General features: G+C 47.2%; 2 protein-coding genes across 4 annotated transcripts; both read right to left on the bottom strand.

Annotated features, from left to right (window-relative positions):
• Positions 1–36,373: 36,373 nt before the first annotated feature.
• Positions 36,374–93,534, bottom strand: Sf3a2 (splicing factor 3a subunit 2). 3 transcript variants are annotated; one of them, XM_067121942.1, is made up of 2 exons: positions 93,417–93,534; positions 36,374–38,401 (listed from the first exon to the last, which is right to left on the bottom strand). In XM_067121942.1, the coding sequence occupies exon 2, from the start codon at positions 38,370–38,372 to the stop codon at positions 37,287–37,289; it is 1,086 nt and encodes a 361-aa protein (XP_066978043.1). In that variant the 5' UTR covers positions 38,373–38,401; positions 93,417–93,534; the 3' UTR covers positions 36,374–37,286. The 3 variants fall into 3 exon arrangements, with proteins under 3 accessions (XP_066978043.1, XP_066978053.1, XP_066978060.1); XM_067121952.1 differs by lacking the exon at positions 93,417–93,534 and adding an exon at positions 93,148–93,282; XM_067121959.1 differs by lacking the exon at positions 93,417–93,534 and adding an exon at positions 65,557–65,737.
• A 49,275-nt stretch (positions 93,535–142,809) lies between these two features.
• LOC136843494 (uncharacterized) lies at positions 142,810–143,529 on the bottom strand. Its single transcript, XM_067112033.1, has one exon. It carries the CDS (start codon positions 143,527–143,529, stop codon positions 142,810–142,812), a length of 720 nt encoding a protein of 239 aa, XP_066968134.1.
• Between the last annotated feature and the right edge of the window lie 650 nt (positions 143,530–144,179).

Below are 144,179 nucleotides of genomic sequence, written 5' to 3'. Positions count from 1 at the left end.
AGTCACATCCCACGCAGTGGGCCTGAATTCCCTGGGAGGGGAAGACCTTTCGACGCTCTTCATCAGCAATGATATCTCCAGTGAGGAGGAGATATCTACGCCTCTCAGGCATAGGACTAGGCCCAGGACGGCCCTGTAGACCTTAACAGCTGAGACAGAGAGGAGCTTCTCTCAGCAAAGGAAGACAAGGAAATCTGCTACCTGCTGAATAGTAGCTCCAACCAGAGAGACCCTCTCCACAACACCAACCACAGAAGATGGCCCACTTCCCCTGGTAGACTGCTGCAGAGGACTATTGCAGGTATCCAGACATCTCTGTTGCTGTGCGGCATGAAAAGCCTTTCGTTCGCAAGAGATGCTGGCTAGTCTCCAACCGAGAAGTGCAAGCAACTCCACGGTCTGGCAGAACCGTTCCACATGTGGCTGACACAGCAGGTTGTGCTGGGAGGAATCTCTCTCAGTGCCACAACGAGAAGAGTTAGCAGGTCCGGATACCATGCGGCATGTGGCCATTTGGGAGCCACCAGGATCATTCTGAGGTTCCTGGTGATGATCACCCTCTTGATCACTTGATGGAGCAGACATAACAGTGGAAAGGCTTAAGCATCTAGGTTGTCCCATGGGTGTTGAAAGGCATCCTCTGCTGCAGCCCATCATGGGTTGGGGACAATGGGGCAAAACACCTGGAGCTTCCTGTTGTGCTGGGTGGCAAACAGGTCGATCAATGGGCGATCACTGGGAGCCCCCAAAGATCAAATAGCCTTTCCACAATGTCCATGTGAAGGGACCACTCTGTCCCCATCACTTGACCCTGGTGACTGAGTTTGTCTGCCACTACATTCCTCTTGCCTGGAATGTATCTGACTGACAGCTGGTAGCCCACTCATGCACCTGCATTGTCAACTGATGCAGCGAGAAAGACACGATTAATATTGATTCATCCAATAATTGCTCCTCTAATTATTGTCTTGTGGGGGGGGACTATTTGTAAGGGCAACAAATCGTGCCTCTCTTTCCTCGTGTTTCCCTTTTCAGATGTACATTAATCACGTCATGTATTTTATCTGTCTTTATTTCAGATTCTTTGTGTGCCTCATCTTATGCATCTGTGTACAGCCTTTCTGACGATATGTATATCTACCTTTTATATGCCATGTGACAAATGTTGTAAGTATTTTTATGCTTGTCAGAAAACACAAATCATGTATGGACGCAGCAGGAGGCCTCGGGTCGCCCACTGCCTTTCCGTCCGCTTCTTGTCTTATAAACACCCGTCGAGAATAACAAAGAATCAGTCTTTCACTCCTGATTTTTCTTGAAGTCTCACAATGGCACTAATCCCCTACAGGAATAATTGAGAATGGAAACAAAAATAACAGCTTTTTGAAGTAATTAGTATTATTCCTAACTATACAAAACTGAGGTCCTTTACATTAGGAATTACTTTCAGCAAAGCTGAAATGGCCGTATAGCTTTGAACAAGATGGTTATGCAGTTAACCCTTAAGGGACAGGCTAAATATATATTAAGCACACCCCCAGACCGGGCAAACTTTAAGGTTGGCCAATTTAAGAAAAAAAAAACACTTCAGTGGAAAGAGGAAGATATGCAAATGCACATGGTGGAAAAAAAATCCTAAAAAATTTTCTTTACCTTCCACGGGAAGTTGAAAGTGAATATTTACGACTGCCATTTATTTCGTTTGGTCTTATGGAGAGGGGATTCTGTACTAGAAAAACGACATCACAAACAAAAAATTATGAAAACTCTCTGTGCCTGGCCTCTTTTCCGAGACACTAGTAAAAATATGCTAATTTTACAGGTATACAGTACATGTTTTTCTAATAATTTATTTTATTTTATTTTGTAAAATTACAATTACAGCTCACACAATATTGTAACAGATAAGAACTAAAATCAGTAACAAATTCTGGGTATATTTATTGTAAAATATTTACAAGATTTACTGAGATGGGGAGATGCAGTACTTTTTTGTGAGGCATACATGTTTTTCCTAATATTTCTTTGCACTTTTCTTTGTAAAATTACAGTTATAGCTGACATATCATAAATGATGAGAACTAAAACCAACAGCAATCCATGCGTATATTTATGAGCAAATAAAAAAAAAAGGCGTCATGGGATAGAGAGGGCAATACATTCCCCCCTCTGTCCTGTGCTGAGCTACTACAGTTGCCGTAAGTCATTTATGGACCATTGAAGTGATATGAACATCTTTCCCGCTAAATTCACCAAAATTGTATGGCGTGTAATATTAATACTCATATCATATGAGTTGGCCCGTCCATCGCTCAAAACCTCTTATAGATCCTCATATGATCATACCCATCCATTAACGGTTAACTACAGTTCGGTTGGTGGGAGTCCCGCCCACCCGGATGTAAACATTCCAATTTGCCTTTCTGCCCAGGTAACAGATTGAGGGGTGGCATGAGGTGAGCATAAAACTGTAAAGGACTTCAGGTTTGTATAGATAGGAGAAATACAAATTACATAAAAATTTGTCATTTGTTGCTACACAATATGCAAACCGTCCATCCTTTACATTAGGAAGACTTGTAAAGTCACCACCCGGCGCCAGGATAGTGTTCTGGCGGCGCCATTAATTAAGTCTCCGCTGAGCTTGTTTTCTTTGGTGACTTCCCGTTTTCTTCAAGCTAAATTAGTCACGCCTAAAACGTGCCAGGTCACGCATTTTTATCATTTTTACTTTATGGTATTTATACGAATGTCACACATTGTGTATCACATGTTTCTTCATTCACAGGCATCAAGACTGTATCTATATTGTGTCTCTGTATGTTTCGTATTGTAATTCGTACTTGTTCACTGTATATTATTATTTATTGTTTCGACCTCAGGTCACAGTCAATTCCATTGTCTCTCACGGCCCGGCGTCAGTCGGCCGCAATATAAGCCGCCTGGATCTGTAATAAACCAGCAGTAACCTTTACCTGCTCGTTTCTTTGACACCTTACAGTGGTGACCCCGGAGTATCCCGAGCCATTAGGACTCACACCAGACTCAGTCTTGGCTCCAGGGTTTCTCCAAAAACGCCTTAGCGGCCTAAACACGGCGCTGTAACCAGCGTTTGAGCGTGCTGACTCTCGTCGGCGCGCCCCATCAGCGCCACTAGCGGACCCACACGGCGCACGACCAACAAGATTACTGACGCGAAGTATCCTACTCCAGTAAGGGGGTCAAAGGAGCCGGCATGGACGCGATATCCCCTCCTTCATGCAGTTAAACGCGGACCCCGCGACTCCGAGGTTTACCTACCTCCCATCGCAGCCGCGCCGCCCCGCATCGGGCCCTCCCCGCAACTCCACACCAGCGCCCAACACACGACGGCCGGGCAACACAATCGCGGGCCGCCTCACCCTAAAGCTGCCGCTTTTACGCAGGGCAACCCATCGAGATGGCTGCGCAGGGTGGAGAGCCACTTCAGAATCGCGGACCTCACGGACGAAATCCTACAGGCCGACACAGTGCTCAACGCCTTCCGGAGGATGTGTACAACAAATTCATCTCGCTGGTACCAAACACTCACCCTCACATACAGCATTACAAAGAAGTTCCTCCTCGAAGCTTGCTCCTGCCCATCGCCGAGCCGGGCCGCCCGTGCTATCGACCTTGCCAATAACCCACGCCACGACCTAATTCGATCCAAGAGACGCTTGGGGCATGGTCGTAGATCTCCTGTCAACACCAGTCCCGGGTGACACGAACAAGCCGCAGGAGATAAGCTTCAGGGAAATTTTCCTTCGCCAACTCCTCCCGGAAGTACGCAACCAGATCGCTCACCCCTACACCATGCCTGTCGAGGACCTCGGGAGGCGGCACAACACCTCACAGACTCCGTCAAGGTTCAAACGGCTAAAACCGCCACTCAGCCGGGTCAGCTCCAGTCCAGCCTGAAGAGGACGAGAGCAGCCCGTCCAACGCCATCGCCAACAAACGCCCACCGAACCACAGTAGACGGTGGTCCCCGGCTTCTGTCGCTATCACAAGTGGTTCGAAAGGACGCCCATCAACTGCCTGCCGCCCTGCTTATCGCTCAACCGCTCAAAAACGGGGGTGGCGGCGCCAGCAGGACAGGCCGCCATGGCAGCCGAAGAACCCAGGGCCTCAAAAAACAGTAGGTTTCTACGTCCGCGACACCGTCTCCGGCAGGATGATGCTGGTCGACACAGGAGCCTTCAAGTCGGTCTTCCCAGCATCCAGAGAGACCGCAACCAGACACCAGACCCGGCCGCCTTCCCTGACGGCCGCCAACGGAACCCCCATCCTCTCCCACGGCACCAGGCTCCTGTCGATCTCCATCCTGGCCAGAATTACTCCTGGGACTTCATCGTCGCGGACGGGAACCCCACTCCTGGGGCCGATTTTCTGGCGCACTTCGCCCTACTAGTCGACGTGGCGCAAGCGCCTCGATCCCGACTCCTCCCGATCTCTCCTGTTAACGGCGGGACCCAGACCCACCATCAGCGCCGCCGCCCCACCAGTCACGCACACCTTCTGTCGGAGTTCCCGAGGTGTTTAAGCCCGAAGCCGCCAAGTCCCCGGGGCCCCAGCCAAGCACGGCATATACCACCATATAGTGACTAAAGGGGCCCCGACATGCGGGAGTTCCGCAGGCTTCCCCTCAGCGCCTGCAGGAGGCGAAAAAGCATTCGCGGAGATGGAACGGATGGGCATCTGCAGAAAAGCCTCCAGTCCATGGGCCTCCCCTCCACATGGTGCAGAAACCGGACGGCTCCTGGAGACCCTGGCGGCGACTACAGACGGCTCAACATTGCAACGGAGCCCGACCACTACCCTCTGCCCAATATGCAAGACCTCACGGCCTCCTTTCACGGGGCCAAAATATTCACTAAATTGGACCTTCTTAAATCTTATTTTCAGGTACCTGTTGCGCCAGAGGACATACCAAAGACAGCCATCATCACGCCCTTCGGGTCCTATGTGTTCGCCTTCTCCACCTTCGGGCTGAGGAACGCCGGGCCACCTTCCAGCGGCTCATGGACAGCATCCTGGGGACCTAAAATTCTGCGCCTGCTGATCGACGACATTCTCATATTTTCCAGGTCTCACAGCTTAACACCAGAGGCACATCAAAGCAGTCCTCCAGCGCCTCCAAGAAAACGGCCTCGCCCGTCCGTTTTGACAAGTGTACATTCGGCGTCCAGAAAGCAGAGTTCCTGGGTCACGAGGTATCTCCGACAGGCGTCCGCCCTCTTACATCGAAGGTGGCAGCCGAGCAAAGTTCCCGACACCCACCTCCATCAAGGCCCCAGGAGTTCCTTGGGATGGTCAACTGGTACAGGCGCTTCATCCCGGGATCGCAACACCACGGCCTCCCTGACGGAAGTCCTAAGAGGTCAACCAAGTCCCTGTCTTGGGGACCCAGCCAGCAGCAGGCCTTTTCCCGGGCGAAGGCCGCCTCACTAAAGGCAACCGCCTGGGCACACCAGGATCCCAAGGCTCCTCCAGCTGACGACGGACGCCAGTAACGCCCTGGCGGTGCTGTTCTGGGAGCAAATTATCAACGGCGCCCCAGCCCATCGCCTTCTTCAGCAAGAAGTTCAATCCCGCAGAGTCCCGATACAGCACCTTCGACAGGGGAACCCTGGCGCGATGTACCGCGCAGTTCGGCACTTCAAGTTCCTCCTGAGGGGACGCCCTTCACAATCTTCACAGACCACCAGCCACTAGTTCACGCTTTCACGGCAAGGGGACGCATGGTCTTCCAGGCAGCAGCGCCACCTCTCAGCCATAGCCGAATTTACCTGTTCCGCAGGTACCGGGCAAGAAAATCCTGTAGCAGACGCCTCTCCAGAGTCGAGTGGAACGCAGTGCAGCTTGGGATGTAGACTACCAGACTCTTGCCAGAGAACAGGCCGCCGACCCAGAAACCCCAGCATACCGCACCGCCATCACATCCTCAAGTGGCGGGACGTGACCTCGCCCCGGAGGTCCCAGCCTGCTCTGTGACATCAGCACAGGCCAGCCCTCGCCTTTGGTTCCAGCCTCACGCCGCCGCCAGGTATTTGACATCATCCACGGCCTCTCACACTTCCTCCGGCAGGACCACGCCAAACTGCTTTCAAAAAGTTCGTCTGGCACGGGTGCAAAGGACGCCACAGCCTGGGCAAAACAGTGCCTGCAGTGCCAGACCAGTAAAGTGGGTCGTCACACGCAGTCGGGGGTAGGCGAAGTTCCCACAACCAGGGCGCCGCTTAGCCACATCCACATCGACGCTGCCGGGCCCCTTCCCATCAGGGCGGGTCCAGATACCTCCTCACGGTGGTAGACTGTTCAACGCGGTGGCCCGGCCACGCCATGAAAGAAGCTACCGCCAGCGCAGCGGCGCCGAGGCCCTGCTCTCCAGCTGGGCCAGCCGCCGGCGCCCCGGGACCATCACAACCGACAGGGGCCCCGCCTTCCTCTCTGAGCTGTGGTCTGCCCTGGCTCAACTGCTGGGAACCACGCACCACACCACCACAGCATACAACCCAGCGGCCAACGGCCTGGTCGAACGCTTCCACAGGTCCTTAAAATCATCCTCATGGCCCGCTGCACCGCCGAGGATTGGAAACATCAGCTGCCGGGGTCCTCGGGGCTGAGGACCGCCCAGAGCCGACGGCACCCCATCCGCAGCTGAACAAACCTATGGGGAACCCCTCGTGGTGCCGGGAGAGCCAGGTTGACGGATGATCGCCATTCCCATCTCTGCAGAGGCCCCGCGACGTGGCCGGCAAGTTCGCCTTGCAGGCGCCATACATAGACAGAGCAACCACCTTCGTGCCGCCACAGCTGTCATCCGCCACCCACGTCTTCGTCAGAGCCGACGCCGTCCGTCCACCACTAACTAAGCTCCTACAGGGGGACCCTTCCACACAGTGCTGGAACGGAACAGCAAGGCGCCCGCTGGCACTTCCAGGCAGGGACGATCTGGTTTCAGACCGCCAAGCCCGCCTTCCTGTCGGAGAGTCCCGAAAGCTGCCGCAGCACCCTTCCGCCTGGGCAACGCACTCCAGCACGCCTCACCACCGCAGGCGCGCCGCCCCAGGAAGGGGACCGCCCAAACAGCAGCCTCACAGGCAGGAGGCCCTCAGTTATCTCAAGGAGCCGCTGCACCCTTCAGCGTCCCACCAGGTACAGGGATTAATCAGACGCGGTAAGATTCTCGCCTTGGGGGAGTATTTGTAAAGTCACCACCCGGCGCCAGGATAGTGTTTCGGCGGCGCCATTAATTAAGTCTCCGCTGAGCTTGTTTTCTTTGGTGACTTCCCATTTTCTTCAAGCTAAATTAGTCACGCTCTAAAACGTGCCAGGTCACGCATTTTTATCATTTTTACTTTATGGTATTTATACGAATGTCACACATTGTGTATCACATGTTTCTTCATTCACAGGCATCAAGACTGTATCTATATTGTGTCTCTGTATGTTTCAATGTATTGTAATTTACTTGTTCACTGTATATTATTATTTATTGTTTCGACTTCTCAGGTCACAGTCAATTCCATTGTCTCTCACGGCCCGGCGTCAGTCGGCCGCAATATAAGCCGCCTGGATCTGTAATAAACCAGCAGTAACCTTTACCTGCTCGTTTCTTTGACACCTTACAGACTTACTTCTTGGAGGGAGGAATCTGACTGAGTCTCTGAACTGACTGGATTTCGCCACACCTGGATTCTCTTCCTGGTTGAATTGAGAGAGGAAGAGTTCCATGCCCCTGACATGTTGAGCGGAGTGTAAGAACTGCATGTTCAATTGTTAGATTTCTGGGCCTTTTCAAATGAGTGGGAAAAATGCAACATCATTTGAAAAAGGGCTAGGAAGAATCCTCGAGTCAGAGATATCAAACAAATATAAATATTGGGTCTGTTTTATTGCCAGGGTTCCCTTTATCCCTTGCTAGAGAAAGGGGAGGGATGCTTCTATGAGTCTAAACAGAGAGAATAGAACGGGTGATTGATGTGACACTTACCTGCATCGGTCACCAGTTCCAGCACATGATGGCTTGTTATCCTTCTCTCTGCCCGTAGAGGGATAGAGAGTGAAAGATGATGAAGAAGGGAGAGAAGGAGAGGCCAGCCACTCACACATACACTTTCCTTCCACAACCGAACACCTTAGGCAAGGTGCAACCTGTCCTCTTAGAGGAGCTGGGTAAGCTACACAACTTGTTGAGCAGCCACCACAGGACCCAAGGAAAAGGTGTCCAAGGACTTGTGGGCAATGTCCCAAAGGTAAAATGATGTGAAGGTGGTTTGGTGCGACCAAACCCCTGCCTTCAGTACCTGAGGAACCAATAGATTCTTCCGGAATGCGAGGGATGAACCAATGCCCCTGACTTCATGAGCTCTTGGACGGAATGCACTGGTGTCGTCTTCACTAGCAACAGAGTACACCCTCTTGATCGTCTCATGAAGCCAGAAAGAGACTGTGTTCTTGGACACCTCTTTCTTGGACTAGGCAATACTAACAAAGAGTTGTCAAAAGTCAGGCTGGAGATGTCGAGTCCACTTAAGATAGCACCGCAGCACTCTAACAGGACATAGTAGCATCTTGTCTGGATCATTAGCAACAAAGTTCTCTAGGGAAGGGATCATGAAGGATTCGAATTTGGTGTCAGAGACCGATGGATTCTGAGTCTTTGCTATGAATTCCAAGACAAAATCGAGCATAACTGATCCCCATCCCCTCAAGTGTTTAACACTGAAGGAAAGTCCATGAAGTTTGCTTACTCTCTTTGCCAATGCCAGGGCTAGCAGGAAAATGGTCTTGAGGGTCAGATCCCTGTCTGATGACTATCATATAAGTTCGTACGGTGCATGGAGTCACGCTCCTCAAAATGAGAGTCACATCCTACTCAGGGGGCCTGAGGTCCCTGGGTGGGCAAGACCTTTCGAAGCTTCTCATCAGCAGAGAAATCTCCAGCAAGGAGGAGATAACTACTCCTCTCAGGCATAGAACTAGGCCCAAAGCAGCCCTATATCCTTTCACAGCTGACACAGAGAGAAGCTTCTCTCAGTGAAGGAAGATGAGGAAGTCCGCTACCTGCTGAATAGTGGCTCCAACAGGAGAGAGACCCCTTCTATGACACCAACCACAGAAGACAGCCTAATTTTCCTGGTATGCCTCTGCCCAAGACTGTCTGAGATACCCAGCCATCTCCGTTGCTATGCGGTGAGAAAAGCCTCTTGCTCACAGGAGATGCTGGATAGTCTCCAGCCATGAAGACACAGGGACTGCACTGCCTGATGGAACCGTTCCACGTGGAGTTGACACAGAAGGTCATGTCTGGGAGGGCTCTCTCTCAGTGCCTCGGAAAGTAGAGCCAGTAGGTCCACATACCAAACAGACAAAACAGAGGGAAGGCATAGGCATCGAGGTTGTCTGGATGTTGAAAGGCATCCTCTGGAGCAGCCCATGGGTCTGGTATGATGGAACAGAATACCTGGAGCTTTCTGTTGTGCCAGCTGGCAAACAGATCGATGGAAAAGTGCCTCCATACCTCAAACAGCCTTTCCATAATGTCTGTGTGAAGGGACCACTCTGTCCCTATCACTTGTCCTGGTGGCTGAGCTTGTCTGCCACTACATTCCTCTTGCTTGGAGTGTATCTGGCTGACAGCTTCACCGAGTGAGGTACTGCCCACTCGTGCACCTGCATTGTCAACTGATGCAGCGGGAGGGATACTAGACCCCCTTGCTTGTTGACATATGCCACTATTGTGGTGGTGTCGCTCATCAACACCACCAAGCGTCCCATCACTCGATACCAAAACTCCTGAAGAGCCAGGAAGGCCACCTTGAGTTCCAGGATGTTAATGTGAAGGTGCTTATCAATTCAGTCCCCCACACCTGAAACCAGCAACTCTTCCAGGTGTGAGCTCCATCCCTCACTCAATGTGTCTAAGAACAGAAGTATGTTGGGAGGGGGAGCATACAGAGATACTCCTATTACAAGGTTCCTGTCGTCCATCCACCAGTCTAGGTTCTGTCTTACTTCCCTCGAGAGGGGAATAGGAAAGGACTGGGGATCTTGAGCCTGAGACCAGATTTCTTTCATTCTCCACTGGAAAGAATGAAGGTGAAGGACCAGCTTCTCCAACGAAGACAGGTGACTGAGAACGACTTGCCACTGACGAGCCGGTTGCTCCCATCAAGACATGAACGACTGTGCTGTTCTGAGAGGAAGACGCTTGCTGCTGCTGTATCTATCAGCATGCCAAGGTACTTTATCCTCTGCTTGGCAATGAGATTGGACTTCTCGGGGTTCACCACGACCCCTAGACTGTGGCAAAACTCAAAGGAGCTGATCTCTGACCTGTAGTAACTGCAAGCAGGAGCTTGCCAGAACTAGCCAATTGTTGAGATACCTCAACAGACATATCCCGTGCGAATGAACCCAAACTGAGACAAGGGTGATCACTTGTGTGAACACCTGGGGAGCGGTTGAGAGCCGAAGCAGAGTATCCTGAACTCGAGAACTATCTTCTTGAGAATAAAGCGTAGGTACTTGAGAGAGGATGAATGGATGGGTATTTGAAAATATTTATCCTTCATGTCCACAGTAAACATGAAGTCGTTCTCCCTGATGGATGCGAGCACAGTATGTGCCAATTCCATCGTGAACCAAGTCTGGCAAATGAATCGGTTCAAGGGAGAGAGATCTATGACCAGTCTCCAACCCATGGGAACCAATCTGTCACAGCTTCCATAGTGCTTTTCTTCAGCATCATGTGCACCTTCTCCTGGAGGGGGAGATCCTTCAGTGAGCTGGGTATGTAAGTTAGGAGATGGACCGGGTCATTGGTGAGGGGTGGTCAAGACTCGAAGGGGAGTAGATAGCCCTCCCAAAGGTCATCCACCATCCAGGTCTCGGCCCCGTACCGCTGCCATGTTACCCAATGGCTTGACAGGCACCCCCCACCCAATGGCAGCAGCTGGAGGGGAACACCACCCCTGGCATCCTCCCTCCTTCTTTCCTTTGCCCCTTTTTCAGGCTGGAAAGAGAGTTGATAGGAGCACAGCTTTGCCCTCTTCTTGGCAGAGGAAGAAGGCTGGGTGTTTCCCCAGGCACCCTTCGAAGTCTGGGACTTCTTAGGGGCCAAGGAAATGCTAGCTTGACCTGAGGGTTGAGCCACAGTGGTGTGAAAAGACCCGGAGGCCTTAGCCACTGCCTGGTGGACAAGGTGGTCATCATCCTTGACACGTCTCTTGTCCATCACAGCTTCTACCTGATCTCTAGGGAAGAGAGAGGCAGAACTTAGCAACGGTCCATTCCTAGGGGTCAGAGCCAACTTGGGTCCTACAAACCTGGAGATGTGATTCAGGACAGTGTCCCTCTTCAACACCAGGTTAGCCCACAGGTTTGCCATCTGGTGGGCCAGGTAGGAAATAGGCCTACCTCCAGACTGAAACAGTCTCCCAAGGACGGAGTTCTAACCAGGGGTGATCGAACCAGAGGAGGCGGCCACCGTGGAAACTGTGAAGAACCACAGATCCAACCAGGAGACTGTCTGGAGTGCTGCTAAGGCAGTAGCCTCCAGGTTCACTGCCTCTTGCTGCAAGAGAGAGATCCCCTCCACAGTAAGCTGCTACAATGGCAGACCCGGGTCTAGCTGAACTAGGTCCAGTTCAACCTGCTTAGTCAGCAAAGGCCTCTCTGGCAAGGCAGAGGAGGAAGAAGTAACTTCTCTGAACGATTCGAGCGAAGTGAATTCTCCTGCCCAGAGACCAGAGAATTCACCTGCTCCAGTACTCCTTCAGAAAGTTCGTACCACGGCCACCCCAATGAAGTTTTGGGTTTCCTCTTAGGACACTAGAAAGACTTGAGGCGCGATGGACGATCCACAGAACTGGCAGTGGTCCCTTCGCCGAGATTGCTGTGCTGACGAATCAGTGCAATGATCTCTGCAAAGATCCTCCCGATCTACTCTCCCTGCAGGAGGGAGAACCTTGGCAGACCCCTTTATCCACCCTCAACCACTTGAGCATACGTCCGGGTCAGTCCGAGAACCAAACCCAGAGTGTAGGCCTTCCTGGTAGGACTTCACTGGGAAGAAGCGTTTCCATCGGAGCCCCTCCTGTCCAACTCAGGCCTCCCAGTGTAACCCCAGGAGGTTGAGGGGGTAGGTGAGGGAGATCAAGCACTCCTTCCTGTCCTGTCGGAGGTACCAGCTGGCGAGAAAGGCCATGAGAGATCACCAACCTGCAGTGGCAATGGCTGCACCGGTCTAGGAGAGAGCCTACTCTTGTGAGGTGAAGCCCTGTCCCAAGGAGAGCGTAGAGGTTCACACAAACATACACAAAGGCTCTCATCAGGCAAGCAGAGTTGATCACACGAATGTGGACGAGGGCCGACCAAAGGAGAGCGATATTGTATTCCCAGGCATGAACATGCACCATCCTCACAAGGTGCTCCAATCTTCTTCGAGGCCAAGGTCTCCTGATGGGAAGAAGACTGAGGAGGGGACTTCCTTGTTGCATCTCCAAGTGGTTGGACCTTCAAGTCTGAAGCACTAGGTCAGGAATCTGGCCAAGCACTCAGTGAAGTACCAGCAGGTGGTGAAGAAGCACCTGCATGCTTCAACACCTTCTCATGTCCTGTGCCTAAACCTGACTGGGGCGCAGGCTCTCCAGTACTGGTTTGGGGTACTTGAGGTTTCAGTTAAACCCCAGTACTCAGAGTGACTCGATCCTGTCGAGCACCCAAAGCTCCCAAATCTCATCCAGGACAATCAACGGGAGCCCCTCCTACCCAAGTGTCCGAAGAAACTTGGGAGGAGGAAGGCACAGCACCAGTCTTGGAAACAGACTTCCCAGAACTGGTTCCAAGAGTGCGAGCCTTAGAGACTCGTGCACTCAGGGCTCCCGAATCGCAAGACTTTGGTGAGGTACGCAAAATGGCCCCCAAGTCCACAGACTAGGGAGAGCCAACAAGAGATCCCACTGCCACCCCTGTGGAGGGAGGCAGCCCCTTAGAAGCCCTGAGACGAGACTTCTTGGTGGGGGGGAGAACCAACCTTCTTTTTCTTCAGCTGGTGAGCATCAGAAGAAGGGGAGGAGGCAGCAGAAGATGAAGATAAAGACAACGGTGACAACGACAACACCTTACGAGACCTCTTCTTTGACCTCTTCTTCCTGGACATCTTCAGGATCGCGATCAGCAGTCGGTCCCTAATACAGGCAGTAGTGGCAGGAGCATCAGGGCCAACAGGAACAGCGGGTACAGCAGGAACAGCATGCACAGCAGGCACAGCAGGAGTGGCTTGCATAGCAGGGACAGCAGGTGGGAGGGTTACAGCATAACCCAGAGTAGTAGCATCGTGGCGCAGTCTGGTCCACTACATCCAGGGTCATCAGGGTTGGATGTGTGGAAATGGAGGTGGTTGTCTTCATGAACGCCATCATCATCACAGTAGTGGTCGCAGCGGTGACAGAGGCGTGTGTTACTACCGGAAGCTCGGGTGCGCGAGAAGTCAGATGCATGACTAGAACTTGCACTGAAGGAAGCCCGAGAGAACCATGGAAATCCAAGTCTCTCGGAGTTCATCCACCTGACCTGTGGAAGACAAAGCCAGGTTAGGGGAGGGAACCTCCTCTTGCCCCGAGGAAGAAGCTCTCCCCTCAGACCAAGCAGAGGTCACCAAACCAAGGTGATCCTGATCACCCTCCCCTTCAAAAGTCCTCACTTGACGAAGCAAATGAAGATGACAAGGGAGAGATTGCTCCTGAAGAAGAGACAGACCTGCGGGAAGTTTGGCAGGGGCAGAAACGAAGAAGAAGGGACAGCAACCAAAGGCGTAGTCGGCGGCGTGTAATCACCGGATGATGCTTTGGATGAATTCTTCTTGTACTGCCTCCTGTTGGTAAACTTCACCCACTGCACTGTAGACCAGGAACAACACTCACTGCAAGTAGAATCAGGCTTACAGTCATGCCCCCTGCAACTGGTGCAGAGGACATGAGGGTCAACATCAACAGTTGAGCGGAAGTGCGTGCACGAGCTTAGATGGTTCATGGATTTGCATAATGGAATATTAACAAACACACAATCAATCAAGCACAAGAATAAAACAATAAAGAAAGATCCCACATGGAAAGCAGCTCAATGGCAAGCTGGGCATAGAGAGGAGACACACCTCCTCATTAAAGTTAAACAGCCATTCCAGCTTCGCTGAAAGTAATTCCTAATGCTTAAAGGACTGACGGTTTGTATATGGTGTAGGAACAATTACATTCCAAGTAAATAGCTTAATTATAGTACATCATTATCATCCTTATCTCTCGTAGGGTTGACCCAAAGGGCTTGTTCTTGTGTGTTCAAATTTATAGTCTGTCAAATATCACAATTTTTAAAAGTAAATTGTATTTTTCCTAACTATACAAACATGAGGTCCTTTACATTAGAAATTACTTTCAGCAGAGCTAGAAATGGCCGTTGAGCTTTCAAACATGGTGGTTAGGCAATTAACTACCGTCTGGGAGGCAAGAGTCCTGTCTGTCTGGATGTAAACATTCCAATTTGCCTTTTGGCCCAGGTGTCAGACTGAGGGTTGGCATGAGGTGGGCATAAAAATATAATGTAAAGGACCTCAGGTTTGTATAGTTAGGAAAAATACAATTTACTTTAAAAAATTGTGATTTGTTCTGACATGATATACAAACTGTCAGTCTTTCACATTAGGAAGACTCACTGGTTGGAGGGAGGAATCTGAGTAAGTCTCTATGAACTGACTGGAGTTCACCACCTTGTCTTCCCTTCCTGGTCAATGGAGTGAGGAAGGGAAAACTGCCTCTGACAAAATGAACAGGTTGTAAGAAACGCGAGACCAATTGTCAGACTTCTGGCTCCCCATGCATGAATGAGGAAAACATCAGTTCAAGCAAAGTAGGCTAGGATGAACCTTGAAAGTCAGTGACAGTAAGGCAAATACGAGTACAAGCATTGGGATTGTCTTATTGTTGTGGTCTCCTTCCTCCTCTTGCTAGAGGAAGGAGTGGGTTCACTTCTATGCTCCTGAAAGGAAATAGAATGGAAGCTTGAGTTGTATGTTTACCTGCATCGACTGCCAGATCCAGCATGTAACAGCACACCCACTCCCTGCCCGAGGGAAGAGAGCGAAGATGAAGAGAAGGAAGAGAGACCAGTCATCCACAATCATTCTCCCATCAACAACTGTACATCTTAGGCGAGATGCAACCAGTCCTATTAGAGGAACCAGGTAAGCTACATAACTTGCTGAGCAGCCACCACAGGACCCAGGGGAAAAGTGTCCAAGGACTTGTGGGCAATATCCCGAAGGTAAAAGGAAGTGAAGGTGGTCTGTTGGGACCACACCCCCGCCTTCAATACCTATGGAACTGACAGGTTCTTCCAGAATGCGAGGGACGGACCAGTGCTGCAGACTTCATGAGCTCTTGGGAGGAGCCTACCAGTGTCGTCTTCTGCAGCAGCAGAGTACGCTCTCCTTATTGTCTCACAAAGCCAGAAAGAAATCATGTTCTTGGACACCTCTTTCTTGGTCGGGCCAGCAGTAACGAAGTGTCATCAACACTCAGGCCGGAGATAGCGAATTCTCTTCAGGTAGTGCCGCAACACTCTTAACAGTAGCATCTCATCTGGGTCATTACTTACGAAGTCCTCTAGGGAGGAGATTGTGAAGGACTCGAACTGAGCATCAAGGACAAATGGGTTCTGAGTCTTCACTACGAAGTCTGGGACGAAACTGAGTGTAACCGATTCCCACCCCCTTGAGTGTTTAACATCAAAGGAAAGTCAGTGAAGTTTACCAACTCTCTTCATCGATGCCAGGGCAAGCAGGTAGATGGTCTTGAGGGTCAGATCCCTATCTATATCTGACAACTCTCATAAAGGCTCGTACAGTGCACAAGTCAGGCTCCTTAGAACGAGAGTCACATCCCACTTAGGCGGCCTGAGGTCCCTGGGTGGGCAAGATCTCTTGAAGCTTCTCATCAGTAGAGATATCGTGAAGGATGAGGAGATATCCACTCCTTTCAGCTGCAAGACTAGGCAGAGTGCTGCCCGATAGCCTTTTACGGCTGAAACGGAGAGAAGCTTCTCTCAGCGAAGAAAGACGAGGAAGTCCGCGACCTGCTGAACAGTAGCTCCGACTGGAGAGATACCCTGTCCACGACACCAACCACAGAAGACGGACCACTTTCCCTGGTATACTGGTGCAGAGGACAGTCTGAGGTATCCAGCCATCTCTGTTGCTGCACGACGCAAAAAGCCTCTTGCTTGCAGGAGATGGTGGATAACCTCCAGCCGTGAAGACACAGGGACTGCACTGCCAGGCGATACCGCTAAATGTGGGATTGACACAGCAGGTTGGGCCAGGGAGGATCTCTCGGTGCCTTGGAAAGAAGAGCTAGCAGGTTGGGATACCAAAGGATCTGAGGCCATTTGGGAGCCACCAGAATCATCCTGAGATTCGGGGTGATCATCACTTGGCTGATTACCCTGTGAATCAGACAGAACAGAGGAAAGGTATAGACGTCGGGGTTGTCCCACGGATGTTGGAATGCATCCTCCGCAGCGGCCCATGGGTCCAGCACGACTGAGCAGAAGACCTTTAGTTTTCTTTTGTGCCAGGTGGTGAACACATCGATGACTGGATGCCCCCACATGTCAAACAACCTTTTCGCGATGTCAGGGTGAAGGGACCACTCCATCCCTATCACCTGATTCTGGTGGCTGAGCTTGTCTGCCACTACATTCCTCTTGCCTGGAATGTACCTGGCTGACAGCTCTACCGAGTGAGCCAGCACCCACTCATGAACCTGCATTGTCAACTGGTGAGGCGGAAGAGACACTAGACCCCCCTGCTTGTCGACGTATGCCACTACTGTGGTGTTGTTGCTCCTCAACACCTCAGAGTGTCCCATCACTCAATCCTGGAACTCTTGGAGAGCCAGGAAGGCTGCCTTGAGCTCCAGGATGTTGATGGGAAGGTACTTGTCATCTCGGTGCCACACTCCCGAAGTCAGTAACTCCTCCAGGTGTGCACCCCATCACTCAGTCAATGCGTCTGAGAACAGAAGCATGTCCAGAGGGGAAGTATGTAGGCATACTCCTATTAAGAGGTTCCTGTCATCCATCCACCAGTCTAGATCCTCTCACCTCCTCGGAAAGAGGGATAGGAAAGGACTGGGGGTCTCGGGACTGGGACCAGAACTCCTTCAGTCTCCAATGTAGAGACCAAAGGTGAAGATGCCCATAAGGGACCAGCTTCTCCAATGACGACAGGTGACCGATGATGACTTGCCACTGCCAAGCTGGCTGTTCCTGTCAAGACAGAAGCAGCTGTACTGCCTTCCTGAACCTGCTGATACAAGAGTCCAAGGGGAAGACTTTCACTACTACTCTATGTATCAGCATCAGCATGTCCAGGTATTCATCCTCTGCTTGAGGGTGAGATCCAACTTCTCGAGATTTATTATAATCCCGAGATCGCGGCAAAACTCAAGAAGCCAATCCCTGCCCTGTAGCAACTGTGAGTGGGAGCTCGCCAGGACTAGCCAGTCTTCAAGACACCTCAGCAGACGTATCCCATGCGAATGGGCTCAAGCTGACACCAGGGTGAACACTCTCGTGAACACCTGGGGAGGGGTTGAGAGCCCGAAACAGAGTTCCCTGAATTGGAAGACCGTCTCCCCTAGGATAAAGCGAAGGCACTTGCGAGAGGATGGATGAATGGGTATTTGAAAATACACGTCCTTCAAGTCCAGCGTAAGCATGAAGTCATTCTCTCTGATGGAGGCGAGCATGGAGCGCACAGTCTCCATCGTGAACTGAGTCTGGCGAACGAAATGGTTCAGGGGAGAGAGGTCTATAACTGGTCTCCAACCCCGCCTGGTGAAGCGAGATAGAACAGAGTCTCTTCGCTTGAGAACCAGGTTGGCCCACAGGTTTGCTGTCTGGTGAGCGAGGTAGGGAATGGCTCTACCTCCAGACTGGCACAGTCTCCTGAAAGCTGAGTCGTCCCGGGTTATGATAGAACCCGAGGAGGCAGCCACTTTGGATACTGTGAACAACCACAGATCCAACCAGGAGACTGCCTGGAGAGTTGTCATGGCAGTGGCTTCCAGGGTTGCTGCGAAAGGGAGAGACCTTCTGCAGTAAGCTGCTGCAACGAGAGACCTGGGCCTAGATGCACCAGGTCTGGGTCAACCTGTTTAAGCAGCAATGCCCCTTCTGAGGGCATGCAGAATCACTTCTGTCAAGGCAGAGGAGGGAAAGCAATTTGTCCGAACGGTTTGAATGAAGCAAATTGCCTTGCCCAGACAAAAGACTATTCACTTGATCGAGAACCCCCTCGGCAAGTGTGGACCACGGCAACCCCACCGAAACCTTGGGTTCCTTCTTTGGACCCCAGAAGGATTCAAGGCATGAAGGACGATTCACAGACGAGGCCACGGTCCCTTCCCTGAGGTCGTTGTACTGATGAACCAGCATAATGACCTCTGCAAAAGTCCTCTGTATCTCGGGGGTGCCGGCATCCTGGGGAAGAGGACCCTCGAGTCCTTTTAGGGTGCAGTCCTCCCGATCTACTCTCCCGGCAGGAGGGACAACCTTGGCAGACCTCTGGGATCCTTCCTGCACTACATGGGTGTACGATCTGGTCGATCCGAGGACTGAGCCATGAGCGTAGGCCTTTGTAGTCGAACTCCAAGGAGATGGCTCACCAGTGTTCCCCTGTCCGACTCGCTCCTCCTAGGGGAAGCCCACAAGGTTGAGGGAACAGGCGAGAAGGATCGGGCACCACCGCTGGTCCTTCTGGCAGAACCACCAGGAGCAGCGGGCCAGGAGCGGTTACCAACCTGCGGTGATTCAGGCAACTCAGGTCGAGGAGAACGCTTTCGCCTCAGCAAAGTGTTGTCCCAAAGAGAGCAGTTCACGCGAGCTGAGCCAGGCGCTTAACTCCACCAAGCCAGGCTGGCCATGCGAACGTGACCAGGGACTGGGCAGAGTTGAACGCCGGCTGGCTGGCAAGAACTTGCGCTGTCCTCTTGACTGGCCCCAGTCTTCTTCGAGGCAGGGACCTCACAAGAAGAGTGAGCAGGGGACCTCTTCTCTGTCTCGCCAGGTGTTCGGACTCGAGAGGCCGAAGCACCTACCCGGGAACCTTGCTTGGCACTCAAAGAAGTGCTAGCAGGAAGATCCGAGACACCTGCATGTCCGAGCTCTTTCTCTCGTCTTGTGCCCGAGTCGGTATGGAGAGACCTCTCTCCGGTACTGGTCTGGGGTGCCCAGTCTCCTTAGAGACCCTGGTACTCAGAGTGGCTCGCGAACGAGCTTCTGACACAGTGCCAGCCTTAGAAGCAGACTTCTTAGGTGCAGCAATGGGTGTGCAAACTGAGGTCTGCACGCCCTTGGCTCCCGAAACAATTGACCTGGGGGTCAACGAACAGGGACCGTGAGATAGGGTTAAGTCACCATACTGGAGGGGCCTGGCTGGGATAGCGGGGCCAGGAAGCCAGGCGGCAGTGGCACAACATGGTGGGAAACAGGTGCTGCCGAGGTGACAGTCAACAGCATCTTGGCAAAGGCAGTCATGGTGACAGAGCACATAGTAGCTGTAGCCGCAACGTGGTCACCACTGGCACACCAGACAGGTGAGACAGCAGACCTTCCAGAGACGGGACGCCAGGCAGACCTAGGTGGAGCCAGGTAGAAGCAAGGTCTGGAGCCTGCCCACCAAGAGAAGTCTCTACCACCATGCCTGAAGACAAAGTTGGGTCAATGAAGGGAGACTCCACTCGCTTGGGGGAGAAAAGTTTCTCCCCCGGAGCAAGGAATGGCCCCAGAGAGGACGTCTTAATCATCCGCTCCCCTGCGGCCTTCAACACCCAACAAAGCAAGTAAAGAAGATGAAGGAGTGTCCTCACCCAAAGGAGAGGCAGCAAGAAGGGGAAGCTTGCCAGGAGAGAGAAACAATCCCAACGGGTCAGCCACCAAGGGAGTCACTGAGGACATGTAACCCTCTGATAACACCTTGGCAGGATTCCTTCGGTACTGTCTCCTCCCCTCAAACTTCACCCACTGCTCAGCACACCAGGAACAACACTCAGAACAAGGTGAAGTACGTGAACACACACGCCCCCCTGCAAGAAGAGCAAAGGGCATGTGGGTCCATGTCAATACCACAATGAAAGCTATTATGGTAAACCCCCCCGTATTTGCATTCTCACGATTCGCAGACTTGCCTATTCACAGATTTCTCTGTGGAACATATATACACATTACTTGCAGAAAATTTGCCCATCCGCGGTATTTTTCACTGAGAAATATTCACTAATTATTGTATTTTCATATCATTTTCATGACTAAATGCACTTTTTGTTATAAAACTATTAAAATACTCAGGTATAAGCATTTTTAGAGATTTTTTTGTGTCTGAACTATCAAAATAGACAGTTCTAAGTGTTTTTAGAGGGGTTTTAAGTATTTGCAGATTTTAGCTATTCGCAGGGGGGATGTGGTAGCATCCCCCGCGAATACGGGGGTTTACTGTACAGGCAGTCCCCAGTTATCAGCAGGCTCGGTTATCAGTGATTTGGTTTTATGTGCTTGTCTAGCGACGAAAATCGGCAATTTTGGGCGCCGAAAATCGCCGATTTCCGCTTATTGGTGCAGATAATTGGGTATTGGCGCCGATACATACCTAACAGAGGCGCCGATAACCGAAACTCGGCGATTTTCGGGCCGATAAGCGCCGAAAATCGCCAATTTTCAGCTACCATCGATTTTCGGTCATCATCACGCCATTAGAACAGAACCCCCACTAATAACCAGACACACACGCTGAGGGAAGGCGGGCTTATGGGGTTTATCAAAGGCTTTCATCTTAAAAGTACAAAGCAACAAGAAAAACATCCCACCGGGAAAAGGCAGCTCAATGTCGGGCAGAGAGCAAAGAAAACACATCTACACCCAGTGATGACCAAAAGCAAATTGGAATGTTTACATAAGGGTAGGCAGGAGCCCCGCTTCCCGAACAGTAGTTAACTGCCTAACCACCTTGTTCGAAAGTTCAATGGCCATTTCCACCTCCACTGAAAGTAATTCCTAATATAAAGGACAGACAGTTTGTATATAGTGTCCGAACAAACTAAGATTCTTAGGGTGTGGCCAGGTAGAAAAGTCACCCAGCCAGCTCTATTTAGCCATTTAAATCTTTCCCTTAGCATTAATTCCTTGTTTATGGGCTTGCCCGAGACCTGTCATTTACTGCAGTGTCCGCGTTGGCTTTCCATACTGTCCTATCACAATGGCAATTTGAGCCTGATATTTCTGTAAGACTACCGTTTCTGATGAAGCCAGTCAAGCAACCGCAGAAACTGAGTTTTGGCAATGCAGGTTAAAAATTATGTCACTTCTTTTTCATGGAAACAATTAGGTTTCCAATTAAAGTATCTTCAGTCAAATGTTTTAATGTCAGCTCTACACTTGTGGCTATGTTTTTGAAAACCTTCACCTGAGTAGTAGTATTAAAGTAGTTTAACCAGACCACTGAGCTGACTTTCAGCTCTCATAGGGCTGGTCCGAAGGATTAGAATAAAATACCACATAGGCACACATTCTCATACTGTAGCACCTACACACAATAAACACATTTACTCATGCTTCCACACTAAAAAGGCATATTAAAATTAATAATAAATTAAGTAATATTAAAAAAACTTAAATTTAAATTCGACAAATGCTATAAGGGGTTTTGTGCTTTTATTATTTACTTATTTTTATATTTTATTAATTAAACCACAGTTCCTCATAAACAACAGAATTGGAATGACTGAAAATGTAAAAGATTCTGACAAAATTTCATTCACTAATTTATTTCCAAAAGTTGACAGTCGCTGTTGGTCATACTTTGGACACTCACACAATACATGTCTGACCATTATTATCACCTGGCACTCTGAGCACTCAGGAGCCGGGCCACGTGGGCTGCTCATTAAGTGCCCATGTGTCAGACGAGTATAGCCTATTCTGAGACGTGTTAGAATTACTTGTGCATGTCTCTCTTTCTTATATGATGAAGTCCATTTTTTAACATTAGGTTTTTATTTGTTTTAATTTATTATTTTCAGGTTCTTCATTCCATATATAATGCCATTTATTTATGATACCCACCTTTATGTGTGTTACATAATCAGTAACAGGGATATTCACATTTGATCTCGTCATGTGGGTTGCTTCTTTAGCTGCTTTATCTGCCTCTTCATTCCCTTTGATCCCTACATGGGCAGGGATCCAACATATTTCTACATTTTTCCATTATTATATAAGTTATGGAGAAATAATTTAATTTGTTGTACAATATTATTTTTTTTTATTTGTAACTCTGAATAGCTTCTATAGCGCTTCTCGAGTCACTAAAGATCACAAAATTATTGAATGATGTTTCTTTAATTATTTTTATAGCTGACGCAATTGCACACAATTCTGCTGTGAATATTGAAGCATTATTAGGTAGAGGGAATTGATAAGTTTTGTCTTGGGACACTGCAGCATATCTCACTCCATGTTCTGATTTAGATCCATCTGTATATATTGCGTAATGTGGACCTTTTTGGTTTGTATGCTCTATTGTATGTTGTCTATGGTGTTCTGGTGTACATGAGTAACTTTTTGATAAATATTTCAGGTGTGTGCAAATTCTCATTTTATTCATTGTCCAGGGAGGAGGTGATTTTATTACTATTAAAGGCACTTATATATTTATATTCAGCGACTCAAACAATCTTCTAGCTCTAATTGCGAAAGGTGGAGGATGGTTATTTATAAAAATGCATCTTTTAATTCAAATAATTTTTTTGTTGGGGAATCACTTGTCTGAATTCTTAGAGCACTTTTCATTGTTACTAGCTTTCTATGGAGAGAGAGAGAGAGAGAGAGAGAGAGAGAGAGAGAGAGAGAGAGAGAGAGAGAGAGAGAGAGAGGTAGTTCACCACATTCAACTTGTAAAGATGATTGTGATGATCTAAAAAAGGCTCCTGAGCATATTCTAAGGCGTTCATTGTGAACAGGGTCTAACATTTTCAGTGCTGCGTCAGATGCTGAGCCATTTACTTCGCTTCCATAATCAATGATAGACAGAACTGTTGCTTTATACAGTACAGTAAGGGCATGGATATCAGCTTCCCAAGTAGTGTTCGATAGTTTTTTAATTAGATTTAATGCTCTTTTACATTTTGATTTTACGTATGTTATGTGGGCTTTCCAGTTCAAGTGAGTATTGAATACTAATCTCAAAAATTTTGCTGTTTGACCAATTGGTATACTATGGTTTCTGATTTTTAAATCTATTTCTTCACTTTTTTTCCACTTTTTATTTTTATAAAACATGATTACTTGAGTTTTATCTACGGAAAATTTAGAGCCTATAGATGAGGCCCATTTATCTATTTTTACTGTGCTTTTATTAATGATTCGTTCTGCATATTTTATTCGAGATGCTGGAGATGGCAAAATAATCCATGTACAGGTTACTTTTAATGCCAATAGCTAGATTATTACTGACATCATTAATTGCTAAAGTAAACAGTGTGCCACTAAGGACGCTTCCCTGTGGAACACCATTTTTAAGTGGAAATGTTCTAGACAGAACATCATCAATTCTCACCTGAAAACTGCGATTTGTCAAAAGTTTTGTATAAACCTAGGTAAATGTCCACGATGTTGTTGTTTTGTAATGTTTTTAATATAGCATACCTCCATATAGTATCGTATGCTTTTTCAATGTAAAAAAAAAAAACAGCTATATGGTCTTCTAAGTTAGAGAGAGAATCTAATGTAGATCTGTTACACTGTGACTTGAACTGAGTGGGAGTCAAAATTTTATTTTCTCGAATGTGCCATGTAGTTGAGCATTTTCCATTTTCTCGAACAATTTCCATAAGCAGCTTGTTAAAGAAATTGGTCTGTAATTATTTACATTGCTGGGATCCTTTCCAGGTTTGGGGATAGGAGTTATTATAGCTTTACGCCATTCGTCTGGAAATAAATTTAGAAGCCATAAATGATTATAAAACTCTAATAAGTATGACTTTGCCAAAGGTGCTAAGTGGCAGATCTTCTCAAAACAAAAATTGTCACCTCAAGGAGCAAATTTATTGCTGTTCGAGACAGCATATTCCAACTCTGACATATTAAATCTTCTATTGTTTCAAAATTTATTGTTATTAATTCTATTTTATTTTTTTTTTTGTGCGGAAGTGTTCATCTAAATTTTTATCACTACTTACATTTGCTAAATTTTCTCCTGTTATATTACTTATTTCTTTTTGATCAAGTGTTCTTTTCCCATCTTTTAATGTGGCATGTCTAGGTCGTTTAACGTGGGTACCATTTATTTTCCTGAATTTTTTCCCATATTTTTTGTATGAGAGTATTATTAGAGAGATCTAATAATACTCCTCCATTGACTGATTGATTGATTGATTATGAAATTTAGGTCTTGAAGACCAAGCGCCAGAACCCATCAGGATTATTCAGCGCTGTAATGAAGGTGAAATATATAAATTAATGACATGATTGATAATGAATAGATGAATGATGACATACTAGTAAAATTCAGTGTTAAAATATGAACGTTAAAAATGAAGAATGATATTAGATAGAACCAACAAAAAATAAGTATATATTAAACTTTTATATTCAAAATATATACTTAGTATAAGAATAAATATGACTAAAATCTTTATTAAATATACTGAAATCATATCTCATTAAAATAACTAAATTCTTTCAGCTAACCCATAAGGTTATCTGCCTCAACTTCATCATTTTAAATTTCTAAAATAGTCTTCTCAGTTAGTAAGTACTTTGCCCTAAGGCGATTAAATTTAGGACAGTGCACCAGCATGTGCTCAACGGATATATGACCACCACAGAGAGCACAAATTGGAGCATTGGCTCCCACTAAAATATAGCTATGAGTGAAGTGGGTATGGCCAATCCTAAGCCGTGTTAGGATGACTTCAAATTTTCTATTACGATTAAAACCCGAACTCCAAAAATCGATATTGTTTCTAATGTTTCTGTACTTCCTATTTGTGGATAAAATGGGGGAAGTCCATCTCTGCTGCAATTTTGTACTAATGTATCGTCTGATAACTGGACGCATATCCAAATGTGGCACCTTATTAGTTAAGAATTCACATCTTGCAGCATCCTTTGCTTTACTATCAGCCAGTCCGTTCCCTACTAGACCAGTGTGCCCAGGAATCCAACAAAACTTTACTGATTTGGGCGAACAGAAAGATGAAAAAGTCATTCCTGAGCCTTTTGAATTAAGGGATGGTTAGGGTTAAACTTCTTTAGGCTTCTAAAACACTCCTTGAATCACTATATATTACTGTGGATTTAAATTTCTTATTAGATGTAAGATTTAAAGCATCAACTATGGCTGTTGCTTCAGCGGTGAATACGGATGAGGAGTCTGGTAACTATTATGATGTCCCCTAACACACCACTGCACACCCTACTCCAACTTCCGATTTTGATCCGTCAGTATAGATTTTCCTGTCATTTATATGCCTCTCATCATGCTCCAAAAACTTGTTTCTGACTTCTTCCGGATGATCTTTCTTCTTTGTCTCTTTAATGCAGACATCTATTGCTGGAATAAACCATGGAGGGATAGCAGGATGTTGAACTTGTAGGATCTTCTGCGTTTATGCTTTCATCCTCCAGGTCACCCAGTTGTCTGATTTGAAATGGTATTGAAGATCTAGATCCAAAAAGCCTTGAGTCACACTGTTTTAAGATCTCAAAAGAAGGATTCTCCTTTGAGCTTTTCAGCCGCATGGTGTGTCTCAGACCTAGCTCATGCCTCCTCAAGTCCAGTGGGAGCTGTTGGGAGTCTACATAAATACTTTCAATGGGTGAAATTCTAAAAGCTCCAGTACAGATCCTTAGCCCCATATTATACACAGCGTCCAATTCCTTAAGTTTAGTCTTTGAAGCAGATGAGTATACTTGGCAGCCATAGTCTAACTTAGATAAACATACTGCATTATAAAGCCTTAACAACGATTTCTTATCAGGCCCCTAATTAAAATTAGATACTACTTTTAAAATATTTAGTGATCTTTTCACTTTCACTTTTAACTAGTCAATATGATTATTCCAAGTGAGCTTTTCATCAAAAACCATTCCTAAAAAATTTACTTCGGTAGAGTAAGGTAAAATATTTCCATTTAAGGTAAGAGTTGGAATGGTTTCCTTAGTTCGGCGTCTGCAGAACCGAACAGCGACAGTTTTAGATTCGAAAATTCGAAACCCTTGCTCATTAGCCAACTTGCTTACTTTATTGATGGTTCTTTGCATGAACCTGCTAGTAGATGCTGCATCATATCCTGTGCAGTACAGAGCTAAATCATCTACAAACAACGAGCCTTTTACTGGTGATGATATCTTTTCCAGTACTCTTTTAATGGCAATAGCAAAGAGGGTGACACTATGGACACTGCCCTGAGGAACTCCCTCTTCTTGTACGAAAGGTCGTGATACATGATTCCCAACTCTTACCTTTATATATCTTTCTGATAAAAACAAATTTATAAATCTGATCATTTTTCCTTTAATGCCCATCTTATACAACCTTTTTGTAATACCAAAACGCCATGTGGTGTCATATTCCTTTTCCAAATCAAAGAAAACTATTGTTTGGCTCTGTTTAGCAAAACCTTGTTGTATTTGGTTTGAGAGCCTGAGCAAGGGATCTAAAGTAGATCTAGTTTTCCTAAAGCCAAACTGGAATGGGGAAAGCAATTTATTTGTTTCTAAGTGCCATGCAAGTCTGGTGTTAATCATCTTTTCTATCAGCTTACAAACACAACTGGTGAGAGCTATTGGTCTGTAGCTGCTAGGTAAGGAAGGATCCTTGTTTGGTTTCTTCATAAGGAGGATTAGTGATAATTTCCAGCTCTTAGGAATAATACCAGTTTCCCAGATTTCATTTATTATATCTAAAAGAAATTTCTTTGACTTTTCTGGGAGATGCTTCAGCATTTCATAGAGTATTTTATCTTCACCAGGGCTGATGGATTGGTATTCTGCAAGGCATCTTTGAGTTCCTGCAGTGTAAATTTTGCATTATATGGTTCAAAATTATTTTCACTTAAATCAAGAGAAATCTGGGCACTTCTAATGTCTTGAAATTCTACAGAATAGTTCTCACTACTTGATATCCCCGAGAAATGTTCTCATTTTTCTGCGACCCTCTCTGGTTGGGTGATTAGGTCACCATTCATCTTAAGAATAGGCAGAGGTTCAAGGACAAACTTGCCATTTAGTGTTTTAATTTTCTTCCAAATCATTTGGATAGTGTTTTGGAGCTAATGCCACGAATGTAGTACACCCATGGCTCTCTTTTTGCTTTTTTAAAATATTTATTTTGCTTGGCAACAGCACATTGGTAAATAACTTTGGCTTGGGCAGTTCCACTCCTCTTATACTTTTTGTAGCATTTTCTAGTGATCTTTCTCATACTACTGCAGGTTTTGTTCCACCAAGGAACTGCTGCTCTAAAGGGCTTCCCTTTTTTTGTTGGAATAGAAGCAATTGCACTGTTGATGGTGGTGTCATTGAAGTAATTATATGCCTTTGAGATGGATGGAAATACTTTTACATTCTTGTCCATGAGAACAGACTCACTAAATTTCTTCCAGTCTGCTACATCTACCTTCCATTTGGGAGGTGACTCAGAGGGCTGATTCTTAACTGTTTTTATATGAATTGGGAAGTGGTCACTCCCATTTGGATATTCATTTACTGACCATTCATAATCAATGTGAACAGTAGATGAGCAAAAGCTCAGATCAATAGCCGAATAAGTATTGGAGTAGATGTTATGGTAAGTCATGGCTCCATTATTGAGTATAGTGATATTATGATCATCCATAATACCCTCCAACATCCTACCCTTCGCATCTGCCGTGTTCCCACCCCATATGGTGGAAGGCCCTTTGAATGGAGCCTTCTCATTTACTCTCTTTTGTTTATGAGTATTATCAAGAGATGATTTGGAAAGGACTGGTCTTGACAGGTTTGGTTTATTATCTGTTGATTTACTGGTGTCATTTTGTTTCCCTTTCTTGTCAGTTTGTTTAAATTCAGGCCGGGGTTCTTGCATCGAGCATAGTACTTCGTATCTATTATTAAGTGATGCATGTTTAATTGGAGGAGAGGATGAGGGGGAACGTCTCCTCTTTTGGTGCTTTTGCTCCTCAGCTTCCATTAAATCAGGCAGAAACTCTGCCTGAGACAATTCCAAGATGGTTGGGTTAAGTACCATCTTATCCTCCTTGGAGGCTTGTGCTCTAGCCTCAACAGGCCGAGCACCTGACCCAAATGGCTGGGCCACTACCACAAGGATTGATGCACCTGCTACATTAGAGGGTGCTGCCACTGCACCCCTAGTGGTAGAGCTTAAGAACTTGAGCATAGCTCCTAGGTGGTTGTCCTAATTGTCTTTTTGCAAAACCAATACTTATATGTTCTGCATTTGCTTTATTTAGTGCAGACAGTTCAAATTTGTAAATTTCACAATTTTTGTTATTGGATTTATGTTCCAGTTGACAATGAACACATTTTGCTTTTCTATTACATTCATCATCATGATGGACACCAAAGCAGTTTATACAAATTTAAGTATTTTTGCAGTTTTTTGATGGGTGGCCAAACTTAAAGCAATGGTAGCGCTGCATTGGTCTTTGCTGGAAAGGATGTACTCATACCCTTTTATTTTCATATATGACATGAGAAGGTACTTCAGTGTCTATAAAGGTTAAAATGATCATGTTGGCAACAGCTGCCTTTTTCACTCTCCAAACTGAAGTGGGGCTCATTTCTAGAATTTCTTTTTCTGTCATGTCATAAAGGTCTTTATCAAACAGTACTCCTCTCCCATAACTAAACCTTAAGTGGGGCTTGATCTTCGTAATCATTTCATCATTTATTATGTCCAACAAGGTCAGCATATATGCTTGGGTTGTGGATTGGCATGAATAAGAACGGTGTTCTTCCCAAAACAAGAAATATCACTGCTCTTTATTCCTCCCACCTTTTTCTGGTGAAACCTGCAAAATTTATAGTAGTTATAATTTTCCTCCTTGGCTGAAGCTACCACCCACATAGGAGGTTTAGGAGTCATTACTTCTGCATTCTGCTTTTTCTCTAGTTTATCCTGAGCCCAAATAGATGGCACATAAACGTCCATGTCTTTGGGAACTTTGTCTGTTAAGGCTCCTTGTACTGTAGCTTGACCTATTTGTATGGTACTTATCATACTACTAGCCTTTAGAGCCTGATCATGGCTACTAAAGGTAATCCACACTTCCCATTTAGATTCAATATCAATAAAGTTCATCCTGATTTCTACAACAGTTCCAAATGATTTCAGAGCTGTCGAGATCATTTCATAATCACAACCGACTGGTAAGTCTTTGATATGGTGCATTCTCAAATTTTTCACACAACCTGGCTGTGTTGAGGATTTAATTTTGGATGAAGATTTCTGAGAGAAGTCCGTGTCCTTGCTTGAAGTCGTCATCAATGAAGCATGGCTAGAGGGTCCAGGGGAGGGGAAGTCAGGAGGGGGATCAGGATATTTGTTATTACTGCTTTTTGTCAATTTATTTTTGGAGAAGTCATCAACATTTGGAGAAATTTCAATCTCTAAGGTGGGTGCAGAGGTCATCATCTGTGCCAGAACAGCACCATCAGAGGGTCCAGGGGTATTCAAATCCTTATAAATGCTAGACACAAAGATTTGAGAGGGGTAAAAAAAATAACAATAAACCTGAAAACCTTAAAAATATATCAACAGCCTTTCATGGGGTTTATTCTCCCACCAATGGCACAAGTGAGAACTGACTCCCAAATGTCCGAGTCCCTACCCTACCCCATGGGGGATGGCACAACATGATTATAGTGGCTCAAGTGTAAGCCAAACCAGCTTGCTAGGACCGAAGGTATTACAAGAATACTACCATCCCCACTCTAATTGTGTTATGGGCAAACAGGATAGAATGCCAAGAGCCCTGTCCCCAGAACCGGACCCCACTGGAATCCGTGGTCCAGTCCTAGAGAATAGTTCCGCCTGATATCTCTCAGGTCCAAACATTATTGGGCAGTTCATGGTCCTACCACAGTTCCCACTATTTAGCTTCGGACATAAACCCAATCCCAGTTATGATATCTTTTCCTATTTACCAGGTCCAATAAATTTTAGCAAAAGTGGAAAACTCCACAAAAATTAATAAAAAATATATATATAATGGTATATGGGACTCCTGGACTCAAACCCGGGAACAGATTCCTGGGGCTCAAGAGGCCCCTCACCACGTCAAGGTGGTCCCAAGTTGAGGGGAACTTTCACCTGAGTAGGCTTTGCTAAGCCCATACTTTTATCAAAATAATGAGACACTTGTCAACATGAGAATTCCTTATTTGTCCCATCCTATCAATCTTAGTATGTCTGACAGACTATAATATAATACAACTTCTTAATAATTCAAAAACTGACAGAGTGAAAATAAGGGCGCTGATCAAATTTCTTTCAAGAATTCGCTTCTGATACTTTACAGATGATGTTGGTTGCAAGTTGAACAGTCACAAAAGCTGTTTGACTACAAGAGTTGTTCTGCACTCTTTGCACTCAGGATTTGGGTGTGGGTTATCAATCAAATGCCCTTAGGTCAAACAAGTGCAATGGGATATTATTTCAATGTGGCATGGCTTTTATATTGAAGAACACAATCCAAAATTTGCACCTTAAACATGAGCGACACTTCACAGAGGGCCATGTCCAACTGGTCTCACATAAAGCTTCAAAAACAGACTTGAAGAAAGATGTTGACAACATTTAAACAATATAACCAATCTTTCAGAGAAATTGAGCAGTTTCAACGTGTGAAAATGCAGAGAGAAATCAGAAACAACCTGGACACCCAAATTACTGACAAAAATGAGAGGGTTAATAAAAATAAGTGAAAGAAGGAAGGAAGGAATATAGAATTTAGGCCAAAGGCCAAGCACTGAGACCTATGAGGTCATTCAGTGCTAAAACAGAAATTGACAGTAAGAAGGTTTGAAAGGTGTAACAGGAGGAAAACCTCGCATTTGCACTGAAACAATTGTTAGGAGAGGGTGGAAAGTCAGATGGAAGAAAGCGAATATGAACGGAGGTACAGTAAAAGGAATGAAAGGGGTTGCAACTATGGGCCAAAGGCACGCTGTAAAAAACCTGAAGTAATTCCTACAGTGCACCACATGAGATTCACTGACGGCACTAACCCCCCTATGGAGAATTAAAATAAGTAAAGAATTAGATGGAAGAAACTTTGTCTTTAATCTATTGAATTTGAAGAAGTTATGGAAACTCGTTCCAGAAAACATCAAAAGGTCAGCATTAACAAATATGGGTAAGGTAATTCTGCAATGAAGAGGCCTGGGAGGTGAACAAATAAGTACGGTTGGTTGAATTATCAGCAAGAGCATCTTTACAAGTAGACAGGTCATCAATGAAGAGGAAGAAAAGAGTAGGTGGAATAACAGAGCAGTGAGGAACACCGCTATACTGTACATGTGAAAGGGAGCACATGTTGAGTTGTCAAAAATAATTCACAGCTGGGTTTCAAAAGGAAAAGCAAGTACCAAGTTATAAAATTTACTGAAATCAGCAAAGTTATGCGTTTAACTTCACACTGTACCATAACAGTCATTGGGAATATCATCTGATATTACTTACATCTATGAAAGAACATTAAACATACAGTAACATAAAAAGTTTACAAGTTATTTACACATGGCATAACACATTCCTACACCATGAAGAATATTGAGCAAGAACAATCAACCCAAAGCACCAGACCCCACAGTTTCTTAGTTGTATGTTCTGTTACTTACAAAATTTCAAGGGAACTACTGTTTTATCCATAATCAATTGGACCCAGCATAAAACCAACATGAAAAATTTAAAAGATAGTGCTCAAACTTACTCTAAATTATTCACAAAATTAAAACAAATTTTCAAAGTTTACCTGCCATTTAGTGGTGCAATTCCAGTGAAATTTAGTGGCATCATATAATCGAATCAAGTTATGTCCTTCAGCGTTTTTATTATTAATAATTCCTTGAATACCAAATTTAGTCAACTGTAAGGGCACAATGCCACATTATTCATCTTATGATGTAAATCAATAATTTCAAACTTACAAATTGAATACTTATAAAATTACATAATAATAAGAGAGTTATCAGGCCCGTACTATTATAAGGTGGAAACTTGGGCACTTAATAGGAAAGAGGAGGGACTGTTGGAAAGAACCATGAGGATGGTGAGATGGATTGCTGAATATCACAACTGGAAAGGAGGGAGAGTCAAGATATAAGAAGAATGCGTGGTATATGTAATGTAAAGGAGAAGGCTAGGGAAGCTCGTCTGAGATACTATGGCCATGTGATAAGAAGAGAGGAGATGGAACCAATCAAGAGAGCTAAGAACATTCCAGTGATGGGGAGAAGTGTGGGGTGTCAGCAGATCAGATGGATGGATGTGGTGAGGAGGGATAAGGGTGAGGTGGGACTGGGGGATGATGCAGGGAATAGAAATAGATGGAGAAAGTCAACTCGAGCAGCCGACACTGCTATACATTGGGACTAATGTATGTATGTATGTATATGCATATATATTATATATATATACATAAATATATATATGTATATATATATATATATATATATATATATATATATATATATATATATAAATATCTATCTCTCTCTCTCTCTCTCTCTATATATATATATATATATATATATATATATATATATATATATATATATATATATATATATATATATATATATATATATATATATATATATATATATATATATATATATATATATATATATATATAAGTATATATATAATGTATGTGTATATATATTCATACTTATGTATATACATGTATATATATGTATATACATATATATATATAATATATATATATATATATGTATATATGTATATATGTATATACATATTATATATATACATGTATATATATCTATATATGTATATATAGAGTATGTATATACATATATAAACATATATGCATATATGTATATGAGCATATAGTACATATATAATATATATATAATGTATATGTATATATAATGTAATACATATATATATATATATATATATATATATATATATATATATATATATATATATATATATATATATATATATATATATATATATATATATATATATATATATATATATATATATATGTATATATATATACATATACACATATACATACTGTTTACATATGGATATACATATATACATGTAAATATACATATATATACATATGTATATATACATATCTATATACATACTGTTTATACATATACAGGATATACATATATACATATAAATATACATATATATATGTATATGTATATATATATATCTATATATATATATATATATATATATGTATATATATATGTATTGATATATATATATATATATATATATGTATACATATATGTATATGTATGATGTATATATATACATATATATAATATATATATATATATATATATATATGTATATATACATATATGTATATATATTATATATATAATATTTATATATATAAATATATGTATATATATATTGTGTATATAAATTTTATATGTATATAAATATATGTACATATGCATAAATATATTTATGTATATACATATATATATTACATATACATATATACATACATATATATACCGTATATATATACAGGCAGTCCCCGGTTTATGACAGGGGCTCCGTTCCTACGTCGCGTTGTAAGCCAAAAATCACTGTAAGCCAAAAATCGTCGAAAATCCATCAAAAATCCTGAGAAAACCTAACTTTTAGTGCTCTGGTTGTATTGAAAACTATGTAAACTGTCTTTTTATTGAGTTTTTCATAAAAAAAAACTTCAAATTTTTATTATTCTGCCATTTTGTAGCAATATTTCTTCCATTGGATCGCCGGCGTAAGTGTCATAACTACGGAACATGCATCATAAACTGGGAAATAATTTCTGATAAATATATTTGAAAAGCGTCGTAACCTCGGAATGTTGTAAGCCAGACCCCTCGTAACCGGGGGACTGCCTGTATATACCCAATATAAGGAGCCCATAAAAACACCAAAATGTGGAAAATAAAGGCTATATTTCAGAGACCAAACTGTCTCTTTCCTCAGGCAAATAGTGAATAAGAAAAAGTTACCAAAAAGCAGTACTGTATTTATATCAGAAGGTCCATAGGTCAGCCGTTATGTCACTCCAGTTGACAATTTCTCTTTAATCTTCTTAATGGCTGGTTGGAGGAAGATTTGATTTATAATATCTGAATCCCACGCACCACTTGAAATATTCACGGTGTTTCTTTTCTTAATCAAATCTGATTCCACCATCTGGCTTTTGAACCGGTTTAAAAGCTGTAGTTCATCTGGGAATTATCTCACATGCTCTGATCAGAATATGAATAAATTATGTCATAGGCTTATTCAATTCACTGTTAGACCTTTCAATGTTATTTGTAGCCCATTATAAGTCAAAATCATACAATAATAATCTAAAACAATTTTTCCATGTGATAGAAACAATTTGGTATAGGCCTAGGCCAATGATGTCTCTTAATGATATGTGTTATTATAATGAAAGTAAACTTCACTGTCCAATTCATAAAAACTGAACCAACCCCTCAGTTCTAATTTAAATTCATTCACTAATATTGTAGGCGAATAGACGTCTTTTTTTAATAAGAAATATTTAGTCTATACTCTGTTACACCTTTTTACTTCTTTCCTATTATTAAATGAAAAATTGCTGCAAGAGTTAGCCTTCCACCCCCTCATCATATTAAGAAAAAAAGTAGCAAAACACTTCTATGCGGCTAACTTTAACTCTCATAACATATTTTTCATATTGGTTTTATTTATGTTTTTAACATATAATAAACTACAACTCATTATCTTTACAATGACATCAAATTCCTTAATGTAGAATTGTGTATAAAGTTACACGTATGGCATCTATAAAATTGGTCAGTTCGTAAAATAACATAATCATGAATCAAACAAAATCTTTCCCTTTTCGGACAAACGTTAGGTTTATTGTTTTGAATAAATACGTACTGATAAAAGACAGAAATGCATATACTGTATATCATTCTAATATACTGTATAACCATAAACAATAACTTTATTTTCCTCAATGATGGGAATACTATTCCTTACTGTGTATGATTACATCAGCAAAGGGTATGAATTGACTGTTGTGCAAGCTGTGAGCACTTCAAGCTTCTTGAAGTGCAGTAGTTGCCATTTCTTAATTTAATACCTATTTGCATCTAATACATATACATACCTTCCAAGTGCCTTTCTGGAAAGATTTCCAAATGTAATGATCTACATTCCTGTAAAGTTTTAGCCTAGAATTTCCAGGTAATAAGTACCAAGGTAATAAGAGACTTATATTCCATATGCAGTGGAGTTTTTTGCCAATTCGCAAGATAATTAATTCCAACTGTCATGCATGGACTCGGCTTCGCTTACTACGAAAAGAAATTATCGATTTAGGTTTTCAAGTGTAGATTTTATTGAGGTAATAACCAATTAATAAACAATTATAACTATTATCATAAATTGTTATCAAAATTCACGTAAATTCTGATAAAAAATTGATGCTTTAGGTGATTTATTGTTGTAGGTTAATCATACTTCTGGCAGTGCCAGAAAAAAAAGATGAAGTGTCAGGTGAAAATTGAGGTTAAACCCAGAAAACTGAAGTATAAGGTGACGTAAAAACGAAAATTTCATTTGTTTTGTCTGTGTTTCTATGTCTGTCATAGGGTAGGGGTTTGATTTGAGTTAAAAAGGTTTTTAACTCAAATCAAACATAGGGGCCATGTGCAAAATTTTGTCCGGGTCTGTCAAGCAGTTTGGATTTCTATAGAAGCCAAACTAATATATACATATACAGTATATACGAGTATATATATACCTCATCAAAAGGCTTCAAGTTATTAAGCCCCGTAGTTTATGTAAATTAAACAAATAACTGAAATGTAATGAAAATATTTGTAAATGTCAATGACTATGAAGAAGTAACCATAACACCTTATTGAAGAACAACTTTCAGAAATTTTCCTTGATATATGAAGATAAGGTACTTCTTCAGCAAATCAACAAGATAGGAAAGGGATGAGAAATAAAATCACCACGTACAAAGGAGAATAGTGTTTTTCTGATCACAGAATTGCAGCTCCATGTAGCCATCCTCATATGGCAAATATAACCCTACTCAAACATACACTGCACCTATGTAAGAACATGATGCTTGCATGTATTACAGTACAACTAATCTGATCTTCTTTTATAGTGCCATGAGTAGTCAGTGCAACGTGTAATAAAGTAAAAAATTTAATTTTGACTTGTCATTTATTTTGAGGACTGAGAAAATTACAGAAAAAACTTTGTAAACAAGAATAAATTAATAACAAAAATACAGACGTTCCTCTACTTATGAACACGTTACGTTCCGAGCATCTGTTCGTATCTTGTTTTGTTCAAAAGTTCAACTTGATATACACTGAGTCAATACGTACAGTATTATTTATGTTTTTCATACTAAAACACAATGCTATTACTGTACTATGTTTTATAGAGTATGTATTTTATTAATACGAATGATATATACAATCTAAATATACATTAAGCAAATTATGATAATTAATAATACAAGACCATACTAAGCAAATTATGATAATAATACAGTGAAGTACAGTTTTTCTTACTTTTGAACAAACTTTAATTTACGATCACAGTTACTCGTATCTCTAAAAATTCATAACTTGAAAGTTTGTAAGTAGAGGAGGTTCTGTAATACTTATTTTCATCATATTTAATACTGTATGCATGATTTCAAATTAAAAATGATTGAATAAGCACCACTAAATAGTTCACTTTTCCAAATTTTGTATACAGTATATTCATTATGCCTATACCAAATGCTTGTTTAACTCTCAACTACCCATTTCATCTTTCCCCTGATAAGGTACATTACTTAAAAAAAATAAAATAAAATAAAATAAAAAATAACATTAAAAAATTGATCTAAGAGTAAGCCTTTGAAAGTTTAATTTTTGGGTGGTGGTGGAGGAGGCACACCACTTGATGGGGGTGGAGGAGGAACTGGATTGAATGGTGGTGGGGGAGGAGGAAGACTTCCTGGGGGGGGAGGAGGTCCTCTCATTCCTGGAGGGGTAGGTCCCATGCCTGGTGGAGCAGGTGGTGGTCTCAGCTGACCATGAGGCCCATGATGCCCAGGAGGGCCAGGTGGTGGTGGTGGCATCATGGGTCGCATTGGTGGCCTCATTGGGGGTGGTGGCATACCAGGGGGTCCTGGAGGAGGTGGCATACCTGGTGGGGGACCAGGTGGCATCATAGGAGGGCGAGGTGGTAATCCAGGTGGTGGAGGCATACCTGGAGGTCCAGGAGGGCCCGCCTGACCAGGTGGACCAGGAGGTCCTGGAGGGCCTGGAGGACCTGGAATAGGTGGTGGTGCTGGGGGTACCATTTTGGCTTTTGGGTCAATCTTAAAGGCAAATTGTAAGAAAAACTGCTTTGTTTCTTTGTTCCATGTTGTCCATGACTTGTCAACTTCACGACTTGGAACTTTAAATGCAATTGTCTCATATGGTTCAGCAGCAAATAAAAGGTATTGCCATTTTCTATCTGGAGGCTCAACTTTTTGCTCATAAGCTGACATGAAGCGATGACGAGGTGCAACATTGTCAGCGATTTCTGGGTAATCAATTTGGAATAATAAGCTTTGTTGTCCACTTTCCGGGTCTCTCTGCTTAGTGACACGATAACCAGGACGGCCAATCTTTACAAACTTCTTCATTTCTACACGTGGTTTCTCTGGTGCAGGTTGCGCAGGAGCTTCTTTGGCTTCTTTTGCAGCTCGTCTTGCAAGATTAGTTTGATGTTTTTTGCCCTGAGTATGAGCCAAGTAACTGCCCTCATTATTATGCAATGTTAAACACAGTTTACATTCGTAAGAACCTAAATGATTCTTCATAAAATAAGGATCTTTATTCAGATCTATTGTCTCTAAAGCCAACTGCCGAAGACGTTCTCGGCGATCTCTGTTGCTTTCAGACCATGATGCCTGTCCTCCTCCTCCAGTTTTCCCCCCAGCTCGATGCTGAAAGTCCATCTTCAATGAACTTGAGAATTACCAGTTACCTGTAAAAGTCAGAAAAACAAAATCAATGAAAAATTCATACCACACCATGAATACATCAAACTCTACAATACCCACTGCAATAGCCAGTAGGACTTTTATTTCATTAAAAATACAATCTGAGCCCAAGGATGAAATACAACATAGGCTTTAGATGACAGTGACTCCATGAACCTAAAAATAATTGAATTCATGACTATTCAAATCATAAATATTTCCTTTCTATAAAATTTTTACTGATGTTATAAGATATCAAATGCTTTTTGGTAAACAGGTGCTAAAAATGTTTACAGCAACAGAGACTACAATTCCAGGAGAGTAATAAAAAACTGGACAGACGAAAAGTGAATCAGACAGGACTTGGCAGTATTGGGTTCTAAAGAAACTTGGGCAGACTGTAACAAAGTTCTTTAGTCTAACAGCTACAAAAAAGTCTAAGTACAAAAGAAAACCCATAGTTCACTTCAATAAAATGGCATTCCTTCACAAACTGCCTAATTTTTGTGGAAATTTATATATGCTATGGTATGGGATTTTTAATCCTTGATAAATAAAGGTTGTATGAAATCAAACAAGCATTATACTCTTCCAACTACAACAGTAAACCTTGTACACTATGTTTTAGTAAAATAATGCCTATTTTTAGCTTGTATCACTGTATTAGAATCAAAATACAACTAGAAATTCTATTTACTAAAATCCATGCACACCAGCCTAAAGGTCAATTAAACTTAATTATATCATAAAGCCCAATTTCTGAGGAGCAAGTTGAATGAAAAAGAGATTATGTGCCAAACCACAAAATACTGATAACCTATTTATTGTCAGAAAAATCTGGTGTGTAGTTGCCATGAAGTTCTGGTTTCAAATTTTCTGTAAGCTCTACAAAGGTTACATATTTGCTGTTTACAACATTCCAAATGTCAAAGATTCTATATATGACTGTCTTCTGGAAAGGATTAGTATGGCTCAGTCACAGGATTCAAAAGCTCCATGAGGAGATGGTAATGCAACATGGCCAGTATGCTCTTGAGTTCTGTGTATCCTCCGATTTTGCCCAGCTAACTGAGGAACCCACACACATTTCTCGTAATAGATTAGACCTCATATTCACAGATGCTCCAGCTATTGTCAAATCCAAGGTCTGTGATTATATAGGCACTTCTGATCATTGTGCCATTGAGATGGACTTCCACCACTGGAAAAACGGCCTGGCTGAAATCCAGAGCCAATTGGAATCGCATTACAGTATTGAAGCTTGTCAGACACTTAACATTTCAGATGTTATATTTGATCCTGATCCCAAGAAGAAATTTTTGCTCTAGGGATGTCAAGAAAATTTTCATGTCAACGTAGTATCTTTGTGGATGAGCGAAAGCTTAGTAATACAGTTAACCCCTGGTATTCATGGGGGATGTGTACCACAATGCCCCCCATAGCTAAAATCCATGAATACTTAAAACCCCTCTATAACCATCTAGAACCTTCCTATATCAAAAAAACTAATATACCCGAGTATTTTAATAGTTTTATTACAAAATGCGCATTTAGTCATGACAATACGAAAATATGACATTTTTATGATAAAATTAAGTTTTATATATACTTAGCTAAGAGTTTCTACTCAAACAGCTGTTAGAATTTTGAATTTTGGGGTAGCGATTCTTTTGTTTTGTGTAGGTGACTATGCCCCGCCCAATTTCAAGGTATGAAAGAGGAACATCACCAACACAACAATTTGTTTGTGCAAAAAAAAAAAGTCCATGTGCGGGGAGGAGGGTAGGCTCCATCCGTAATTACTGGGTAAGTACATATGAAACTTAATTTTATCATAAAAATGTCATTTTTATATAAGTAACTTACCCAGTAATTACTTAGCTGATTCCACATTGAAAGGTGGTGGGGAATCATAGACAAAGGCTTAAGTTATAATTGATGAGATAATTGTTGTTCCTTACTGAGTGAGAGAGCTGCTGCAGGTTGCCTCTAGTGGTGCTCATCTCAACCTGTAGCGACATGGTGGCATGGCCATACGTGCCTCTACTTAAGTGGGACACTTCACAGCGAAGGAGTACTCCCAAGGCTGACAAAGTATAAGACCAAGCTTTGCGACAAAGGTGTACACCGTAGGCCAACCAACAAAGCATACTTAATTGTCCCTGTCCTGGGCACAGTACCACAAAAATAATATACCAGACAACAAAGTCACCTACACCATAATTAAACATAATGGTTGAACAATAAAAAACAAGACCACTACCCGACACTAAAAATTGCTGGGCACTCCAGGTACGTCGTACCCCCCTCAGGCTCACTAAGAACTCGACACCATTTTCAAGGCGAAGAGAAAATGAAAGGAAGGGACACTTCCTAAACTTCCTCACCCATCACCACGCCAGGTACGTACACAAACTGTCTCGGTGTCCCGCAAACAGTGCATCGCAAATACCAACTTGCACTTCCAATGAGTTGCCTCCAGGATCGCAGAGAGAGAAAGACTGTGTTTGAATGCTGCCAAAGTAGCAACTGCTCTTACCTCTTGAGCTTTAACTTTCAATAGTGATAAGTCAGTCTCCGCTAATTGAGAGTGTGCCTCAACGATGAGATCCCTCATGAAAAACGAAATGGCGTTCTTCAATAGGGGTCTAGAGGGGTTTTTTACCGAACACCTGAGATTACTAAACTGGCCTCTAATTTTCTCAGTCCGATGTAAATAATATCTGAGGGCACGTACTGGGCACAGCTCTTTCTCTTCCTCTTCCATGCCTAGAATATCTGATAAGCTTGAAATCGAAAAGGAACAGGGCCAGGGATGTGATGGGTTTTCATATTTCGCTAGAAATCCTAGCAAAAAGGAGCAGACTGCATTCCCATGCGAAAAACCGATCCTTTTGTCTTCTGCTTGAAGTTCACTTACTCTCTTAGTTGTTGCTAAGGCAACCAGAAAGAGAGTTTTCCAAGTCAGATCTCTTAGAGAGGAAGAACGCATAGATTCAAAGCGAGGGTCGGAAAGCCACTTAAGAACGACATCAAGATTCCAAGAGAAGGACTCCTCTTTCTTGGACTTGGATATATTGAAAGACTCAATTAGTTTGGACAAGACTTGGTTGTTCATGATGTCTAGGCCCCTATATTGAAAAAAAGAGCTGAGCATCGCTCTGTAACCCTTTATTGTCAAGACAGAAAACCCTTTACACGATTTCAAATAGAGAAGGAAGTCTGCTATCTGAGCGATAGATGTTCTATAGGAAGAGACTTTGTTTCTTCTACACCAACTCCTAAAGCGTGCCCACTTAGCTTGGTAGACATCATTGGAGGAGATGCGTCTACTTTTGGCGATAGCCACTGATGCCAATTAGAAAATCCCTTCACTCTGACGAGTCTGTAGACCGTCAAAATCATGTTAGGGCCAGAGAGGATAGGTTTTGATGAAACTTCCTGACGTGGGGTTGTCTGAGAAGACTTGGAATCTCGGGAAGAAGTCTCGGAAAGTCTACGAGAAGATCAATCAGGTCCGGAAACCACTCCTTCTGCGGCCAGTAGGGAGTCACAAGAGTCATCCTTACATTGTGTGAACAAAACTTCCTTATTACTTCTCAAATCATCCCAAACAGAGTAAAGGCGTAAAGATCTAGGTTGGACCAGTCCAGAATCACTGCATCCGTCACCCAAGCTAGAGGATCCGGAAAAGGGGAACAGAACACAGGAAGGCAGTAATTCCTGCAAGTTGCAAACAGGTGTATGTTTGGTTGACCCCATAATTTCCAAAGGCTGGCACAAACGTGAAGATCAGGTGTCCACTCCGTGGGCAGAATTTGCTTGTGACAGCTCAACTCGTCTGCCAGGACATCTGCCCAGCAATGCAGGTCTCTCACTACCTCACAGAGTGAAAATGAGTGGGTTCCCCCTTGATGTTTGATGTATGCTAGGGCTGTGGTATTGTCCGCATATACCGCTATACAGGCAGTCCCTGGTTATCAGCGGGATTCTGTTCCCGACAGCGTGAAGATAACCGAAAATCGCCGACAACTGAAAATCAGCGATAATAGCGCTGATCCTCGGTTATTGGCACTGGTATCCAGTTATTGGCGCCAATAACCGGGGATCAGCGCTGATAACAGGGAATCGGTGCTGAAAATCCAATTATTGTCGTTGCTAGACAAGCGCCATAAAACTGGATCGCCAATAACCAAGGTCGCCGGTAACCGGGGACTGCCTGTAGTCTTTTTGTGTACCTGCATCACGAATTGTTGCAGACCTAGACGTATCGCCTTCATTTCTCTCACATTGATATGAAGCCCTTTCTCCTCCGAAGACCACCTACCTGAGACTTCCAGGTTCCTGAGGAGCGTTCCCCAACCTAGGTCTGACACGTTGGAAAAGAAGTCTAGGTCGGGGCTCACCGGAACAAGACTTCCCTTCCGAAAATCTGTCTGCGGACCTCCACCACCGCAGATCCTCCTTTATTTCTGGGGTTATCAGTCCTGATGCACCTTCCGATCCCAGCAAGCTCTTAAATAGAACTGGAGAGGTCTCATATGAAGTCTCCCCAGTTTTACAAATTGCTCCAGAGAAGCCATCGTCCCCAAGAAACTCATCCACTGGGTGGTGGAGCAAGAATGAAGCGAGAGGAAGAGGTCTACCTTCCTCAGACAGCCTTCTACCCTCTTGAGTGACGGGAAGCCCAAAAACTCAGAGAGTCTATCAGAACTCCAAAATAAAGAATCTTCTGAGTGGAAATCATTTGTGATTTCTCGAAGTTCATTATTAGTCCTAATTCCTGGGTTAACAGAAGAGTCTTCTGTAAGTCCTCCATGCAGCATTTCTTTGTGGGCGAACAAATTAGCCAATCATCCAGATCCAGATATAGCTCAATACTCTCTCCCGCTAAATATAGCCAACCTGCCAAAGGAGCCAATGCTCAAGTGAAAACTTGTGGGGCCGTCGAGAACCGAAACAGTGCTCGAAATTGATAGATCTGGTCCTCGAAAATGAATCAGAGGTATTTCCTTGAGTCCGGGTGAAACAGAATATGGAAATAAGCGTCTTGCATGTCCAGGGAGATCATCCAATCTCCCTGACATATGGAAGCAAGAACTGAGTGGATGGTTTCCATGTTGAATTTTGTTTTTTCTACAAAGACGTTCAAAGCACTTACGTCGAGCACCGGTCTCCAACCCCCTGAAGCCTTGGGCACTACAAAAAGGCAATTGTAAAATCCTTTCGAGTCTGCCTTTTTAACTACTTCTGTTGCTTCTTGCTCAGAAGAGAGGACACTTCCTTCGACAGGGCTGAATACCTCTCTGATCTTATGGAGTAAGCCGTCAATACGATGGGAGGGTTGGTCAATGGTGGATTCTCCCTGAAGGGAATAGAGTATCCCTCGTTTAAAACTTTAACCACCCACTGATCTGCACCTTTTTCACTTCATCTCCCCCAGAAGAGGCGAAGCCTGGCCCCTACTGTAGCATGAAGGACTAAATTCTCACTTGCAAGAGGATAATTTGGAAGAAGATTTCTTGATCCCTCGGGGAGCAAATCTAACTGATCCTCGGGACCTGGAGCGCGATCTCTGATTTCCTCCAAGAAACAGCTTTGGTTGCTTGAGAGGAGATGAAGGTTCAAGTGACAAGGCAGACCAGTCCCTCTGGCGCTCCATCGATTGGGTCAACAAATTCTCATTTAGCTAAGCTAGAGAGAGATAGGAAGAGGAAAGCAGTTGCTAAAGCCAGTGGGAAATTAGCTAGTCAGGCTTTGACCCCTAGATCGGATAAAGCTGACATGTCTGTTAATTTTCCAACTGTTAACCCTTCCCCACCTGCATCAATTATTTTTCTTAAATCACCTACTCCTTCTGGCTCCATGCCTTCCGAACCCAGTTAGGGGCATCAGTGCGTGTCCTGATGGACAAATATGAAAACAGTGCTAAAGGTGAAGTGTCATTGGAGGAGGCAGCTGCTCGTCCTGCTGATTCTCCTAGGCGTTGGTCCCTGCCATACTCCCTGCTACCTGGAAGGAGGCATACCAGTAACCCAAGGGAGGTCAGTGGGGTCTGCCCACGGGCAGTCGTCCCCTCAGCCCAGCCAGTTGCATCCCAGGTTACGACTAGACACAGCTGCTGGAAAGGTGTCTCGGAAGTGCATCAGCTTTTTTCAAGATCTGAGGAGTCCTCGCCTCGTAAGAGCTGTCTTCGTCTCTTCCCTGATGAATCTTGCCCGCTTAAGAGACGTTTCTTGGGTAAAGATCAGTCCCCACATCTCCCTTGCAAGAGAATGAGGGGCCCCTCCTTCAGTCCTCAACCTTCGTGTAGCAAGTAGGACAGTCTGGAGTGTTTCTCCTCTCTTCAGCGCCAGGAGTGAGGCTCTAGCCCACTGCACCTTTCGGGTGAACAGCTCCAGATTTCACGTAAGCTCCCTGTACCCTCTGAACATCCCGTATCGGCAGAACGCTTTGATGAGCGCCACGAAGCAAACAAGCACCCTGTAGCAGCCAAGCACCCTGATGCAGTTAAGCGCCCTGAAGCAGCAAAGCGCCCTGATGCAGTCAGGCGCCCTGAGGTGGTTGGATGCTCTTTTTCATCGGAGCGCCCTAAAGCTTCCGATCTTCCCCCTAGCGCTTGAGCCCCCTCAAGACTCCAAGAGCCCTGCAGCTTCTGATAAGCCTTCTCCTGCGTTGGACCCAGCTCTTAAGCCTTTGCAACGTAAACTGGATAATATCTTTCATCTTTTACAGAAACCTGCAGCACAGACAGCTCCTGAATTAGACTCGATTATGTCTCTGATCTCTTCTGAAGACGAAGGAGGGGAGCAGGACTCGTCTTCTACCCCATATGCAACGCTCCTCAAGTTCCTTCTGCAGCAGTTCCTGGAATTTTTCACTCCGGCCTCTCCTTCCTCTCCAGCTTTGTCTTTCTTGATGACCAATCAACCCATGGATTAAATGAGACTTCCTAAGATGGTTCTCTCTTCTTCATCGAAGAAAGCTCTTGACCAAGTAAAGAACTGGCTTTCCGAGAAGAGGGATCAAGGAAAAGCCTGTTTTAGTGTTCCTCCCTCTCACCTCACACGTATGCGGTATTTGTCATAGGCAACGGAGAAATTTCTTCCCTGGGAGTGTCTGCCTCCTCCCAGGGGGACTTTTTTGTGCTCATTGACTCAGGGCGTAGGTCGGCTCTTGCTACGGCAAAGATGTTCTTTTCAGCATAGGAGATGAATCATTTGTTGAAAAGTGTGTTCAAGTCCTTCGAGAAGTTGAGTTTTCTCAACTGGTGTTTGGGAGCAGTTGCCGAGAAGCTTCAAGATCAGGCTTTTTTGTGTGATGAAGTCTCAGAACTGTTTAATTTTCTCTCCTGCGCAGATAAAGCCATTAGAGAAGGCTCACAGGTGGGTCTCGTTCACATCGAAGGGCGTTACGGCCCCACAGAAATCTGCTCTCCTTTTTCCCCTCTGGATAAGCAACATTTGTTTCCACAGGCCCACCGTAAGTGAGATTGCAGCAAGTCTACACCAGAAATCAACGCAAGATTTGTTGACCCAATCGACAAAGCACCAGAGGGACTGGTCTGCCTTCTCAGTTAAACCTTCATCTCCTCTCAAGCAACCAAAGCAGTTTCATGGAGGAAATCAGAGATCGCGCTCCAGGTCCCGAGGATCAGTTAGATTTGCTCCCCGAGCGATCAAGAAATCTTCTTCCAAATTATCCTCTTGCAAGTGAGAATTTAGTCCTTCATGCTACGGTAGGGGCCAGGCTTTGCCTCTTATGGGGGAGATGAAGGGAAAGAGGAGCAGATCAGTGGGTGGTTAAAGTTTTAAACGAGGGATACTCTATTCCCTTCAGGGAGAATCCACCATTGACCTACACTCCCATCGTATTGACGGCTTACTCCATAAGATCAGAGAGGTATTCAGCCCTGTCGAAGGAAATGTCCTCTCTTCTGAGCAAGAAGCAACAGAAGTAGTAAAAAAAGCAGACTCGAAAGGATTTTACAATTGCCTTTTTGTAGTGCCCAAGGCTTCAGGGGGTTGGAGACCGGTGCTCGACATAAGTGCTTTGAACGTCTTTGTAGAAAAAAATTTCAACATGGAAACCATCCACTCAGTTCTTGCTTCCATCTGTCAGGGAGATTGGATGATCTCCCTGGACATGCAAGACGCTTATTTCCATATTCCGATTCACCTAGATTCAAGGAAATACCTACGATTCGTTTCCGAGGACCAGATCTATCAATTTCGAGCACTTTGCTTCGGTCTCTCAATGGCCCCACAAGTTTTCACTTGAGCATTGGCTCCTTTGGCAGGTTGGCTACATTTAACGGGAGTGAGTATTGGCTCATTCGTTTGCCCACAAGGAAATGCTGCATGGAGGACTTACAGAAGACTCTTCTTTTAACCCAGGAATTAGGACTAATAATGAACTTCGAGAAATCACAAATGATTCCCATTCAGAAGATTCTTTATTTTGGAGTTCTGATAGACTCTCTGAGTTTTCAGGCTCCTCCGTCACTCAAGAGGGTAGAAGACTGTCTGAGGAAGGTAGACCTCTTGATCTTGCTTCATTCTTGCTCCACCACCCAGTAGTGGATGAGTCTCTTGGGGACGATGGCTTCTCTGGAGCAATTTGTAAAACTGGGGAGACTTCATATGAGACCTCTCCAGTTCTATTTAAGAGCGTGCTGGGATCAGAAGGTGCATCAGGACCAATAACCCCAGAAATAAGGGAGGATCTGCGGTGGTGGAGGTCCGCAGACAGATTTTCGGAAGGGAAGTCTCTCGTTCCGGTGAGCCCCAACCTAGATTTCTTTTCCAACGTGTCGGACCTAGGTTGGGCAGCGCTACCCAGGAACCTGTAAATCTTGGGTAGGTGGTCTTCGGAGGAGAAAGGGCTTCATATCAATGTGAGAGAATTGAAGGCCGTTTGAGTTAGTGGCAATTGATTGTGTAACTTTGCCAGTAGCTGCACGAGGAAACGTAGGATTGGTTGTTATGGTACTGAAGATCATAAGAGTAAGTTGTAAGTTGTGCGGCAGTGAAGAATAAAACTAGTGAGAACTTTGCAGGAGAGGTCAGTATGGTCTTGTTGCCTGCATGGGTGAGGAAGCTGGTAAGAATGTTGAGCGATAATGTGGCAGAGTTTGTTGGCAGACCGTTTGAGCAAATGTTGAGAGAGTTCGGGATATCAAGCATGTAGTAACAACTCCATACGTACCAAGTGCGAATGGGTTGGCGGAACGAGCCATAAGGACTCTGAGTGAGATGTTACAAATGTTGGCTGATAGAGAGAATGAATGGGATTTGTTGTTGGGAAGAGTGGTAGCAATGTACACTCGGCAAGAAAAGTGAGGATACAGTTTTTTTAATCTTTGGACATATATTGCTAAATAATGAGGCCTCTGGCAACTTTAGAAAGGGGAGGAGCTTCAGTCTTATTGTGTTTGTTTTTTGCTTGACCTCCTATAACTTTCAATCATATTCTACGGTTCTGAAATCATTGATACTTAAATGCAGTAGTAAGCTTTACAGTATTCGTTCAAGTTGTATAATTTGCAGCGATAGTTCTGAGCAAAATAAACATTTTTCCACATAACCTACGAAGTAACCTTGCACATATGAATTTATGACACTACAATGAACGGAATGCTTGCATAATGGAAAACGCGATCTTCCATAATGAAATCAAGAGTTAAATTTGAGCAATGTCCAACGAAAAACTTGGGGAACAATAAAGGAATGAATGCAATGTTATGGAGAGAGAGAGAGAGAGAGAGAGAGAGAGAGAGAGAGAGAGAGAGAGAGAGAGAGAGAGAGAGAGCCTTGCTGTTGTGTATGCCTAGGCCTTTATGTAGGGCTACTCATTTCATTATTTTTTTTTCTTTTAGAGATTGAGCGATACTATATTTGTATAGTATGTTTTACCAATGGAGAGAGAGAGAGAGAGAGAGAGAGAGAGAGAGAGAGAGAGAGAGAGAGAGAGAGAGAGAGAGAGAGAGAGAGAGAAGAGAGAGAGTTGCTGTTGTGTAAGCCTAGGCCTACATGTAGAGCTACTCATTTCATTATTTTTTCTTTTAGAGATTGAGCGATACTATATTTGTACAGTATGTTTTAGCAATGGAGAGAGAGAGAGAGAGAGAGAGAGAGAGAGAGAGAGAGAGAGAGAGAGAGATTTATGGCAGACGTTAAGAAACATCCAGTTACTTGTGTTTTCCTGCCGAAGTTAAACGCGGTACTCCGCACATCATAGAGAACGCTCTTGCGGATTTAAATAGATTGGGTCAACCTGCCCTAGCTGTCACAACATTTACTGCCATTAATTTCAGCTGACCTTTAACACCGTGAAATACAAATATGAATTGGTAAAAATTAAAGAAATTATCATTACCTCGTATGATGATGCAATAATAAGCCTGTTCATAACGGAAAACGAGTAAATATTGCCGTTCTGATAAAAAGTACTACACCGAGATAACCATACACTATCTTTTAGATCTCTATAAACGAAGTCATCTGAGAAATTCTGATTACTTCGGACATGCATGGTGTTTTTAAGTATCTGAACGTTTTTGTTTTGCAGATTTAACATATATGATATAATTTGCATTGTATTTTCATATTCTAGAGTAAATTTACCGAGATTATGTGTTTTCTGTAAGAAAAAAATTAAAATTCGATGAACGAAATCTAAAGAAAACTGTATCTTCACTTTTCTTGCCGAGTGTACATGGTTCAGTACAATAAAAGCACTGGCATGCCTCCAAGTGAGTATGAGAGGTATGTGAGAGCAAGGTTGGATTTGAATGAAGAAGAGCGGGATGTGTGGAGGAGACAAGCGAATGAAAGGTTTGAGAGTTTCAGAGTAGGTGATAAAGTGTTGAAGGTGGTGGTTGAGAAAGGAAGATTGACAGTGAGTAAGATATGGGAGAAACAGTTTGGTCAAATGGACTGAGTTATGTTTTAGAAGATAAGAATGAAGAAGGAAATGTGAAGGTACTAAGAGGACACTTTAATCAGTTGAAAAGATGGAGAGAACCACCGAAATACATAATGGTGCATCCCATTAGGAAGTTGTTAAGGGAAGAAAAGGAAAAGGAAAGTGAAGGAATAGGAGAAGATATAAATTGGGGAGGCACACAGCTAGTGTTGGTGGAACATAAGAGAAGGTCTAAAAGGAGGAGTAGAAAGACTAAGGGCGTGTTAACTAGATTGTTTGGAGAGAGTACATGTGATGGGCTGGTTGATTTTGAGGGGTTTCAGCTGGTTGATTTTGAGGGGTTTCAGAAGTCAGTTAGCGTGAGAAGTGAAAATACCCATGCAGTGTTGTTTGGTGGTACAGTAGTGAGAATGAGGGTGTAATTGATTTTGAGGGATTTGAACAGAATGTGGAAGGAGTGAATTTGGAGAGTACAAGGAATGTGGACAAGGATACGCAGTATTTGGGTGGGCTGGAAACAACACTGAGCCACGAGAAAGATGATACATACAGTGTGTGAGTTTCCTTTCAGCGAAAGTGTTGAAAGAGTAAGTGTGGGAGTGAGTGTGAGTGAGAAAGAGTTAGCACCACTAGGGAGTGTGAGTGAGGGAGTTTTGGATAACTTGATTCAGAGCCTAGCAGATTAAGTGATAGAAGCCATGTCAGGTGTTAGTGAGGTTGAAACAGACGTAAGTCTCCAGAGTTTGAATGAAGTTGGTGTAAGTAGTTCAAAACCAAGACTGGGCGAGTCCAGTGCAGTTGGGGTGGAAGTGAGTGAACAAGAGGTGGTGAATGAGAGGCCATGGACCCGCAGTCAATGTCCAGTTCTGGAGCATGAATGAATAGTGAGAAGGATTTTGAAAAAAAAAATTTTTTTAGTAAGGGGGAATGTGGTGGTAGTGTGAAAAAATGGGTTTGTGTGATATTTTAATGATAAATTAGTTTGTTCACACTTACCTGGCAGATATATATATAGTTGTATTTCTCCGAAATCCGACAGAATTTCAAAACTCGCGGCACACGCAGTGTGGCCAGGTGGTTAGTACTCATTCCCGCCGATGGGAGGCGGGAATCGGGAACCATTCCCATTTTCTATTCAGATTTTCTAGTGCCACTGTCTCAAGAGGGGAGGTGGGAGGGCACTAAAAGTATATATATCTGCCAGGTAAGTATGAACAAACTTTATTTTATCATTAAAATATCATTTTGTTCATGACACTTACCTGCCAGATATATATATAGCTGAATCCCACCATTGGAGGTGGGAAGAGACAGAATAGGATTTAGGAAACAAACAAATGTAGGCGATTGACGCCTTGGTTCCTTACCTGTTAGCATAGCTGACTTCGAGGTTACTGTCACCCAAGCCTGCTTCTGCTTTACTAGAGTCTCCAGCAAGGTAGGGACCTATAAAGCTGGTGAGTTCTAGATGACCTGTCCAAGGGGGCGTGACAACAATAGGACTAGATCATACGACCATACTGAGAGGGAAAAGGAGCAACGACCAACCACCTGACTGAGCCTATCTAAGCCATCGAACCTAACATAGGCTAAAAATTGGGACGTCCACCTCAATGGCCACCCAACAACCAAAAATACAACAACAAGATTAAAAGAAACTACCTAACCCCTAAAGGATAGGATGAGTATTGCCCTCTTCCCCCAACATTGTGTCTGCGGAAACGTATGGTCCCAGCGAAGAGCAGTCTTCAAATGTTGTCTTCACATCCCACAAATAATGCGAAGCGAACACTGAATTACTTCGCCAGAAGGTGGCACCCAGAAGATCGTTAAGGGGCATATTCTTCTGGAAAGCTACCGAAGTCGCAATGGCTCTTACTTCATGAGCCTTGACTTTTAGAAGTCTCATGTCACCTTCTAGGCAGGTAGAATGAGCCTCTCTAATAGTGCTTCTTAAAAAGAATGCTAAGGCATTCTTAGACATAGGTAAATCAGGCCTCTTCACCGAACACCACAGACTGTCCGATGGACCTCTAGTCTCCTTGGTCCTGGCTAAGTAGAACTTGAGAGCCCTGACAGGACACAGGACTCTTTCTGACTCTTGCCCAAAAATCTCCGTCAAACCTTTGATTTCAAAAGACTTGGGCCAAGGGTTTGAAGGATTTTCGTTCTTGGCTAAGAACAAAGGATTTAGGGAGCATACAGCATTAGGACCCCTAAAGCCAATATGTTTGCTAATGGCTTGCACTTCACTAATCCTCTTAGCCGTCGCCAGAGCAGTTAGGAAGACAGCCTTCCTAGTCACGTTCTTGAGGGAAGCCGAGGATAGAGGTTCGAACGCACTTGACATAAGGAACTTCAGGACAACATCCAGATTCCAAGAAGGCGTCCTGAGTTGAGGATTTTGACAGTCTCGAAGGATCTCAAGAGATCGTGAAGATCCTTGTTGTCGGCCAAGTCTAGGCCTCTGTGTCTAAAGACTGCCGACAACATACTCCTATAGCCCTTAATAGTTGAGACTGCCAGTTTATTCTTTTGCCTGAGATGAAACAGGAAGTCTGCTATTTGTGGTATAGAAGTCGTGGTCGAGGAAATTCCGTTGCTCCTGCACCATTTCCTAAAAATAGCCCACTTGGATTGATAGACCACATTAGATGAAGGTCTCCTGGCACTGGCGATAGCCTTTGCCACTGCTTTCGAAAATCCTCTTGCTCTTGCCAACTTTGAGATAGTCTGAACGCAGTCAGACTCAGAGCGGGGAGGCTTTTGTGGAACCTTTCGAAATGAGGTTGCTTGAGAAGGTCCACCCTCAGGGGAAGCGTTCTTGGAAAGTCCACCAGGAAAGTCATGGTCTCTGGGAACCAATCCGCTGCTGGCCAGAAAGGGGCTATTAAAGTCATCCTTGTTCCTTCCGACATTGCAAATTTCCTGATCACTTCTCCCAGAATTTTGAAGGGAGGAAAAGCGTAAAGATCTAGGCCTTTCCAGTTCCAGAGGAGGGCGTCTATAGCTATTGCTCCTGGGTCTAGGACAGGAGAGCAATAAAGAGGAGTCTCTTCGTCCTGGACGTAGCAAAGAGGTCCACTAGAGGACGACCCCATAACCTCCACAGTTCTAAGCACACCTCCTCGTGAAGAGTCCACTCGGTCGGTAGAAGCTGATGTTGCCGACTGAGAAGGTCCGCACGGATATTCTCCACGCCTGCAATGAACCTGGTGAGAATCGTGACCCCCGTGCATGTGTCCAAAGCAGGATCTCCCTCGCTAGGGTGAACAGGGAACGGGATCGAGTACCCCTGTTTTTTGAGGTAAGCTAGAGCTGTGGTGTTGTCCGAATTTACTTGAACAATTCGGCCTGAAACTCGGTCCTCGAAAAATTGAAGGGCCAGCAGGATAGCCCCAATTCTTTGAGATTTATGTGCCAGGACACCTGTTCCCCTCTCCAGGTGCCTGACACTTCTTCCCCCTCCTAGTGTTGCTCCCCATCCTTCCCTGGACGCGTCGGAAAATAACACTAGGTCGGGGCTCTGAAGGTGAGAGAAACCCCTTCTGCCAGTTTTAGGAAGGATCGAGCCACCACCACAGGTGATCCTTGACCAATGGAGAGATCTTCAATGTCTCTTCCAGATCCTCCTTGTCCCTCCAGTTCTCCGCCAGGAAAAACTGGAGGGGTCTGAGATGAAGTCTTCCCAGGGAAACAAACTTCTCCAGCGAGGAAATGGTCCCCAGCAAACTCATCCATTCCCTCACCGAGCATGTTTCCTTCCCTAGGAAAGACGAGACTTTTTCCAAGCAAAGCAGTTGACGTTCTCGGGATGGAAAAGCTCGAAAAGCCACTGAATCCATCTGAATCCCCAGATAGACGATGGACTGCGTCGGGATCAGATGGGACTTTTCTTGGTTCACTAGAAGTCCCAGGGACTTCGCCAAATTCAGCGTCAAAGTCAGGTCCTCCAGACACTTCACCCGAGAAGAGGCTCAGATGAGCCAATCGTCCAGGTAAAACGAAACACGAACACCCGCCAGGTGAAGCCACCTCGCAACATTTTTCATGATCACCATGAAGATCATGGGAGCTGTGCAAACCCAAGCAAAGAGCTCTGAACTGGAAGACTCGTCCCCCAGCACAAACCTCAGGTACTTTCTTGACTGAGGATGTATGGGAACATGAAAGAAGCGTCTTGCAAGTCCAGAGAGACCATCCAATCTCCTGGTCTTAAAGCCCGAGAACAGACTGGGGCGTTTCCATCTTGAATTTCTCTTTCAAAATGAAGCGGTTCAAGACGCTTACATCCAAGACCGGTCTCCATTCTCCCGACTGTTTCAGGACTAAGAATAGTCTGTTGTAGAACCCCGGAGAATCCAGTTTCAGAACTTGTTCCACGGCTTTCTTCTCTATCAACTGCTCCAGGAGGTCTAAAAGAATCTGTTGCTTCTCTCGATGGTAAGAAGGCGACAGATCCCTGGGTGACGTGTACAGGGTTGGCAACACGAGAAAGGGGATCTTGTAACCCTTCTCTAGAACCTTTAGGGACCAGGAGTCCGCCCCTTTCGTTCTCCAGGCTCCCGCAAAATGATATTTTATGATAAAATAAAGTTTTGTACATACTTACCCGGCAGATATATGCCTATAGTCTTTAGGGGGCGTTCCCGACAGAAATTCAAATTTCCTCGGGAGACAGGTAGGTCAGGTGATCTACCATACCAAACGCTGGGTGGCGGGAATGAACCATTCCGTTTTCATATCAGATTTTCTCTAACACTTGTCTCCTGAGGGGAGGCTGGGAGGGCCATTAATCCTATATCTGCCGGGTAAGTATGTACAAAACTTTATTTTATCACAAAAATATCATTTTTGTACATGCAACTTACCCGTCAGATATATACAGCTGACTGGCACCCTTGGAGGAGGGCAAGAGACAGCTAATAACTAAAAAAAAACGGGAAACAACATATGTTGTAGGAAAAACAAAAACCATGGTTCTTACCTGATTGGGCAGAAGACTTCATGGATACTGTCTATGAGTCTGCATGCCTCAAGAGCTTCAGCGAGATCAACCTAAGACTGACAGCCCCTCTGGATCATATCAATGGGGAAAAAACCCACTTATCTTAATGACAGAGCCTGTTATGGATCGTGTCAATGGGGATTAACCCACTTACAAGACAGAGCCCTCTACCTGAATCATATCAATCAAATGGCTATCCTCTTACATGACAGAGCTAGGTAATAAAAAACTACAAGGAGCTAACAACCAAAACCGACCACCTGACCAAGCCTAACCTTGTTAGTAATACGAGATGAAAGAGAGAGACCCTCAACACTCTCTTTCAGCCGACCATAAAAAACACAACAAAACATTAAAAGTAAAAACCAAAAACTAGACTAAAAGGGATTAGCTTCAGCTCCTTGACCCAGCACCGAATCCAGGGATAAAAAAAGCTCCTAGAAGAAGCACTTCTCATAAGTAACACTAACATCTCTCAAATAATGAGAAGCAAACACTGAGTTACATCTCCAGTACGTAGAGTCCACAATAGACTGGAGTGACCAAGACTTGTGGAAAGCCAGAGAAGTCCTGAGTAGCTATGGCTCTCACCTCATGAGCATTCACTCTTAGGAGCTGAAAATGTTCGTCTTTGCATGAAAGATGAGCCTCCTTGATAACATCCTTAATGAAGAAAGCCTGGGCGTTCTTGGAAATTGCTCTTGAAGGATCCTTGACAGAGCACCAAAGACTTTCAGTGTTACCTCCAAAAGGGAGCTGTTTCTTTCTCTCCAGATAATATCTAAGACTTCTTACTGGACAGAAAGTGTGTTCTAGCTCCTGTCCTGAAAGATCGGAGAGTCCCTTGACCTCAAAACTCCTAGGCCAAGGTTTTGAAGGGTTCTCTTCTTTGCAGAAGAAAGGCTGAAAGGCCCTGGAGCAGATCGCAGAGTCCTTCTTAAAGCATACAGAACCTTCCAAACCCTGTAATTCGCTCAATCTTTGGCAGAAGCAAGAGCGAAAAGAAACAACGATTTTCTGGTTAAATCCCTGAAAGAGGCAGATCGAGGAGGCTCAAACTTATCAGACATTAAGAATTTTAGAACCACATCCAAATTCCAGCTGGGAGGTCTAGGGGACTTGTTTTTAGAAGTTTCAAAAGACCTTATAAGGTCGTGAAGGTCTTTATTATCAGAGATGTTAAGACCTCTGTGTCTAAAAACTGAGGACAGCATGCTCCTATACCCTTTGATGGTGGAAACCGCCAGGTTACACTGCTCCCTTAGATAAAGAAGGAAATCAATATCTCCATTACAGAGGTACTGGAAGAGGACACTTTCTTAGTTCGACACCATCTCCTAAAGACTTCCCACTTCTGCACTGGTAGAGGCGCAAGGTAGAAGATCTTCTGGCTCTGGCGATAGCCTCGCAGCCTCCTTGGCAAAATCCTGAGAGCTCTAACCAGTCCTTCGACAGTCTGAAGGCAGTTAGGTTTAGATCGGGGAAGGTTCTTGTGATATCTGTCGAAGTGGGGCTGTTTGAGAAGGGAGCGACCTGGGAAAGTCTATCATCCATTCCAGTACCTCTGTGAACCAGTCCCGGATGGCCAAAAGGAGCGATCAGGGTGAGCTTGGTGCCCTTTGAAGAAACGAACTTTCTTATTACTTCCCTAGAATCTTGAACGGGGAAAAGCAAGATCGGTCTAGGGTCTGACCGTCCCAATCTAGGAGAAGGCCGTCTATTGCTACTGCTCTGGGGTCCGAGATTGGGGAGCAGTAGTTCTCAACCTCTTGTTCCAATGGGTGGTGAAGAGGTCGATATGAGGTCTCCCCACAGGAACCACAGCCTTTACAAAACCTCTTGATGAAGAGACCATTCCGTGGGAAGAACTTGGTCTTTCCTGCTGAGCAGATCCGCTCTCACATTCCTTTCTCCCTGAACAAATCTGGTGAGGAGAACGATGTTTCTCTCCCCCGCCCATAACAGAAGGCTCCTTGCTGCAATGTACAGGGAGAAGGAATGAGTCCCTCCTTGCTTCCTGATATAAGCCAGGGCTGTGGTGTTGTCGGAATTGACAAGAACTACTGATCCCTTGACCAGAAGTTCAATCGAAATGTTTAAGAGCTAGATGAATGGCTACTAGTTCCTTCATGTTGATGTGCCAGGACCTCTGATCCGTGTCCCAGGTGCCTGACACTTCTTCCGAGCCTAATGTCGCTCCCCAACCCGACTCCGGCGCGTCTGAGAACAACACTAGGCGAGGGTTCGGCGATTGCAGAGGAATTCCTAGACCCAGCTTCTGTGGGTCTAACCACCAACGGAGATGTTCCTTTACTTGACATGAGATCTGAAAGAGTCCGACAACTCTTGGGACTTCCGATCCCAAGACTCTTTCAGGAAGAACTGTAGAGGCCGATGAGGTGAAGCCTTCCTAGAGAAACGAACTGTTCCAGCGAGGAAATGGTCCCCAGCAGACTCATCCATTCCCTGCCATCTGTCTTTCTCTAGAAAGTCTGTCACCTTTTGAAGGCAGCGTTCCCTTCTTTCCAGGGAGGGAACGGGCTCAAAACCCGAGAATCCATCCGAATCCCCAGGTAGACAATTTCCTGCTGAGGAATCATCTGAGACTTCTGTTTCACAAGAAGTCCTAGAGACTGGACCAGGTTTAACGTATATATATAGGTCCTCCAGACAACGGTTCTTGAATTGGACCAAATTAGCCAGTTGTCGAGATATAAGGAAAACCTCACCCCTCCAAAATGCAACCAGTGAGCTACATTCCTGAGAATGGTCGTGAACACTTGGGGAGCTGTGGAAAGTCCGAAGCACAGAGCCCTGAACTGAAAAGTTCTGCCAGGTAGTGATCCATGAACCTTAGGAACTTCCTGGAGGAGGGATGGATGGGAACGTGGAAGTAAGCATCCTGAAGGTCCAGGACACCATCCAATCTCCTTGGACGAAGAGACGACAGAACTGAAGAACCACCCATAGAGAACTTCTTCTTTATGACGAAAAGAGTTCAGGAGCTCACGTCCCAAGACCGGTCTCCACCCTCCCCCGGAAACACAAGAAAAAGCCAGTTGTAAAATCCCGGGAGTGAAGATCTTGTAAAGGTTCTATGGCAGCCTTTTCTAGCATTTGTTCGACTGCTAGCAGAAGGGCTTGCCTCCCAGAGGATCCTTGTATCTCGCCGATAACTCCTCGGAGTTGTTGTCAAGGAGGTTTCAAAGAAGGGAATGAGGTACCCCTTCCTCAAGACAGAGAGGGACCATTCGTCCGCCCCTGTGCCCAGGCTTCTGGAACTTTAGAAGTCTGGCACCTACTGGAGTCTGGAGGACTTGACTTCTCACTTGGACTTCCTGGAAGGGAGTCCTGAAGAAGATCTTCTTTCAGGCCTCGCCTCCTGATAGACCTGGATCCTCGAAAGGGCTCCTGAAAGGGGGTCTTCTCCTTCTTAGCAAGTGGAGCAGTAGGTCTCATCCTCTTAGACGACTGAGCCAGCAGATCCTGAGAAGCTTTCTCAGACAAAGAACGAGAGACCTCCTTCACAGTCTCTTGCAGGAAAAGATGGCTGACAAGGAGCGTACAAGAGGGGAAGACCTCTGGATAGGAGAGAGATCCGATTTGGAGAGGAAAGCACTGAATACTGACCTCTTCTTAAGCAGGCCAGTGCCGAACAGGGAAGCGATCTCCATAGAGCCGTCCCTAACAGCCTTGTCCAAGCAAGACAACACACTGCTGAGGTCCTCCATACTGACTGAATCCTCTTCAAGACTCCTCTTAGCTAAGGCCCCTAGAGACCAGTCCATGAAGTTAAAAACTTCCAGCACGGAAAAGGCCCTTGAGGAAATGGTCCAATTCACAAAGTCCCCAAGAAGCCTTGGCCGAATTAAGGAGAGTCTTCTGGAAGAATCAACAGCCAAGAGAAAAGTCTGAGCCAGGTGAAGAGGGGAGAGCTAACCCCATCGGCTCCTTAGTCTCGTACAACACATGACCCGCTCTTCCCGAAAGCCTAGAGGGAGGCAAGGAGATGACAGTCTTGCTTGGCATCCTTCTTTTGAAGAGAGCCACTCTCCGAAACCTTTAAATCCTTTCTTCATGGAGATCGTGAGGACGCATCTTAACTAAAGAGGAAGATTTCGAAGCCTTGGTGCTCGAGAGCATGGAACCAGGAGAAGGAGGAGAAGCAGGCTTGAGGGAATCTCCATACTCCTGAACCAGTAAAGCTGTCAACCTCTTGTAATCAGAAATGGTGATATCCTTAGGGGATTCGTCCTCCGATAACGCCTCAGGCCAGAAGGAGGAGGAGAACGTCTGGAAGTAGAAGGGCACTTGCCAGAAGAAGAGCGCCTAGAAGGAGAGGAGCCTTTGTCCACTGGAGAACGATGATCGGAGAGAAGCGCCTGCAAGATGACTGGCGCCTGACAGGAGAAGAGGCTCGAAACGGAAGAGGAGCCCTTGCTGGGAGAGGGGCCCTAACAGGCGAGAGGGAGGCTGGAGAGGAACTTCTACGAGGCAAGAATGAGACTGACGAAGGCAGGCGTTTGACTGTGGAGAAAGTATCTCCAACAGGAGAAGACCGACGACAGAACCAGGGCGCGGCGCCTGGGTGGAGAGGCGCTATCCGCCACGAAGCCTGCCTGCCGAGGAGAAGCGCTACAAGGAGAGGCGCCAGCCTGACCAGGAGAGGAGCGCCAAACAGGAAGAGGCGAGGGCGATCTACAAGGAGAGGAGCGCCTACCAGGAGAGGAGCGCCTGGAAGGGAGAGGCGCCTGCTGCTGGAGAAGGGCGCTTACAGGAGAAGAACGCTTGCACAGAAGATTCTTGCTGGGAGAAAGAGTGTCTCTTGGAGGACTTGATCGGAAGAGAGCATCCTTCCGAGAGGAGGAGCTCTTTGATAAAGAGCCAGCAAGAGAGCAGGCTGAGCCTGAGCCTGGAGGCCTACCAGGATCTGCTTGGTGGACTCCTGACCACCAGAAGAAGAGGAGGAGATCTTGAGTTCTCTTCTTTGCAACAGCTAGAGAACCTTCAGGGAAGCGCTCAGGGCTAGAGTCCAATGCGTCTCCTCTAGGAGCCTTCAAGTCCTCTTCAAAGGCGCGACTCCTCAGCAAACTCCAACCACGCTTTAGGAGAAGAAGAAGCAGAAGGTCGAAACACTTCTTCAAGATCCCTTTTCTCTGGCGATCTAAGGCAGCCTGGGGCGCATCAACAGGCGCTGCCGAAGGGACGCCTGACCGTTGGGGCGCTCAATCATCCCCTTGCGGCTGTCGACATTCCTCCTCCACTGGGTCTGGGAGTTTGGAAGAGGTCTGAGGCCTGGGAGCGATGCGGAGCAAAACAGAACGCCCCCTCCACTACACTGGGGACACTACACACATCACTATCACTTCTCACTTTCTTTTCCTCCAAAGCACGCATCTGCAACTGCATCTTGCGGATCGTAGCCTTCATTGCAGCCATCTCCGACGATGCGAATCCACAGGTTCGACGAGTCCCAGGAGCTGAAACAACTGGAGTGACAGGAGAATCTGGAAGAGTGTTAGGTTCTAAATCTACCTCCTTGGAAAGAGAGATCCTGAGCTTCTAGAAGAAGCCTTCCTAACTCTGTCCTTCTCAACTTGCTTCAGACACATGAGAAGAGTTCAACGCCTTCCATTCCAGATCGGAGTTCTCACATTCAACACACGTGTTCTCAATTGAGCAATCATTCCCCCTACACCTCGAACACACAGTATGAGGATCTACCAAGCTTTTCGGTAGTCTCACCTGGAATCAGACCTAACACACACACAAAACACAGGTGCAACACTCTGATCAGACATTCTTACAGAAAATACCAAAGCCAAATCAAAAACAGTCCACAAAAGCGTATGCCAAGCCAAAGAGATCAATACGTCACCAAAGGTCAGTCCAAAATAATCCTCAGCAAGCGAAAAATGAAAGTCTAAGCAGAAGGAACCAACAACAGATGTTGCGGAACCAGCGACAGAGAAAATCTGATATGAAAACCCGGGAATGGTTCCTATTCCCCACTGCCACCCAGCAGGAGGTATGGTAGAATCACCTGACCTACCTGTGCGTGTCCGCAAAATTTGAATTTCTGTCAAAGGGAAGAGTCGGGAAAGACTATAGCTAAGTATATATCTGAGTCGGGTAAGTTGCAGGCTTGAAAAAATAAAGAAGCCTGGCTCCTACCAGTGTCTGGAGGCGAAAGAGTCACTTTTTCCCCTAGGTTTCGAGGGGCTGCTCCTCTGGTAAAACCTCTTCCTCATGGGAGACGATCTAGAGGAAGAAGTTCCTCCATGAAAGGGCTTCTTCTCTTCCTGGAGGGAGCAAAACTGAAGCTGAAGTAGAAGGAAGCTGAGGACGTCTCAAGAATGGGCCAGAAGATCTTGCATGGCCTTCTCCTTAAGACTAGAAGCGATGTCTCTAATTAAAGACTGGGGGAAGAGATGGCTAGACAAAGGGGCGAACAATAACTCAGCCCTTTGCGAAGGAGAAACAGACTTAGAGATGAAAGTCACAAAACAAGGCCCTCTTCCTTAAAAGGCCTGTACCAAAGTGAGAAGCCAGTTCTTCTGATCCATCCCTGACTGCCTTGTCCATACAGTTAAGAACGCTAGAGAGCTCCCCAGGCTGATCGAGTCCTAGGGCTCCTCAGCTTAAGGTCTAAGGCTCCCAAGCACCAGTCCAAAAAATTAAACACCTCCATGGTGCGGAAGAGTCCTTTGAAGATGATGGTCTGTCTCTGACAAAGTCCAGGAAACCTTAGCAGTAGACAGATGGGATCTTCTGGGAGCGTCGACAAGGCTGGTGAAATCCCCTTGAGAAGAAGAAGGAACTCTAGGGCTGACATCTTCTCCTGTCTCATACCACATACCAGCCTTGCCACAAAGCTTAGACGGAGGCAGGGCAAAAGAGGTCTTGCCATGGGCCTTCCGTTCCTCCATCCAGGCGTTGACTTTCTTAAAAGCCCTTTTGGTAGCCAAAGAAGAAGTCATCTTCAAAAACCCCAGGCGCTCTCCTCGCTGGAAGAAGCCAACTGTGAAGGAGGAGAGAGAGGAGCCGAGGGTTTAAACTTATCTCCGAATAAGTCTTTAAGAAGGTCAGTCAACACCTGATAGTCGGAAGAAGAGGAAGCAGAAGAAAGCTCGACGTCAGCAGGTTCCGAGTCGCCAGAAACGTCTCCCTCAACAACAGGAGAAATAACCGAGTCACCCAACACTTTAGGGGAACGAAGGCCTTGAGGTCCAATACGAAGGAGGGATCTTCTTTTCCCAGAAGAAATAGAAAGCTCCGGAGCGTCTCGAAGAGCAACAGAAGGGACGTCCTGGAGAGCGTCCTGGTGAGCGTCCTGAAGAGCGTCCCTCCGGGCGTCCAGCCCAACGTCCAGCAGAGCGTCTTGCCGAGCGTCCTGCACAGGAGCGTCATGAAGAGCGGGTGAGGCGTCCTGGGAAGAAGCTCGTGAAGCGTCCACGTAGACGAACCGTCACGACGGGAACTTCGTGAACTACGAGGCGACAAGGTGAACGAAGCAGGAGACGGAGACGAAGAAAAGGAGCAGGAGAAGGAGATTTCCTGGACTTCTTGACGGGCAGGTTTAAGTCCTTGCAAATCGACGAGGCGCTGATCCCTCTCTGCAATAAGAGAAGACAACTGCCGTTGCATCTCTAACAAAATCTTCTTGGATGGAGAAGAATCAATCCTGGGAGAGAGACTGATCCTATGGGAAGAAGAAGGGGCGAGGACGCCTTCTTCTTCCTCACAGGAGCTAAAAAGGTTCTCTCCTTAGAGCGACTGGGGCGCTCACAAACCTCCTCATCAGACAACGTCCTGTTCCTCTTCTGTGGTGGAAAAAGCTTTTCATAGTACCCAACAGAACGATGAAGACTGACGAGAAGCGTCCTCTTGAACAAGCTCCTCTTGAGAGGGCGAGAGTCCTTCCGAGAATTCCACCCCCGGCGAGGGGAGGACGCCTCGGAGGACGAAAGCAGTCCTTGAGAATACGCGTGCGAAGCACAATCCTGGCAGCCTGGGGAAGTGACAACAGGACCTGCCGGAAGGGACGTCAGATCGGTGGGAAGCCCCGTAACCTTCTTGCGGCTTTCTTTATGCCTTCTCCCTGAGTCCTGGGAGTCTGACAGCGGTCCAGGCCTAGAAGCATTATGGGGCCGATCTGACGCCCCCTCCACAACACTAGGGGATTAACACTGCACTTCACAACACTTTGAAGAGATGTCACTTTACTTTCAAGCGCACGGATGGTGTTCATGATCTCTGCCAGGGCCACACCCCCACAGACACAACCTCAGGGCCCGAAGGGCAAAACCACAGGGACAGGTGCAACATTAACTACTTTAGGGTTATCAGGAGAGGAAATAACCTGACTCTTGCACACTCCTGGAGGAGGACCTCCCTAACCCTGTCACGCTCCAACTTGTGAACATACGAATCATACGACTTCCAGCTCGCATCAGATAAAGGTTCACACTCCTTGCATCGATCATCTATCAAACAAAAATGCCCCCCCCTACACCTCAAACAAACCGAGTGAGGGTCTACCAAGCTTTCGGTAGCCTCACCTTACAATCACTCATGCAACATACACGAAAACTAGCAGAACTAGATCCAGACATATTTAAAGAGCAGTCATAAGCAAAATCAAAAACAGTCCAGAAAAAGCGTGTGCCAATCCACAATCCAAGGTCCAAAACCAAAAGTCAAGAGAATACTTAAGTGGAAAAACCAGCAAGCAACGAAATCCAGAGACGGAGGTACTGACAACAGGTGTTGACAGTACCGGCGACAGAGAAAATCTGAATAGAAAATGGGAATGGTTCCCGATTCCCGCCTCCCAGCGGCGGGAATGAGTACTAACCACCTGGCCACACTGCGTGTGCCGCGAGTTTTGAAATTCTGTCGGATTTCGGAGAAATACAGCTATATATATATCTGGCAGGTAAGTGTCATGAACAAATGTTTGTTTTTTGTTTTTATAAATATTTATGTGTGTTGGTGTATGATTGTTTGATTAATTAATTTTCATTTTTTTTTTTTTCTTGCAGTTTGCTGAGTGTGCCAGAGTAGAGAGAATTGCTCCCCTTCACCCGATTTGTAAGAGGCTTGATCTGAAGTTAGAAAACTTCATTAGACGAAGCTATCCGGGAGTAGATATCTACTGACGGGAACTGCGGTGGAAATCAAAGTCTGTAGAGTATTGACATTAACAAATCAGTCGAACAGCTGGTGAGATCAAATCCATTTTCATGTTCCATTCCAAGTCGCATAAAGCAGTAGGATGGGGATTAGAGACAGTGTTTAAATATCTGTAAGCTGACTTTGTCGTAAGTGGGATCTCAAATTCTTTTGTAGAAAAGACTGCACTAAGCGATTCTAAAGTGGTTTCTGCTCTCAGCTTGGATGTCATAGCTAAAATAAACTCCGTGGTGATCGCCAAATTGTGTGTTGGCTTTTGTGATTGTCTTTGGATTACTCTGAGATGAAATACTGAGAAAGATAAGGAACTATTTAGGAGTTGGAGATTTGTTGATAATATTTTGATTATTGGTAGTATTAAGTTAGGTTAAGTTAGGTATAGCAAGATCGTTTTGATAAACTTTAGCAGTAAGAAGGAAACAAGCTAGGTTAAGTATTGAAAGATGATAATTGATAAATTGTGGCAAATGTAAATAAAATTAGGATAAACTTCCGTTTGAAGGTCTTCAGAGCACTTTAATATTAAGGTAATAAATTAGGCTAAGAAAAACCAGTTTCATTTAATAACTTTCATATCTGTTCCCATCATGCTGCACCAATTGTGTACTGAAAGAAAAAAGCCCCCACACAGTGGGCGGTCACCATCCCTAAAGGTGACAGCAGCACGGGTCTGAGAGAGCGCTTATGCCTCGGCAAAGCGCTGTCCCGAGGAGAGCGGAGAGGTCCTCACGACTTGCCCCGGTCTTCTTCGAGGCCGAAACCTCCTGAGAAAAAGACTGGAAAGGGGACCTAGAAGCAGTGTTGGCAGGAAGCGCCAAGACACCTGCATGTCTTGGCACTTTCTCTTGACCTATGCTTGAACCAGGCCAGGGAGCAGACTCGCCGGTACCAGTTCGGGGTGCCCAAGACTCCATAGAATCTCGAGTACTCGGCATGACTCGGCTCGGCCAAGCACCCGATGCTCTCGAATCTTGTGCAGGACAATCAATGGGAGCGGTCTCCTTCCGAGAATCCAAAGAAACTCGGGAAGAGACAGGCACAAAGTACCAGTCTTAAAAGTGGACTTCTTAGAGCTGGTATTGGGAGCACAGACCAGGGCCCGCATGCCCGAGGCTGGTGGGGTATGCAAATCGGTTCCCGAACCCGAAGGCCGGGAAGAGCCGACAAGAGAACCCACTGCTTCCCCTGTGGAGGGAGGCATCCCGTTAGAAGTCCCAGGGCGAGACATCTTGTGGGGGAGAGGCAGCCTTCTTCTTCGGCCAACGAGCCTAGGAAGAAGAAGGGGAGGAGGCAGTAGACAACAAAGACGAAGATGAAGACGACGACAAAGCTGATGAAGACGATGACGACGACACCTTATGAAACCTCTTCTTCGACCTCCTCTTTGTCAACTTTTTCAGGATGGCGGTCAGGTCCCCCATCCATGGGGAGCAACAGCCATCACAGGAGCTGCCTAGGCGGCAGGGGTATCAACAACAACAGAAGCGGCAACGCGAGCGACCGGGACAGCCAGGGCAGGAGGCGCAGCAACAGTGGCCCAGACAACAGAGATCACAGGAGCAGCAGGGGAAAAAGGAACCATCACATGGGGCACAGTCGAGGTAACCATCATAGAAAGCACAGCATGGGTGGGCGGGGCCACAGCAAAACCTGGAGGCAGGGCACCATGTGCTGGGATGTCAGGACAGAAGTAACTTGAGTTGGAAAGTGAGTGGCGACAGTCACCGGCATCTTCACAAATATTGTCATCGTCACCATGGTAGAGGCCCTGCAGAGATGGAGGGCCCCATAGCCCCAAGGAGAGCCAAGCTACTTTCAGATCCACTGCCTGCTTACCCAGGAAATGCTCGGCCACCAAACCTGAAGAAGCAAAAGTAGGGTTAGTGGTGGGAGACTCCTCTCACTTGAGGGAAAAGTTTCCCCTTGGAGCGAGCGGAGGCACCCGAGCAGAGGTTGTCTTGAAGCAAGCGAGTGAAGAGGATGAAGGAGAGATCTCTCCCGAAGGAGAGACAGCCAGATGGGGAAGCTTACCAGGAAAGAGAAACGAGGACGAAGGCTCAGCTACCAAGGGCATCGTCAGGGACGTAAAACCTTCCGACAAAGCCTTAGCGGCCTTCCTCTGATACTGTTTCCTTCCAGTAAACTTCGCCCGCTGCACAGGCGACTAAGAGCAACACTCGTCACAAGTCAGATCAGGGCTACAGTCACACCCCTGCAAGAGGTACAAAGGGCATGAGGGTCAACATCAAAAGAGGAGCAAAAATTATTACACCACTTGCTGCCAACCCCAGGACACATGCTTGGGACTGACAGTCTTATGCAAAGGCTTAACAAATTCATGGGTTTGCATTGCAAAATACAAAATCAAGCACACACAGATATTCACAGTGAAACAAGAAAGATCCCAAATCTATTAAAAACAGTCTTTCATCCCAATCAGGCAGAACAAGAACACAGGATAGTCTGCACAGCATGACAGCCGAAAGCAAATTGGAATGTTTAAACAACATTTTAAGGCAGGACTCCGCCTACAGACAGTTCTTAACTGCCTAACCAAATTGTATGAAAGTCTATTGTGTAGGAACAAACCTCAAAAAAATGGCAGTACATTAACCCCCATATTCGATTACTTTCAGGCGTAGGCTGGAAACGGCCGTTAAACTCTTGAGCAAGGTGGTTAGGCAGTAACTACCTCCAGGTAGGCGGGGATACCCGCCTGCCCAGATGTAAACATTCCAGTTTGCCTTTCGGCCCAGGTACAGATTGAGGGGTGGCATGAGGTGGGCATAAAGTGTAAAGGACCTCAGGTTTGTATAGTTAAGAAAAATACAATTTACTTTTAAAAATTGTTATTTGTTCCGACACAATATACAAACCCTCGGTCCTTTACATTAGGAGACTCACTGATTGGAGGGAGGAATCTGATAAAGTCTCTCTGAACTGACTGGAGTTCACCACCTTGTCTTCCCTTCCTGGTCGTGAGAGCGAGGAAGGGAAAAACTGCCTCTGACAAAAGATCGGGTTGTAAGAAACGCAGGATCAGTTGTCAGACTTCTGGGTCCCTTTGCATGAAAGAGGAAACGTCAGTTCATGCAAAGTAGGCTAAGAAGAATTTGACGTCGGATGACAATAAGGCAAATACAAGCATTGGGTTTGTCTCATAGTCATGGTCTCCTTCCTCCCCTTGCAAGAGGAAGGAGTGGGGTTGCTTCTATTAACCTGAACGGAAATAGAACGGGAGCTCCCGTTATGTGCTTATCTGCCTCGATCGCCCGGTCCAGCTTGTAACGGTATGTCCGCTTCCTGCCCGTGGGAAGAGAGCCAGGATGGGGAGAAAGAAGAGAGGCCAGTCACTCAACATTCATTCTCACAATCACAACCATACAACATAGGTGAGATGCAACCTGTCCCGTTAGGGGAGCTGGATAAGCTACACAACTTGTTGAGCAGCCACCACAGGACCCAAGGAAAAAGTGTCCAAGGACTTGTGTGCAACATCCCGGGGGTAGAAGGAGGTGAAGGTAGTCTGTTGGGACCACACACCCACCTTCAGCACCTGTGGTACCGACATTCTTCTGGAATGCGAGGGCTGGACCAAGCCATCGACTTCGTGAGCTCTCGGGTGAAAGGTACCAGTATCGTCATCGTCAGCTGCCAAGTACCTCCTTTGATCGCTTCACGAAGTCAGGAGGAAGATGTGTCCTTAGACACTTCTTTCTTGGGAGAGACAGTACTAGCGAAAACGTTGACGACATCCAGGTTAGGAATGTCGAACCTTTCGGAAAGTACCATAGCTCCCAATAGGACAAAGTAACGAATGATCTGGATCATCGATACAAAGTCCAAGGAGGAGGGGAACAAGGACTCGAACCCGACAGTAGATGCCAATGGATTCGGAGTCCACCTACGACACCCGAGAAGGAGTCGAGGTATGATCCCCATCCCTGTTCTTCCATCTTCTACGCCAAGGCCAGGGTAAGATGAGAGATGGACCTAAGAGGGCATATCTCTATCCGACGACTCTTGTAGGGCGAGTGCAGAGCACGGACAGGAACCCTAAACGAGAGTTGCATGCTACCCAGGAAACAGTTCCCTGGGAGAGCATGACTGAAGAAGCTTCTCGTCCGTAGCTAACTCTCAACTGAGGAGACGAAGGCTACTTCAGATAGAAGACTAGGTCGCAAGGGCCTACGTTCTTCACAAATGAAAGGGAGAGAAGCAGCCCTCGGCGGAGAAGACGAGGAAGTCCAGACTTGACGAGCGACTCTGACCCGAGAAGAAATTCCGACAACGACACCCCCAGCGAAGACGGATCCAGTCCCTGGGACAGTGTTGCAGAGGACTTCAAGGGATATCCAGCTATATCCGTTGCCGCTCGGCGAGAAAACCTGTGCTTGCAAGGAAAGCTGGAAAGTCTCCCAGTCCTGAACACAGAGGGATGTACTGCCTCAAGAACCGCTTCTTGTGTAGCTGCACAGGAGGATGGGTCAAGCGGAATTCTTTTCGATGCCTCGGCAATCAGGTCGGATGAAGCCAAAGTCTTCAAGTATTTGTCTGTAACCCAGGGTGAGCAATGTTCGTGAACCCCTAGCGAAACGGACAAATATGGAGGGAAAAAACGTCGATATCGAGTTTTCACCAAAAGACAGCATGCCTCAACAGAGCAGCCCCTGGTCTGGTATGAGGGAGCGAGAAAACACTACCGATTTGTGTGCAGGGAGGCAACAGAAGGACGGTAGGGATTTCTCAGTCCAGCAGTATCTGCATGAATCTTCGTGAAGAAAGAGTGAGCAGCATGTTCCATCCCGATCACTCAAACCCGAGGCCAGGCTTGCCTACCAATACATCCCCACCAGGAATGCATCTGGTTAATTGAGCTGTCAAGTGTGCAATAGAACAACACTGGAGTACCTTCAAATGTCGAGATGAAACAGGAGGAAAAAACGATTGCCTCCTGTTTGTCGACAAATGCCACTACTGTGGTTTTGTTGTTCAACGAAACCAGTGAGTGCCGCAAAACCCAGGAGAAAACAGCAGAGCTGATTTCTGTGAGGCCATCACACCCTCCGATGTGAATAAAACCCAGAGTTCACGGTTCTTTAAGATGCCCATGGCATACAGTGCAGCTAATTCATGTGAGCCATCTCTAACGGCTTTATCTGCGGAAGACAGACAATTATCCAGGTCTGTGTGTTCATTGCACAAAAGAGCTGGTTCTTGAAGTTTCTTGGCAAGCGCTTCTAAACACCAGTCGAGAAAACCCAACAATTCAAAGGCCTTAAAAATACTCTTCAAAAGATGATCCATCTCCTGTGCCGAGAAGGAGGTTTTTGCCGACGCGAGAGCCGATCTCCATGCTGAGTCAATGAGCGCAGAGAAGTCCTCCTGGGAGGAGGCAGCCACTCCCAGGGAAGGAGCTTCTCCCGTTGCGTATGACAAATACCTCATACGTGATAGGCAGGAAGGAGGAACACTAAAACAAGCTCTCCCTTGGTCGAAGAGCTTTCTTCGAAAATGTGGAGAGAACCATCCTCGGTACTCGAGACGAATCGAAAGACTGAGAGCTCATCAAATAAGATGAACCTGGAGAGGTGGACGGAGAGCCTGGAGAGAAAAAATTAAGAAAATGCTGAAGAAGGCACTTGAGGAGAGACATATGGCATCGAAGATGTACCCTGCCTCCTCTTCATCTGCCGAAGAGATCGGGGAAGTCATCGCAACTAAATCAGGGGCAGCCTGAGCTGTAGGCTTCTGCAAAAGGTTAAGGATGTTATCCAACTTGCGTTGCAACGGTTCGAAGAGGGGTCCAACGCAGGAGAAGGCTGATCGGAAGCTGCAGGCGCTTGGAGACTTGAGGGGTTTTGAGCACTATGGGACGATCGGCAGCTTCGGGGCACTCCGACGAAAGAGAACGTCCAACCACCTCAGGGTGCCTGAAAGTGTCAGGGCGCTTTGCCCTATCAGGGCGCTGAGCCGCATCAGGGTGCTTGGCCGCATCAGGGCGCCTGGCTGTAACAGGGTGCTTGTCTGCTTCCTGGCGTTCAACAGGACATTCTGTCGATACTAAATGAGCCGATGGAACAGAGCGCTTACTAAGACTAATGCTGCTTGCCCGAGAGGAGAATTGGCTATAACCTCATTCCTGACGCAGAGGAGAGGAGAACATTCTGAGTGTCCCACTTGCTGCACGACGGCTGAGGACTAAAGGAGGGCTCCCTCAATCTCTTGCAAGGGAGATGCAGGGACTGATCCTTACCCAAGAATTGTCTCTTCAGCGGGCAAGATTCGTCAGGAAAATTACAATACTCTTGGCAGGCGACGACCTCGTAGAACTAGAAGAAAGCCAATGAACTTCCGAGATGCCTTCAGCTGCTGCCCTAGTCGCAACCTGGGATGCAACAGGTTGACTGTGGGGATGAATGCCCGTGGCAGCCACTGACTCCCTTGAGCTGCCGGTATGCCTCCCAGGTAGCAGGGAGTAGCGGCAGGGACCTGCGCCTAGGAGAATCAGTAAAGGATGCACAGCCACCTCCACTGACACTTTCACCTTTGCACTATTTCAATTGTCCATCAGGACATGCACTGATGCCCCTAACTGGGCCACTGTACTTACAACAAGATTTAAGCGTTGCTCAAATTTATTTTCAAGGTGGCAAAGCAATTGGGTTCGGAAGTGATGGAGCCAGGAGAAGGAGTAGGTGGTTTACGATAGTTAATTGATGCAGGTGGGGAAGGGTTTACAGTTAGAGAAAAAGTTAAGTATATCTTAGTTTAACCAGACCACTGAGCTGATTAACAGCTCTCCTAGGGCTGGCCCGGCGGATTAGACTTATTTTACGTGGCAAAAACCAATTGGTTGCTTAGCAACGGGACCTACAGCTTATTGTGGAATCCGAACCACATTATAGCGAGAAATGAATTTCTATCACCAGAAATAAATTCTCTTAATTCTTCTTTTTGGCGGCTCGAGAGTCGAACGCTGGGCCAACAGCGCGCCAGTCGAAAGCTCTACCACTCCTCCAAAGAAGAACTTTACAGTTGGAGAACTATACTCGGTTTTTTTTACCGAGGTGCATTTGCACCGACTCGCAGGGGTGCCCTTTTAGCTCGGAAAAGTTTCCTGCTAGTTGATTGGTTGCAAGTATTTTGTCCGAATAGCATCATTGTTTTCAACATCACTAAGTAATGTGAATCGAAACTTATTTACTAACCTTAACCCTTAAACGCCTACTGACGCACTCTCATAATGTAGACTAAAATTGTCTGTTGTTGGCGGACGTATGGTACGCCGACTAAAAATGTTTTTTTTAAATATTCGCAGAAAAATAATTATAGGCCTAGTTTGCGAAAGGTTTTAAATTACGCGTCTTGAGGGATGCTGGGAGTTCACGGATCACGCTGTTGTTTTGTTTATAAGCGTCACCCAGACGTGCATGCGCGAATTTCTTCCTTCTCGCACCAGAAAGCATCAGCGGCGCATCGTTGGAGAGCGATATCTTGACACATCCGTGTTTTGCAGAACTTTGGCGAGTGTTTGCGTATTTGTGAGGCAACAGGACGTAGAATACAACAAAAAATAAATCATGCTTTTAGCTTTTACCATTTTTGAAATATTTTCATATAAATAATGATAAATAGAAAAAAATCAACCTTCGGTCAACTTTAACTCGATCGAAATGGTAAAAATGCAATTGTAAGCTAAAAAACTTACAGTCCAGTAATATTCAATCAATTTCCTTCATTTTGAAACAATTGTAAAGTCTCTAGCACAATATTTCGATTTATGGTGAATTTTTGAAAAAAACTTTGTTTTACGTCCACAAGCAGAATTCACATGCATCATTTTGTGATAATATTTTCTCTGTGTTGTTTTAATCGTTTTACAATCTGTTATATACCAAAATCATCGCAATTTAGTGTACAATACAACTAAAAAAAATTAACTCATTAGCTTTAACCGTTTTGCTTACAGCGCGATTTGTATACAATTGTTTTTTTTTTCGCTGTCATATATTCCAATACAGTATTTATATATGATAATGATATTTTTTCATTTCTGATACTGTATAATAACTTGTAAATGAGAAAAAAGGAGCCAAAAATTAACTCTTAATCTTAAAACTAAGCGTTGTGATTTTTTGAAAAAAATTTTTCCGCTTCAGCGCTTAGCTCCCAACGCCGCATACGGATGTTTTTGTAAATATGCTCGGCGCTTAAGGGCTAATTTCTCCATCAGATATATGTTTTGTCAATAAATAATGCTAACGAATAAGAGATAATGAAGTATTGTGATGGTAAGTCTAAATTTATTCACAACACCCGCCAAGTCAACGACAGATTTGTTTTCGGATGTACGCTGCATAATTTTTTTACTTTTCACATATTTTAACACCAATTGGGATAAATTACACTAAGCATAAGAATAACATGTTATTATAAACTTTCTTTGAATACCAGAATCTACTAAAAACATGGAATTAATAAAACTCGCTATTAGTTAAAACTTCCGGGGAGGTAAAAGGAGCAGCCTGTGGCGGCCTGGCGGGAAAACTATCACAGGTGATTGTCATTGCAGCATTTTCCTGATTTATATTTATGTCATTGTAGCTTTTTCCTGATTTATATTTATGTCATTGTAGCTTTTTCCTGATTTATATGTGTTAAAAACTAGTGCTATGTTATTGAGATTAATAATGGCTATATCTGCAATTAAATAGTTTCTATGTTTCTTTTAGAAGTTAACACTATCAAAAATATTTCACAGAGAAATTAACAATTTACACTTTCTCATGTAAGCTACAGACAATGCGAGATAAGAAAATGATATTTTAATGATAAAATAAAGTTTGTTCATACTTACCTGGCAGATATATATATATATAGCTGTATTTCTCTGAATCCGACAGAATTTCAAAACTCGTGGCACACGCAGTGTGGCCAGGTGGTTAGTGCTCAGTGGCGGGAATCGGGAACCATTCCCATTTTCTATTCCAGATTTCTAGTGCCACTGTCTCCTGAGGAGGTGGGTGGGCATTTTAATATATATCTGTCAGGTAAGTATGAACAAACTTTATTTTATCATTAAAATATCATTTTGTTCATGAAACTTACCTGTCAGATATATATATAGCTGAATCCCACCATCGGAGGTGGGTAGAGACAGAATAGGATTTAGGAAACAAAATAAATGTAGGATTGACGCCTTGGTTCCTTACCTGTTAGCATAGCTGACTTCGAGGTTACTGTCACCCAAGCCTGCTTCTGCTTTACTAGAGTCTCCAGCAAGGTAGGGACCTATAAAGCTGGTGAGATCTAGATGACCTGTCCACGGGGGCGTGACCACAATGGGACTAGATCATATGACCATACTGAGAGGGAAAAGGAGCAACAACCAACCACCTGACCGGAGCTCATCTTTAAGCCATTGAACCTAACATATTAAAGATTTGACGTCCACATCGGTGGCCACCCAACAACCAAGAATACAAAAACAAGATTAAAAAATACCACCTAACCCCTAAAGGATAGGATGAGTATTGCCCTCTTCTCCCAACATTGTGTCTGCGGAAACGTATGGTCCCAGCGAAGAACAGTCTTCAAAAGTTGACTTCACATCTCGTAAGTAATGCGAAGCGAACACTGAATTACTTCGCCAGAAGGTGGTACCCAGAAGATCGTTAAGAGACATGTTCTTCTGGAAAGCCACCGAAGTCGCGATGGCTCTCACTTCGTGAGCTTTGACCTTAAGAAGCCTCATGTCACCGTCTTACAGGAAGAATGAGCCTCTCTGATAGTACTTAAAAAGAATGACAGAGCATTCTGGACATTATGTAAGCCAGGTCTTCTAACCGAACACCACAGATTGTCCGACGGGCCTCGACTTTCTTTCGTCCTGGCTAAGTAGAATTTGAGAGCCCTGACAGGGCACAGGACACACTCTGATTCTTGTCCAAGAACCTCTGTCAAACCTTTGATTTCAAATGTCTTGGGCCAAGGGTTTGAAGGATTTTCATTTTTGGCAAGAAATAAAGGACTTAGGGAGCAAACGGCATTAGGACCTCTAAAGCCAATGTGCTTGCTAATGGCCTGAACTTCACTAACTCTCTTCGCCGTCGCCAGAGAAGTTAGGAAAACCGCCTTTCTAGTCACGTTCTTGAGAGAAGCAGAAGACATAGGTTCAAAAGGACTTGACATAAGAAACTTCAGGATCACATCTAGGTTCCAAGGAGTGAAGGCCCTGGGCCGTGAACCTGACAGTATCAAAGGATCTCAAGAGATCGTGAAGATCCTGTTGTCGGCTGCCTAGGCCCTGTGTCGAAGACTGCCGACAGCATACTTTTATAGACCTTATTAAAGCTGAGACTGCCAGTTTTTTCTTCTCCTGAGATGCAGTAAGAAGTCTGCTATTTGCGGCACAGAGGTCGTGGTCGAGGAAATCCCGTTGCTCTTGCACCATTTCCTAAAATTGGCCCACTTCGATTGATAGACTGAATTAGAAGAGGGTCTTCTAGCACTGGCGATAGCCTTGCCACTGTTTCCGAAACCCCCTCGTCTCCCTGCCAACTTCGTGATAGTCTGAATGCAGTTAGACTCAGAGCGGGGATAGCTTGTGAATCTTGGAAATGAAGGCTGCCTGAGAGGATCTACTGTGGGGAGTGTCCTTGGGAAGTCCTATTTAGGTGTCATGACCTCTGTGAACCAATCTGCTGCTGGCCAAAAGAGGGCGCCACAAAGTCGTCCCTCGTTCCTTCTGACGCCGAGAATTTTCTGATCACTTCTCCCAGGATCTTGAAGGGAGGAAAAGCGTAAAGATCTAGGCCCTTCCAGTCCCAGAGGAGGGCATCTACTGCTAATGCTCCTGGATCTAGGACAGGAGAGCAGTAAAGAGGAAGCCTCTTTGTTCTGGACGTCGCAAAGAGGTCCACTAGGGGACGTCCCCATAACCTCCACAGAGTTAGACAAACTCTCCTCGTGAAGGGTTCATTCACGGGCAGAAGTTGATGCCGTCGACTGAGTAGCTGGGTCCATACGATTCTCCACGCTCATATGAACCTCGTGAGAATAGATCCCCGCCAGCATGAGTCCAAAGCAGGATCTCCTTTGCCTGGATATCGATCCTCGAAGAAATTGAAGGCTACGGATAGCCCCTAATTCTTGAGATTGATGTGCCAGGACACCTGTTCCCCTCTCCAGGTGCCTGACACTTCTTCCTCCTAGTGTTGTCACCCTCATCCCTCCTGGACGCCGGAAAACAACACTTAGGTCGTAAATTTAAAGATTGCAGAGAAACGCCTTCTGCCAGTAATAAGGGGTCGAGCCACCACCAGGTGAGTCTTGACAGAGGGAGAGATCTTCAAGGTCTCTTCCAGGTCCTCCTTGTTCATCCAGTTCTCCGCTAGGAAAAACTGGAGCGGCCTGAGATGAAGTCTTCCCAGGGAAACAAACTTCTCCAGCGAGGAAATGGTCCCCAGCAAACTCATCCATTCCCTCACCGAGCATGTTTCCTCTGAGAGACGAAACTTTCCAAGCAATGTTGTTGACGTTTCTGGGATGGATACGCCTAAAAGCCACTGAATCCATCTGAATCCCCAGATAGACGATGGACTGAGTCGGGATCAGATGGGATTCTCTTTGCTGACTAGAAGTCCCAGGATTTCCTCTGTCAACCTAATGTCGAATTCCAGGTCCTCCAGACACTGAGCTTGGGAAGAAGCTCGAATGAGCCAATCGTCTAGGTAAAGCGAAATGCGGATCCCCGCCAAGTGAAGCCACCTCGCCACATTTCTCATGATCACGGTGAATATCATGGGAGCTGTGCTTAGTCCAAAGCAAAGAGCTCGGAATTGGAAGACTCTTCCCCCTAGTACACAAACCTCAGGTACTGCCCTGACTGAGATGCATGGAACATGGAAGTATGCGGTCTTTAAGTCCAGAGACCATCCAATCTCTCCTGGTCTTAGAGCTCCGAGAACAGACCGGGGACGTTTCCATCTTGGAACTTCTCTTTGACAATGAAGCAGTTAGCCTGCTTACGCCCAGTACTGGAGTCTTCATCCTCCCGACTGTTTCGAACTAAGAACAGTCGGTTGTAGAACCCCGGAGAGTCTAGCTCCTGAACTTGCTCCACAGCTCTTTTTTCGAGCATCTGCTCCAAAAGATCTAAAAGGATCTGTTGTTTTTCCCGATGGTAGGAGGGCGACAGATCCTTGGGTGACGTACAAAGGGGTGATGAATCGAGGAAGGGGACTGTAGCCTTTCTCTAGAACTCTGATGGACCAGGAGTTACCCTCTTCGCTCTCCACAGGCTCCCGTAAATGAAAGAAGCCTGGCTCCAGGTGTCTGGAGGTGCTGAAGATCACTTTCTGCCCTGGGCTTCGATGGCTGTTCTCTGAAAAACTTTCCTCGCAGAGACGTGATCCGAGGAAGAAGCTCCTCCACAAAAGGGCTGTTGTTTTTTCTTGGAGGACAGAACTGATGACGACATAGAAGGGACTGAAGGACGTCTAGACGAATGGGCCAGAAGATCTTGCGTGGCCTTCTCCTTAAGACTAGAAGTGAGGTCCTTGATTAAAGGCTGGGGGAAGAGATGGCTCGACAAAGGGGCAAACAATAATTCGTGCCCTTTGTGACGGAGAAACGACTTGAGGTGAAATTGTAGCACAAGGCCCTCTTCAAGAGGCCTGTACAAAAATGGGTAGCCAGTTCCTTCTGAGCCATCCTCTTGATCGGGCCTTATCCATGCAATTCAAAACACTGGATAGCTCCCCAGCTGATCGAGTCGAAGCTTCTAAGCTTGAGGTCCAAAGCACCCAAGCACCATTCCAAGAAGTTGAAAACTTCCATAGATCGGAAGAGTCCCTTCAGATGATGGTCGGTCTCGGACATCGTCCAAGAAACCTTAGCAGTTGACAGTAGGGACCTTCTGGGAGCGTCGACAAGGCTGGCGAAATCTCCTTGAGACGAAGAAGGAACTCGAGAACCGACGTCCTCACCTGTTTCATACCACATGCCCGCCTTACCGCTTGCTTTCTAGACGGAGGCAGGGCAAAGAAGTCTTGCCTCAGGTTTTCCGATCCTCCATCCAGGCGTTAACCTTCTTGAAGGCCTTCTTCGTAGCCAGTGAAGAAGTCATCTTCACGAACCCCGGCGTTCTCCTCGCTTTGGAAGAAGCAAGCTGCGAAGGAGGAGAGAGAGGAGCCGAGGGTTTGAACTTATCACCGAATAAGTCCTTAAGAAGACCGGTTAACACCTGGTAGTCGGAAGACGAGGAAGCAGAAGGTTGATCAATTCCCGCAGGCTCTGAATCGCCAGAGACTTCTCCTTCATGAATGGGCGAAACACGAGAATCACATAAAGCTTTCGGGGAACGAAGGCCTTGAGGTCCGATACGGAAGAGGGATCTACTTTTCCCTGCAGGATCTGAATGCTCTGGAGCGTCCCGACGAGCAACTAAAGAGGCGTCCTGGCGAGCGTCCTGAAGAGCGTCCGATCGGGAGCCCAGCCTTGCGTCATGCTGAGCGTCCTGCCGAGCGTCCTGCACGGCAGCGAGAGAAGCGTCCTGACGAGCAGCTATCGAAGAGTCCTGGATAGCTGCTTGCGAAGCGTCGTGATGATGACGAAAATTACGAAAGGGAACTCGCGAGCTGTGAGGACGACAGGGCGAAGAAGCAGGAGACGGTGACGAAGAAAAAGGAGCAGGAGAAGGGGACTTCCTGGACTTCTTGATGGGAAGCCTCAAGTCCTTGCGACGACGCGCTGTTTCCTTCTCGGCAAGAAGAGAGGCCAACTGACGCTGCATATCTCGTAAGATACTCTTGGATGGAGAGGTCTCATATCCAGGAGGAGAGGAGATCCCAGTGGAAGACGAGAGGGCGAGACGCTCTTCTTCTTCCTCAAGCAGGAGCAAGAACAGCTCTCTCCTTAGAGCGACTGGGGCGCTCGCAAACGTCCTCATCTGACGACGTTCTGGTCCTCTTCTGTGGCGGGAAAGCTTCAAAATCCCGCAGAGATGGAGAAAACTGACGTGAAGCGTCCTCTTCTCTGAAGCTCCTCTTCAGCGGGCGAGAGTCCTTATGAGAATTCCACCCCTTACGAGGGGAGGACGCCTCGGAGGAGCCCAGGCAGTCCTTGGCGATACGAGCCGCGCACGATCCTGCAGCCCGGGAAGTGAACAGGACTCGCCGAAGGACGTCAGATCGGTGGGAAGCCCCCGTAACCCTCTTACGGCTTTCAACATGCCTTCTCCCTGAGTCCTGGGAGTCTGACAGAGGTCCAGGCCTAGAAGCATTATGGGGCCGATCTGACGCCCCCTCCACGACACTAGGGGGAACACTACACTGCACAGCACTTTGTAGCGATGACACTTTGTTTTCTAGAGCACGGATGGTGTTCATGATCTCCGTCAGGGCCAAACCCTCCGCAGACACAACCTCAGGGCCCGAAGGCAAAACCACAGGGACAGGTAAAACAATGTCTACATTAGGGTTATCAGGTGAAGAATTAGTACCCTGACTCTTACACACGCTCCTGGAGGAGGACCTCCTGATCCTGTCACGCCTAATCCATGAACAACATAGGGAATCATACACCGCCTGCATCAGACACGTGCTGCTCACACTCCTTGCAGCGATCATTGATCAAACATACATGTCCCCTACACTCATAACCGGAGGGAGGGTCTACCGAAGCTCTCGGTAGCCTCACCTTACTCAATGAATATTACTACTCGAAAGCTAGCAGAACTAGTTCCAGACATCATCTCAAGAGCAGTCGTTAAAATCAGAAACAGTCCACAAAGCACATGCCAATCCACAAAGCCAAAGTTCAAACCAAAAGTCAAGAGAATACTCAAGTGGAAAACTATGCGTTAACGAACTAGAGGCGGAGGTACTGCAAACAGATGTTAACAGTACCGGCGACAGAGAAAATTGAATAGAAAATGGGAATGGCTCTCGGATTCCAGCCACCCAGCGGCAGGAATGAGTACTAACCACCTGGCCACACTGTGTGTGCCGCGAGTTTTGAAATTCTGTCGGATTCAGAGAAATACAGCTATATATATATCTGACAGGTAAGTTTCATGAACAAACTTTTTTCTTATTTTGCGTTCTGTTCAGGACACATATAAGGTTAACACGAGTTTCTGCGGACATTTTGAGAAGTAAAAGAATATGTGATTGAGTAGAAAATACACATATACATTTTCAGGATTAGTAGGCTATATGCGTCTACTGTCAAATACCGAGGCGGGGATGGAAGGGAGGGGAGGTGTCGCGGGGTTGTAACTCGGTGAAATTATGAATTCGTTTAATTATGATTTTTATGCAATTTATGGAACACTACAAGTATCCTCAAACCGAAAATAGTGCTATTAATAGAATCTATACTCTACGACAAAAATTAGCAAATCCTTTCTATTCGGACTTACATCATAAGCCTACATACACATAGCTTAACTTATATCAAGCATCAGTTACTGCTTACTGTTACCCTTACCTTAAAGAGTTAAGCAAAAATTTGCTGCACTGTCAAAAATGTAAGACATAGACATAGATAAGCCTAGTTTGAAATGTAAAGAAACAAAGCCATAATAAGGGAAGTACATTTCTGGGTTCCCGACCTGTGTCAGCTGGTGAAATAACCATTCAGCACTTATTTCTAGGTAAATCCATTGCTAAATATACCAGAGAAAAGCTAAATGTCAAGCTGGAGTTACTACCCCCAGTGCGCAGCTCCATGAAATGGAGTCGCATGTGAAAGGGTGAGATTAACACAATACAGGTTCCGCCCTGTAGACATTCCCGATGTCAAAGTCCTACCGAGTGAGGTCGATATAACGCCCACACCACTGCTGACCGACAAACACACCAGCCACCTATCTCCATTTTTAGCACGCACGCTTTTGTTAGCTTTTTTGCTTTGTGCGCCTTTGTGCCTTATTTTGGTATTATGGCTTCCTCCTGATTCGTCATCACCTGAGTATCATCTTCTTTATTTTGGCTCTTAGGTGGTTGAGGCTCCTTATTTCCCCAATTTTGTAATTAGGGATTTATAACGCCTGCCTCGGGACGCTTTCCTCCCGGCCCCATGTGACCTCTAGTCCTGAATGGTTTTATCGGGCCGCCCCCTGCTTTTTATTTATGTTTGTGCCTTATGTTTATCCAGCATTATTCATAGTGGCTTAATTCATTATTTATTCTGTTACCCTTCCCTGGGGATGTGCGGGTCCTGTCACTTAGGCTACGAGTTTCCCGGCCTATCCGGTCTTTAACCAGTTTTATATGGATTTTATTTTGGACCCTCACCTCCTCCAGCTCGTGGGTTTATTATTTGAGATGGTACAGTTATGCTTATTAGGTTTATTTTACGCCTTGCGCACGGATACTTTAGATATTTACAGATTATGTTCATTGTTTATTTTGTGAAGGTCGGCCATTTTCCCTCCGTGCTCATATTGCGTTGGGTTTGGTTCTCCCTTCTACATGTGTCTTTTATTATTTCATTTATTTCTTTTACACCTTAGTGACGTTAACTTTTTAGGCTAGTCTGTTAGATACCGTTTCCCTCCTGAGCTACTTCCTGATCGCTAAGGTTGTGTTAGGTTAGCCTAGGTTAGGCTATTAGCGCATCTGTTCCCTTTGGAAGTGAAGGTTAGGTGTGTAGGAGGGCCTCATGGTTGATGCGCTTTCTTGGTTGTTGTTCGGTTGGGTGTGTTTGGCCCGCGCTTCCTCCCTCTCCTATTCCGCCTTCCGCTTGGGCTACTGGAGTCCCAGTAAGGTTAAGCTGGAATAGCGAGGGTCTCTTACGTAGCCTACCCTTGTCCGGACCGCACCTTCGGGACAGTTTCCAGCTTCATGTGTATCCCCCTCTCCTACCACCTTCCCCTGCCTCCCTGCTCTTTTCCCCTTGGTTCGTTTTCACATATTTTGTTAACTTACCAAGGTTTGAGAGCTTTTGCCCTGATCCTTACGTTAATAGCCTACACCCCTTCCTCCGCATTGATTGGTTCCCCTGTTCTCTCTACACAGGATTTCCGACCTTACCCAGTCGGCACCCTGTTGAGAACTTCGTGTGGTGTCCGGGGGTGCCTCCCCACTCCTGGCCACCATCGCGCATCTTTCCTTGCGCACGCTACCTTTGAGTGGTCCCTATCCTCTTCCGGTTAGTCGCTCATACATGTTCGACTTCTCAGGAGAGAAGGGGTGGACCTGCGACGCCTGGGGAGTGTCACTGACCCCTGGTCGCCTCTACTGGTCCTCCCCTGGCCTGTCACCCTCCTCTTCCCTAACGCCAGTGTGTTGTTTTCCAGGGTGTCGCTCGTGTGAGAGCGTCGCCGCTGGGAAAAAAAATTTTGCATGTAGCCAGTTAGAGTTTTCCACCTGACTGTCTTCTGCCTCATTTTCACATGTCACTGACGTTATCCTCCGTTCTATTCATTTAGAACTTGTCCCTTTCCCAAGTATCTATCTTTCGTTGACTAGTCTAATTTTGCATTTTCCGCTAGTAGTCGGGCTTTCTCGTTGCTCATTTTCTTATACCAATTCAGTTGGTATGGTGTATGGTCGGTTGAAACACCATTAATCTCCCCGCCATTACTATATCAGGGTAACGACTTCCGCCAGCAAGCGAAACTTTACCGCCATCATAAGTTAATCGTTCACTGCAGCAGTATATGTATTGTTGTTTTTACCTTACGCTGACGCGATGTTTTTAATGGACCTCCTTGCTTCCCGGATTAACTCCATGTCCCTTTGTTTTGTATTATTACTGGATCATGGGCGGTCTATAGATCTTCATATCATCTTGGCTGTTCTGTAAGTCTATCTGTCCTTTTTACATGCCCAGTTAATTTATTATCCTAAGACACTGTCTTCGCACTTACTCCGGCGCCTTATCAGCATACTCATGTACTTGTCCATCTGCAGATGGTTCGTTGTCAGGAGCAGGGGTGCACGGCAGTCCTCCAGCAGGCGAGCGGACATGAGGTCTGCAGGTCCCACTCCAGGTGCGCCGTCCACGTGGGGGACCTGGTCGTCTGGCACCGATGGCTGTGAGGTGTGCTACGCTCTTTACGAGCGGGTTCTGGATGAATCGGTAAGTTAGATTTTCCTTTTCCGTTCATTCTTTCTTTTGAGTTTTCTCTCTTATGGATAATTGGAAGATATTAGTCTTCTAGGAGTTTTGGTTAGTTGACATTCTCCTTCTTTCAGATTGACCGCAGCTCTCGTGACTCTTCGCTTTTGACCCTCAAGTCCTGGGTCAGCAGCTTCGGGAGGAACGTCGGGGCAGGGAAACCCTACATTCTTTTCCAGAAAGACATATGCTGTTTCCCGCGCCTGGATTCAGCGCGTCATTGCGGATGAGGTAGCCGCCTTTGATCGCTGGGATCCAGGAAATGACTAACCTCCCAGGAACATCGCAGCTGCATACGGAGAGGTCACTGAAGACGCTATGCCTCTAATTTGGACTTGGAACCCATGAACGTACCTGGATCTCCAAGCAGGTAAGGGTAAGTGAGGCAGGTGACTATCTCTTTTAGTTCTCCTTTCTGCTTCCTCTTTCAGGATTCGTGAAACTTTTCTGCCTTATGGACGGTGCAAGCGTTCACCGCCCCTAAGGTCACCTATCAAGAAAGACCTTAAAAACCCAGAAAGTCCGTTCGGGTCTCAAGGCGCCACGGCCTTAGTCCTGTGCCGTCCACGAGCAAGGCCCTACTTCTGGTAAGGGTTCACGGACAAACAGCAAGGAGGTTCCACCCCTCCTTGATGCAGAATCATTTGCCGAGCTTATGCAGAAGCTCGACAAGAGAGTTGGACAACAAGCCGTCGCAACTTCTCCTCTCAGCTTTCATCCAATGCTTCCGCAGGTTTCCTGTCGCAGCGGTTAAGTCCTGCGGGAACTTAATTCGGGTTCATGAGCGCGGAGCTGCCGCCAGACCCTTCCGCCCCGACACCTCCAGCCTTTCCTCCTCGATAAGTGGTAGAACCCTGGCAACTGACCCTTTATGCTCCTCAGCATGAGGCTCTGACAATTGAGGGCCCAGGCACTCGCAGGCTGGAGGTGAACTTGGAATTCTTCCTCCCTGGTCTGGAACCTCCTTATCCCGGCCTGCAGGCTTACTGAGGAGGCGTGATCCGTCTCGGCCAAGGTCCCAAAGGAGACGGTCATCTTCCCGAGGGACCAAGCTCCGTCGTCTCTGCTTCGAACATTAACGGAGTGGCAAGCAGAGAACACCAAACTCACCCCGGCCAAGGGTGCCTTTACAATGTTCTCTTTGGGAGAAATTCTCCCTACCCCTTGCACTTCAAAAAGTGGCTTCCTCACGAGCCACATGCATGGAAGGTAAACCTCTTCCTCATCTCCGGGAGACAGATCCCACCTCTTGTCTTCTCCTGAGATTCTGAGTTTTGGGAAGAGCCCTGGCCACTTTCACAGTGACTGCTCGACCTGACTGCGCTCTAATTTATTCAGCAACTCCTAAGATCCCGGATTCACTCCCTGAAGGCTGAAGCTGAGACTAAGGACAGGCTTAGCAGGTCCTTAAACTCTCTGACTTTGGCGGAGGCAACGTCAGTAGTCTACAGCGAAGACACTTTGTTTCATGTCCTGACGAAATCTCTCTTGGCGAGTTTTCAACAGGACCTTTACGACTTCATCAAGGCCCGGATGAACTACCAGAAGCACATCTTTTCGGCAGCTTCCATCCGTCATGAGCCTAACAGGCTCATGAAGAGCTCCATCTGGGGAGCTAATCTCTTCCCTCAAGAAGAGGTTGATGCGGTCCTAGCTGAAGCACCAGGCCAATCAGGTCTCCCCAAAGCACACCAGGCAGCCGAACTCCAAAGATAATTTGTCCATCTTGCTCTCTGGAACAACCGAGAGGAGAAGAGAACAGGTGAGAAGAAAGAGTACCCCTACCTGTCCTGCCAGTAAGATAAGCAGGAGAGGTGGACCGTGAGCGATAATCAACTGAAGGAGATTACTGCCACACGAGGGAAGAAGAGGGCTTGTGCTGTGGCAATCCGCTTTCCTGGGAAGAGCAAAAAGTTCACTCGAACAAAGCCAAGAACCCGATTCGGAAAAAACCAAGTAGGGCAAGCCGAAGCCAAGCCGATCACATGAACACGATCCAGCTGGGAGGTATGTGGTGGATGGGAGGCAGGTGGGGCGAGCCAAGCTGAGCTGAGCCAGTCTCGCAAGCGTGACCAAGGGCTGGGCAGGGTGAGCAAGCTGAGGCCAAGCCAAGACGAACTGATCGCGCGAACACAATCATAACTGGGCAGGGCGGAGCTCGTCTGCTGTGAACAATTGCTAGTTTCCCATACTCTAAACTCCTTCAATGCCAAGGCCCCTCAAGAAGAAGGTTCAAAGGGGAATTCTGTGTCTGCTATCTTGCATGCTCAAACCCTAAGGTTCAAGACACAAGAATGAAACCCAGCCGAGCAACTGAAGCAGCTGGCGGGCAGTATCGAGACACCTGGCGTCTCAGCACCCAGACACCCAGGGCGTCTTGCCACCCAGACACCTGGGTGTCTTGGCAGACACCTGGGTGTCTCACTTTCTCTCATCCTGTACCTCTTGTCAGGAGAGCTCTCGTGATTCATAGAATTCGAGCTACCCACGAGACTTCCAAAAATTGGGAGCAGCTGCTTTGTTCCTAAGAGATCGAAAGAGCCAAGCACAGAACCAGTCTTAGACGCAGACTTCCAAGACTGGCAATGAGGGCGTGGCCTCGAGAGGCCGCGCTCTCGCAGCCCCCGAAACACAAGATCCCACAGGAGAATGCAAATCAGTTCCTGCCCGAGGGCGGGAAGAGCCAACGAGAGAAACTTGTCTCCCGGAGGAGAGTCAGTCCCTTAGAAGTCCCGCAGGACTCCCGAAGGGAATCTCTTCCCTGCTTCTTCTGATGTTTGAACCGACAGGATCGAGACACCAGGCTGGGAACCCGACCGAGCACTGGCAAGCACTCGGGTGCGCCTGGTGCTGGCAGGAAGGGCTGAGACACCTGGGTGCCTCGGCCCTTTCTCTCGCACTGCTCCCGAACTGGGCCCAGGAAAATCTCTCCAGACCAGATTGGGATACTCGATATTCCATAGAATCTCGAGCACTTGGAGCGGCTCGCGAACGAGCGCCCGAAGCAGCCCCCGTCTTAGAGGCGGAACCTCTAGGACTGGGAACGGGATCGCAAACTGAGGTCTGTGCGCCCGCGGCTTCTGAAACACAAAACCCAGGGCTCTGCAAATCGGTTCCCTAACCCAAAGGTTGGGAAGAGCCAACGAGAGACCCACTGCCTCCTCGGAAGCAGGCAGTCCCTAGACGTCCAAGGGCATCAAGGGGAAGAAACAGCCTTCCTCTCCTTTGGCCGACGGAGGTCTGTCCAATTCTCAGGACCCCCTTGGACCTCGGGAGAGGAAGTTAAGACGCAGCAGAAGACGAAATCTAAGATAAGATGAAGAAGACGGCCAGCTACTGCCACAGGGCGGCTTCCTTCACCTCCATTCCGACATCTACAGGATGGTGGACACGAAACATCGTAACCTCCAGGGCAGTCCGGCAGGAACACAACAGACGCGGCCCAAGACACCACCACCAGGAGAAGCAGCAGGCATGATCAGGACAGCCGGTGCAGGAGCTACGGCAGCGGTTCGGAAGGCAGGAGCTACTGCAACGGCCAGGAACATCATCTCAACAGGGTGACTTCCTTCATCTTCATGCCAACATCGTCTACAGGATGGCGGACATCGTAACCTCTGGGGCAGCTGGCAAGAACACAATGGAAGCAGCCCCGGGCACGACCGCCAGGAGAAGCGGCAGGCATGATCAGGACAGCCGATGCAGAAACTATGGCAGAGGTTCGGAGGGCAGGAGCTATTGCAACGGCCAGAACATCACTTCCACAAGACAACTTCCTTCCCCTTCACGCCAACATCTACAGAATGGCAGACATCGTAACCTCCAGGAACACAACGGAAGCGGCCCCAGGCACGACCACTAGGAGAAGTAACGGGCACGATCAGGACATCTGATGCAGGAGCTACGTTAGCGGTTCAGATGGCAGGAGCTACTGCAACAGACAGAAATGTCACTTGAAAGTCACCAGCAGCGACAGGAACGATCAAGGCGGCTGCGGCAGGAGACCAGGAAGAGCAGCCCAGAGACTGTTGTCGAGTTGACAAGAGCATAACACAGGGAACAGCAGGAGCAGATGGACCACAGATACGCCGGAGGCATTGCAACAGCATACATGAAAACCAGCAATGACAGCGATTGATCCACATCGGCGGGAACAGAGTCAGAACGATCCCGATGTGGAAATACGTCATCTAACCAGGTATTGTGGTCGATCCCGAAGCAACACTGAATTCGGGACTGCTTCATGCGAGATATCCTTTGATATATCCAGCCAACTACTGCTGTGTCTGTAATGCGTACTGTCAACCTGAAAGAAAAGCAAAGATGATTAGTAGAGGGAGACTCTCTCTCGCTACAAAGGGAACTGCCCTACACAGCAGGAGGAGGTACTCTAGACAAGGTCGCCCGATCGCTCCCCACCCCTGGTCTTCGCCCAACGAGCGAGCGAAGAGGGCGAAGGAGAGAGATCTACTAAAGGGGAGTAGGAAGAACCTACGGGAAGAGAAAAAAGGACGGAGGGGAGGCCACCAAGGGCGCCGTGGAAGCAGAACTTATCGACGACGCCCACAACTTCCCACCCGGCCCGTAATTCTCCAAGCGCAGGCGGCGAGCAACACTCAGCATAAGTAGGAAGGAATTAGTGATGCCCCTTATACACGGAGGGAAGCCCAAGAAGGGAACGAACTCTAACGTCCCGATGAATGTAGGGGAGCGAAGATATTACGTCCCAAACTATATCTCCGAATGTACAGGGGCGCCTTAAGTATTTACATAAAGGGCTGCTGGAAGAGAAGCATTACCACTCGGTTACGCTTCTCCAATTACGCCCTTGGCCGTCAAACCCAAGACACAGGCAGGGAACGACGGCTTATGCAAGGTTATCACAAATCGTGGGTTTGTATTAATAAATATCAAACACACGTATATACAAACAAAAATACAGAAAGATCCCACCAGGATAATAAGAGCTTAACAACAGTCAGGCGGAGAGAACGAAAAAACACGTCAGCAACGCATGACCGTCGAAAGCAAACTGGAATGTTTACATCCGGGCAGGCGGGTATTCCCGCCTACCTGGCGGTAGTTACTGCCTAACCACCTTGCTCAAGAGTTTAACAGCTGTTTCCAGCCTACGCCTGTTGGAACAATCAGCAACTCCTCCAGGTGTGCGCTCCATCCCTCGGTCAATGCATCTGAGAACAGTAGCATGTCCAGAGGGGGAGTATGCAGGGATACTCCTATCAAGAGGTTCCTGTCATCCATCCAACAGCGAAGATCCTCCCTCACCTCCTCGGAAAGAGGAATGAGGAAGGACTGGGGGTCTCGGGACTGGAACCAATACTCCTTTAGTCTCCACTGTAGAGACTGCAGGTGAAGACCCCCATCAGGTACTAGCTTCTCCAGCGACGACAGGTGACCGATGACGACTTACCATTGCCGGGCTGGCTGCTCCTGTCGTGACAGGAACAGCTGTGCTGCCTGCCTGAACCTACTGATACGAGAGTTCGAGAGAAAGACTTTCGCTACCACCGAGTCTATCAGCATGCCCAGGTACTTTATCCTCTGCTTGGGGGTGAGATCTGACTTCTCGAGATTCACCACGATCCCAAGATTGCGGCAAAACTCGAAGAGCCGATCCCTGTCCTGTAGCAACTGCAAGCGAGAGCCTGCCAGGACTAGCCAGTCGTCGAGATACCTCAGTAGACGTATCCCGTGCAAGTGGGCCCAAGCTGACATGAGAGAGAAGACTCTCATGAACACCTGGGGAGCGGTCGAGAGCCCGAAACAAAGTGCCCTGAATTGGAAGACCGTTTCCCTGAGGACAAAGCGGAGGTACTTGCGAGAGGACGGATGAATGGGTATTTGGAAATACACATCCTTCAGGTCCACCGTAAGCATGAAGTCGTTCTCCCTGATGGAGGCCAGCACGGATTGCGCTGTTTCCATCGTGAACCGAGTCTGGTGAACGAAGCGGTTCAGGGGACAGACGTCTATGACTGATCTCCATCCCCTGAGGCTTTCTCTACGAGAAAGACAAGGCTGTAAAAGCCTGAAGACTGGTCCGACAGGACTTCTATAGCACCCTTGCTCAGCATGGCTTGCACTTCTTGCTGTAGTGTGGTATCCTTCGAAGATCCTGGTACATAAGTTTCGAGATGGACCGGAGAGTAAGTGAGGGGAGGCCGAGACTCGAAGGGTAGTAGATATCCCTCCCGAAGGACATCCACTATCTAGGTCTCGGCTCAGTGTCGCTGCCATGTTGCCCAATGGCTCGACAGGCAAACCCCCACCTTCGGCAGCTTTTGGGGGGAACGCCGCCTCTAGCATTTCCCCTTCTTCTTCCCTTTGCCCCCTTTACTGGCTTGAAAAGTGGGCTGAAAAGGGCGGGAAGGACCCACCCTTCTCGAGGAAGAAGAAGGATGGGTGTTTCCCCTGGACCCCTTCAAAGACTGGGACTTCTTATGGGCCGAGAAAGTGCCAGCCTGGCCCAAAGACCTGGCCACAGTGGAATGCGAAGACCCGGAGGTCTTGGCCACTGCCTGGTGGACAAGCCGGTTGCTGTCATCGGCCCTGCGTTTGTCTATCGCGGCATCCACCAACTCTCTGGGGAAGAGAGAGGAGGAACCCAGCAACGGTCCATTCCTAATGGCCATAGCTGACTCGGGACCTACAGACCTGGAGAAGCAAGAGAAAATGGCATCTCTCTGCTTCAGAACCAGGTTTGCCCACAAGTTCGCAGTCTGGTGGGCGAGGTAGGAAATAGCCCTACCCCCAGACTGGCACAGTCTCCCAAAGGCAGAGTCCTCCCCAGGTACGAAGGCACCTGAGGAAGCAGCTACCTTCGATACTGTGAAGGAGCACAGATTGAGCCAGGAGACTGCTTGGAAGGCCGCCATGGCGGTGGCTTCCAGGGTTGCAGCTTCTTGCTGGGAGAGGGAGATACTCTGCAGCAAGCTGCTGCAACGTCAGACCTGGATCCAGATGAGTCAGGTCCGGGTCAACCTACTTAGTCAGTAACGCCCCTACAGCTGGAGTGTAAAAGCGCTTCTGGCGAGGCAGAGGGGGGGGGAAGAAGCTTATCCGAGCGGCCCGAACGAAGCGAGCTGTCTTGCCCAGACACAAGACTGTTCACTTAGTCGAGGACCCCCTCGGCAAGCGTGGACAATGGCAGCCCCACCGAAGCCTTGGGTTCCTTCTTGGGTCCCCAAAAGGATTCGAGGCACGGCGGATGATCCACAGAAGAGGCCATGGTCCCTTCCCAAGATCACTGTGCTGACGAATCAGCGCAATAACTCTGCAAAAAGTCCTCTGTATCTCAGGGTCTCCGCCCTGGAGCAGAGGACCCTTCCCTCAAGTGCGGTCCTCCCGATCTACTCCCCTGCAGGAGGGAGAACCTCGGGACCCCTGTGATCCTTCCTGGACCACAGGCGTAAGACCTGGTCGAGACAAGGACCGAGCCAGGTTCTTGCCCACGAGGTAGAACTCCGAGGAGAAACTCGCCAGAATTCTTCTTGTCTGACTCGCCCCCCTGGAAAGAGCTGAAGGGGCAGAGGGAACAGGCGAGGAGGATCGGGCGCTCCCACTGGCTTTGCTGGCAGAACCAACAGAGGCAGTGGGCCAGGAGGAACCAACCCGTGGTGGTGATGGCAGCCTGGGTCACTGCTGCCTAGGTGAAGCCTCCCGAGGTTTTCTGGGCGTGGCCGGGGACTGGGAGGAGTCGGCGAGCGTCTGGCTGGCCGAGCTGCGCTGTCCTCTGGACACGCCCCAGTCTTCTTCAAGGCCGTAGCCTCTCAGGAAGACTGAGCATGGGACCTCTTCTCCACCTCTCCCAGCGTTCGGGCCCGAGGGGCTGAAGCGCTAACCCGAGAACCTGACTTGGCACTCACAGGAGTGCCAGCAGGAAGAGCCAGGGCACCTGCATACCCAGGTTCTTTCTCTCGCCCCACGCCCTGGTCTGTACGGCGAGAAGTTTCTCCCGTATCAGACTAGGGTACCCGGGTTTCCTTGGGGACCCGGGTACTCAGAGCAACTCGTGTACGAGTGTCCAACGCGGACTCGCTGGCCTTAGGAGCAGGAATTTTCTTAATCACAGCGAGGGGGAGTGCAGACCTTGGTCTGCACGCCCTTGGCTCCCGATGTGACTCACCCAGAGGCCAGGGCAGCAGTTCCCTGATCCGAGGATCGGGAAGAGCCGACAAGAGATCCCACTGCCTTCCCTGTGGAAGGAGGCAGACCCTTGGAAGTCTCGGTGCGAGACTTCTTGGGGGGAGGCAGGCTTCTTCTTCTTCGGCCGCGAAGCCTCGGAAGGAGAAGCAGAAGAGGCAGCAGACGAAGACAATGACGATGACGAAGACGAAGATGACGACACCTTTCTAGACCTCCTCTTCTTCTTCACCATCTGCTTCAGTATCGCCGTCAGATCCCCAAACCAAGCGGGCGCAGCCGAAGACTCAGGAACAGGAGGAGGGGCTGCAGCAGAAGGCACATCCCGGGTAGAGACCGCGGTGCTCGGGCTAGCACTTACCTGGGCGGGAGCAACCGCGTGTCGGCCAGGAATGAAAGTGGGCGGGGCCGGAATGCAGGCAAGGGTGGTGCGTGGGTAGCCAGGCCGGGCCGTGCCAGTGTCAAAGGAATGGGGAGAGGAACAGACGAAGAGCCAGGCTGGATCGAGAAGCGAGGAACCATAGTCGAAGACGAGCCAGGGTCAGCAACGGGAGCAGCGACAGTCACATAAGGGAAGGATGACGTCACCATGTAGGAGGGGCCCGGTCGCGTGAACGGGGCCAGGAACCCAGGAGGCAGCAGTACCGCATGATGCATGGCAGGGGAAGCCGAGACCTGGATATCCAGGTGCAAGGCTACCGATACCGGGAGCTGGGCGAACCTAGACATGGTGACTGATGTTGTAGTGGCTGTCGTTGCAGAGTGGTGGTCACTGGAGTGGTGGAAAGATGAGAGACCAGTCCCTCCAGTGACATGCCAGGTCGGCCCAGGTGTAGCCAGGTTGATGACGAGTCAGTTGCCTGGCTATCCAGCCCGAGACCTGAAGCAAAAGTCAGGTTAGTTTGAGAAGCCTCTACCCGCTCTGGAGGAAAAACTCTCCTCCAGAACGGGAAGAGACCCCCGAGAGGATGTCCCAGTCCAACTCTCCCCCGCGCCCTTCCATAACCGATGAGATGAATGAGGAAGGGGAGGGGGAGTCCTCAGCCGAAGGAGAGGGAGCAAGAAGGGGAAGCTCGCCGGGAGGGAGAAACAAACCCGACACATTTGCCACCACTGGAGTCGTCGGGGGCGTATTACCCTCGGACGACTCCTTGGTAGGCTTACGACGGTAACATCTCCTCTGCTCGAACTTCCTCCATTGCTTGGGGGACCAAGAGCAACACTCACCGCAAGAAGCGTCGCACGAACACACATGCCCCCTGCAAGATGGGCAGAGAGCGTGTGGGTCCGCGTCGACGCTAGACCTAAATGAATTACATCTCTTCCCTCCTACCCCGGGACACACACGTTGGGGATAGGAAGGTTTAGAAGGCTTGTCCATAATAAAAATAATAAGAAAAAACAAAGATTTCCCACCAAAAAGTGATGAAAAGAGCAGTCAGGCAGAGTGTGAAGACACCGTCCGCATGCTATGACAGCCAAAGCAAATTGGAATGTTTCCATCCAGGCAGGCGGTACTCCGCGCCCCGGATAGTAGTCAACTGCCTAACCACTTTGTTTGAAGTTCAACGGCCGTTTCCAGCCTATGCCTGAAAGTAATCGTTTGTATATTGTGTCGGAACAATTTTTATTTTTTGTTGGCCTTACTCTTTGTCCCCGCCCTGTTACGGGGTATTTGTAAGGAAACCCGGGACTTTTCCGTTGTGCCTGTGGAAGACAGGAGTGCTGCCACTTTAGTGACCATAATTAAAGAATTCATTTTGCCCGGCACGACTGTCGTCTTGGACTGCTGGAAGGCCTACGATTGCCTCAGGACCGAAGGCTACACCCACTTGACGGTCAACCACTCCTTCAACTTCATCAACCTGGAAACCGGTGCCCACACCAACACCATTGAGAGGAGGTGGTGGGAACTCAGAGCCAGTACCCTGAGGTACAGCAGAAGGAAATATATTTTTGTAAGCTACCTGGCTGTAGCTAATTTTAAGATTCACTGCCTCGACCCCAACACCATGTTCCACGCATTTTTAAAAACAGCAGCTGATCTCTACCTTCCCAGTTCCAAAGGTAAGGCCAGTTATTTCTGTTGGTGTCAACTTTTTTTTGTCTGCAAATTCTTTTTTTCTGCCAGGTTGCTCCTTCCACCCAGCACTAAGTGCCTTCCTGCTCTTGTTTTTACCTTGGAAACTGGTTTTTTCTCCACTTTTACGGCATCTGGTAAAGTTAGTGAATTTTCTTTTTAGTCGGCCATACTCTTTGTCCCCGCCCCATTACGGGGTACTGTTTCCTCCCTCCCCCCCACCCCCAGTGTTACGCTTCTACCCGCACCCGTCCCCGCCGCGTTTCCCGCTTGCTCACCCTACCTCCCACCCCCTTCTTGCACCGTTCCCCACGTATCCCTGCTTTTGGGGCACGTGAGGAAATTTCTCCCTCCCTGCCTCGTTACCCCCCACCCTTTCAGCCGCTCCCTCCCTTTTGTGTATGGCTTTCTCTCGTTTTACCATCCAGTCAGCACCCCCATAACGTAAACATGTCCGCTTCACTTCTCTGTTTTCCCCCACCCAGAACCCCGGATTCCCACAATCCCCCTTTACTGTTGAGTAGAGTTAGGGGACAAATGACACTTGGCTGCCAACAAACAAGCTGCCTCCGTTATCAGAAGCCGTAAAAGTGGAGAAAATGCCAGTTTCCAAGGTAAAATAAGTATATCTTAGTTTAACGAAACTACTGAGCTGATTAACAGCTCTCCTAGGGCTGGCCCAAAGGATTAGATTTTATTTTTACGTGGCTAAAAACCAAAAACAGGCGCTGAGCTAGTACTTAGAATTACCGTTTATTATAAAAACCTCCTTGAGAAGCATAGTCTATACACAGGCTAATACTGCTTCCTCTGTTTTTAAGAACTGGCACTTGAGGAAATGTTTTGGAATGTTTTGGTTAACAAAAGGTTAGGTTGGAATAATCTCAGCCGATATATGTCTTTGACCTACTCGTGCATAAGCTGTGATCTGTAGAAACAAGCCAGCGTGCACATGTGTAATTCTGCATTTATACCAGATTAGATTAGGTCAGGTAAGTTAAGGTTAGGAAGGATCCCATCCTTGTATTTTATAGCCTTCTAGGATACGATTAACAGCACTGCCCGGGCCAGGTAGACTACAAAGTTTACAATAGGCAAGATAAGGTGGTCAAGTAAAGTCTGGGTTCGTCACTGTAATGTCTTTTTGACATATCTGTCCTTTATACGTTAATGTAGGCTATTTCATGATTGTTAGCATGCGGTTGGGGTAAGGTCATTAATTCAAGTACTTTTTCCCAACAGCTTACCGTGTGGTTTATACAGGCCTATTGTAGGACCATTTCCTTTGTTCTTGGTTCCCTTTTAAGCACCAGGGAGTTTCTGCCTCCAATCACCTAACGCAAAGCCTACACAAACAGAAGCAAGGCCTTCCTCGCCTAAGCTGTCGGAACTAACTACTCTATACGGTTTATCCTATAGCCTACCGGTAAGCTTTTGGCAAGAAACTAATTTATAATACTATTACGCTTATAAACTTTGTGATACACAGAGTATGGCTATATAATAACAAACTTACCCAAGATTTCTTCTAAATTTCAAAAGCAACAGCGTAGCAACACCTTCTTTTGCCGGGCGGCAGACAAACCTTCAATATTGTTTACTATAACAACAAGATACGACTTAAAATTATAAACAAAGATGCGTTTGGTATAAAATTGTTCTTATTTTCATCACTTCAACAAACTTTTCTTTAACAATTTTGATGTAAAAAGAATTGATAAAAATTTATTTTTTGATTATATTTTTTTGATTAATCATTTTATTTTATATTTCTTATGTTTGTAATTATTCATAATGATTTACGGAGTTGTCTAAACCAACAAATACTATATGCGAACGCTTGGTAGTTTGTAGCATGCATAAACGTTTCCCATGAATGGGTCATAGAGATGTCTTATATCACAATAACAGTTTTACTGTTGAATGAAATAGACGTATCCATTCCTGTGTCGGACTCATATTTTTTCATAATAATGTGTGTGAAAGATTTTTGGTTTGTACTGTATTATTCTTTCCTTAATGCATTGCCTAAAAGCTTTTTCCCATTTTTGTATGGGGTAAACTCATAGTTTCAGGACTTTTTGAATTGTGGTAGATTTTAAGTCGTTGTTCCTAAAAGCTTTTGATGGACAAAAAGGTCAGTTTCAGGTATTTTTTTCTTTTATTAGTGTCAATTGGGTATTAAATTGTTTATTAGTTGTTGTTGTTGTTTATTAGTTGTTGTTGTTGTTTCAGATTTAGCTGCCCTTGTGCCAGCACGGGCTCTTGATCCTAGAGCAGCCCGTAACTCCATGTTGATGATGAGTCTGTGAGATGGGTAGGTTAGACGAAGACTTTATTATGATGCATGAAAGTGATTTTGGTTGGGGAATTGTTTATTACCTGAGCGCAGGTATACATGGCAGAGTGTGGACGGAAACGTGGTGCCCGACCTCCGATCGCCGTGACCCGCACTTTGAACAAATTGTGCTTGTTGACAGACAAACAAACAACAATTTTGAGAGACATAATAAATGTACAATGATGAAATACATAACGGCGGAAAGACCAGAAATTCTACACATGAATATTTACATGAGAGTCTTGACATATTAAGAAATGCAATGCATGACGTGATTGATGCGAAAATGAAGAGACGTCTGACGTCTTAACAAGTACTCCCCCCAAAACAATAATTACAAAAGTAATGATTGGAAGACATCTGAAAAATAATCAATCACGGAATCGCTTTGGGAGCAGGAGCAGGCCCCGAGTTCTTGATACCTGCGTACGTGGGGCGGCTTCGACTGCTGAATCGCCCGGCGGCTTAGCCGAGCGGATGACTTCCTTAGTGCGGCCCTTAGGACGTCCTCGACCCCGTTTCGGGATGGCGACGGGATCATCTGCGGCCACGTTTTGTGGAGGAATTCTGGGGCGCCTGCCGGTTTCCTCCAGAGTTTCGCTGTCTAACAGGAAAGCTGGTTTCAGCCGGTCGACAGAAATCCAGTCTTCATGCCCTGGATGTTGATGAGATAGGCCTTGGATGATCTGCTGACGACATGGTATGGGCCCCTGTACGGTCTGGTCAAGGGTGGGCGTCGATCCTGAAGAAGGCGTGGGTGCAGGTATCCAGACCCCAAGGGCTGTAGACGTGGGTCCTGTCCGTGAAAGTCTTTCAGCAGGGCGCGAACTTCTGTGCCACTTCCCTCAGCCTTGGAAGGAGGTATCTGCATCGTCTGGCACTGTGGGGAAGAACTCTCCCAGAACGGCTAGTGTTTCGCCATAGACATTCTTTGCGGGAGATACATCACCATCTGCACTCGATGCGACGCAGAGACCCAGAAGGACCCAGGGGAGCTGGGCTTTCCAACTGTCGTCAATACAGCGTGCCATCAGAGTTGCCGTCAACCAACGGCTCTGAGCCCTTTCCACCATGCCATTGGCTGCAGGGTTATATGCCGTCGTACTGTGGAGAGTTGTCCCATCAGGCGTGCCAGGGTGACCCAGAGCTCCAACAAGAATGCTGGGCCCCTGTCCATAGTTATACTGTTAGGCACACCAAAACAGCTGATCCAGCTCAACAGGAGGGCCTCTGCACAGGCGCTCGTTGATGCTTTTGTCATCGGGGTTGCTTCCGGCCACCATGCGGAACGGTCTATGACCATCAGGAGGTAACTGGTGGCCCCGATTGAGGTAGAGGACCTACAACATCTATATGGATGTGACTGAAGTGCTGACATGGTTGAGGGAATTCTCCAATGCCTGAGTCCATGTGCCGGGTGACTTTACTTGTTTGGCACAGTATGCAGTTCTTCGCCCACTGCCAAACGTCCTTCCTGATACCATGCCACACGAACCTCTCTGTCATCAGGTGCGCCGTTGTTTGGCCTGATGGATGGGACAGACTGTGGATGACATCAAATGTCTGCTTTCTCCTGGATCAGGGGGCGTGGGCAGCCCGTGCTGGTGTCGCAGAGAAGTGTTGAACTGGATCCCCCTATTAGTATGTCTTCCCATTTCAGTGAGGTGATTGCCATGCGGTTGGCTGCTGTTTCCGGGTCTGCGGCCTGTTCCTTCGCCAGGTTCTCGTAGTCTATGCCGAGGTGGATGGAATTTATCTCGACCCTTGATAGGGCGTTGGCTACTGGGTTCTTCTTGCCGGGGACGTAGCTAATGGTGCAGCCAAACCCAAAGATAGCGGCCAAGTGCAGCAGCTGCTTCACAGACCATGCGTCTCCCGCCTTTGTGAATGCATGTACTAAAGGCTTGTGGTCTGTGAGGATGGTAAAAGGGGTGCCATCCAAGAGTTATTTGAAGTGCTGCATGGCATGGTAGATTGCCAGCAGCTCCCTGTCGAATGCACTGTAGCGGGTCTCCGGCAGTGTTAACTTGCGACTGAAGAAGGCCAGCGGGCGTGGGGAGCTGTCTAACACCTGCTCCAGCACTGCCCCACAAGCAATGTTGCTGGCTTCTGTGGTAAGTCTCATGGAGGCAGTGGGATCATGATGTGTTAATGTGGTGGCTTTGGCGAGGGCTGCCTTCATCTGCTCGAACACCTGTTGTTGCAGAGCTGCCCACGCCAGTGCTTTCAGCTTCCCCTTCAGGACTGCGGTCAGGGGATACATGATGCGAGCGACGTCTAGTATGAAGCGGTGGTAGTAGTTGACCATGCCGAGGAACTCCTGTAGGGACTTGATGGTTTTCAGCATTGGGAACTTTTTTACTGCATCCACCTTGGAGGCCGTGGGGCAGACACCTGCCAGGGATATCTCATGGCCCAGGAAGTCTACCTTTTCTGCTCCAAAGGTACACTTGTCGAACCTGACGACCAAACCGTTTTCTTGCAGGCGTTTCAGCATGGCCCAGACGTGGTGCAGGTGTTCCTCTGGGAACCTGGAGCAGGGTGCTTGTTAGGTCCTGCATTTTCGGCAAGGGATAGTGGTCTGGTGGTGTTACTAGGTTCAGCCGACGATCGTCTCGACAGGGCCTCCAGGAACTGTTTGGTTTCTTTACCACGTGGAGGGGACGCCCATAGGCTCAATGCCTTCCTGCAGATGCCCATCCATTCCATTTTGGCGAAGGCTCGTTTAGCATCTTGGATTTTTAGGGTGGCAATCGCCGGAATTTGGCGTGTGTTGAAGGGCCTGTTGTGATGATATGGTGATGGACGTCTTGTTTGGCCTGGGTCCCAGCAACAGATGCAGCTCTGGCTTGAAGACGTCTGGGAACTCGTGGAGGAGGGTGCTGTATTTGTTCGAAGAGATGGGGCAGACAGCAAGCATTCCCCGCCTGGTGGAGAGCGGTCAGGAGCAGCAGGTTCCAGTATCCAGCAGGCATTTTCAGCCGACATCTACCAGAAGTTCGTGGCGTGCAAGGAAATCAGAGCCCAGGAGAGAGAACTTGACGTCCGTGAAGACAAAGGGCCAATCATATTTACGGCCCAGGATGTAAATTCTACGGGTCACAGTTCCGTAGCAGCAGATTTGCGGCCACCAGTGTGGTTTTGGCACTGGATGTCAAAACTATATGCCGTGTGGTTCCATTAATGACTTCTGAGTACAGTCGATGTGAATCATAAATGAGGGGGCCAAACTGTTTGAGCATGCCAGAACATACCTGAAGGGGTATGCCGTAATTAGTCCACTAGTGGCGCGGGTGTTCTCCGAGGGAGGAGCTTTCAGAGGCCTAGACTTTTGTTGCCGTTAAAGGCTCTCTGAAGGTAAAGCGGCCATAGTGAGTCCGTTAATGGGAAAGCCAAAATCGCTGTGTTTACCATCACTCTGTGGTTACCAGTTGTGAGGACATGAAAGGTCAACTGGGTATTAAATTGTTTATTACCTGAACGCAGGTATACATGGCAGAGTGCGGACGGAAACATGGTGCCTGACCTCTGGTCGCTGTGACCCGCACTCTGAGTAATTTGTGTTTGTTGACAGACAAACAAATTGCAATTTTGAGAGACATAATAAATGTAAAATGATGAAATACATATCGGCGGAAAGGCCAGAAAATTCTACACATGAATATTTACGTGAGAGTCTTGACATATTAAGAAATGCAATGCATGATGTGATTGATGCGAAAATGAAGAGACATCTGACATCTTTACAAGCTAACCTTAAGTCAGCATGAGATTTCACTCCTGGAATAGCCCGCAACTACTTTTAAGTCTGGGTAAGATTAAAATTATCAAACTCTTTTGACTATGTGAAATCTCATTTCCAGCTGTTACGTAAAACTCCATAATCATTATCTGCAACTGTAAACCGTTTCTCCTAGGAAGGGAAAATCAACAATACCCACAACATTTATACTCCACTGAATCGCTGACAAAACCCTGAGCAGAAAACTTTCTCAACCATACACCATGGCCATGGAGAAGGTTCATCTTCAGAAGTTGCACCCTCATTCACACACCCTACCTTGGACGCTTTTTCGTGAGTCCCTTGACTCCAAACACCTCTTGGACGCAATTATTTAGTGCTTTATAGGTGTCGGGAATTTCCTCGACAGAAATCACTGTATTTTCGTTGTGCCGATAGACTGCATGATCAACCCACAAACTACCAAAGTGACTTAGCCCCCATGCAAGGAGAAACGAGTCACATACCAGGTTTTCTCAATTTATTTACAAAAATAAAACCATCTCAGTCATCACCCCTACATAACAATCACACAAAACCCCCCTCAAAAAAACGCACTAATGAACTTACAATCTCTGTACCTGCAACACGAAACACTGGGCTACACAATTGCACTCAGCTTCAAAGAAACCACTGGAACTTAACCACAACTAACACAATGCCACTGCAGTACAAAATGCCCAAACAGTTACTCTTGCCCAATCATTCTCACTACAACTACACAGGAGCACTCACAGCTGCTGACTTTCCACAAACCTTTGGGAGCCCAACCGACACATCTGTCACAAACTGGGATCTCTGGAACGACAAGACCGAGACCAGCGCACGACAGTATCACTTCCCTGTCCAGGCGGTTGGTTATTGGGTTAACTCATATCTAGTTACTCAGGCTTAAGGACCCCAAACTCACAACAAATCACTCAAACAAGCAACAAGACAAAACATGACATTGCATACTGCGGCCTGTACGTGCATTTCAGCAAAATGTGCAATAACAGTTGTGTTTATGATATGCCTTGTCTGGTAAGTTCCCACCATTCTGTCAGCCCTGTAGAATCGGCGGGAGTTTGAAGCAAAAATATCCTGTGCACTGAACTTTTTCGCAACATTCTCCAACCGCCCCCCGGCACAAAAAAAGGTGGGAAGATTCAGGTGGAACGTACTAGTCAAGCAAACTCTAAGCGGACCATCCGCCAGAATTAGTCGCGGCCCGAACTCGTCCACAGCGCTACGAGACAAGGTTGGCTCTCGACTACAGTAGAATGACATGCAGAGTGATCACTCAAATGAAATTCAATATATACAGTCAAAGAAAAATTCAATAGTAGACACCTGCGCTACAATACAATGTGCATGGCAATAGCAATAATGGACACAATGGGTGTCACTAGCAGTGTAAATCAATGGAACATAGAAATCAGTTCACTCAGCTAAGCAAGTAACCCAAGTAGTAATCAACAGAACATGTAATTTCCCTACAAAACCAACTAATTAAAGTTAAGAATCACAACAATAAGGAATTAGTCCCAAGTCGACCAATGAAGGTAAACTTAGCAATAAGGACATTACATATATGAAAATGATTCAATGCAATCAACACAAGGCAATGCTCTCATCAAGGCATTGTCGACATCAATACATAAGCATGAGACATCAAAAAGCATCAATAATAAGCATGAGACATCAAAAGGCATCAATAATAAGCATGAGACATCAAAAAGCATCAGTAATAAGCATGAGACATCAAAAGGCATCAATAACAAGCATGAGACATCAAAAAGCATCAATAGTAAGCATGAGACATCAAAAAGCATCAATAATAAGCATGAGACATCCAAAAGCATCAGTAATAAACATAAGACATATCAAAAGCAAGGCCTCAGTATAGATGGCTACATCAGTAGTAATCAGTGATATAATACATGCACGTTCAAATGAGTATAGCAACTCAATGGCCTAATGCACCTCATGCAATGGCAAGATTCGCAGCTATCAAATGCAATACATTAATTGTTTACCACTCGACCTTCGTATTTTGTCGCCTGTCATACAATTAAGAGATTTACTGCTCTGACTAGCAGTGTACAGGTCGTGGTTTGTGCGACTTCGCATTCTTCATTCTGGTTCATATGAACTCACAATTGCTCCTGTGGAGTTTTGAGAGGAATCGTCTCTCATTCCTCTGGGTGATGTTGGGGTACAATCAGATAATCACACTTCCTTCACTACTGTGGATGCCCCTAGTAACCGCTCCTGTCACATACTGAGGCACACCCACCTATGACCCTACGCCTTCAAATCCCTTCCTGACTTCCACACTTTACAGTTCTCCTCGGGATACGATGCCAACTATTACACAGTTCCATCTCGAATCCACTCTGCCATTCTCCGTCTCTGCTCAGTAGCAGCTCTTCTTCTTGGCCTCGATGCAGTCTGTTCCAACACTTCATTCTGATCCTGCTTATCATCACCTTCATCCCTATCACTATCTACCTCTTGATCATCGATCTCGAGTCTATCAGTCCAGTGCGTGATATTACCTATCTCACTGTCATTATCACTATCCTCACTCTGCTCTCTTACCTGCATCCCAGTACCTTCTTCTTCGTCGGCCTCGTGCTCACTCAGCTCGAGAGGCACAAGGTGTTCGATTGATCCCAAGTGCTCTTCTCCTTCAAATAGAACCCTCACAGAACATATCACCCTTTTCTCATCAGGATAAATCTCCACTATTCATCCCAGGGGCCACTGGCTTCTCTTGCTGTTGTCGGCCTTTACCAGCACAATGTCTCCGACATGCAGCGGAGTTGGCGTTCCTTCTTTGCAATCATGTCTCTCTTGAAGAGACTTCAAATACCCATCCCTTCAGAGGGTCTCGAACCTCTCCAGAGTCTCCGTTAGACAGAAGTACTCGTGACAAAGCTGTCGGGTGGTTAATGTAGCATACATTTCTTCGTGAGGCACTACAGGAGGCAACAGGCAAATCACATCGCCCCAGATGAGATGGGAAGGTGTCAGGACCTCGTTTCCCTGGTGTCACCAGCATACTTCAGCGGTCTGTTATTAATCACTGCCTTGGCTTCTTTGATGAGGGTCCTCAGCTGCTTCTCTGAGAGGATGGCGCATCGCAACATCATGGCGAGGGTCCTCTTGACTACTCCCACCATCCTCTCAAAGAAACCTCCCTTCCAGGGAGATCACAGGGTCTGAAACATTCGTCGAATCCTGTGCTCACGCAGGAATTGCTGAGTGATGTCCTCCTCGTACACCTCATGCAGGGACGTGCTGGCTGCTCTGAACACCATGGCATTGTCGCTGTATATCCTCGATGGAGCACTATGGGTTGCAGCGAATCTTCAAAGTAATAGTACAAAGGTGTTTGCATCCAGCCAGCTGCAGTAGTCAATGTATACTGCACGGCTGGCCAGACTGTTGATGATGAGGAGGTGTCCTACACCCCCTGTAACCTTCAAAGGGCCCATGTGGTCTACTCCCACTTTCTCAGATAGAAGAAGTAGTCGAACTCAGTCGGCTGGGAAAGCCCTTTGTTGGCCAAGTCGGTTGAGCTCCAGACTGTCATTCGATGGCCCGAAGTTCAATTCCCGCGGCCAGCTGATGAAGAGTTAGAGGAATTTATTTCTGGTGATAGAAATTCATTTCTCGCTATAATGTGGTTCAGATTCCACAATAAGCTGTAGGTCCCGTTGCTAAGTAACCAATTGGTTCTTAGCCAAGTAAAATAAGTCTAATCCTTCGGGCCAGCCCTAGGAGAGCTGTTAATCAGCTCAGTGGTCTGGTAAAACTAAGGTATACTTAACTCGGTCGGCTGGGAGTGGAGGAGGCGCCAGTCTTCGTAGAAGAGGCTTGAAGGCAATATTACAAGCTGTGCACCTTCGTACTACGCCTTTGGCCAATGACCTCAAACTTGGCATCCAACATTCCTGCTGGTAAAGGGTCATTAGTATATTTACACCACAGTGCATGTGTGTTACGTGAAGGTGCTCTAGATAGATAAAGCACAGCTAGTCTTCCTTTATGGGGCAATAACACCAGCTGGCTTTTACATGACTCATTGTTCAACAATCGATTACTAGAATGAATGATACCTTCTCTCAAAGTTAAATTCATCTGACAAATGAAATTATCAATGTGTTTAGGGACACGCACACCATTTTCCAAGCGATCATACACAGTTGGGAAATGGTGCCTTTGCTCATGGTAAACTAATTTCAAAAATGGATCAGTGCTACTATGCATGAACTTTAATACATATAGCATTACTCTCATCATATACATGAAATCCACCCTACTTCCCTCTAGGTTCCAGAGTTCAGCAGGTTAGGACAGGCTTCCTTCTTCACACAATTCTCTAAGGGCGGAGGTTATGGAGACGTTGCTTAGGTCAGTTACAGCAGCTTTGCTTACAGGTGGCACTAGTTCTCCAGGCTGGCATAGATAGTCAGGGCCTTCCTTCCAAAGGCGACTCCATTCCAATTTCTCAGAGCTCGCCCCCCGCCCCCCAGGTCAAGATGTCCTCCGGGTTGCAATTGGTGGGGACATACTGGAGACCAAATCCACACTTCTGCTGAATAGAGTTAATCTCCCCAACCCTATTCGAAATAAATGTATTCTTATTTCCCTCCATGCTGTCTACCCAGGCCATTGCAACTTTGCTGTCTGTTCACACAGTTACATTCTGAATGTCTAACAGTCTGCTTAAATGCTTGCCTAACCTGAACCCCAAAATTAAGACTAGCAATTCTAGTTTGGGAATTAATTTAGCCTGCTTCCAAAGAGTCACCCTCATTTTAGACGTCAAGATGTTACTTTCCCCTTCTTCCCTTCGTAAATATGTTATGGCTCCATACGCCTTGCTAGAGGCATCAGTAAACACTTGCAGCTCACAACTCTCCACCTTGACTCCCAGTTTAAACTTTAGCTCATGAATCAATCTGAATCGTTCCAATATATCCTTAGCTTTCTCTTAGTTGCTTTTACTCAGTACATCATCCCAGCCTACTTTCTCTTCCCACAAAGCTCGCAAAAACATCTTACCCTTTACAAACACAGGACTAACCAACCCCAGAGGATCAAAATTAGACACTAGCAAGGACAGTACCTGACGTTTCATGAGCTCCTGCTTCCCTCCCAACTCTAATCCCCTGCAAGGTTTTAGACTTAACAAATCTTCCCCTCTATCCCAATGCATCCCTAGAATGGATATCTGTTCTGGCTCATTCCCTCCAATCCCTCTATCGAATTCTGCAGTGTTACTTGCCCACCTAGTCAGTGGCATGTTAGCTTCGTCTAGCAAGGTTTTTACCTCGGTATAGTTCTTCTCTCTCCTCCAAGGTTTTATAGGTACCTTGTCTACTTTAATTCTTCTCTTCCCTCTCTTCTAAATAGGTTCTAAGTACCTGCTGCAGTAGATAAGGACTCTTGTGACCCCAAAACCAACTACTTTGAATTCATATGTTACAATCTGCCCATTTACTTTATCCCACAAAAAGTGTGTATTTTACATCTTGAGGGTCTTTACTCAGTGGAAGGCTTTGGAGATATCAGGTGAATCTTCTCTCTGAAACGAATCTACAAATCGTACAATAGCTCGACCATGTTCGGCCCTGAATACAAACAATCGTTAAGCGAAAGTTCACCCTAACCTTGGAGGAGGCGTTGAAAACTATGCGGAGAGATGTCATAAGACTTTCCTTTTTTAACGCCAAAATGGGGAGATAATAGCCCTCTACCTTTGTGCTCTGGACTTCCTCTATGAAGCCAGCTTCTAAGTAAGTCTGAAGGACTTTTTCATAATCCCGTCAATTTAATCCATACCAATTACAAAGTAATCAAAATAATCTGCCCCAGTCAACAAGTTTACATTCTTCAACACATCCCCTTTAATTTCAACATCAGCCATTTCCCATCCCTTCTCTTGCAAATGATTCTTTATGTTGACGAGTCCGATGTTGTGGATTTGAGTGTTCATGTTATCATGTACTACTAACTTTGTGAGGACCACCCTCTCTCCCAGATGGATACGACACGCGACTACATCAAACTCTCCCTTTATTACTTTAGACCCAAATGGTGCAATGTTCAGTCCCACGAGCTTGATGACAGGTAACTTTAATTTACGTGCCAGCCAACTAGAAATAAAGATGTGATGACTGCCAGTATCTAAAAACATGCGCATTGTGTGAGGTACCTCTTTTGAGTACAAAGTTGCTGTAGCAGTAGGGAACAAGGTTACTGACAACTCGACTGAAGGCTGATTCTTTACAGTAATTTTTTTATTTGACTGGGTGTCTCGAGTTTACATTAGCTCTATTCCCTGGGCATTCTTGCCCTCAATTAGTTACTGGTTGTGACAATACATGAGGTGGCAATCGTCTGGTGGTAGGTTGGTTGGACGAACTCGTGCGGTGTCTCGTATCACTACTTCGACCTTCATAAATGAGACTGTGGTGTCTGGCATTACACAGTTTACAATTTACTTTACTGTTACAAGTCTTACTGCTATGGCCTTTAGTGAAACAATTAAAGCAACGCTGCGATATGACTAGTTGTTGTTTCTTCGCGGTGGCATTAGAATACTTGGTACAATTAAAGGGTGAATGATTTCCATTACAAAATGGACATGCTTTGTTACATGAAGCATTTGAGTCTAACACAGGATTCTGACTTTTGTTATCTAGACTTCACCCCCTCTGAAGGGCATCGTCTTTCTTGCTACGAATGAGGAAATCAAGTGCAGTGAACAATTCACTTAGATCAAAATCAAACTTTCGCAAATACACAACGATTTTCTAATAAACTTGCCCCCAAGACAATTTTTGACAAATTAGGCTCAATAGCATTCCTTGGTCTAATGCAGACCCACTCAGTCTCTTGATTTGCTCGATCAGTACAGTCAATTCAGTACAGAAGCCTTTTAATTCCTTATAATTACATTTCGGCACAAAAAGATCAGCTAACCACCGATGCAAGATTACCGTGGTCTGATGGTCGTTCCCATAATATTTTTTCAGCAACTCCCGTGCTACTTCGTAATTTCCCGCCATTACACTTAGAGATTGCACCACTCTAAGTGGCTCGCTTTCCAGGGATCCCAAGAGATATCTGAACTTCGCCACGTCGTTATGTCCGTGCGTTTATGGACATGAACGTCAAATAATTCTTAGAAGTTACTGAACTTGTAAAGTCACCACATCGGCGCCAGGATAGTGTTTCGGCGGCGCCATTAATTAAGTCTCTGCTGAGCTTGTTTTCTTGGTGACTTCCCATTTTCTTCAAGCTCAATTAGTCACGCCTAAAACGTGCCAGGTCACGCATTTTAATAATTTTTACTTTATGCGATTTATACAAATGTCACACATTGCCTGTATCTGCTGTTTCTTCATTCACAGGCATCAAGACTGTATCCATATTGTAGCTCTGTATGTTTTGTATTGTAATTTGTACTCGTTCACTGTCCGATATTATTGTTTATTGTTTCGACCTCAGGTCACAGTCAATTCCATTGTCTCTGCCAGCGGGCCAGTCGCCGCTATATCAGCTGCCTGGATCTGCAATAAAGTTAGCAGTAACTTTTACCTGACTCGTTTCTTTGAGACCTTACAGCTGGTGACCCCGGAGTATCCTCGGATATATGAGCCATTAGCGGACTCACACGGCGACTTAGTCTTGGCTCCAGGATTTCTCCAAAACGCTCTAGCGGCACCACGGCGCTGTAACCAGCGTTTGGCGTTGTTGACTGCGGATGGGCGTGCCACCAGCGCCACTGGGCGGAACCACACGCACGGCGCTGATGTTTCCAGTGCGTCGGCGGAGTACCCCACCCAGTAAGGGGGTCAGGATGATTTTTTAGCACCTGGGACGCCGATATCCCAGGCCGTTCATGCAGTTAAACGCGTGGTGGACCCGCGGGTTCCCTCGGAGGGCAGACCTAGCCTCCCATCACACCGGCGCCCCCCCGGCATGATGTGGCCGGGGCGCAACTCCACACCAGCTGCCCGAACACACGACGGCGGGCAACAACACACGCGGTGGCTTCTTGCACCGTAAAAAGCTGCCGCCCACCTTTGAACGGGAACCCATCGAGTGGCTGGATCGCCTGATGGGTGGAGAGCCACTTCAGAATCGCGGACCCTGGTTGACGAAAATGGCCTACAGGCTGACACAGTGCTCAACCCCCTTCCGGTCTGGCACAGAAAACTCATCTGCGCAGGCTGTACCCTTTTGCACCCCCTCACCACAGCACCACAAAAAGTTCCTCCTCGGAGCTTGCTGAGAGGCCGTGCCCATCACCGAATACCTGGCGCCCGAGGCTGGACCAAAATCCACGCCTGGACCTCAATTCAAGAGACGCTGGGACATGGTCGAGATCTCCTGTCGATCTCCATCCTTGGCCAGAGTTACTCCTGGGACTTCATCGGGTCGCGGACGTGGAACCCCACAAGGTCCTGGGGGCCGATTTTCTGGCGCACTTCGCCCTTCAAGTCGACGTGGAGCGCAGCGCCTCTGCGATACCGACTTTCTTGCCGGGGAGGTAACGGCGGCGGACCCAGACCCACCATCAGCGAGAGGTGGCGCCCACCAGTATGCACACCATGCTGTCGGAGTTCCCTGAGGTATGAACCAGTTGGTGCCGAGGTCTGTGAAGTCCCCGTGCCCCAACCAAGCACGGCATATACCACCATATAGTGACTAAAGGGCCCCGACACATGCGAAGTTCCGCAGGCTTCCCCTCAGCGCCTTCAGGAGGCTCTGCGGGAGATGGAACAGATGGGCATCTGCAGAAAAGCCTCCAGTCCATGGGCCTCCCCTCCACATGGTGCAGAAACCGGACGGCTCCTGGAGACCCTGGCGACTACAGGCGGCTCAACATTGCAACAGAGCCCGACCACTACCCTCTACCCAACATGCAAGACCTCACGGCCTCCTTTCACTGGGGCCAAAATATTCACTAAATTGGACCTTCTTAAATCTTATTTCCAGGTACCTGTTGCGCCAGAGGACATACCAAAGACAGCCATCATCACGCCCTTCGGGTCCTATGTGTTCGCCTTGATCCACCTGGGGCTGAGGAACTTTGCCGGGCTGCCACCTTCCAGCGGCTCATGGACAGCATCCTGGGGACCTAAAAACTCTGCTTTCTGGATGACGACATTCTCATATTTTCCAGGTCTCACAGCGAACACCAGAGACACATCAAAGCAGTCCTCCAGCGCCTCCAAGAGAACGGCCTGTCGTCCATTTCGACAAGTGTACCTTCGTCGGCGTCCAGAAAGCAGAATTCCTGGGTCCCCGAGGTGTCTCCATGACAGGCGTCCGCCCTCTTACATCGAAAGTGGCAGCCGTAGCCAAGTTCCCGCACCCACCTCCATCAAGGCCGTCCAGGAGTTCCTTGGGATGGTAAACTTTACAGGCGGTTCATCCCGGGATATTTTGGCCCACCACGGCCCCCTGACGGAAGTCCTAAAAGGTCAACCTCCGTTGTCCCTGTCTTGGGGACCCAGCCAGCAGCAGGCCTTTTTCCCATGACGAAGGCCGCCCATGGACTGGAGGCAACCTGCAGATGGCACACCAGGATCCCGCGAAGGCTCCTCCAGCTGACGACAGACGCCAGTAACGCGTGCCTGCGGTGCTGTTCTGGAGCAAATCATCAACGGCGCCCCAGCCCATCGCCTTCTTCAGCAAGAAGTTCAGTCCATTACAGAGACCCGCTCCGACAGCACCTTCGACAGGAACTCTGCGCGATGGTACCGTCGCAGTTCGGCACTTCAAGTTCCTCCTGGAGGACGCCCTTCACAATCTTCACAGACCACCAGCCACTGGTTCACGCCTTCATGAAGCAGGGGGACGCATGGTCTTCCAGACAGCAGCGCCACCTCTCAGCCATAGCCGAATTTACCTGTTCCGTCAGGTACCTCCCGGCAAGAAAAATTCCGTTGGCGGACGCCCTCTCAGAGTCGAGTTGAACGCAGTGCAGCTTGGTGTAGATTACTGGACCTTGCCAGAGAACAGGCTCCTGACCCAGAAACCCCAGCATACCGCACCGCCATCACATCCCTCAAGTGGTGGAGGCCCTGACCCTTTCGCCCCGCCATGGCCCCAGCCTGCTCTGTGACATCAGCACAGGCCAGCCCCGCCCTTTGGTTCCAGCCTCACGCCGGCGGCCAGGTATTCGACATAATTCACGGCCTCTCACACCCCTCCGGCAGCCACGGCCAAACTGCTTTCAAAAAGTTTGTCTGGCACGGGGTGCAAAAGCGCCACGGCCTGGGCAAAACAGTGCTGGACAGTGCCAGACCAGTAAAGTGGGTCGTCACACGCTGTGAGTCGGGGTAGGCGTTGTTCCCCAGCCAGGCGCCGCCGGCCACATCCATCATCGGCGTGTCGGGCCCCTTCCCCATCAGGGAGGATCCAGATACCTCCTGACGGTGGTAGACCGTTCGACTTGTTCGTGGCCCCCACACCCATGCAAGAAGCCACCGACCAGCGCCAAGCGCGCCTTGAGGCCCTGCTCTCCAGTTGGGTTATTGGCAAGCCGATAGCCCCGGACCATCACAACCGACAGGCCCCGCTTTCCTCTCCGTGCTGTTGTGGTCTGCCCTGGCTCAACTGCTGGGAACCACGCACCACACCACCACAGCGTAACAACCCAGCGGCCAACGGCCTGGTCGAACGATTCCACAGGTCCCTAAAGTCATCCCCATCTCATGGCCGTTGCCCTGCGTGGACTGGAAACATCAGCTGCCGTGGGTCCTCCTCGGGTTGAGGACCGCCCCAGAGCCGACGGCACCCCATCCGCAGCTGAACAAACCTATGGGGAACCCCTCGTGGTGCCGGAGAGCTGCGTGACGGATGAACGCCACTCCCCATCACTGCAGAGGCTCGCGACGTGGCCGCAAGTTCGCCCCTGCAGGCGCTCATACATCGACAAAGCAACCACCTTCATGCCGCCACAGCTGTCATCCGCCACCCACGCGCTGGTTAGAGTCGACGCCGTCCGTCCACCACTAACGTTTTTGGAGCCCCTGGAGCCAGGGGACCCTTCCGCGTGCTGGAACGGAACAGCAAGGCGTTCCAGCTGGCACTCCCAGGCAAGGACGACTGGGTTTCAAAGACCGGTTAAAGCCCGCCTTCCTGCTCGGAGAGTCCCGATCAGCGATGCAGCACCCTTTCCGCCCAACCGCACTCCAGCACGCCCTCACCCGCAGGGGACTGTGACCCAGGAAGGGACCAATAAACCAGCAGCCTCACAGGCGGGAGGCCCTCCGTTATCTTCAAGGAGCCACAATATATACACCTTCAGCGCCCCAGCAGATAAACATGGGATTAGTCAGACGCGTCCCATTCGTCTTGGGACCATTTGTAAAAATCACCACATCGGCGCCAGGATAGTGTTTCGGCGGCGCCATTAATTTAGTCTCCGCTGAGCTTGTTTTCTTTGGTGACTTCAAGCTTTCTTCAAACTCAATTAGTCACGCCTAAAACGTGCCAGGTCACGCATTTTAATCATTTTTACTTTATGTCAATTTATACAAATGTCACTTGTGTATCACATGTTTCTTCATTCAAAGGCATCAAGACTGTATCCATATTGTAAGCTCTGTATGTTTTGTATTGTAATTTGTACTCAGTTCACTGTATATTATTGTTTATTGTTTCGACCTCAGGTCACAGTCAATTCCATTGTCTCTCGCGGTGGCGGCGTCAGTCGGCCGAGATATATAAACTGCCTGGATCTGTAATAAAAGTAGCAGTAACATGAACCTGCTCGTTTCTTTGACACCTTACAAACTCGCTCTTCTCTCCCTTGAATGTGGGCAGAAGCAATTCCTTCAATTTAGGCAATCGGGTTGTTGGTTGGTTTGTGGGTGTAAGTCCCAATTCAACTCATAAGTAGCATGGCCATTCTCATTGCTCGATTGAATGACTGCTGCACTTGATCATGCGTTGTTTCGAATTTGCTCGTATTAGATATGTACAAAGTTCTCAACTGCTGTTCATCAGATTGAATTTTGTGAATGTGTGGGAGGGTGACTAATTATTTACATTAATTTAATCTGTAGGTGAAAAAAGAAGTGTACTTGGCAAGCAATTCAAAGGGGTTAGAAGGAAATGATGCCAGCCAAAGTTACGTTAAGATACTCTCATCTAACAGTTAAAAGCAATACACAACCCTCTGTTCTCCCAGTTAACTCCGGCATACTCGCTCGCCTCAGATGAGTCTCATTATTGGATTCAAGAATACACGTCTGGTATGCGTATCAAAGTGCATGTGGTCGGACATTCTTCCGGTTCTATAACCTGTGGGGTTCATGGGAATGTGGCGTATGCCATAATGTTTTCTAAGTGTGCAATACCAGTGGATTCTCATGTTCAGAGTCTTTACGCGGGCATTATATTCAGATGGATTTATAGAAAACGGTTCGTTTCTCTATATAGCCATTCTTCGGCGTTACAAATGGCTACAGTTGTAGTGATCGACCTGACTCTTTCAATGAACACCTTGAGTCTATCCCACACAGTATCTGCAGATTTCCTAGAAAATCATTCCCCCAAGGTACACAACAGCCAAAGTATACCTCCTGTTCCAGAAGCAAAGCTTGCTAGATTCTAGGCTAGCTATCAGGCCTACGATAAATTTCAATTTCTGCTCCCTCATTCTCAGGCAAATGGGCTGGCAACTGTGAGTGCCCTACCACAAAAACTTTGAATACCATGCCTCGCCCAACCTCAAAGGACCACTAAAATGTCGGGAATTTCCTCGACAGATGTCACTGTATTTTTGTTCAGTCCACAAACTACCAAAGTGACTTAGCCCCCACACAAGGAGAAACGAGTCACGTACCAGATTTTCTCAGTTTATTTACAAAAATAAAACCATCTCGACCATCACCCTTACATAACAATCACACAAAACCCCCCAAAAAAAATGCACTAACGAACTTACAATCTCTGTACCTGCAACACGAAACACATGGGCTACACAATTGCCCTCAACTTCAAAGAAACCACTGGAACTTAACCACAACTAACACAATGCCACCGCAGTACTCAAACGCCCAAACAGTTACTCTTACCCAATCATTCTCACCACAGCTATGCAGGAGCACTCACAGCTGCTAACTTTCCACAAACCTTTGGGAGCCCAACCGACACATCTGTCATGAACGGGATCTCTGGAATGACAAGACTGAGACCAGCGCACGACAGTCTCACTTCCCTGTCCAGGCGGTTGCTAATTGGGTTAACTCACCTCTAGTCACTCAGGCTTAAGGACCCCAAACTCACAACAAATCACTCAAACAAGCAACAAGACAAAACATGACATTGCATACTGCGGCCCGTACATGCATTTCAGCAGAATGTGCGATAACAATCGTGTTTATGACATATCCTTGTCTAGTAAGTTCCCGCCATTCTGTCAGCCCTGTAGAATTGGCGGGAGTTTGAAACGAGAAAATCCCGTGCACTGAACTAAAACTTCCAAATTAAACCTTCCTCTGTACTCTGTTGGAACATTCATTTACCAACGCTGTCTTTTTTGCTGACTTACAGATTCTCAAATTGTTTACCATTTTCAGTCCTCTTAAGGGCCCCATAGACGTTATGATCGCCGGATCCAGTTGTCTGAACCGGAAGTGAACCTCACTGTCTATGGTGTTCTCCTCCAACCAAAAGTGGGCGGAGTCTCCGACCAGCTTGCAACCTGCCGTTGCCAGGTTCATGGCCTCCGTTTTAGTTCAGGTGGCCGGATGCCTCCACGTCTATGGCGTGTTCTCAAGATTTACTTCAGTTTCAACTAGAAGCTGAAAGGGTAACATAACTGCTACATAGGCAGATGAGTTCTTGGAGGAGTTTATTGAACGTCGTAGGAAAGCGAAATGAGGCTTACAATAAATTAGTTTGAAAATTTACAGGAGAAGGATGCAATATATATATATATATATATATATATATATATATATATATATATATATATATATATATATTATATAGGTGTTATAATATATAAAACCATTCTACAAATATCATATGTGTCTCTGTGAAAATTTTGGTGTTTTGTTTGCAGATTCGTCATTTGTTGTGAGATATGATTTTAAAATTTCTTTTTCTTGCAGATAAATTGTTTATCATGTAATCTTAAAATGTTTTGATATATTTTTCTTTCATTTGTTTAGTATATTGTGCAGTATATTAAAATGAGTACTGAGTGTTAAAGCTGTGGAGAGTGAGGGAGATATTTTTGAACCATTATCAGATCACTACATCCTGTATTGACATAACTGTTGGGAGGAAGTCGTGTTCGGAGAGGGCCTCTTGTCTTATCTCTGATGACTTGACAGCTATTGGCCAGAATGCCTTATTATGTATTTATCATGTGTGTCTGTTCCATGGTTATTAGCCGTGTCTATCTTTGTTATGTTTCCATGATCTTGAGTAGAAAGAATGAGGAACAGAGAGAGAGTGAAGTTGACATGCTGACAGCGAGCCAGTTTTGGTCGCAAATACTTCCTTTTATTTGCTCAGGTGTTTTGAGTGAACAGGGAAGTGTCAATCATTGATAAGAGCTCTGGCATATTTCCTTCTGAGCCTTAGAATTCCCTGTATGTATACCATACATGTATGCCTGTATGTATAATGTATGTACACTTTATGTATCATGTATTCTGGGAGGGCTTAAAGATAAAGTGCAGTACTGAACCAGAAACAGCAGTCAGGAAAAGAGGTTCCTGGGATAAACTTCTCTCACTCTTTCTCTCTCTCTCTCTCAATTACTTTTTACTGGTTGCTCTCCTGTTTGTAAAAGTTTTGTTAAACTCACCCAAGAAGTGTATTAATTTTGTAAGGGTGATCTAAAGTATTTATATTGTGCAAGCATTGTGAAAATGTATTTTACTATTTACTGTTGAAGAAGGTAAGGTTCTTACTTGATATGTTTTGTGCTGTTATTGTGACAGAGAATTATTATTTTGATAAGAGGTGGATAATATCTCTTATAGTGGGTTCTAATGTGTCTTGCTGCTAATTATATATCATTGTGTATGTCATTGTGACTTGGCAGTGTTGTCTTTGAGAAAGTCTTAGAAAGACATGAGTTTAACCTTTTTTAAAAGTGAAGGTGATCTTTTGAAAGATTGATATAATCTTTGAACATATTTTTGTCTTAGTGAAATGGCTGTTGGTATATTTCCATTTTTGCATATTTCATTCTTATATGTCTGTGTTAACATATTACTCTAATTTTATAATCAGTGCTTTACAAAGTTTTGTGCTGGTGATTACTTAGCATTTTGTTAGTGCATACTTATTATTGAGATTTCAGAGAATACTTATATGGATTCCAGTCAGTAACATTTTGGTGAACACTTGTGTTGAGTTTAGTTAATCAGGTATATGTTTAAAACTTGAGTGATAGTTAATGGTTTGAATCTTACTTAACCAAATTGCTTTCTTAATAAATTAAAGTTTTGTGAATTAAACTTGATTAAGAAATACCTAAATCTTACACTGTTGTCAGATAACAGTAAATCTTTTTGAGATTGTGAACTCTGCATATAACTTTTGAACTTAGAAATAAATTTGTTTAAAGTTTTAAAGTGTTTAAAAGCACAGTGTTCATTTTGACCACGAGTAATTAAAGAAATTAATGAATGTGTGCAAGATAAGTGATATATCTGTTTGTTCACCTGAGACTTATCTAGGCGAAATAGAACCAGAGAAACAGTTATAGTGTTTGTTGAAGTGATACCCATTTTCCACTAGTCTGTTTATAGCTTGTTGGTTGTTACCTCACCCATAACTTGATAAAGATACATTGATTTTCTCAAGTGATAAGTAAGTTTTATGGGATCACTATACACTTAGAGTATTCAGTCTTAATATTCTTGTTATGAGGTTTCAAGTATATCTGGTCGAAGTGAGGTAACTTTTTGGTATTATTATTTGTGTAATAACCAGGTGCTTGATCACTTCATGACAATATATATATATATATATATATATATATATATATATATATATATATATATATATATATATATATGTGTGTGTGTGTGTGTGTGTGTGTTGTTGTGTGTGCGTGTGTATTTATGTATGTACGTATTAGTACTGTTGTTTAAATTACATTTTTTTTCCGTACATAAAATAAAAGTTATGATAATATTTTCAATAATATCTCAATTTTCCTTGTATATATTAAAAGTTTTGTGTACAAAAAAGTTGACAATTTTACTCTTACTTGGCTACAGAAACGTAGGTTTAAGGGCCTGTTCTGCTTTACTGGATCATAAGCCTACTGTATACTAGACTATGTAACATTAGACTATGCAGGATGGTGTGTAGGTAAAGTAGTTACTTTTTACCTTTGTAAACTTGTGTTGCATAACTTGAATAATTGCTTTATATGTCTCTGGGATTATATACCCCAAGGAACGACTTGTGGCGCCGAAGTGAAGTGTGTCCAGCAACCTCTCATACAGTGATATTGGCTGTCTCGTTACGAGTGTGCTTTTTTATTTTTAGAAGAGGGGAGACCATATATAATAATTCCATGTCAGTCTGTGAGAGGTGCTAAAGAAGAGAGCAGGAGGACATGTACTGCTATTTTATTGAGAGAGCAGGCCGCTTATAAAGCGGCGTGCAGACGTCATACAAAGACATACAATAGGATACAGGCGACCCAAGGTCAATTGTTAACAATGCGAAACAGGACAGGTAAATACAAATAACATAAAAATAAAATTACAAGAATGGACACAATAATGTTCTGACACATGTACAATGTAAACAGGCACAAATGAACAAGTAACAGATACAATTTTACATAGATAAAATATGGCTATTTAGCGTGTCCTAAGTTCATGGGAAAGGTACCGTAGAAAACGGGAAGTTCACTATAGAAAACCCGTTGAGCGGGGACTTTACAATATTCTCCCCCCCCCCATGTAGGTAACATCTGATTAAAGTAGGTATCTGCTGGGGCACTGGAGAGTGCCGCAGCTCCGCGATCTCAGCTGGGGGGTGCGGTGTGAGCGGGAGCGGCTGGCTGTGGCGCTTTCCAGGTCCAGGGCCTTCCGGGGATGGCTGAGCGACTTCCTTTTGGGCTGGGCTGACTGCAGGGGCAACGGTTCCTGCGGAGGGCGCTGCGTGGTATCGTCGACATCCTCCTCCACCAGGGCAGGCTTGAGTCAGCCAACAGACACCCAGTCGTTCTTCCCGTGGATGGCCAACCAGAATGCTTTACTGTTCCCCTCCAGCACGCGGAAGGGCCCCCTGTAGGGCCTGGTTAAGGGCGGGCGGACGGCATTGTTCCTGACGAAGACGTGGGTGGTGGAGGACAGGCCAGGAGACGTGGGTGGTGGAGGGCAGGCAGGGAGGTGTGAAAGGCGATGTCTTGTTGGTATACGTCCACTGGCAGGGGGCGAACTTTCCGACCGTGTCACGGAGCCTCTGGACTGTCAGGTTGTGGCGATCCCCCGTGATGAGCTTACCCGGGACTACGAGGGGCTTTCCGTAGACTTTTTCTGCTGCAGACGGGTCACCGTTGGCTCTGGGGGCGGTCTTCAGTCCAAGGAGGACCCAGGGCAGCTGGTACTTCTAATCCTCAGCAGTGCAGCGGGCCATGAGGGACACCTTTGGGACCTGTGGAACCTTTCCACCAATCCGTTGGCCGCGGGGTTGTAGGTGGTGGTGCTGTGGTGAGAGGTCCCCAGCAGGCGTGCTAGGGCGGTCCACAGCTCAGACAGGAAGGTTGGACCTCTGTCGGTTGTTATGTGGTCCAGGACACCAAACCGGCTGATCCAGCTGGAGAGGAGGGCTTCGGCGCACGTGCTGGTGTGGTTTCTTGCATGGGCGTTGCTTCGGGCCACCTGGTGGAGCGGTTGACGATCATCAGGAGATACCTGGCCCCCCCATGTCAACATGGATGTGTCTGAATCACCTGCCCGGCTGGGGAAACTCGCCCACCCCCAACTCGGTGTGTCGCCCTACTTTGCTGGTCTGGCACCCGATGCACTGCCTCGCCCAGGCCGTTGCGTCCTTCCGCATACCATGCCAGACAAACTTCTCTGCAAGCAGCTTGGCTGTCATCCTGCCGGAGGGGTGAGACAGCCCGTGGATGACGTCGAACACCAGACGGCGGTGGGAGGCGGGTACCAGTGGGCGGAGGTGGCTGGTGCTTATGTCACACAGCAGTGATGGCCCCCAGGGGCGAGGGGCATGTCCTTCCACCTGAGCGATATGATGGCGGCGCGGTAGGCTGGAACCTCTGTGTCGGTGGTCTGCTCCCAGGCAAGGTCCTCGTAGTCGGTCCCAAGCTGCACCGCATTGAGCTCGATCCTCGAGAGGGCGTCTGCTACAGGGTTCTTCCTGCCGGGGAGGTATTTGATTGTGCAGGTGAACTCCACGATGGCCGCGAGATGCCGCTGCTGCCTGGAAGACCATGTGTCCCCCTGTTTTGTGAAGGTGTGGACCAGCGGCTGGTGGTCCATCCAGATTGTGAAGGGCATGCCCTCCAGGAGGAACTTGAAGTGACGTACCGCCCGATACACGGCGCAGAGTTCCCTGTCAAAGGTGCTGTAGCGGGACTCAGCGGGGCTGAACTTCCTGTTGAAGAAGGCGATAGGCTGGGGGGCTCCAGCAACGACCTGCTCCAGGACGGCCCCACAGGCGACGTTGCTGGCATCCGTTGTCAGCTGGAGGGGGGTGTTGGGGTCCTGGTGGGCCAAGGCGGTTGCCTCAGTGAGGGCGGCCTTCATCAGGGAGAAGGCCCGCTGTTGGTCGGGGCCCCACACTAAGGTCTTCGAGTGGCCCTTCAGGATCTCCGTCAGGGGGGCCATGGTGCGCGCGACCCCGGGGATGAACCTCCTGTAGTAGTTTACCATCCCGAGGAATTCCTGTACAGCCTTGACGGAGGTAGGGGTGGGGAACCTGGCAACGGCTGCGACCTTCGATGCGAGTGGATGGACGCCCCCCAGGGATATCACGTGGCCCAGGAAGTCGACTTTTTCAACGTCAAAGGTGCACTTATCGAACCTGACAACGAGGCCATTCTCCTGCAGGCACTGCAGGACCTTCCAGATGTGTCGCAGGTGTTCTTTGTGGGATCTGTAAAAAATCAGAATGTCATTTGCATAACAGACACAGAAGTTCAGGTCCCCCAGGATGCTGTCCATCAGTCTCTGGAAGGTTGCCCCTGTGTTTCTCAGGCCGAAGGTGGAGAAGGCGAAGACGTAGGATCCGAAGGGCGTGATGATGGCGGTTTTGGGGATGTCCTCTGGAGCTACTGGTACCTGAAAGTAGGACTTCAACAGATCTAATTTAGAAAATATTTTGGCCCCGTGAAAAGAGGCTGTGAGATCTTGCATGTTTGGAAGGGGGTAGTAATCTGGTTCTGTTGCGAGGTTGAGCCGCCTGTAGTCGCCACAGGGTCTCCAGGAGCCGTCTGGTTTCTGCACCTTGTGGAGCGGGGAGGCCCATGGGCTGGAGGCCTTCCTGCATATGCCCATACACTCCATCTTGGCGAAAGTGCCCTTGGCCTCTTGAAGTCGCCAAGGGGGAAGCCTCCGAAACTTTGCGTGCGTTGGGGGCCCCTTTGTTTTAATGTGGTGGTAGATTCCGTGCTTGGCAGGGGCCCCAGGCACCTGATGCAGTTCGGGCTTGAAGATGTCAGGGAACTCCTTCAGCAGCTGGGCATACTGGTGCGGGGCGATGGAGCAGATGGCAGGCGCACTGGGGCCCGTCACCAGAGGGAGGGACTGGCAGGAGTCAGTGTCCAACAGGTGCCTGTGACCGACATCGACTGCCAGGCCGAAGTGGGCGAGGAAGTCTGCGCCCAGGAGTGGGGTCCTCACGTCTGCGATTATGAAATTCCAGTTGTACCTCCGGCCAAGGATGGAGACCGACAGGAGCTTGGTGCTGTAGGAGAGGATGGGGGACCTGTTGGCAGCCATTAGGGAGGCAGCCAGGTCTGGCGGGTGGTTGCAGTCCTCTCTGGATGGCGGGAAGACTGATCGTACGCCCCCAGTGTCGATTAGCATCATCCTGCCAGAGATGGTGTTGCGGACGTGAAAACCTACTGGTTCTGGGCTGGATGGGCGAAAGAGCAGGGGGGTTGGCAGTTCTGGGCATCCTTGCCGTACCGCTGGTCGTAGTAGCAAGGCCCTGGTGGTTGCTTCTTCTGGTGATAGGTTGCCCGCCTCCTGGTGACGGCACTTATCTCCCCCTCCGCGGCCTCCTCCGGCTGGGGGGAGTTGATGGGGTGTGCGGGCATGGATGCTCACTTCGCTGGACTCGTGGAGTCTGTTAGCTGCTGCGCTGTCCTGATCAGGTCGTCGAGCGGCAGGGTATAAGGCTCAAGGATCTGGGTCCGAACTTCCGGGAGGAGCTGATGGAGGAAGATCTCCCTCGACAGGCTTATCTCCGACTGCCTGCCGCTGCCATCTGTCCCTGGTAGGATGAGGAGGTCCTGGATCACGTTCCACGTCTCCTGGAGGTTCTGGTCGTGGCAGGGGTTGTTGGTGAGGTCAAGGGCACGGGCGGCCCTCTCGGAGATGGGCAGAGAGCAGGTATCGACAAGAGAGGCTTTCAGCTTTTGGTAGGTGGTGGTATATGCGGCAGACAACTACGGGGCGATCTTCCTGTAGACCTCTTCCGGGAGGGCATTTATCACGGCATCTGCCTGCAACACATCATCGGAAAGTCTCGCCAGCCTGAACTGCCCCTCGACCCTGAAGAGCCATGATGACGGGTTGCTGTGCGTGAAGGGAGGCAGCTTTATGGTGAGGGCGGACCTGGCTTGGTCCATCAGGACAGGCAGCATGCTAGGGGCGGGTACCGGTGTGGAGGAGCATGCGAGCCTTAGCGTAGGGGAGGGCGCGAGCGGGTTTTGCACGAGGGAGACATCAGAGTCCGTGAAGTTTGGGGTTATTTGTATGTGGGAGGAATGTCCACGTCCATACTTGCTTCTGCACTCTCATTTGGAGTGGGTTACACTCTTGTCAATACGCACTTGGGAGCGCGCCATGTGGGTCCACTAATGATGCCGGTGATCTGCCGACGAGAGTCGGTACACTCGAACGCTCTGTTAAAGCGCCGTGTTTAGTCCATTAAGGGCGTGGGGTAGTTCATGGAGCCAAAACTAGGTCGCCGTATGGGTCCGCTAATGGCTCTGGGAACCACTCTGGGGTCACCACTGTGAGAGGTGCTAAAGAAGAGAGCAGGAGGACATGTACTGCTATTTTATTGAGAGAGCAGGCTGCTTATAAAGCAGCGTGCGGACGTCATACAAAGACATACAATAGGATACAGGTGACCCAAGGTCAACTGTTCTCAATGCGAAACAGAACAGGTAAATACAAATAACGTAAAAATAAAATTACAAGAATGGACACAATAATGTTCTAACACATGTACAATGTAAACAGGCACAAATGAATAAGTAACAGATACAATTTTACATAAATAAAATATGGCTATTTAGCATGACCTAAGTTCATGGGAAAGGCACCATAGAAAACGGGAGGTTCACTATAGAAAACCTGTTGAGCGGGGACTTTACAGGTCTGGTCGTCCATTCTCGGCTAATTAAACCAGTGACCAGGATAATGTTTCAATTAATTAATAAGCAATCGTGAGATCATACATTTCTCTTCTTCACCCATAGTTTAATCCTTTTTCGCTGGGGTTTGCCAATTTCTGCTGCAAGAGCGCAGTCTATAGCATCATCACTGAGCGGAGATGACATGTCTTCAGTCAACCAAGAGTTAGAAAGGAACCTGATCCGGCGTTCGTATCATCTATGGGGCCCTTTAGCCACACATGTCACGCAAACAATTCATTTCACCAGCATCAACTTTGTTTCCTTTTTTTCATTTGCATTCAACATCCACACTTCACTTTCATAAATAAGATTTGCCTCAAGAGTCCATTTACACATTCACACCTTGCTTCCATAGTATTTCAAGTCTTTTGCAAATGCCCTGCTACTATAATTAATTCACACCACCCATACATCTGATATCTAACCCCACCTCTTACGACGCTCCTGAGTAGCCATTGATTAGCCAGTCACAGGGCTGGAAACTCGTCAGTCTGTTCCAGCCATCGCCAAGTCAACATCTACGCTGCGACCTCTCTTCATGAAATACGTTTTTCAAAAGTTATAACTTTCATTACACCTCAGTTTTACCCGAAGAAAAGTAGTGTTTCTCAATATCATCACTAAACATCGTCAAGCCAATGATTTAAGGATTATAATGATATATATGAATTATGTACTTCAGTAAACATTCATTGCCTAATCTTCTCAGCTTCCATTTACCTTCATAACTTTATTTTGCTCACTTTAACTCTCAATTCTCTTCTCTTGCAGACACTTTCAAACTTGTTCGTTATATACATAGTTTCTGCTGCTTCTCTTCATTACTCCCAAACAGTAGTGTACCACCTACAATCAATTATGTTTATTGTTTATGATTATGACTCAGGTTTATGCCAAGTTTTGTTTCCCCCATTTTTAAGTTGTTAATTATGTATTCACTCATTAATGGTGATATTCTTACAATTACTATGATCATTTTGGTTTTGGCTTCATCTGATAACTATCAGATTTCGTCAATGAGTATATTTTGTTAAACCAAATTTGTTCCTACACGATATGCAAACCATCGGTCCTTTACACTATGAGTTACTTACAGCGAAACTGGAAATGGCTGTTAAAACTCTTGAACAAGGTGGTTAGGCAGTAACTACCGTTAGGTAGGTGGGAGTCCCGCCTGCCCGGATGTAAAAATTCCAATTTGCTCTCGGCCGTTATGCTGAGCAGACTTGTTTTCGGAACTCTCTGCCTGACTGTCATTAAGCTCTTCTTTCCCGGTGGGATCTTTTGCGTATATATTATGTTTGATATTATTTATTATTTTGATAGCCTTGCTGCAAGGCCGTCTTTCCCCGGCATGTGTTTCTTGGGGCCGGCGGCCAGGGCCGTAAATTTTCACTCTCCTATCATTTGGGCCTCACTCCCTCCACTCTTTGTTCAGGAGCATGACTGTAACCTTTTCTGTCTTGTGTGAGTGTTGCTCTTCACCGCCTGTGCTCTGGGCGGCTTTGCCAGGAGGAACCTTATTGGGAGGGGGTTGCTGGGCATCGTCGAAAGGTTATTTGCCACCGAAGGCGCCCTTGGTGGCTGCCCCTTCGTTCCATCTGGTAGCTTCCCTTCCGGCTGTCTCTCCTTCGTCCTCTTCATTGCTCGTCGAGCAAAGATTGTTGGGGGTTGGGAAGGGTGGTTGGACGACCTCTTTTTAGGGGCCTCCTCTCGGTTTGTAGGACAATCTCCCTCAGGGCGAGAGGAGTCTCACTTTACTAATCTTTTTTGCTTTTTTCTCCAGGTTGACAGTGAGCATCACAAGGCACAGCTGAAGTTCCCCTGTGGCAGGAAGGCTGCCCTCATGCAGTGGATACCTCGACGACAACTACAATGACGGTAATGGCTAAGATCCCCACATCGGTGTCAACACTGCCCTGACAAGGAGGACCAACTGCTGTTCATTCTCTGGCACTCCTGTATGCTGTGCCACTGCCTCCTGTTGTATTTGTGGTCCTGTCTGCTCCTGCTGCTCCTCCAGTCTTTTTGCTCCTGTTGCCCTGGCAGCCAGTCACTGGGCCGCTCCTGCTGTGCCTCCTGCCCCAGCTGCCTGGTTGCCCTCGTTGCCACTGTTGACATTCCTGAAGCTCATGCCGGCCAGGCCACTCCTGTCATGCCTCCTGCCTCAGCTGCCTTGGTCGCTCCTGTTGTTTCTCCTGGTGTTTCTGTTGCCTGGGCCACTCCTGTTGCACTTCCTGATTTAGCTGCCCCAGTGGTTCCTGTGTTTCCTGACCGCCATCCTTTAGAAGATGTCGAAGAAGAGATTGAGGAAGAAGTCCTGTGAGATGTAGTCTTCTTCTTCAACTTTATCTTCAATTTTGTCTGCTGCTGCCTTCTCCCCTTCTTCTTCTGAGGCTCATCGGCCGAAGAAGAGAAGAGGCTACCTCTCCCTCCCCTAGGAATTCCTGCCATGGGCCTTCTAAGGGGCTGCCTTCCTTCACGGGGAGGCAGTGGGATCTTTTGTCAGTTCCTCCTGGCCTTTGGGCTTGGGAACCGAATCCCTTACCCCAGGGTCTTGCGTTACAGGAGTGCCGGCACGCATACTTCAGTTTGCACTCCCGTTGCCATTCTACGGGTTCTGGTTCTAGACTGGTGCTGTGTCAGGTGCTCAATTTTGTTGAGTCACACCGAGTGCTCGAGAATCTTCGAGTCTCATGCATCTCGAACCAATGTCAGAGAGACCTCTCACCTTCCAGGTTCAGGCACAGGGCAAGTGTCTCAGTTCTTCCTTCCAGTACTGAGTTTTGAGTGTTCGATCAGTTCCGAAACAGTGCTCAGTCAGGTTCCCAACCTGGTGTCTTGGTTCTGAGGATTCGAGAGCTTAGAGAGGCAAGGAGGTTCCCTTCAGAGGTCCTGCTGGACTTCTGAGGGACTACCCCTCTTCAGAGAGGCAGTGCATTCTCTCGTTTGGTTCTTCCCTGCCCTTAGGGTCGGAAACCGATTTGCATTCCCCATTGGGGTCTTGTGTCTCTGGAGCCTTGAGTGCGCAACCTTTCAGGGCGCGCTCTTGATTCCAGTTCTTAGAAGTCTGCATCCAAGACTGAGTCTGTGCCTGTCTCTTGGTTTTCTTTGAAACCCAAGAGGAGCTTACTCCCAATGATTGTTCTTACGAGATTCGGGAGTCTCACCGAGCGCTCGGATTCCTTGGAATCTCAAGTGCTCAGTTCCTTGGGATCGCAAGTGCTCGACTAGCAAGTTGTCTAGTGTCCGGGATTCTGTGGAATCTCGGGCACTACCCAAATCAGTGCTAGGGTGTTCACTCTCCGGTCTGGTTTAAGCACAGAACGAGGAAAGGTGTTGAAACACTCAGATATTTCGACACTTCCTGCCCTACTTTGTTTTGAGTGCTTTGTCAGTTCCAAAATTCATGTCTCAGAGCCTGGGGTTCGAGCACTTGGGTTAGCAGACAAGAATCCCTTTTAAGCCTTCTTCTCGAGGTGCTTCACCCTCTTTGGAGATTAAAGCATGTCTTGAGGACAGCGCTAGTTCACGGCCGAGCTTTCGCGGCACAATTCAGCTCAGCCCTGCTTGCTCACCCAGCCACCAATTGCATTTATGTGATTGGTTCAGATCGGCTCAGCCCTCTCGGCCAGCCCCTTATTGTGTTTCAAGACTGGCTCAGCTTACTCGCCCAGGCCCTGATCGCATTTACATTATCAGCTCGGTTCATGTGTGATGTGTTGGCATATATAACACATACTACAATTCTTCATTCTTACCTGCAAGGTATTTGAGGTGGAATCCCATACCAGTTGTAGGCAATAATAAAGTTATATCTTCTAGCTAGTGTTCATTTGCTCTACTGCATTTAAGAAGTGGTAAGAGTATATACAAAATACAAAAAATGTATATAATGGAATCATAAACAATAATTGATTGTACTTATACATCAAAACATTATGCAACAATAGTGCCATAGTTTTAAACTGAACATGTCCACAGATGACATTACATAAGACATCTTACATATGTAACAGTGTGGTTCGGCTTCCTCGCCCAGCCCCCAATCGCGTTTACGTGATCGGCTCGGCTAGCTCAGTTCAGCAGACCAATTGCTGTCGAGGTTCTTCTTCCTTCAAGAGACAAAGCTCAAATGAACTTTTGCTCCCTTCAGGTTAGCAATTCGCCCTGGCGTTAGCGCTCTCCTTCCTGGTTGATGAGCGGCCCTGGTTGGCCTCTCCTGCTGGTTCTTCTAGTAGGAAAGGTAAGAGTGTTTTTCTCCTCTCCTCTTCCCTCAAGCCCTTTCGGTTGCTGTCAGGAGATGCAAGGTGGATAGAGTCCTAAGCTTTTTTTCTTATTTGAGTTCCACTACATGGACCTACATCTCAGGCTCGGTTCTTGGATCGGCTTGCAGTTCACCTGAGTAGTTGAGGATGGTTTTCTGGGTTCTGACAAGGTTATCCCTCCAAGGAGAAGAGATTGTGAGTGTCGCACCCCAGGAGGATTCAAGGGTCTTCTTCTTTGGGATGTGGACACCCTCAATTTTCTTTTCACAGAGATCTTCATGCCGATTCATCAGCACAATGATCTCGGGGAGAGGACCACGACATCCCCTATGAATAACTCTTCACTGCCCCCTGCAAGGGTTTTGTTGGGGCTGCCGCAGTCTTTGCTTGCTATAAGGGCTTTCTCAACCAGATGAATGCCTTTTCCCTGGACAAGGAGTTCATTTTGGTCGAGCCACCCAACCAAGCTCCTTCCCCTTCCTCTTCCTCAACAGAAGCAATTCTTCTTGCCTTGGAGAGGTCTTATGCCAACTAGCAGATTGTCCTGGTTCTGGCTCATCCGGACTCTGATCTCTCGCTGTTTCTCTTTGCCACGAAGGGTGTTCCTTCTTGCAGCAAGAGACAGCAAACCTGGAGAACACCGCTATGGTGTCCCTTCAGGTAGCCTCCTGATGAATCTGTGATCCTTCACTTGTTCAAGGCTTTGCCTCCTTGGATGAGATCATTCCTGAAGAGGTCTCTGCCTTCTAGAGACTGTTCCTAGTCTGGGGATGTGACCATTCCTGAAGAGGTCTCTGCCTTCTAGACACTGTTCCAGTCTGGGCAATTCTGGTGTTAAGAAGAGGGACACTGTCCTGATTCCGAACTCCAGTCTAGTAAGTCCCGAGTCATCACATTCCCTCAGGAACGAACCTTTACTCGGTTCTGCCTCCCTCTTTCGCAGAGAGTAGGTAGATACCACAGTAGTCAAGGAATGTGCCAGGGCAACTGCCTTGTCCTCAGGACAATGCAGGCTAGTCCTTCCTCAGCCCCTAAGAAGTCTCAGGGTCCAAGGGCACTCACAGAACACCCAGCCTTCCTCATTCTCTTCTTAGAAAGTGTGCATATGTGTGTGTGTGGGTCTTTCAACCCTATTTCCATCAGGAGGAGAGAAAGGGAGAATGCTCAGAATGGCGTTCTCCTCCTGCTGGTGCCTGGAAGGAATGACTGTCAAGTTATTGGACTATATAACAGCAACATGGCTGAGACCTGACAGTGGATATCCTTCAGGAGAAGTATCTGTTTTCCTTCAGGTCTCGGCCACCGTTTGTCAAACTTCTGTTCCGTCTCCTCTCCCATGTTCCTGACTTTAGAAGCAACCAGCTCGACTAGAGTTAGTCATCTTCGGTGTCCTGTCGTCGCTGCAGAAGCTGTCCCCTCAGGGGGCAGCTTCGCCTTTGATTACCTTCATGGATAATGAAGGAGATCTGCTTCTAGTTCTTAATCTCTTCCTCTCTCAAAGGATGAGGTAGGATTTAGGCTAGTATTTGATTGACAAGAACCTCTGAATATGTCTGTATATTCTCCCCATGACATGCTTCTGTTCTCAGATGCATCGACCTGGGAATAGGCGCACACCTATTAGACCGTTGTCTTTGAGGTGTGCAACCAAGATGATAAGTACCTTCTCATCAACATCCTGGAACTCAAGGCAGTTTCCTCGCCCTCTGAGAGTTTCAGGATTGGTTTTTTGAGATGCTCTGTGGTGTTGTTAGGCGACAACACCACAGTAGTGGCATATGTCAACAAATGAGAGGGTCTCATTTCCCTCCTGTTGCTTTGGTTGATTCTGCAGGTGTTCGAGTGAACTTTGATGCATTCTGTAGAGCCGTCAGCCAGATACATTCCAGGCAATGGGATGTATTGGCAGGCCAGCTCAACCTCTGGCATCAAGTGACAGGGACAGAGAGTTCCCTTCGCTCAATTCTTCACAGAGAGGTTGCTCGACTTGAGGGCTTCCTATCATCTTTCTGTTCGCCTCCTGGCTCAACAGAAGTCTGCAGGTCTTCTGCTTCATCGTACCAGACCCACAGACCACTACGGTGATGCATGCTGACACGGTGGGACAACCTCGACATCTTCATCTTCCCTTCAAATTTATCTAATTCCCAAGGTATTCAGCAAAGTGTCGTTCACCCCAAATTTAGATGAATGCTGGAAGACTTCGCCTTTTGCCTGACCTGCTAGCTCTGCTTCCGAGGCACCAAGAAGAGTTCCTCCCTAACCCAACCTTGAGTGTCAGCGACATGGGTAGTGGTTCCTCAGGCAGTACAATCCCTGCGCCTTCACGACTAGAGACTATCCGGCTTCCCTTGCAAGCATTGGCTTCTCGCAGAGCAGCAACAGAGATAGCTGGATCTCTATCAATCCTCTGCAGCAGGTACCCAGGGATTGGAGCTGTCTTCGCTGTTTGGTGTCGTTGACAGGACTTTTTTCTCTGGTCAGATCCGCTCTTCAGCAGGTCACAGACTTCCTCGTCTTCTTTGCCGAGAGTTGCTTCTCTCTGGTTCAATTGTGAAGACTTAGATCCACATTCAGCCCAGTCTTTCACCTTAAAGTAGCCCTTGTCTCCTCAGTTGAGATTTAGCTACTGATGAGAAGCTTCAATCGGTCTTGCTCTCCCAGGGAACTCCGCCCCTGGACGGCATGTGACTCTCATTTAGGTTCCTGTCTTGTGTCCCGCATGCACCCTTACAAAAGTCGTCAGACAGAGATCCGACTCTCAAAACCATCTCTTGTCTCACTCCAGCATTGGAGAAGAGAATAGATGATCTTCATGGACCTTCTTTGCTGTGAGCATTCAAGGGATGGTGATCAGTAGCTCAACTCTGCCTGGGATGTCGTAGCGAACTCCGAACCCTTAAGCACCTATTGCCAGGTTTGAGTTCTTCATGATCCCCTCCCCCTTGGACTTGGTAGTAGATGATCCAGATCAGTCACTGCTTTGTCCTGTTAGGGTGCTGCAGTACTTTCTGAAGAAGTCTCGACATCTCTCATGGATGTTGAGGACGTTGCACTAGTACTAACTTGCCCAAGAAAGAAGTGTCCAAGGACACATCTTTCTTTCTGGCCTCGTGAGACGATCAGAAGGGTGTACTCTGCAGCTGACATTGACAACATGTACACTCCACCCATGAGCTCACGAAGTCAATGGCTTGGTCCATACCTCGCATTCTGGAAGTTTCTGTTGGTCTGAAAGCAGAGATGTGGTCTCATCAGACCAAATTTGTCTTTCTACCTTCGAGGTTTTTGCCCATGAGTCCTTGGAACCCCCTTTCCTTTGACCTTTGGTGGTTGCTCAACAAGTTGTTTTCTTATCCGGCTCCTATAAGAGGACAGGTAGCATCTCACCTCCTTCTCTTCCTTCGGGCAGAGAATGGAACTCAAACTGACACTTGCTGGAACTGGTGTCTGATGCGGTAAGCTTACACATCAAGCACGCAGTCTACTTTTCTTTCCTAGAATCAAAGAAGCAATCCTGCTCCTTCCTCTAGCAAGGGGAGGAAGGAGACCCTGGCAATAAGAGAAACCCTTTTCTGGTTTTTGCCTTACTGCCTCCAACTCTTTAGATTCTTCCCTAGCCTATTTTCATATGAGTTATGATTCCTCACTCATTTGAAAAGGTCCAGAAGTCTGACAATTGATCTCGCAGTTCTTATACTCTGATCAATATGTCAGAGGTATGGTACTCCTCCTCACTCTTTCGACCAGGAGGAGTAGCCCAGGTGTGGCGAACTCCAGTCAGTTCAGAGACTCACTCAGATTCCTCCCTCCAACAAGTGAGTCTTCCTTGTTCTAGAGTTTTAACGGCCATTTCCAGCTTCTCTGTAAGTAATTCCTAATGTAAAGGACCTCAGGCTTGTATAGTTAGGAAAAATACAATTTATTTAAGTTACTGACTGGTTGCTTGTAAAAATGTAAAGACTAAATTTTGTACAGAAGTAAATTTGTTTTAAGGTCTCCTTTGTATTACTTAGCTCCTTCCTCCTTTTTCTGCCTCAGTTGCTGCCGAATTTTCTCAGTCCCTCTCTTTTTTTTATTTGTTCCTATACGATATACAAACCGTCAGTCCTTTACATTAGAAATTACTTACAGAAGAGCTGGAAACAGCCGTTGAACTTTCAAACAAGGTAGTTAGGCAGTTAACCACCATCCAGTAGGTGGGGGTCCCACATGCTCGGACATAAACATTCCAATTTGCTTTTGGCCATCATCCTGCACAGATGTGTGTTCTTCCCTGTCTGCCCTGATTGTCAATGAACTTGTGGGATCTTTCTTTCTTGTTGCCTTGTTATACGTGTGTTTGTGATATTGACAATGCAAATCCATGAATCTAACAAGCCTGTCTGTAGGGCTTCCTTCCCTCAGCGTGTGTGTCCTGGGGTTGGCAGCAAGAAATGCAGTAATTTCCGTTCATATGTTGGTGTGGATCCTCATGCCTTCTGTACCTCCTGCAGGGGACGTGATTGCTCTCATGATTCTATTTGTGGTGAGTGTTGCTCCTGGTCGGCTGAGCAGTGGGTGTAGTTTGAAGGGAGGAAACGGTATTGGAGGAAGGCTGCCAAGGCATCGTCTGAGAGTTATACGCCCCCAACTACTCCCTTGGTGGCCAACCCTTCTTCCTTGTTTCTCTCTCCCAGCAATTTTCCCCCATCTGGCGGTCTCTCCTTCGAGAGAGAACTCTCCTTCGTCTTCTTCACTCACTCCATCGAGCATGGAACGACAGGGGCCAGCAATCAGGATGACCCTCTCTCGGGGACCTCTCCTTGCTCCAAGGGGGAAATTTTTCCCTCGGAGTGAGGGGAGTCTCTCACCACCAACCCAACCTCCTTTTCTCCTTCAGGTATGGTAAGCAGGCAACAGATTTGAAAGCAGCTTGGCTCTCCTTGCAGCTTTCAGGCCCTCCATCCCTGCGTGGCCTCCTGTCTCACCTGGAGCTCTCCGGTGGTGACCCACGCTGCTCCTACTGCGACAACATCCATGGTACTGATAACAGCATTTGCAAAGATGCTGGTGACTGGCTCTACACACTTTCCAACCCAAGTGACTTCTGTCCTGGCATCCCAGCATGAGGTGCCCCTGTCTCCAGGTTTTTCTGTGGCCCCACATCCCACACTGTACCGTCAATGATGGTCACCTCCTTTGTACCCATTTGATGGTTCCTGCCCCTGCTGCTCCTGTGATCTCTGCTGTCCAGGCCGCTGTTGCTACTCCACCTGCCCTGGCTGTCCCGGCCGCTCCTGCTGTTACTGATGCTCCTGCCACCTAGGCCGCTCCTGTTACCCTGGCTGCCCCGGCTGCTCCTGTGATGCCTGCTGCTCCCTCTTGGATGGGAGACCCGACCACCATTCTGAAGAAGATGACAAAGAAGAAATCAAGGAAGGGGTCCCGTAAGATGTCGTTGTAGTTGCTTTCATCGACTCTGTCTTTGTCTTTGTTGTATGCTGCCTCCTCCCCTTCCTCTTCTGAGGCTTGTCAGTCGAAGAAGAGGAAGACTGCCTCTCCCCCTCCCCTAAGAAGTCTTGCGCTGGGGCTTCTAAGGGACTGCTTCCCTCCACAGGGGAAGAACTGGGATCTCTCGTCAACTCATCCTGGCCTTTGGGCTTAGGAACTAAATCACTTACCTCAACAGGGTCTTGTGTTTCGGTAGCCGCAGGCGAGCAGACCTCAGTTTGCCTTTCCAGCGCCAGTCCTAAGAGGTCCACTTCTAAGACTGGTGCTGTGTCAGGTGCTCAACAGAGTCGAATCACTCTGTGTGCTCAAGTCTTTAAGAAGTCTCGAGCAACCCCAACCTGTGCTGGAGAGACCTCTCGCTGTCCCGGTTCAAGCACGGTGAGAGAAATTGCAGAGACATGCAGGTGCCTCGGTTCTTCCTGCTGGCACTACCATCAGTGCTCGGCCAGGTTCCCAACATGTTGTCTCGGCCCCTAGGGTCCGAACACCTGGAGAGAGTGAGAGGAGGTCCCCTGTCCAGTCCTTTTCTTGCGAGGTTTCAGCCTTGAAGAAGACTGGGGCACGTCAAGAGGACAACGCAAGTTCTCGCCAGCCAGCTGTGCATTCAACCCTGACCAGCCCCACATTTGGCCCCGCCAGCCCCCAATAGCATTCGTGTGATCAGCTTGGCTCAGCTCATGCAAACCTCTATGCTCTCCTTGGGATGGTGCTTCACCAAGGCGTAGGCGCTCTCCTAGAACCATGTTGCCGTCATGACCACTGGTTCATGACCGCACACGGACAACCTGTCCTGCTGGTTCTGCTGGCAGGACAGGTGGGAGTGCCCGATCCTCCTCACTTGTCCCTTCAGCCTCCTGGGGTCTTACCAGGAGGCATGAGAGAGACTGGAGGAACTCTGGAGAATCCTCTCATCAGAGTTAGACTATGAAGGCCTACGTTCCTGGCTTGGTCCTCAGATTGACTTGGTTGTAAGCCAGAGTAGTTCAGGATGGATCTTCTAAGGGGTCTGCCGAGGTTCTCTCCTCTGCCAGGAGAGCAGATCGGAAGGACCACACCCTGGAAGAACTTGAGGGTCGTCTTTCCCAGGATGCAGACACCCCTGAAATACAGAGGACTTTGCAGAGATCATCGTGTTGATTCATCAGCACAATGATCTTGGGAAAGGGGCAACAGCCTCTTATGTGGATCATCTTTCGTACCTTGAAGCCTTTTGGGGCCCTGAGAAGAAACCAAAGGTTTCGGTGGGGCTGCGGTGTTCCTCACTTGCTAAGAAGCTGACCTACCAGGTGAATAATCTTTTTCTGGGCAGGAGAATTCACTTCAGTCAAACCGCTTGAACAAGCTCCTTCCCCCTCCTCTGCCTCGACAGAAGCGACTCTACACACCCTCGGAGGGGTCTTTGCCGACCAAGCAGGTTGATCTAGACCTTGTTTGTCTATGCCCAGGTCTCTGGCTGCAGCACCTTGTTTCGGAAGGGTTCTCCCTTTCACAGCAAGAGGCAGCCTACTGGCTGGGTCTGTGGTCGTTCAGAGTATCCAGTCTGGAGGTAGAGCCATCTCCTACCTTGCCCACCAGATGGCAGACCTGTGGGTGAACTTGGTACTGAAGAGAGGGGATGCTACCCTGACTCAGATCGCCAGGTCTGTTGGTCCTGAGATGGCATGGACCCTAAGGAACAGACCATTGCTGGGTTCTGCCTTTCTCTTCCCTAGAGAGTTGGTGGATGCGGCAGTGGACAAGTGTTGGGCCGAAGACAGCAACCACCTTGTCCATCAGGCAGTGGCTAAGACCTCTGGGTCTTTGTGTGCCACTGCAGCCCAACCTTCAGGTCAGGCTAGCACTTCCTCAGCCCCTAAGAAGACCCAGGCTTTGAAGGGCACCCGCAGGAACACCCAGCCTTCTTCTTCTGCCGAAAAAGGCACACAATTATGCCCCTTTAGCCCACTTTCCAGTCCTGAAAAGGGGGCAAGGGGAAGAAAAAGAAGGGGAAACACTAAGGGCGGCATTCCCCTCCAGCTGCTGTCGTTGGTGTGGTGGGGGGGGCCGCCTGTTGAGCCACTGGGCAACATGGCAGCAATATGGAGCCGAGATCTGGGTAGTGGATGTCCTTTGGGAGGGATATCTATTCCCCTTTGAGTCTCAGCCACCCCTCACCAACTCCCCAGTCTGTCTCTTAACCTATGCTCCTGGTTCACTGAAGGTTCTTGCACTCAGGCAAGAAGTACAAGCCATGCCAAGCAAGGGTGCTGTGGAAGTCATGTCAGATCGGTCCCCAAAGTTTACAGCCATGTCTTTCTCATAGAGAAAACCTCGGTGGGTTGGACACCGATCATAGACCCCTCTCCCTTGAACAATTCGTTCGCCAGACTTAGTTCACGGTGAGATGGTGCGCTCTGTGCTCGCCTCCATCAGGGAGAACGACTTCATGCTTATGATGAGCTTGAAGGATGCATATTTCCAAGTACCCATCCATCCTTCCTCCTACAAGTACCTTCGCCTTTTCCTCAGGGAGACAGTGTTCCAGTTCAGGGCACTCTATTTCAGGCTCTTGACCACTCCTCAAGTGTTCACACAAGTGTTCACCCAGGTACTACCTTGGGCCCATTCGCTCGGGATACGTCTGTTAAGGTATCTCGACTATCGGCTTGTCCTGCTGAGCTTCCGCTCACAGTTGCTTCAGGACAGGGATTAGCTCCTCAAGTTTTGCAGCAATCTAGGGATTGTAGTAAATCTCAAGAAGTCTGATCTTATCCGCAAGCAGAGGATAAAGTACCTGGGTGACTTCACCTTCGTTCTCTGCAATGGAGACTGAGGGAGTTGTGGTCCCAGTCTCAAGACCCTCAATCCTTTCTCATTCCTCTCTCGGAGGAAGTGAGAGAGGATCTACACTGGTGGCTGGACAACAGGAACTTCTTAATAGGAGTATTTCTGCATACTCCCCCTCTGGACATGCTTCTGTTCTCAGATGCATCGACCCAGGAATGGGACTCACCTGGAGGAGTTGCTGACTTCTGGAGTGTGGAACCATGACAACAAGCACCTTCACATCAATATCCTGGAGATCAAGGCAGCCTTCCTGGCCCTCCAAGAGTTTCAGGATCAAGTGATGGGACACTCTGTGGTGTTGATGAGCGACAACACCACAGTGGTGTCATATGTCAACAAGCAGTGGGGTCTCATATCCCTTCCGCTTCACCAGTTGACGATGCAGGTGCACGAGTGGGCTGTGGTTCACTCGGTAGAGCTGTCAGCCAGATACGTTCCAGGCAAGAGGAATTTAATGGCAGACAAGCTCATCTGCCAGAATCAAGTGATAGGGATGGAATGGTCTCTACACTCAGGCATCACAAATAGGTTGTTCAATCTGTGGGGGCGTCCAGTCATAGATCTGTTCACCACCTGGCACAACAGAAAACTTCAGGTCTTCTGTTTGGTTGTGCCGGACCCATGGGGCAGTGCGGAGGACACTTTTCAGCACCCCTAGGACAACCTCAACGTCTATGCATTCCCTCTGTTTTGTCTGATTCGCAGGGTGATCAGCCAAGTGTTGGTCATCCCGAAACTCAGGATGATTTTGGTGGCTGGTATCCCGACCTGCTAGCTCTGCTCTCCGAGCCAACAAGAGAGATTCCTCCCTGGCCCAATCTTCTGTCAAACCCACGTAGAACAGTACCACCAGGCAGTGCAGTCCGTGTCTTCATGGCTGGCGGCTATCCAGCATCTCTTGCAAACAAGAGGCTTTTCGTGCCACACAGCAACAGAGATGGCTGGATACCTCAGACAATCCTCTGTAGTGGTATACCAGGGAAAGAGAGCAGTCTTCTGTGGTTGGTGTCGTAGACGTGGTTTCCCAAGCCCGAGCTACTGCTCAGCAGATCACGGACTTCCTCATCTTCCTTCGCCAAGAGAAGTTTCTCTCTGTATCAGCTGTGAAAGGTTATAGGGCCGCACTTGGCCTAGTGTTGCGACTGAAAAATGTAGATGTCTTCCTTTCTGGAGATTTCGCTACTGATATGAAGCTTCAAAAGGTCTTGCCACCCAGGGACCTCAGGCCCCCTGTGTGGAATGTGACTCTCGTTTTTGAGGAGCCTGACTAGTGCACTGTATGGTCTTTTACGAGAGTTGTCAGAAGGGATCTGACTCTCAAGATCATCTCCCTGCTTGCCCTGGCATCAGTGAAGAGAGTAGGAGAACTGCATGGACTTTCCTTCAGTGTTAAACACTTGAGAGGATGGGGATCAGTTACACTTGATTTCGTCCCGTATTTCATAGTGAAGACTCGGAACCCTTTGGTCCCTGAAGTTAGGTTCGAGTCCTTCACTATCCCCTCCCTAGAGGACTTTGTAGATAATGACCCAGACGAGATGCTACCTTGTCCTGTTAGAGTGCTGTGGCGCTATCTGAAGAGGACTCGTTATCTCCGGCCTGACTGTCAGTGACTCTTCATTACCACTGGCTCGTCCAAGAAAGAAGTGTCCAAGAACACAATATCTTTCCTGCTTCATGAGATGATCAAGAGAGCATACTTGCTGCTGGCGAAGACCTCATTGATACCTTCTGCTCGAGAGCTCCCAAAGTTAAGAGCATTGGTCCATCCCTTGCATTCCAGAAGAACCTGTCAGTTCCTCAGGTACTGAAAGTTGGGGTGTGGTCTCAACAGACCACTTACCTCTTTCAATCTTAAGGACATTGCCCACAAGTCCTTGGACACTTTTTCCCTGGGACCTGTGGTGGGTGCTCAACAAGTTGTGTAGCTTACCCAGCTCCTCCAATAGGACAGGGTTACATCTCACCAAAGATATTCGGTTGTGGAAGTGAGAATGACTGCAGGAGTGAATGGCCTCTCCTTTTTCTCTTTCCTTCTCATCCTTCCTCTCTTCCTTGGGCAGAGAGTGGACTCGAGACATTACATACTTGAACTGGCAGTCAATACAGATAAGTCTAAACATCGAGCTTCCGTTCTATTTTTCCTTCCAGGATTATAGAAGTGAACCCCCTCCTTCCTCTAGCAAGGGGAGGGAGGAGACCCTAACAATAAGACAAACCCGATACTTGTATTTGTCTTACTGTCTCAAACTCTTAAGGTTCATCCTAGACTATTTTCGTATGAAGTTACGTTTTCCTCCCTCATGCGAAGGCCCAGAAGTCTGACAATTGATCATACATTGTTACACCCCGATCAATTTGTCAGAGGCAGGTTTCTCTTCCTTGCTCTATTGACCAGGAAGAGAATCCCAGGTGTGGTGAACTCCAGTCAGTTCAAGAGACTCACTCAGATTCCTCCCTCCAACCAGTGAGTCTTCCTAATGTAAAGGACCAATGGTTTGTATATCGTGTAGGAACAAACCACAGTTTTTTTTAAAGCAAATTGTATTTTCCTAACTATACAAACCTGAGGTCGTTTACATTACATTTTTATGGTTGCCTCATGCCACCCCTCAATCTGCCACCTGGGTCAAAAGGCAAATTGGAATGTTTGCGTCCGGGCAGGCGGGACTCTCACCTACTGGACAGTAGTTAACTGCCTAACCACCTTGTCTGAAAGTTCGATGGCCATTTCCAGCTCTGCTGTAAGTAATTCCCAATGTAAAGGATCTTAGGTTTGTATAGTTAGGAAAAATACAATTTACTTTTAAAAATTGTGATTTTAAGAACCTGATGAACCACTCGGTAGGGATTCTTAACACTTGTCTGATCATCACCACACAGAGGACCAATCTAAATTTTAAAGTAAAGAAAGAGCTATGAAAAAGAGATAAAAGAAATAATAATACTCTGCAAGCTTAAAAGGAAGACCTGAAACACAGAAGAAATGACAGGATATGAAGAAGCATAATATAGGTAGAAACAGAAAGTATAGGTAAGAGTGAAAAAAGCAATTGAAGACTATGAATAAAAAAATAAGGAAAGACATAACAAAAGACAGACACAGGAAAGTAGAGTAAAGAAGAAAATTTAACATCAGATCCCGTAAAGATTCTGGTGGACAATATGCCAGAATGCAGAAAATCAAATCAAAGAAATGTGGAATGAGGATATAACAGATAAATAAACAGTGACTTAGAGGAGACTGTATCAAGATCCGTGGTGATCCTGAAATGTAGGGAATATCACATGTTCTTCCACAATGCACTGCAAGAGCACACAGACACAGTATTTATTTTTATTCTAAACGCCTGTCCAGACAAGCGGGCATGCCCACCGGGGAACAAGGTAGATGAGAAAATTCTGCCAGCTTACCCGTGAGTGTTGTCCAAATGGCAGAGCTTGTAAAGACATCTGTAAAGTCATTCGCCAGCGCTTGTGCCGAGGCCCTGCTCTCCAGCTGGATCAGCCGCTTCGGCATCCCAGACCACATCACAACCGACAGGGGTCCCGCTTTCCTGTCCGACCAGGGTCTGCCCTGGCTCGGGCTGCTGGGACAACGATCACACCACCACGGTTTACAACCCAGCGCCAACGGCTTGGTCAAGAGGTTTCATAGGTCCCTGAAGGCGTCCCTTTGGCCCGCTGCACCGCCGAGACTGGAAGTATCAGCTGCCGTGGGTCCTCCTCGGGTTAAACCGCCCCAGGGCTGATGGCACCCGTCCGCAGCTGAGAAAAACCCACGCGAGTCCTCCCTCGTGGTCCCGGGTGAGCTCGTGACAGAGGATCGCCACAACCCATCGATCCAGAGGCTTCGCGACATAGTCGGCAAGTTTGCCCCCTGCAAGCGGACATATAACCACAGGTCGGCCACCTTCACGCCGCCCGGGTGGCCTCCACCACCCACATCTTCGTCAGGATGACGCCCGCCCGCCTGCCACTGACCAGGCCCCAGGTACCCTTCCGCTTGTTGGAGCGGAACACCGGCGCCCTGCTCGCACTTCACAGGAGGAACGACTGGGTGTCAATTGACCGGTCAAGCCGCCCTCCCTGGAGGGAGGACACAGACGTCACCGCATCGCACCTTCCGCCTGCTCAGCCTTTCACCACAGCCGGGCCCTCAGAAGGGGCAGGCATGCGGCGGCCCCTAAAAGCCCGCCCACACCTGCAGTCAAGCAAACCCACACAGAGGGCGTTCCCCCGATGTCCTCACGCAGCCGGGCCCCCTGCAGTGCCCCAGCAGATACACCAACTAATCAAATGTTACCCACATCTTGGGGGGGGGAGTATTTGTAAAGACATCTGTAAAGTCATTCGTGAAGTCTCTGCTAAAAGTGTTAGTTGTAAAGTCTCTGCTGAGGAAGTTTTCTATGGTGACGTCCCATTTTCTTTGCCTACAATTAGTCATGCCTAACGTGCCAGGTCACACAAAGTTCATTGCCTACAATTAGTCACGCCTAACGCGCCAGGTCACACAAAGTTCAATCATTTAAACTATGTATATATTTTGTTTACCTGCTGTCAAAAATGTATCACGTGTTTCTTCTTTCACAGGCATCAAGATTGTATCCAATTCCATTTCTGTCTGTTCTTACATTGTAAAGTGTACTGGTTTGCTGTTATTTATTATCGACCTCAGGTCACTGAGGTTTCCATTGTATTCTGCGGCGCGACGCCAGTCTGCCGCTATATAAACTGCCTGGATCATGAATAAAGCAGCAGTAACCTTATCCTGCTCGTTTCTTTCGCACCTCTTAAAAGCTGACTAATGAACGGGTGTGCCCAATGATGCCAGTACCTTGTTGAGTGTTGTACAAAACACATGGTGGCCAGTACTGCTCAGAAAAAGAAACTATTGTGCACCACAATAACTGGCGTATGTATAACGAAAAAGATGAGAATGTGGTGCAAAGATTGGCTAAATAGGAGAGATGTTTACGATATGAGAATGAGTCACGTCATAAACATCTCTCCTATTCAGCCAATCTTTGCACCAAGCAACAGAGAGAGAGAGAGAGAGAGAGAGAGAGAGGAATTCGAATAGATATAAAGTGACTGTTGTGAAATCTAAACACAACAAAGCTGTTTCTTGCTTATGCTATTAGCTATAGGATTGCGAAGGATGTTGAGAAAGTCTACAATGTAGGGAAGGCTCAATGAGACAACAGTTTTTAAAATGTTGAACTATAAACTACTTTATTTACACAATTATTTACATACAAACACTCATCACTAACAAAAGCATGAATAACGGAATTCCCCCAGCTAAATTATATCTCAAATAGCAAATGAATCACACAGCACACGGGAGGCCAACACAGGCTTCGTACGTTATTCAAAATGTTAACTACCAAGATATTCAGCTTTCATCTCAGGCACTGAATCATAAGTTTTCAAAAAGTTGTCTACATAAAATGACTTCATCAGCTCTTCTCTCCCATTGTCCCTTAGATGTGTGTGTAACACCTGTTGCAGAAGGTGCAGACTGGTGGTGACACCAAAAACCACCACTCTGAAGGCGTAGGTTGACATTTTACCAGGCTCCTGTTGCCAAAGAAATTGTACGTACTTACGATCTGCGGGGTGTAGTAGGACTCAGAGGAAGGCCTTACTGATACTGTGAGAGAGGTGCGAAATAATGAGCAGGAAAACAAGTACTGCTGGTTTATTGATGAAGCGACCCACTTATAAAGTGGTGTGCGGACGCCTGCGTACAACACAGAGACTGCCGGTACAAAAATTTATGGGTGACCTGGGGCCAAACTATTTCTCTACACAAAACAGGACAGGTACATACAGAAAACATAATGATTAACAATGACTGGTTAGACATAGAAATACTCTGTCATATATACGTGGTACAATACCAAATGAACAGGTAATAAATATACAATTCATAATAATGATAATAAAATTGTGTCCGCACCTCAGAAAACGGGGTGTTCATTCCAGAGAACCCGTTGAGCAGGGACTTTACATAACCCCCACCCCAAGACGTTCGGAATCAACGCCTGATCAAATTCAGGCATCTGCTGGGGCGGCGGAGGGGGGGCCGCTTTACGCTTGATGCCAGCTGGATGGGGTGGTTGTCTCTCTTCGCCCTGTGGAGGGTGTTGGGGTGTCCTCCTGTCTGGTCCCGGGCTTTCAGTGAAGCCTGACGTTTTCCTGCGGGGGCGGGCTGGGTGCTGCCATCTCCTGCGGGGCTTTGGGAATTGCCCCAACGTCTTCCCTCTCAAAATGGGGGCCCTGAGGCGGTCTATCGACACCCAGTCTTCCTTTCTCTGTGGCACCTGCTACCCGAATGCTTCTCCTTTTCCTCTCAAGCATGAGGAAAGGTCCCACCAGGCCTGGTTAAGGGTGGCCGTGATTCGTGTCCCTGGACGAAGACGTGGGTGGTGGAGGGGACAGACCAGGGGCATGAAGGGGACATCCTGTCGGTGTGTGTCACTGGCAGGGGGAGAACTTCCCAATCCTGTCGTGAGCTCTGCATTGTTAAAATCGTCCCTGTCCTCTGTGATGAGTCTTCCCAATCACTACCAGGATCTCCTGTCAGACTTTTTCTGCAGCCAGATGGGTTGCCAGTTGGCTCTGATGTGGTCCTAATCCCAAGGAGGACCCAGGGCAGCTGGTATTTCTAACTCTCCGAGGTGCAACGAGTCATGAAGGACGCCTTCAGGGACCTGTGGAACCTTTCCACCATTCCATTGGCTGTGGGGTTGTAGTTGGTGGTGCTGTGGTGAGTGGTCCCAAAGCAGGCGTGCCAGGGTGGTGCACAGCTCGGACAGGAAAGCGGGGCCCCTGTCCGTAGTTATGTGGTCCCGGACACAGAACCGGCTGATCCAGCTGGAGAGGAGGGCTTCTGTGCACGCACTGGAGGTGGCTTCTTCCATGGGCGTAGCTTCGGGCCACCTGGTCTAGACCTTGACCCTGGTGGAGTGGTCGATGATTGTTAGAAGGTATCTTGCTCCTCCTGATGGGGGAAGAGGACCCACTACGTCGACGTGGATGTCCCCAAAACGTCTCCTCGGCTGGGGAAAATCGCCCACTCCAGACTCGGTGTGCCACCCTACTTTGCTGGCCTGGCACTGTGTGCACTGCCTTGCCCAGGCTGTCGTGTCCTTCCGTATGCCATGCCAGACGAACTTCTCTGATAGCAGTCTGGCCGTCGTCCTACTAGAGGGGTGGGACAGTTCGTGGATGATGTCGAAGAACAGCCGATGACGGGAGGCGGGCACCAGCGGGCAGGGGCAGCCAGTACTCACGTTGCTCAGCAGTGTTGACCCTCCAGGGCCAAGGGGCACGTCCTTCCACTCCAGCGATGTGACGGCTGTGCGTTTAAGCTGGGGTCTCTGGATCGGTGGCTTGTTCGCGGACGAGTTCCTCGTAGTCAATTCCGAGCTGCACTGTGTTGATTTCGATCCTTGAGAGCGCCTACTGGGTTCTTCTTGCTGGGGAGGTATTTGATTGTGCAGGTGAACTCCGCGACGGCTGCACGGTGCTGCTGCTGCCTGGAGGACCATGCATCCCCCAGCTTCGTGAAGGCGTGGATCAGTGGTTGGTGGTCCTCCAAATTGTGAAGGGCGTACCCTCCAGGAGGAACTTGAAGTGGTGTACCGCCTGGTACACTGCGAAGAGTTCCCTGTCGAAGGTGCTGTAGCGGGACTTGGTGGGGCTGAGTTTCCCGCTGAAGAAGGCGATGGGCTGAGGGGTTCCGTTGATGACTTGTTCCTGGACAGCCCCGCAGGCAACGTTGCTGGCGTCCGTCATCAGCTGGAAGGGGGCCGCTGGGGTCCTGGTGGGCCAAAGCTGTTGCCCTGGTGAGGGCGGCCTTCGCCAGGGAGAAGGTCTTCGGACGACCCTTGAGGACCTCCGTCAGGGGGGCCATGGTGTGCACAATCCCCGGGATGAATCTCCTGTAGTAGCTGACCATTCCGAGGAATTCTTGTATGGCCCTGATGGAAGTAGGGGTGGGGAACTCATGACAGCCTCGACCTTCGGCGACACTGGGCGGACGCCTCCTGGGGATATCTCGTGGCCTAGGAATTCCACCTTCTTGATGCTGAAGGTGCACTCGTCGAACCTGACGACAAGGCCACTCTCCTGCAGGCGCTGCAGGACCTTCCGGATGTGCCGTAGGTGTTCCTTGTGGGATCTGGAAAAAATTAGGATATCATCGACGTAGCAGACGCAGAAGTCCAGGTCCCCCAGGATGCTGTCCATCAGCCTCTGGAAGGTCGCGCCCGTGTTCCTCATACCGAAGGTGAAGAAGGCGAAGATGTAGGACCCGAAAGGCATGACAATGGCGGTTTTGGGGGTGTTTCCTGGAGCTACTGGTACCTGAAAATATGATTTAAAGAGATCAAATTTTGAGAATATTTTGGCCCTGTGGAAGGAGGCCAAGCTAGGGTCTGCATGTTTGGTAGAGGGTAGTGTAGGGTTCTGTAGCGAGGTTGAGCCGCCAGTAGTCGCCTTGCCAGGGTCTCCAGGTGCCATCCGCTTGCACCATGTGAAGGGGGGGAGGCCATGGGTTGGGAGCCTTCTGCATATGCCCATCTGTTCCATCTCGGCAAAGGCCTTCTTGACCTCCTGAAGGTGCTGTGGGGGAAGCCTCTGGAACTTGGCATGCATGGGGGTGCCCTTTGTCTTGATGTGATGATACATCCAGTGTTTGGGAAGGGCCCCCAGCACCTGAGGAAGCTCAGGTTTGAAAATCTCCGGGAATTCCTTCAGGAGAGAGCCATACTGGTGGGGCGTGACGGAACAGATTGTGGGCTCCCTGGGCCCTGGCGACAAGGGCAGGGAGCAGGACTCGGTGTCCAGCAGGCTCTTGCAGCCGACGTCGACTGCCAGTCCGAAGTGGGTGAGGAAATCTGCACCCAGGAGCAGGGTCCTAACGTCTGCAACGATGAAGTTCCACCTGTACCTCCAGCCAAGGATGGAGAACGACAGGAACCTGGTGCCGTAGGAGAGGATGGGAGACCCGTTGGCAGTAGTCAGGGAGGCAGCCGGGTCCAGCGGACGTCTGCGGTCCTCTCTGGAAGGCGGGAACACTGACTGCATGGACCCGGTGTTGATCAGCATCATCTTGCCAGAGATAGTGTCGTGGACGTAGAAGCCTACTGGTGCAGGGCCCCTGGGTGTTTCAGATGCAATGGTGGCCTGTGAGGGTGCCCTCTGCCTCCCCCATTTTTTGGATGGGAGAAAAGGCAGGGGGCTTCACAATTCCGGGCAGCTTTCCCGAACTCTGGTGGTAATAGCAAAGTCCCAGCCTCTCCCTCTTCCTGTTGATGACGTTGATGCCCCTCTGTGGTGGGGTCCTCCGGCTGGAGGCAGTTGATGGTGTTTGCTGGTGTGGGACACCGGGCATGCCCTCGTGGAGTCCGTCCAGCTGCTTTCAAAATTAGCTGATAAGGTCCTTGACCGGCAGGGTGTATGCTTCTGTGATCAGCCCACGGACCTCTGGGAGAAGCTGCAACAGGAAGATCTCCCTCAACCGGCTGATCTCTTTGTGCCTGCCGCTGCTGTCAGTCTCGGGGAGAAGGAGGAGGAGGTCCTGGAGGGTATGCCACGTTTCCAAGAGGTTTGTGCCCTGCCGGGGGTTGAGGTTGAGGTTGAGGGCACGGGCGGCTCTCTCGGAGACCGGCAGGGAGCAGGTCTTGACGAGAGTGGCCTTTAACTCCTGGAAGGTGGCGGGGTTTGACATTGTCATTAACCATGGGGCAACCTTCTTGTATATCTCCTCTGGGAGGGCGGTGATGGCGATGTCCGCCTTCAACACCTCGTCGGTCAGGCCTGCCACCCTAAATTGCCCCTTGACTCTGTAGAGCCAGGACGCTGCATTCTGATGGGTGAATGGCGGCAGCCTTATGCTGAGGGCCTCCTTGGTTGGTCCGTTGGGAGGGGCATCAGAATGAGCAGGCACCGCGTGAGGAGCGCGCAGAAGGGGGTTAAATTCGAGGGAGACATCTGCCTCAGAAGTTCGCAGTTATTTGAACATGGTTGGGGATGTCTGTGCCATGCTCATTCCGTACTCACTTAGAGTGTGAGGGAACACTCATGTCAATACACGCCCAAGCGTATCTGTGGTGGCTTTGGCACGACGCCAGTGATTTGCCGACGAATGCTTTGTTAGAGCACAGTAGTTAGTCTGTTAGGGCGTGGGTTGGTTCATCGGGCCAAGACTAAGTCGCCGTTTGGGTCCATTAATGGTTCCGGGTACCACTCTGGGGGTCACCACTGTGAGAGAGGTGCAAAATAATGAGCAGGAAGACAAGTACTGCTGGTTTATTGATGAAGCAACCCACTTATAGAGCAGCGGGCAGACGTCTGCGTATACTCAGAGACAGCGAGTACAAAAATTTACAAGTGACCTGAGGTCAAACTATTTCTCTACACAAAACAGGACAGGTACATAAGAAAACACTGATTAACAATGACTGGTTAGACATAAAAATACTCTGTCACATATACGTGGTACAAGGCCAAATGAACAGGTAATAAATATACAATACATAATAATGATAATAAAAGTGTGTCCGTCTGACCCTAGGTCACACGTGAAGGCACTGCAGAAAACGGGATGTTCATTACAGAGAACCCGTTGAGCGGGGACTTTACAATATCACTAATGACAGCATAGGAGTTCGTTCGGAATCTCAACACATCACACAGAAGCTCGACCAAATTCGGGCCAGCATACAGGCAGTTGTTCAGGGACAATTCACCCTTACGCTTAGGAGACGCATTGAAAACAATGCGCAATGGAGTTGTGCTACTCTCTTCCCTCACGCCAAAGTGAGGCGTAAAATATCCATTGTTTTGGGGGTCAGAAACTTCTTCAGTGAAGCCTGAGCTCAAATAAGTATCAAGGACTCGCTGGTACGACTCTCTGTACCCAGGATCCTTCTGAAACTGCTTTTCCAAAGCACCAAGCTGCATGGCAGCATTACAGTAATTGTTACTCGGAAGTTGCGTCCCTTTGAAAGGTAACCTAACCTGATAACCCAATCGCGTCTTCACTACGCTCTGTTGCACCTGTATCATCGCAGTTTTCTCTGACTCGGTGAATTGTTCATCAGTGGAAATACCCAGGGTGTCCAGTCTCCACCAACAATCAACATCACATTCATTTTCTATGATTCTGTGGACTCTCAACGAGCACACATTTGATTTCACAACACCTTGCAGTGCCCATTGCGGTGTTTTCCCGTAGGGGGCTACGCTATTATGAGTAAAGAACAAATTTACACCATCTATCCTTTCCATTCCAGTCACAAAATAACCAAAATAGTCTGCTCCAATGAGAAAATTGATGTCTTTCAGCCAATCACTTGATCGCTTTACTGTCAGCTAATGTGTATCCCTTACCTTCCAGTTGTTTTTTGATGTTTACTAATCCCAAATTATGAATGGGGGTATTAACATGATCATGAACCACTAACTTTACTCTAACCACGTGTTTTCCCAGATGAATTCTACCACCAACTATCTCGTATTCTCCCATGACTGATTGAGAAGCAAAGGCGGGTAAATTTAAATTTACTTTTCTTATTACTTTCAATCTCAATTTACGAGCCAATGATGTTGAAATAAAGCTCCTCTGGCTACCAGTATCCAAAAACATCCTGGTAGTAACTGGTTGTTTCTGATTATACATAACTACTGTAGCGGTGGAAGGTTTTTCATTTATTTCACTTTTGCTTTGATCACTTCGATCGGAACTGGCTACAACGGTTGATCGAGTTCGATTCACACATTTTCCTTGGGAGGATTCAGGGGTGACTGTGACAGTCTTTCCGTGTTGGACTACTGGTCGGGCGATTGTTTGGTGGAACAGACTCGGGTGTGTATGGTTAGAACGATTTCCCGAGAACTCATTATGAGACAATTGCTGCCACTCCCTTCACAAGTGAGGT

This window comes from Macrobrachium rosenbergii, chromosome 2 (genome assembly GCF_040412425.1).
Source record: "Macrobrachium rosenbergii isolate ZJJX-2024 chromosome 2, ASM4041242v1, whole genome shotgun sequence".
NCBI classification, from domain to species: domain Eukaryota; kingdom Metazoa; phylum Arthropoda; class Malacostraca; order Decapoda; family Palaemonidae; genus Macrobrachium; species Macrobrachium rosenbergii.
The sequence above is the reverse complement of the archived record's forward strand: the minus strand, read 5'-3'. Positions and strand labels throughout refer to the sequence as shown.

Bases quoted from the DNA above. Each gene is read 5' to 3' on its own strand.
- Sf3a2 (XM_067121942.1), bottom strand. From the start codon at position 38,372: ATGGACTTTCAGCATCGAGCTGGGGGGAAAACTGGAGGAGGAGGACAG.
- LOC136843494 (XM_067112033.1), bottom strand. From the start codon at position 143,529: ATGGAAAGGATAGATGGTGTAAATTTGTTCTTTACTCATAATAGCGTA.